The sequence below is a fragment of the Scaptodrosophila lebanonensis genome, unplaced genomic scaffold (assembly GCF_003285725.1).
Source record: "Scaptodrosophila lebanonensis strain 11010-0011.00,11010-0021.00 unplaced genomic scaffold, SlebRS2 tig00000061-arrow-pilon, whole genome shotgun sequence".
Lineage (NCBI taxonomy): Eukaryota > Metazoa > Arthropoda > Insecta > Diptera > Drosophilidae > Scaptodrosophila > Scaptodrosophila lebanonensis.
Window position 1 is genome coordinate 1976432 of NW_022060554.1, and position 144179 is coordinate 2120610.

Here is a 144179-nt window from a genome sequence, read left to right on the forward strand (position 1 = left end):
CCGTGAGCTGATTTAGCTTTCTCGCGTCTAAGCACAACCGGTTCTTTCCAGGCTTCCTCACCAAAGTCACTCGGTTGCTCCATGGACTCTCACTTGGCTGGATAACCCCTAGCCGAAGCATCTCGTCGACTTCTGCAAACAATAGCGTCTGCACTGCCGGCGACACGGGATAAAAACGCTCTTTCACTGGCAGTGCCCCCTCCGTCAACTGAATGTGGTGCTGCTCCACTGGCGTCCTACGCAGACCGTGCTCCTTGAAGGATCTGAATTGGGCCACGACTCGCTGTAACTTCTCCTGTTGCCACGCCTCTAAATCGTGTGGCTCCGTTGGTGTACTCTTTCCTAAGCGCTCCTCCTCCAACTCAGCCACGTGCTGTCCTTCGTCCACAGCCGGGATCACATTCGGAGCCAAACCGAACCTGCGCCAAAAATCCACGCCCAGATAAAGCGGTTGGCACAACGACGGGCAAACGTGGAATACCATTTCCGACTCTGTTCCGTTATACCTAACGCGCGCCATCACGCTGCCAATAATGCAATGTGGCGCGCCGCCGGCTGTCCTTACCGCGGATTTGTTTTCGCGTACCACCAAACCTAGTTTTCGGACCGACTCTATGGCACCACTTCCCAGCAAGCTCACCGACGCCCCGGTATCCAACAGACCGGTAAATTCTCTGCCTTCAATCGCTACCGTAGCATATGGGCGGCTGTCGGAACGACATGCAGAATTCACCGCGGCACACACCGCCTGGCGTTTCTGTCGGCGTTCGCGGTGTCTCCTACGCGCCCGCAAGGATGTCTTCGACGCCCCTCTCGCATCCGGTTCGTGCTGGCTACCAAATATGCGGTTCCTGGCTACTTCATAGTCGCGCTGACGCTGCTCCAAGGGTTTCCGCTGCGACCATACTTTCTTCGGTGGGACTGCCTGGTTGACTTTATATATCTGTGAGTAAATATGACTAACGGTACTATCCTTATCGCTACTAATTCCTATCCTAACTACAGTTTCATCGGAGGTACGCGTTTCACCGTCTACCGAGAGTGCGACTCCTCCGGCTGCGTCGGACTCCTCTCCGAGTTTCCCGGACGGCATTTCGGGCATATTGGCAGCACCACGCCTGGTTGTCCGCATTTGAAGCAAAACATATTGCGCACCGCAGACTCGCAATCGAAATATGTATGCCCTGGTTGTGCACAATTCCAACACTTGAGATTCGAGCGGCTCCCACCAGTTTCATGTGGCCTATATACCGCCTCCAAATGCTCCAGTTGGCCGCCTTCTGTACCTTCTGCTACCACGTCCAGCTCGTGTACTCGATGCTGCTCTCGCTGCTGCCCGTAGTTGGTACTGGCTGAGGGCCGCGCCCAACGCGTTGCCAGCATCTTTTCGGCGTCTTGGCACTCCTCTCTCAGCTTCTGCAGATTCGTTATATTCATCGGATAGATGACCCTAGACACGGTGTCTTTAATATTTGTCTTTATCACCTTAATAAGGTCATAATCCGAAAATGGACACACCAACCGAGAACGCAACACCAGCATCGCCTGAATATACTCTTCTATGCTCTCGCCATGCCGCTGCTTCCGCTCCCTCAGCTCCTGCTCTCGTTCAAACTCCGATCTTCGAGTCTGAAATTGCTGCTGCAGCCCATATCGGAGATTCGGCCAGTCCGGCACGCCCGAGGTACGTATGTACATCCAATACCAATCTTTCGCTCTTCCGTTCACCAGGCAGTGGAAGTCTCGCAACACGTCGGCCCAGGGCACCTGATACAAGGACTGCAAATGCTCCAATCGAAATATAAACTCTGCCACCGGCATTCCTTTGGTTTCGCCATCAAATACAAGGCCCCACTTTCTGATGTGGACGACGTCGGGCCGGGAGTCTCCCATCGTGGTTCGCCTTAATGGCCTGTGCACGTCCGGGCCCAAATCGCGCATCCACGGATCGGCTGAGAACTGCCGCTGCTCCACATGTGCCCGCTGTTCTGCCTCTAAAATTCGGTTGTCGACGAACAGGTGAGTCGGTGCTGCAGCTGCTGGTCTACTACTTACAAAATCTCTTTCTTTCTCTGCCGGCTCGTACCCGCCTAAGGCTGGCCGCTGCATTTGCGCGTGAGCTCGCTCTGGCCTGCCCACCGGCGCCTGTGCTACAGACGGAGGCGCGCTATGCGTTTTCTCCTGCCTCAGCGCTGCCACTGCCTCATTAATCTCGCGCATGAACGACAGCATGCTGGCCTGCATCGTCTCTCGAATGGCCTCTACTTCTGACGACAACGATGCGCGATACGTCTCGTGGGCCTGTGCTAATGCTACGTTGATCGCCGACCGAATTTCGCTTGGCAGCGCAGACTCGGCTCTGCCACCCTGCTCTTCACCGCCATAGTCATGCGCGCGTGCGCCGGCTGTTGCTCCGGAACTGTTCGGCAATTCATCCCCAAATCCTCGGAACGCTGCCTCGTTTACACTCGGCGGCGATGCGTCATCATGGAGTGCTTCTGCTGGCTTGCCCGCCTCACTCAATCCTACGTGAGGAGGAGAGTCCAAGTGAACCAATGGCCTATTTCTACTAAACTCCTGACTCCGCCTGACCTTCCGGGTAACATTCGGGTCAAGATTCATTTCTCAGTACCTTGTTAATCCAAACCCAAAAAAAAACCACTGCTAGTACTCGGATCCGTACCCGCCGATTATAATATCAAAACAAACTATATCTATATTATAAACGAGCAAACTCCGAATAAATAAATAGATCGGTCCACTCGTATGTATGTGTTTTCTTAAATGATAAGCGGGGATAATATCCTTAGCTAAGTACCGGTTGGATTATTTAATCCAATCAAATGCTTATGCATATATATATAGAAATACCATCAAACACACAACCAAAAAAAGGAATAAATAAATAAATAATAAATAAATAAGAACAAATAAATGAGAATAAATAAATGAGAATAAATAAATGAGAATAAATAAATGAGAATAAATAAATGTATACCAAAAGACTTAACAAAAAAAATACTAAGTGAAAATATTACTCCAAAAAAAAAACAAACTAACGATAAGTTGAACTTCAAATTCCCGCCCTATGCACAGACCTGCTAATCTGTGCCAAAATACCCTGTCGATACTTATTAATATCGATGGTTCAGCCCAGGAACAGCTGTGCTAGGCCGGGACCATTCACAATGGACTCCCTGTCTATTGACAACTTATTTGCTGCTACGCAAATAAATAAATAAAAGGTAATTAATACACTAACTGACCATAAGACCAATAAAAACAGATTCTCACAATTACAGACTCAATAACCAGACATGTAAGGGTGAGATGGGGATCCTCAGTATGACGCTGCACCACGGCACGCTGTCACTGCAGAAGGTAAACAACCAAAACAAACATATATGTATCGCACGCTTTACACCACCCAATTTCTTCCAGGCGCCGACTAAAACTCAAATCCTGCTCGGGCTATGGCGAATTGCTGCTCCCATGCTCTGCTACGTAGGGCAACGATGCTCTTTCCGCTTGGGACAGGACATGGACCTACTACGCAACCATACACAAGAACTACCAAACAACCACAAAAAAAAAAGGTAACTAACACCAAAAAAAAAAACATAAGGCAACTATACTATTCTTTACTTAACACCTGACAGACATTACTCTCTATCTTTCCAGCCTCGGAACCCCCTGTAGGGCAACAATGAGTGGGCACCAAGACCCCTCACGGACCTGCTACACTCGCTCCTTCGCTGCGCCTATTCTGCTGGTTACCAACCTACACCGCGCTGTAAGAAAGATGCAACTGCGGCAACGATGGGCTGAGCCCTAGTGAAGCTCATCCACGGACCTGGCAGTTGCACCGTTTCCTGCCGGCTCAGGGGCCGCCAGCAGCTATTGCTGTTGAAATTTACATGTAAACACTAAATAAAGAATACAAATCAACAAAAAAAACAAACAACAAGACTCTTTTAACTTGCTTCGAACTGGGGCAACATTTGCTAAAATGTAGACCCAGGTGTATTTAGTTTGGGCGCCATCTTGTTATGTCTGCCTTTGCCAGTGCATCCCCTGTCGTTACGCCGGCTAGCCATCGGCTCAGGGTCAGATTCGACCGCGACAGGGGTGCGGCAGACCAACAATGAATTTTTTTTTTTTTTTCAAACACACCTACTCATATTGTCGGCTGAGGGACGCCTGTGGAATTTGGGTGGAGTTGTGGCTACTTTGGTGTCATGTAGCCGCGTGGCCCTCCCTACCTTGAGCCGGTATTGGCATTTTGTTGCCGGCTCCCTTTAACATGCTTGCTTTGGTTTTCCTTCTGCTCCGGGACTTCTATCTCACCCCATAAATGGACTCTACTCCAGATTCATGTTCAAATTTTAAATTTTATTACAATAAAAATAGACTTTTATATTTAAGCCATTGAGTTTTGGGACGCTGCAGTTCGTTGGCTCTTTGTGCCTATTTAACTTATTGGATTTCCGAACCTCCTAACCTACCTATACTCGAGTATGAGATTATGTGGTTATGAGGGATATCATTACCAGGAGATAAGCAAAAAAAAACTGCGCCGCTCCAATACACATTACAACATCCTTTACTTACATTAAATTTTATACATTTTTCTTTTACTTCTTTTTTTTTCCTTTTTTTTTTTTAAGTATACATTTGAATTTTTGTTTACAATATGGTTACTTGTTTGGTGTTGTGTTTCTGTTTAATGTTTTATATTATGTTGTGATCGTTTGGGCTATGTGTGTAACAGAAAATTGTTAATTGTTCTGTGTGTTGTATTGTTATGTGACTTGTATATGAATGGGTGTGTATTTTGAATTTTGTCTATGGCATACATGTGTATTTTCTTTTGGTGTTGTATATTGGATTTTGCTGTATATAAATGGACTATGTAGGGGTGGGCTTTATATAATTATGGGCTTTATATTAAATGGATTATGTGCGTATGGTTGTATATAATTATGGTATTTGCTTGAATGGTACATATGCGTGGGTTTATGGATCGAATATGTATGAGTATGTGGTGTATATAATTTTAAATTGTCTCAGTGGGAGTATTCATATAAACTTAGATTCTAAAGGGGGTACTTAGCCCAGAATCAGTCTCTCGCTTCCAGCACGCAGTTCCTCCGGTACACCCTGTCCGCTTTGGCGGCTTGTCTCGTAGAACGTTGGCGACTTGCCTCTTCGTACGTTGGCGACTTGCCCCCACTCTCTTTCCCTTAGCCTGGTGGACTGAATAAAGCACCATTAGTACTTGCGCCTGGTTCATTTTCTGTGCCCCTTACCTCGTCTGTCTTTGCGCTCTGCTCCTTTTCCTCTGCGTGTACAACCTGGGTCTAAACTCTCCTTTTCCCCTTTCCTGGATCTCCAATTTGCACCACTTATGTAAATATTTTCGGTCACTTTCAACACTTTTCTGCGCCTGAAAATTTTCTGCATGTCACTTCCTTCACTTTCGCTTTCCTTCTGCCCTTGACAAAGGGCACGGCCTGCCACTCTTCATGGAACCGATAATTTCCCTTCTCCCCGATGCTACTTCCCCCACTTTGCAACCCTCCTAATTGGTAGCACTGGTCCTCGCACCTCACGCACGAGTACTCGGTATCGGCCCGCGCCAGCTGTCAATCGCGCGAGTTGCCACTCCTTTTGTCCGACGACATTTGCGGTTTCCCAATACTGCCGCGCCGCACATAACAATCTTACTATATAATTTATTGAGATCAATTAGAACAAATCCTATACAAACATACATATATACATCCTTTGAAATTAACAGGCGTAAATGATCAAAACAAAAGAAGAAGCGAGAGCCAATGACTTGCAGTTGTTGTTGTTTTTCGTTTTAAAAATTTGATTTAAAAACATAGAACATTATTTATTACAATCAAACAACAGTGCTCGATCGTCCAATGTATAGTTACATACATACATACGAATGTACATACATGCTATATATGTACGTACACAGGCATACAAAAATACATATGTATGTACATAAGCATGCATGTTTCTCTTTACTTTTTCAACCTTACGTAGAGAGCCGCACACATAGACAAGAACTGTTGCTTGTTCTGTGTGTGAGTGTGTGTATATGATGTCCCCAACTATTTGATATTTGCGTTCTTTGTAATTTGTTGTTGCTGCATAAAGTTACTAATGAAAACAACCCTAATGCCTATGTACTAAACAAAGAAAAAATACTTTAAAAAATGTTAAATAATTTTTAATTAATTATCATTTCTTGCTCTGTTAGTGGAAGACTAATGAACATACATACATACATACATAGATGTATATATGTACATACAGGGTGCCATCTTTTATGTCGGTATGCAAACATTGAATATCCTTGAAAATAAACAACCGATTTTCAAGTATGAGATATTTTTATTTAATTTGGTGCTGTACAATTTCTTGAACTGAGGTTTTCAACACTGGTCTACTCAAGTCAATCGGTTTACTAATGACAAAGTTATTCAATATCTACATACCTACATAAAAGATGGCGCACCCTGTAGATATGTACATACATACTTATGTGTGTAAACTCACACATTAGTGTCCCACATTTTGCATTTTTAAAATGCATATTTTGAAAATGCTTGAACGCAAAGTTGTAGATTTAGTTACGTAGATTACAGTCCCCAAATTTGAAATCGAGGGGAAAAAATTTATAACACAAACATTGAAAAGGTGAATAAATAATAAAACCCCAATAATTCAAGCTCCACCACAAATTTCGAAAATCCGAGTATGCATTTTTGTTTGTATTCTTTTATAGATTATAAAAATCAAATTTAAAGTTGATTGGTGGAAAACTGAAGATTTTTCAAACAAATTTTGGAGCTCGTTTCCCCACTTTGGAGCTTGAATTTTCCAAAATCCCTTCTTAGTGGGCAACTTCACTATTATAGGATACTTGACCCCAAATTTCAGCTTTCTAGCTTTTACCGTTTGGGCTGTGGGCTGTTGACGCGGTTTCCTTTTGCGCCCCAACATGTTTCTTACAGGAAAACTCCCATATTTCAGGCCCCAAGAAAAATCTCAAAAAGCCAGATATGCAGTTTTTCTTGGAATTCTTTTGGGAGTATACAAACTATGTTTGAAGTTAATCAGATGTAAATTGTAGATTTTTCATACAAACTTTGGAGCTCGATTTCCCCCTTTGGAGCTCGAATTTTTCTAAAATCCCTTCTTATCATCAGCCTACACTATAAAATAATACTTGAGTCCAAATTTCAGCTTCCTTGCTTTTACCGTTTGGGCTGTGCGTTGATCACCAATCAGTCAGTCAGTCAGGACAAACTGTTTTATATATATAGATGGGCAATGTCGATCCTATCACAAAAAAGAGGTGGGAAGAGCACAAAGCTCCCACTATGGCGAGATTGTGAGAGATTGCTCTTAATAGACGCTACCAGCATATTGTTGCTGAAGAAGCTAGTAAAGCTCAAGCGAAGGGCAGCCAGTCGAGCAATAACACTCAGACTCAAAAAGTCAAAAATGCTAGCAGGATAAATCATTCGTTCGTTGCTTGACAGTGCACCAAAGGTTTGACTTCGCTAAAGTTGCGCTTTTGTGCATAAACTGTCTTCGATGAGGCCACACAGTAGCGAAGTGTAAGGCAAAGAAATGAAGCGTGTGCCAACGTTCTCATCGTACACTGCTACATATTTATACTGCTAGCACAAATCTTGCGTTACCACCACCTCTCAGCCCCCACATCTTCAAGATAGCTCTTCCACTTTGCATGCCATGCATGAGACTGCTTCGGATAGAGTGGTTCTTGCAACAGCAGTTGTGAGCGTTAAAACGAAAAGTGGCGATTTCGTTTTAGCAAGAGCATTGTTAGAGTCTGGGTCACAAGTCAACTTTGTGACTGAGGAGCTAGCTCAAGAGCTACAGCTCAGACGAGAGGATACGTGTATGGTCTTGCGCGGCATTGGAGATACCAATGCAAGTGCCAAGAAAAGAATTCATACAGTGGTGAAGTCGCGTGTCAATTGTAGAGAGTTTTCCGCAGATTTTTGGATCTTGGGATCGATTTCTGGTTATCATCCCGATCAAGCTGTGAACACCAGCGGGTGGAGGGTCCTCAAAAATATTGGCCGATCCTCAATTCCATAAACCACAAAAAATTGATATGCTAATTGGAGCAGAGTCATTCTTCGACTTATTATCGGTAGGCTAAATAAAGCAAGGCCCTGAGTCTCCCGTCGTCGTGGGACAACTCGTCGTGGTGGCCGAATACAACGTGCCGCCGCAAAAGTGGGTACTAGGCAGGGTCACCACGACTCACGCCGGGACAGACGGGAAGGTGCGGGTGGCCGACGTCGCCACGAGTAGTGGCAATCTACGAAGGGCGATTCATTGCCCGTTGAAGGATGATGTCCCTCCAAGGGGGCCGGTGCAGATGCTGCTTAAGATTAGGATAGTTTAAGAGAAATATTTGAGTTTTAGTTTAGGGCGAAAAGAAAGCGCGAGAGCGGTCGTTTGCGGACGTCGCCTCGCACTTTTTTTTTCGCCGCCTTAGGCTTAGTTTAGCATGTAAGCCGAATTTGAAGTTTAGTTGTAAAATCGATCTAAATACAAGAACAATTGTCGCCGAATCATTTCGTAATTTTCCGCATTAAAGTCGTTAAAAAGCAAGCGTCCCATTTTCTTTGTTTTTAATAATTTATATAAAATCATATACATTTTCATATACATTTAGTACTTTGCTAATTTAATAATATTTACGATATTTAGGATATGCAAAATATTGTTGATGCAGATTGTCCAGAAAAACTATAAGATTTATATTCCAATGATTATTTATATTTGGAAAAATGTCTTTGTTTGTGTTTTTAATCAAAACTCCTGGCAAAACAGACGAGGTTCCTGAAAGTGATTCCTGTGGCACCGAGAACTGGTTTTAAGGCGAAACTTGGGCGGAAGAGATTTCTGTGGCACCCCTGTATATAATTATTATAGCTTTTTGGGTATTAATACAAAATATTCGCGAAAGATATAGCGAGAGCTTTAAAAAATCTTGTCGCTTCGTGTCGGTATCTTTGCTGCAACTGCCATACCTCCCGTTATTTGGTCGTATAGTAGGTTTTGGTGTTGCCATATAAGTAGGAAATGGATTAAAATTCAAATAAACGGCGCCTTCAGATTAGGCTGTGCTGCGGCGGTAACAACATATTTGCATACAAACACTAGTTCTTATGTACTTATGTAATAAGTTCAACTATAAAGCGACATACAAAACACAGTGTTTAATTGTAGAAACTACTAGCCCTCAATGTCACAATCTAAATATTTATGCATATGCTAATCTGAAATATGTATGTATTTTATGTAGATACAGGTTTTGTATGTATGTATGTGCATACATTTTTTGCATTGGGGCTTTATTGATGCACAAAAAAATGCAAAGTAAACAGGACTTTTGAATCTAGCGCCCCCTGGTGGCGCTATCTATATGTCGACTTATGCGTTACAATCTGCTATCTTTATCGATTGTCCACTGAGAATTTCATGACATTTCATCGATTGGAAGTGAAGTTATTGTGTTTTAAGTGTCAGTATGTTTGTGTTATCGGTGCAAAAATGAGCTTCGAACAAAGAGCCAACATTAAATTTTGTTTTAAAATTGGTAAAATTTTTACCGAAACGTTTCAATTGATGGAACAAGTTCACGGCGATGATTGCCTATCCCGTAGCAGAGTTCACGAGTGGTCGTGAGGACATAAATGACGATCAACATGTGGGCCAATCAAAATTCGTGATCACCGAAAATTCCATCGAAACTGTGCGTGAATTCATCAAAAATCAGCCGAAATCATCATTAAAATTGATGGAAATGGAATTGGACATCTCCAAAGCATCGATTTATCGCATTTTGACTGAAAATTTGGGCTTACGAAAGGTGTGTGCACGGATTGTTCCGCACAAATTGACTGACGACCAATAATTGCTCTCATCAACCGACGCTTGTGACCTATTATTGGACCAAAAATCACATGAAATCGTTGAAATTCGGACACAAGTTCCGTATTAAAGTGTAGGTGGGCACTAAGAAGTGGTTTTGGGAAATTAGAACTCCGATAAAGTTTAAACTTGGTTTAGGTAGATGCGGCAGCCAGGGTGCAGAACCCTGGCTCACTTAGGCCTTAGAAGTTGGCCCATTGTGGCACCGCGTGGACTGTTCCACTTCCCATGTCCCGTGGTAATCTGCAGGTCTTCGCATGTGCTCACTCCATCCAGATGCCTGGATGAATTTAAAAATGTCCCTCGGCTTCCTTATGGATAATGCCGATAAGTTTGGGAGGAAACATGCCCCTAGAAAGCGATATCTAGTCCTTAATAGGGCTGGGCAGTCGCAGAAGAGGTGGGTTACAGTTTCCTCCTCTTCTACGTCTTTGCAACTTCTGCAGAAGTCGTTATGATAGAGCCCTAGTCTGGCGGCATGGGTGCCAACCAACCAGTGCCCAGTGATGGCTCTTATTACAGTTGAGCATTGATTTCTGCTGAGTTTGCAGAGTTCTAAAGAGCGCTTTTTGCTGCGAGAGGGCCACGTCAAACGCGTAATTTTGTGGGAATCTATTTCGTTGGTCCACATTTGATTTGCTACTAACTGAGAGTTTGCAGCTGGCCATCGGTATACCGACACTTTCCTTGTCTGGAAGGAGAGAGGTAGTGGTACCGTGTCTTGCCAGCTCGTCTGCTATATAATTTCCCTCAATGTCCCTATGGCCTGGGACCCAGATGAGGTAAATAGAGAACTGTGCTGCCATCTCGTGAAGAGATTTGCGACAGTTCTGCACTGACATCGAGTTCGATGTAATGGCATTTAGGGATTTTATTGCCGCCTGGCTACCCGTGTATATGCAGGTTTCTCTGATGCCTATGGCTGAACATGGCAGCATAAGGAGGGCTTCTTGAAGGGCTATGATTTCTGCCTGGAACACACTGCAGTGGTCCGGGAGCCTGAAGGCCCTTTTGATACCAAGTTCTTCGCAAAAGACGCCCCCGCCTACGCGGTTGTCTAGCTTAGAACCATCTGTATATATTCTGATTGAGTTTGTGGGGCCTGGAGGGCCGGAATTCCATTTTTCCCTAGAGGGAATGATGGTATGAAAGGGAGTGTGGAGATACTTCTTGGGGGTGCAGTAGTCAGTGACTGAGGGGATGGTGTCGTTTCCTCTCAGGATTTTGGCATGACCAAAACATTTTTCTGACCACTGGTTGGTTTCTCTCATGCGAAGCGCCGCCAACGTAGCGTTCATTTTTCCCATGAGATGGATTGGGAGTATTCCCAGAATCGCGTCTAGCGCGTCGTTTGGAGTGGTGCGTAGTGCACCCGAAATCGTTAGTTCAGCCTGTCGTTGAACTTTCTTTAGTCTCTGAAGAGACGAGTTTTTTGTTAGTGATGGCCACCATATAGAGACCCCATATAAGAGTATAGGTCTGATTATTGCGGTGTATAGCCAGTGGACCACGTAGGGGGCCATGCCCCATTTCAGTCCAATGGATTTCCTGCAGGTATAGAGTGCGATTGTGGCTTTCCTCACCCTATCCTCAATGTTCAGGTTCCAGTCCAGCTTCCTATCCAGTATCAGACCTAGATATTTGGCTGAGCTGCTGAAGGATAACGGTACCCCATTAAGTAATGGGGGACGAAGAGGCGGAATTTTATATTTCCGCGTGAATAGCACCAGCTCTGTTTTGCTGGGGTTTACACTCAGGCCACTTAAACTGGCCCAAGTTGATAATGTGCTTAAGGCATCGGTCATGCGTTCGCACAGAGTTTTGGGGAATTTACCCGAGAAGGAGATAGTCACATCATCTGCGTAGGCCACAGCTCGGCATCCTCCAATTCCCTCCAAGGATCGTAGAAGTGAGTTTACCGCTACGTTCCATAGGAAGGGTGAAAGAACGCCGCCCTGAGGTGTTCCGCAGCGTACGAATCTGGAAATCGTGGACGACCCCAGCGTTGCCTTGATGGACCGCTTGGTTAGAAGCTGTCTTATCAGTTCAACGATGGAGCTGTCCACTCCCAGGTCTATCAGAGTTGGTAATAGCGTCAGGGGACACATTGTTGAAAGCGCCTTCTATGTCTAGGAAGGCGGTGAGGGTGTAGTGTTTGGTACTGAGAGATTTCTCAATACTCGAAGTAACAGCGTGAAGTGCCGTTTCTGTCGATCTGCCTTTGCAATAGGCATGTTGAGAAAGTGAGTGCTCAGAGAGCGGGATTTTGCTTCTTAAATAGAGACCTAATAGTCTCTCAAACGTTTTAGTAGAAAGGACGAGAGACTAATAGGTCGGAAGTCCTTCAGGTTGATATGCGAGGCTTTACCCGCTTTGGGTATGAAGACCACTTTTGATCTAAGCCACGTTTCTGGGATATTTCCTGTTAAGAAAATCTTATTAAAGATATCTGCCAGCCATCTGATGGCAGTATCTCCTGCGTGCAGTAACTGCGCCGGGATGATATTATCCGGCCCTGCTGATTTGTAGGGCTTGAAGCTTTTTATCGCCCATCTGATATTATTTTCAGATAATAAGTCAGGGAGCGTTTGAGATAGACCAGCGCTTGACGCATCATTGGTTGGTTTAGTGCTTGTGGAGCTGGGGAAGTGGGTGCATAGAAGCAGACCAAGTGCCTCTTCGCTTGAAGTCGTCCATGACTTATCCGGCTTCTGTAGATAGCCAAGCGTTGAGGGAGTTTTAGAGAGCACCTTTCGTAGCCTTGCGGCATCGTTAGTGCTTTCGATCTCAGAGCAGAAGTTCTGTCAAGAAGATCTTTTGGCTTGCCTGAGTACTTTCTTGTACTCTGACAGACCTTGTTTGTACGCACACCAGTGTTGCTCCCCTCCTTGGGATCTGGCTGCATTGAAGAGTGTCCTGGCCTTTTTTCTTGACTCACTGACTTGTGGAGTCCACCAGGAGGGTTTGAGTTTACCCCTTGGTTTCCCAATGGGGCATGACTTCTGTAGCGCGATATCGCATGCTGCAGTGAACTTTTTTATTAGAGTCGAGGTGAACTCGACTGTGTTAGGACCCTGAGGTGGATGGTCTGATAATAAATTACCAATAAGATTTGTGTACGCGGACCAGTTTGTACGTCTAGGGTTTCTAGTCGCAACTGATCGCTCATTCTTTAGAGATACTTCGAATTGAATGTATCTATGGTCAGAAAATGAGTGTTCCGATAGAACTCTCCACTTGGAAATTCGGTTGTGGAGCGTATCTGACGCCAGTGTGAGGTCAAGAACCTGGCTTCGATTCTTTATTACGATCTCACGTTATATAAGAGTATGTTAGTAGATAGGATGAAGTTGAAAAGTGACTCACCCCGTATATTTGTGTCAGTGCTTCCCCACTGAGTGTGATGAGCGTTGGCATCGCATCCGATGAGCAGATCAATTTTCTTCTGTCTGCTATCTTCTATGACTTGTCTTGTCAGCAGAGGAGGGGGATACGCCTCTTCGTAAGCCATATAGGTCGAGCATACTCTTAGAGGCTTTGGCTTTTCCTCTATGCACGCCGCTGTGTTATCGCCATCGCTAAAATTGGGTAGCAGAAAAATATTTACATTTTTTTTGTTAGAATGCAGGTGCGGGTCTTGCCTGTGTTGTTCGCTATTATTAGCTTATAGTCCGACGTCCTCAATCCAGAAACTTTACCTCTACAGATCCAAGGTTCCTGGATGAGGACTACATCGACTTCGTCCTGGCTTAGACGAAGTTGTAGAGCAGCAGATGCTGCTTTGCAGTGGTGGAGATTAATTTGTAGAAACCTCAGAGGCATCTACGTCTATCTCCACCACTGTCTTGTCGGCGTCGTCATCGTCAAGGATGGAATCTTCATCCGCTTGGCCGAGCGTGGCGAGCCCTCGTACAAGCTCTGATGTCTCGGAGGAATACCCCTTCGTCAGTCATCGTTTCCGTCTCTGAAACGACTGGCTCCGCATCGCTAAGCTTCTTGCGTGGTTGTCTTGCCACGTGCTGCGTCGGACCGGTAGACCCGTATGGCTACTGACTTATAGCCATACCTGACCAGCCCACCGATCCTTGTCAGTTCATCAGCAGATTCCTGGTTTATTGTGAGGACGACCTGGCGTGTGGTACCTTCTGCCTCCTCTACCTTGGCCACACTCCAGTCGTCCGTTTTTAGCTGTGGATTGCATATCTGAAAAACCTTCAGGATTTCCTCCGGCTTTTCAGGTTAAGCCGACACCCTGACCCTGGCTCGCGGTCTATTGGTTTACTTACTCTAAGAAAGAATACAAGATAAACTGAACATTTTCATTGAACCATATGTACAAGTATGTATGCTCATTTATATCTTGAGCAGTTGCATAACCTCACTTTTTAAGACTAGAAAGAAGAAGAACACTACAGTCAAGCCAGCTCGTCAGAGAATTACCCTATACCCTCTCCCGCAAAAAATAAAAATAATTAAAAAATTTATTTTAAAAATTATATTAAAACGAGAAAGGCATGCTAATGTCGAATGGGGTCAACTCTGAAATACCGTTTACGCACTCTCAAGCAAAAAGGTTTGAATAGTGTGCACTTCAAAATAGTCGTTGTCTTCCAAAATTTAATCTCTGTTTCAATTTTCAACGTCACAAATGCTGGCGGTAACATTATCAACAACACAACGGTGTCGCCGGAAGAACTATTAGATTTAATCAATGCACACAACGGAACGTTTTCACTATCGTATTGATCACTACCCCACTTTTTTAAAATAATATTCCGCCTTGTATAAGAATAGCTTACGGCAAGTCATCCCCTACTGGAATACTTGTAAATGGAAAAACAGCTTCACTGCCTTCAAACTATTTTCAGTTGAAACGTTTTCTTGTGCGACAGATGAAATCAAAAATGGAATCATACACAAATACACTGATTGGCCACCGACTGTACCTATGCATACAACTTATTAAAGATATTGGATGGCTACCAATTATATTCTAAAGCAAACTTTTAGGTGGTTCTTGCATACATAGTGTTGTGTATTAGGCCGCGTATATTTCCAGCATGTGTTACAATTCAAATGTGTAGCTAAAGTGCACCAGATCAATGTGACCAGGTGACACTTTTACAATAATACTTAACAAGGTATCGAACCTAACATGCCTCTCCTTAGCTTTGTCATAACACGCAATAAAATATATACATTTGCATTAATACATGTTTAACATTATGAGATATTTAACAATTAACAAAACAATTATTCATGGAGTTCAATAGAAATGTCATCATAAATTCAGGTCTAAATTCAACTTAATACATTTCATTTTGTTTTCTTAATTGCAAATATTTGATTTATAAGTTTCATTTTCTATTTTTAATTTTTAAGTGGAAGGCTTAACAACCTTTCCCTCTATACGTGGTCTTAGCTGTCTTCTGGTTGGTGTTGGTTCAGAAGGAATTACAGTATCATTTTGACTTTTAGTTTCACTTGAACAATCACTTTCGATTTGATTATCTCGTTTTTCTGTTGCAATGTGTTTGCTTTCTTGATTTCTAATTTGATTGAAATGTCGTTTTATTTCACGATTGTTATGAGTTAAGATAAAACAATAAGATCGAGGTCCCAATTGTTGGCTAACTGTTGCTTGAGTCCAACTTGCCTTGTTAGGATTTTTATAGTCCCTGACCATAACCTTTTGACCTTCTTTAAATCTTATGTGGCGATTACCTCTGTAACTCATGACACTATCCTCCTGCTTTTTGCTTATTTGATCATGTACAATTGGAGGTTTTAAAAACGAAAATCTGGTCTTTAGTTGTCTACCAAAGAAAAGTTTGGCTGGCGATCCGCCGGTCGTGCAATGAATCGTATTTCTGTAATATATTAAAAATCTATTCAGGATTATGTCAAAACTAGAATTGCTGTTAGCCATAATGCTTGCATTTATTGATTTTTTTATAGTCTTTACAAAGTTTTCAGCTTGGCCATTTGTCGCTGGATAACCAGGAGCTGTCAAAACATGCTTTATGCCATTGTTGGCCATGGAAATGCGAAACTCGTCTGAAGTAAATTGTCTACCATTATCAGACACTAATACATCAACTAGACCATATCTGCAAAATAATTCTCTTAACGTTTTTATTGTAAACGATGACGTAATTTCCTTTGTTTTAAAAACGTCTACCCATTTAGAGAAAGAATCTACACATATCAATAAATAAAAATTATTTATTGGTCCTGCAAAAACTACGTGTATTCTACTCCATACCTGACCATTTGATTTCCACGGTATCAAAGTAGGCTTATCTGGACTTGGTTGTGATTCCTGACATGCGATACATTCTCTTATTAAATTTTCAATTTCTAAATCCATATTTGGCCACCATACGTATGAGCGTGCTAACATTTTTGTTTTCACCATTCCTAAATGAGATTTGTGGAATTCTTGTAAAACTTGATTCCTAAGTTTTGTTGGAACTATTACACGATGACCCCATAAGATACAATCGTACTCAACTGTTAACTCATTTGCTTTATTTATGAAATTTGAGAATTCAGCCTTGTTTAATTTTTGTAGCGATCCAATTTTAATGGCTTCGCACGCTTTTGAAAGGATTGAATCATGCCTTGTTTCACGAGCAATACTCTTTCAATTCAATTTAAACGGTATATCAGATTGAATGAAGTTAATATAATTGTATTCCTCATCTTCGTTTGATTTGTATAACTGAGGCATCCTTGAAAGTCCGTCAGCCTCGTTTAATGAACCTTTTATGTGTTCAACTGTGTATTGAAATCCTGACAATATTAAAGCCCACCTGCAAACGTGCAGACGCCATAAGTGGCAATCCTTTTTTATCTCCAAATATTCCCAATAGGGGCTTATGATCAGTTCTCAAGATGAACTTGATCCCTAGAAGGTATTGTTTCAACTTCATTACACTATATACAATTGCGAGAGCTTCCTTATCCAGTGTGCTATAACTAATTTCACTTTTTGATAAGGCTCTGGAAACAAATGCTATCGGTTTAAGACCATCAGCAAATCTATGTGCTAGTACGCCAGATACGGCTTTACTACTGGCATCAGTCGTTAAGACAATACGCAAGTTTGCGTCATAATGCACTAAGACTTGTTTTGAAGTTATCTCACTTTTAATTCTCTCATATGCTTTGTTACATTCAACTGTCCAAACAAATTTTGAATCTTTCTGCAAAAGTACATATAATGGACTCATTATCTATGCGAAGTTTTAACAAACTTTGAATAATAATTCACCATTCCAATGAATGCTCGTAATTCAGATATATTTTTAGGTGTGGGTGCTAGTAAAATGCTGGAAACTCTATCATTATCATATCTAACATTTTTGCTTAATCCGTACCTGTCTATTGAGAACCCTAAGTAACGAATTTTAGATTTGAAAAATTCACATTTGTTTGCATTTAAAGTTAGTCCGGCTGATTTCAGCTTGCTAAGAACTGATTTTAAATTTGAAATGTGTTTTTGAAGATTGCTTCCTGTTACTGTAATTTCGTCCTGATAAACTACGACTCCTTTTATTTCTTGGAATAAACATTCCATTGTCTTTTGGAATATTGCTGCTGCTGTTTTTATACCAAAAGGTAGTCGTTTGACTTTTAAAAGTCCAATATGTGTGCTCCATGTGCACAACAACTGAGATTGCTCATTTAGGTGCAACTGGTTAGAAGCATTGCTTAAATCACGTTTAGTGTATAATACACCTCCTTGAAGTGCTGCAAAAATATCATCAATTCGTGGTAACGGATATCGTACATCGACTAATGATCTATTTACGGAAACTTTGTAGTCCCCACATATTCTTATAGCGCCACCTGGCTTAAGAATCGGAACCAATGGGGTTTCCCAATCAGAACTATCAACTTGTTCTAAAACTTGTCAATGTCTTTTTTGTGGGAGGTGTTGTGCAGACTTAGTGGGGCTATTGTGGCGACTTTTGTGTCCTAGTGCCAACATAAGTTTGGGTTTATTTTTCCTTGCGGCGATCATGTCGCTCATTTTGCATATAGTGGATTCACGGTTTATTTTTTGAACAGCAAGGAGTGTTGAGAGCGAGTCGGTGCATATTATCAGGTGTGCCCAATAAAACTACGGTGGTTTCGGCTACAGTTGTTTTTGAAATCCCCCAAAAAATCCAAATCAACTTTGCTTTGGTACATTTGTTGGTGTTATCCCATCGTTGATGGGCTTACACCGTCGCATAGTTACCCATACGAGGTTTGTACAAACGTGCTGGGCCGTCTCGTTAAGGGATCTGCGGCATTCTGTGACGACGCTAGAGTTGTCTAGATTAGATTCTCATACTTTAGGCGCTGCTTGGCTGTCAGAGTAAATGTAAATAGGTCTACTGTCCATTTTAGTTGCAAGTAGTTGCTTCGTCGCGTCATGAATAGCTTTGACTTCCGCTTGATAAAAGCTACACTGTTGTGGCTGCGGAAGGAGAATCTCAGACTCAGATCGGTGGAGAAGACCCCCCCTCCGACGCACCCAGCGAGTTTTGAGCCGTCAGTAAATATATTGATGGCGCTGCTCCTTCAGTGGGGTAGTTGTTCCCACTCCAGGAAAGTAGGTATACTGACCGATACCTGTAGTTTCTGTCAAAGGTGATAGGCCGTATAGGATGGAGTATTTTAGGGTGCCCATGAGCAGAATCTCTCCATGTTAGGGTTTCCCTTAGCCTCAAGGCTATGTTAGCCGCCATCTCCTACCCAATAATGTCGAGGGAGAGAATGCTCAGTATTATGTTACGTGCATCATTCGGAGTAGGGCGAAGGGCATCACTGATGCAGAGTACCGCCGATCTCTGCACTCTGCTCTCTGGTTAGTTTTGGTTATTATTGCTATTGCGGGCCACCAGACTATTATAGCGTGTAGTAGTATGGGTCGCACTATCGCCCGGTATATCCAATGTACAACCCGGGGTGAGAAATCTCATCTGGTGCCAATGGCATTTGCTCGCGTAAAGGGCATTCCAAGCCTTCTTCACCCGTTCGCTAATGTTGCCCTGCCAGAATAATTTCGTATCGTAACTCCTAAATATTTATCCTTGTTTCTGAAAGTTAAACCTTCCCCGTATAACGCTGGCGGAAGTAGTTCCGGGATTTATCCCTAAGCCACTAAAAGATGCCCAACGTGAGAGAGCCGCGAGTGCAGTCTCCATCAGGGCAGGGTCGGTAGATCCCTTTACAATAGGAATGCGGGAAATTTGATAGCATTGCCGGGTCGATAGTTTGTTGTATATGCGCCTCTATTAGTCTCTCCAGTGTTTTTAGGAAGAAGCTGGACAGTCCGATGGGCCTGAAGTCTTTTGGCTTGATGTTTTTCCAGCTTTGGGAATGAACACCACCTTTATCTACCCCAACTGACCAGAATGTGGTTGACTTTTAGGCAGCCCCTAAGCATTACCTGAAGCCACGACATTGTTTGTTTTAGCGAGAATTGAAGTTGGGCCGGGAAAATTCCGTCCGGTCCGTAGATGTATACGGCTTGAGGAGAGGCAGGCTAAGCAAATTGCCTGATAATTTCACCAAACCGTAAAACTTTTCCTTTGGCCCATTATTTGCAACATACATTTAAACACACACACACAGATGTACGTATACACACATATATATACTATAAAAGTATATGTGTTTGTATGTGTATGCTGGTAATGGCATACTGACTGGCCAGCATAATTATTGCGCACACCCCGAAATAAAATATAGGAATAAGAAATTTTCTAGCTCTGTTGTCGCTTCTTATCATTTCTTCTGTGAGCTGGGCCAAGGGGTACTTGTGTTGGGGAGGGACATGCTTGCAATTGAAATTGCTGCTGAGCTCACCTTTAATTGTCGCCCATTTGCGTTGGGAATTTTAATTTTAATTGTGCGGCACAAGTTCTGATTGAGTGTCGGACAACTCATTAGCCCGTCTCTTAAACAGCATGACTTTTAGGCTCCATTGTAGCTCATTATGCGCTGAAAGTAGCTCAATAAATGAAAAACCTTTTTAAAAGGTATGGCCAAATATTTGAAGTGCTTGTGGCATTTAAACTCTTTCTGACAATTGCATTTTAAAAGTGTTACTTAAAAATGTTAATATTATCAATTAAATAAGAAATTTTATTTTTATCAGATTAGTTTTTAGAGTTCCAAATGTTCTAAATGTAGAAAATGTTATTCAAATAATCTAAAACTTTTTTAGATAGCTTATTTCATTTGAAATTAAAACTTTAAATTAAAAGTAGTAGTCATTTAAAAGTAGGGGGAAGATGAAGGGAGGTGAAGAGATTTTAGAAGAGATTTTTCTCTGTTTCTAATTTCATATTTTAAAAAGCAGACTTCACATAGTTTTTGATTGAGGTTCCAATCGACTACAGTTAAATATTCATTAAACTTTCTAATTAAATTTAATAATTTTTTTCTAATATTCTAATTCTATAATTTCTAATTTCTAATTCTTTATAATTTTTAATCTTATAATTATATATTCGCAGCTTTTTGTACCCCGGTTATTGATTTTAAAATTAAAGATAATTTTAAGCGTACTGTTTTGAGTTGTTTATAACTTCTTGTGTGCGTTACTTAAGAAAGTCTTTAAAATGATTAGTTTGTTGTGGAAACATAATATTAACTAAAATTGTCAGCAATCATTTAATAAAGGGCCTTAAGCCATGTTAGCTTAGTAAAGAATATAACATGTTACGACTACGCTTTTCCCTTGGGCAACGCCGGCTGGCTCATCGGAATTCTCCTTGGGTGTGTGGTTCCAACCCTATGCCCGCGTGAGTCGCACAATAACCGATAACACGGTTCCTCCATGGATTACCAACAAAACGCCATCACTACAATTAATTCCACGCGCAATAACAACACAAAATTCAAAATGTAAACAAACCAAAAATAACTAACATGACACAAAAGAAACACTAATACAACAAAAAAGAAACGGATCTACACGGATACGGACTCAAAAAAAAACAAAAGGAACTACATCTATATGTGCGGACGGACAGAAATTGTGGCATCGGACAACTGTATGGGATGCAGCTGGAAATATCCCAGGCGTACCCACCCTGTCTGTATCCAAAGGCAACATTTTTATTGGATACCCTACCATTGGGCCGTGCTTGGGCTATTCCATAGCAACAGGTGAGTCTCCCGCACCTACTGATGCTGCTTTAATGCATCACAATAGACAATACTTCCATAAAAAAAATAATTTAAATTCGTGTTACGTACATATGTTTTAATGTGTCTTAGTGCGAAATTAATAAATAATAAATGCGTTTATATATGAGTTTACCAGACGGGAAACAAAATATAAATTAATACAAACGAATGAAAATAAATCAAAGCAAATAATGAAGGCTTGCCAACAGCCAATGCGGTTAGTTTGTGCTTCAATAAATAAAGATAAAAAAGTAAATATATGTGTGTATATATATGCATATAATAAGTGTAAATATGGGTGAACAGTCGGGGAACAAATATGATACAGCACCCCAAAAACCTTAGTGAGAGCTCTCGATGGTCGTGGGCGCAAGATACCTATGTATGACCCAATACTGCGTCCATGTATATATTTAAGTTCAAGAAAAAACGCAACGCGCTACTGCAATTCGCAAACTTATACAACTTTGTAGACTGAAACATCTACGATTTCTTTATAAATGTGAGTATAAATTTTTTATTAAATAGAGCGCCAAGCTCTGTTTTGGCGCCGCTTTCTGCGTCGCTTTCGGCTTGTTAAGATATATTTATATATTTTAATTGTATTATTTTCTTTACTGCAGAAACTTAAAATGGGGCGGCGCGTGGTACCTGGCAGGTACAGCTCACATTAACATTACAGGACAAAAGGCGCGTGGGATCTCTGCCTGGTTGTTGCTGCTCAAACGCAAAGAACAGGCACGGCGCGTGGCCAAGGAACGGGCTCACCGGCTTTTCTATCCTCCGCTGCTGATGGCGCAGACTGACGTGGCTGCTGTTGCGTTGTGGATGGCGGTGTCGCTGCCGTTGTGGAATTGGCTGCTACTGCTGGCTGCTACTGGTGCGCCAAAATTACGCTGCTGCCGTCGCGATGCCGCATATGCTGCTGCTTGTGATAGCCGCTGATGGTGGTGCTGCTGCAGCCAATGATGGCGGTGCCGCTGAAGTCGCGCTGGCGCTGCTGCTCTTTTGGAGTGGTCGCCTTTGCTACGGCTGCCACTGTTGTTGCTGCTTATGATGACCGCTGCAGCTGTTGTGCACGGTTCCACCGCTGTCCAAAACTTGGCGATATACCGGAAAATCTTCGAACTGCTTGTAACACGCTTTTCTTTTGCAATTCCAGGTCTCCGCTCACTCCAAAGAAAACAGGTCGCCGCCTCGTGGGTACAAAAGGTCGCCCCAAAAACAAGAATGGCGTGTTGCGGCTTGCCTTTTATAGGCCTGATGTCGTCTCGCTGCGGATTTCTATGTCCTTGCGCATCCGTTCATCACGGCCTTGACGTTTCCCCACTTTGGGGTGCCATCGGGACACAACCCTGCGCCTGTGCGACTGCAGTTGCCACCCCGGTGCCTTGTTTGGTACCGCTAGATGGCGCTGCGGTAACTTTCTAAATTTTCGGCGCCTTCCGTAGCGCTGCCACCTTTCTGTTTTGTGCCCAGCCCGATGTAACACCACCGCAGATATTCAAGTGGGCGGACACTCGCGCACCGAAGCGATGTTTGCGCGCATCCAACGGCTGGTGTTAGCCCGTTTTCCGTTCCGAGCCCGGCGTTGTCTTGCGTGACTCCTTTGCGGTGCCCAACGTAGGCCACACCCACTCTTAGTCTTCTGGTAAGTAGCTCCAGTTGCGTTCTCCTTTCTGCGCCCATCAATTCTTTACTTCTTTCTATTCACGTATATACCAGAGACTACGGCGCACCTACGCCACGTGCACTGCCCCTACTGGCCGCCGAAGATGGCTTGAAAATGTCCCAAAAACTGAATCGTCGTGGCTAGCCTGTGCGCGTTATGATGTCGATGCCAGTGTTAGATGAATCTTCCTTGGATTCAGCGTTCTCTTATCGCATCGTCAACTTGATTAATGTACTCGCCGGTCGCTACCAGGTGGACCCTGAGCTTTCGCAAGGATGCGATGACGAGATCCTGACCATGTGTGGGAATAAGCGAGTGCATGGCGCGTACCTCCAATGAAGACGATGGACTAGAGAGATGGTGTATGACACCTCGATGCATAGCCGTACGATCGTGCTCCACCGCAAAACGTCCCCATAATTATTTAATTTTCTAATTGTTGGCGCAGATGCTGCTTTAGATTAAGATAGTTTAAGAGAATTATTTGAATTTTAGTTTAGGGCGAAAAGAGAGCGCGAGAGCGGCCGTTTGCGGACGTCGCCTCGCGCCCTTTTTTCGCCGCCTTAGGCTTAGTTTAGCATGTAAGCCTAATTTGAAGTTAGTTGCAAAATAGAACCAAATACAAGCACAATTGTCGCCGAATCGATCGCAATTTTCCGCATTAAAAAGTTAAAAGCAAGCGTCCCATTCTTTCTTTGTTTTTAATAATTTATATAAAATCATATAAATTTTCATTGGCGCCCGAGCAGGGACTTGCTTGTTTTTTTTAAATTAAAAACTTTAATTTGTGCGGAACCGCGTCGGTCGTGTTGTTGTTGCTGCACTGGGGAGTGTGTGTGTTGCTGTCACGTCAACTGGATTATTGGAGGATGAGTCAAGTCGACCAAAGGGAAGTTCCTGAGCCAAAGTCGACTTCACAGGTACTGTGCTAAAGTTTGAAAGTGGAATTTAACCAGCGAATTGCTTATTTCGGCCTTCAACTTTCAACCTTTGGCACATACGTGACCATAATATAATACGGTAGATAGTTGAGCATAATTAACACAAATATAAATCGCATGTCGTACTAATATTAAATAAAAGTGAACCGCTATAGGCAATTATTTAAAGTGCCAATTTATTGTCGTTTGATTGTATTATACATACATACATACATAAATATACATAGCCACTTTTACATACGGCATCCCCCCCACGCCAATCTCAGCCAACCGTCGGCAGTTTTCGTTTGTTGCTTGCTCTCGTTGTTCTCATCAAATTCGCCGTTGTCGTTATTACATATGTACATATATACCGACATACTCGCATACATAACTTAGCTAATACATTGCTGTCGTGTTCGCGCTTAAGCTGCTGCATTTTTTGTTTGCCTGCGCTTCGCATAATACATGCATAAGAATTAGCTGTTCTGCTAACGCACACAAGGCATTTGTATTAGAATTATTCTTTTCGTTTGTCGCCACTTTCGCTGCTGCTTCCAAAAGTATTGCCTTCGACGGTCAGTCAACTGCAGTTCTTCTCGTTTTCGTTCGCACTGCTAGACGACCATCTGTTGCGCTCCCCTACACTTGCTGAGAACAGCATATTATTTTCGATTTCTCGTTTGTCACTCGACAATTTTCGTTCGATCAAGTTTAAAACTTTAAATCAATATGAGTAAGGACTTGATCGAAGAACTTAAAAGGAAGCGCGAGGGCTGTATGAGGAGTATATGTCGTATGCAACGGCAATTAAAAGAAGGCTCGATTTCGTTAGAGCCAATCGAGTTAGAATGCAGGTTAGAGCTTCTAACAACTCATATAGAAACTGCAAATATATTGCAAAGCAAAATTGAAGCAAAAGATACAGAAGATGACTACCGTGAAGAGTTGGAAGAAACTTGCATTATGACCAAATCCTTATTAAAAGGCCAGCTGGAAAAACTAAGAAGAAAAAGCATCGACAATTCAAGTTCGGCAAATGGTATTGCACCGCCTACTTCAAAAAAGCCAAGGTGTCGATTGCCAGCGGTCGCTCTTCCAACTTTTAGCGGCAAGCATTCTGAATTTAAAAATTTCATGAGTCTTTTTGAAACTTTTGTTCACAATGATGACACACTGCATGATATTGAAAAATTCAATCACTTAATATCATGTTTGGCTGGTGACGCTTTAGGCACAGTTCGCGCCTTCCAAGTGACGGAAGACAATTATAGCAAAGCCCTTGAAAGTCTAAAGCGGGTGTACGATAATGACTGCCTAATATTTTTCGATAACATATCGACACTTTTCAATCTGCAAAAGATTTCCCAGCCATCTGCGTCAGCTTTGAGAAGCCTGATCGACACAGTGTCGGCCACCTATGACTCACTTCTGTCAATTGGTGACGACAAGAAAATCGCTAATGCCATTTTAATTTATTTAGTTATGGGCAAAGTCGATCCTACCACAAAAAAGAAGTGGGAAGAGCAGCTCGACTACACAACGCTCCCACTATGGCGAGATTGTGAGACTGCTCTTAACAGACGCTACCAGCATATTGTTGCTGAAGAAGCTAGTAAAGCTCAAGCGAAGGGCAGCCAGTCGAACAATAACACTCAGACTCAAAAAGTAAAAAATGCTAGCAGGATAAATCATTCGTTCGTTGCTGCCAAAAACGAACAGAATAACCTTTGTCAATTTTGCAATTCAGCTGACCATTCGATTGGCAATTGCCAGGCATATATTGTCATATGTGTCATATGTGTCATATATGTCAGTGCAGCAAAGGTTTGATTTCGCTAAAGGTGCGCCTTTGTGCATAAACTGTCTTCGACGAGGCCACACAGTAGCGAAGTGTAAGGCAAAGAAATGTAGCGTGTGCCAACGTTCTCATCACACACTGCTACATATTTATACTGCTAGCACAAATCTTGCGTTACCACCACCCTCTCAGCCACTACATCTTCAAGATAGCTCTTCCACTTCGCATGCCATGCATGCGACTGCTTCGGATAGAGTGGTTCTTGCAACAGCAGTCGTGAGCGTTAAAACGAAAAGTGGCGATTTCGTTTTAGCAAGAGCATTGTTAGATTCTGGGTCACAAGTCAACTTTGTGACTGAGGATCTAGCTCAAAAGCTACAGCTCAGACGAGAGGATACGTGTATGGTCTTGCGCGGCATTGGAGACACCAATGCGCGTGCCAAGAAAAGAATTCATACAGTGGTGAAGTCGCGTGTCAATTGTAGCGAGTTTTCCGCAGATTTTTGGATCTTGGGATCGATTTCTGGTTATCATCCCGATCAAGCGGTGAACACCAGCGGGTGGAGGGTCCCCAAAAATATTCAATTGGCCGATCCTCAATTCCATAAACCGCAAAAAGTTGATAAGCTACTTGGAGCAGAATCATTCTTCGATTTATTGTCGGTAGGCCAAATAAAGCAAGGCCCTGAGTCTCCCACATTACAAAAAACGCTTCTCGGCTGGATAGTGTCAGGCAGATGCTCTACTCAACCTACAACGAGTATAGAAGGAGCAGTGAATTTAAGTTGCCAAGAAGAACAATTACTTTCGATAGACTCAACGATACAAAAGTTTTGGTCCATTGAGGACTTGCCTAATAATTCGAAAGATCTCTCACCTGAGCAACAGCTTTGTGAACAACACTTTGTTGATAATACAAAAATCTTGTCGTCTGGTCGATTTCAGGTACGGTTACCTTTTAAATCTGACCCAAAAAATCTTGGCTCGTCGTATGAAATTGCGAAACGTCGTTTTTTGTCGCTTGAAAGGAGGTTGTCAAAAGACCCTCAAATGAAAAGCATGTATCTGGAATTTATGGACGAGTATGTTTCGCTCGGTCACATGTCCTCAACGGACAACAAAATTCCAGATACTCCACACTATTTTATTCCGCATCAGTGTGTCCTGCGGCCTCAAAGCACGTCGACCAAGTTGCGTGTCGTTTTCGATGCCTCTTGCCGCACGTCCACTCAGATTGCGTTGAATGATACCTTAATGGTCGGTCAAACAATTCAGGAAGAGCTTTATTCTACGCTGCTTCGTTTTCGTTTGCGAAAGTTCGCCTTAGCGGCAGACATTCAAAAAATGTACCGTCAGGTGATGGTGCACGAAGCAGATAGAAACTATCAGCTCATAGTGTGGCGAAGAGATCCGTCTGAGTCTTTGAAAATCTTCAGGTTAAACACTGTAACGTATGGCACGTCGCCAGCTCCGTTCTTGGCGGTGCGGTGTTTAACAAGGCCGAGTGAAATGGTCCGTTCCTCACATCCAACAGCTGCTGAAGTTATTCGGAGCGACTTTTATGTCGACGATATGTTAACTGGTGCTGAAAGCGTTGAACAGCTAAAAAAGCTTCGAGCAGAAGTGTCGCACGTTCTTCAAAGTGCAGGCTTCGAATTGGCAAAGTGGTTTTCGAACTGCTCGGAACTGTCCGCATTTGATAGCACAGTTATTCCAGTAGCCACAGTCGACTCAGACCCAACCAAAACGCTCGGCGTTATGTGGTTGCCGAAGGAAGATGTATTTCAGTTCCAGTTGGAAAATTCCTTCCTAGATCTCCGCTCGACAAAACGGAACATATTATCGGTGACTGCCAGGCTTTTCGATCCTCTGGGCCTTCTTTGCCCGCTAATCACCAAAGCAAAAATGTTGCTGCAAGATTTGTGGGTACAGAAACTAGATTTGGACGAATTCATCCCTGAGAATCATACAGTTTGGGACTCATTTAAGCAGAATTTGTTGAACCTCAGCGGTATTCAAGTCCCTAGATTCGTCCATACAGATACGCAGTCACCCATTCAAATACATGCGTTCGCCGATGCCTCAATGCGAGCTTATGGCGCCTGTATTTATGTTCGTGTTTCGACTGCGAATGGTTGGAAAGTGTCACTTTTGACCTCAAAATCCAAAGTAGCTCCACTCAAGACGAAAACTTTGCCTCGTCTTGAGCTGTGTGCAGCTCACCTTCTCGCAGATCTTTTTCGTCAAGTCCGCCCGTTGCTTAATTCTCCAATAGACAAGATAGTTATGTGGGCTGACTCGGAAATAACGCTCCACTGGATCAAGTCGCATCCGTCGGCATGGTCAGTTTTCGTTTCAAACAGGGTTTCTCAAATCCAAGAGTGGTCCGAGAATGCAACGTGGCGACATGTCCCAACGAAGTCCAACCCAGCAGACATCGTGTCCAGAGGATGTAATGTAGACGAGTTGCGTAGCTCCATTTGGTTTACAGGGCCAGCCTTCCTCATGGAATCGGAAGAAAATTGGCCTGTGAATGCTCACTTTGAGCCGCCTAAAAATTCAGCTGCCCTAGAGATTCGTAAGTCTGCTGTAGTTTTACTCGCAGATCGGCAAGCCAATTATATTCTCGAAGTTATCGAAAGCTACTCGTCACATTCAAAATTGCTGAGAGTGTTCGTTTGGGTTTTTCGATTTATACAAAGGTGCAGAAAGGTCTCGAAGCCCTTTGATCCTATAGCCAAGCCAAGCGAACTCAATTTGGTATTCAACAAAATTGTTCAAGTCATCCAGAACAATGAGTTCGGTGACGAGATCGACAAAGTTCGAAAAAAGAGAACACTTAACGCTAACTTACAGCGTCTGAGTCCATTTCTACATGAGTTTGGAGAAGACGGTTTCTTGTTTTCCTTGCTGAGAGTGGGGGGAAGATTATTAAATGCTCCTATCTCGTACGAAGCCAAGTTTCCGTTGTTGCTTTCTAAAAAGTCGCAATTCATAAGATCGTACGTATCTTATTTGCATGTGTCAAATTGCCATGCTGGCCCTAGATCGCTGGTGAGCCTGCTTCGTGAGCGAGTTTGGCTGGTTAACGCTCAGGAAGTGTGTCGCCGAACAGTACGTTCGTGCATCCTCTGCTTCAAATGGAAGCCCCGGTTGGCCTCCCAAGTAATGGGAAATCTTCCGGCAGACAGGCTCCAGCCGTTCCACCCGTTCGAAGTATGTGTGTTGATTTTTGTGGCCCTATAAGCACAACGCTCCGCATCCGTGGCAAGCCACCGTATAAGTCGTACGTGGCTCTTTTCGTTTGTTTTGCCTCGAAAGCGGTTCACTTAGAGCTTGTGTCAGATCTAACCACTGATGCTTTTCTCTTGGCTTTTGAAAGGTTCGTCGGCAGGAGAGGCGTCCCTCGCAAAGTTTACTGCGACAACGCGACGAACTTCGTGGGAGCCGACAGGAAGCTGCAGGAGTTGCGAGCGAGATGGGAGAAGGAGGCGGAAGGCGTACGCGAATTCGCATCAAGAAAAGGATGCGAGTTTGCGTACATACCACCCAGAGCGCCTCACTTCGGCGGTCTATGGGAGGCAGGTGTCAAGTCTGCAAAGCACCTGTTCCTACGGACGGTGGGCAATGCGCTCCTGACCGCAGAAGAGCTCGGAACACTCCTGGCGAGCATCGAGGCCGTGCTGAACTCTCGGCCACTGGGACCACTCAGCGCGGACCCCAGCGATGGCGAGGCGCTAACCCCGGGCCACTTTCTAATCGGACGGCCTCTTCTGGCGACTCCAGCTCCACCGCTCCCGGACATCGACAGCCAAACCTGCTTAAGGCGATGGCGCAATGCCTCGTGTCTCAAGCACAGGTTTTGGCAGCGATGGTCCCGGGAGTACATTTCGAGCCTCCAGGTGCGAGCGAAGTGGTTCCAGGAGGAACCCAACGTCGTCGTGGGACAACTCGTCGTGGTGGCCGGAGACAACGTGCCGCCACAAAAGTGGGTACTTGGCAGGGTCACCACAACTCACGCCGGGACAGACGGGAAGGTGCGGGTGGCCGACGTCGCCACGAGTAGTGGCAATCTACGGAGGGCTATTCATCGGCTGGCGCCATTGCCCGTTGAAGGACGATGTCCCTCCAAGGGGGCCGGTGTTGGCGCAGATGCTGCTTTAGATTAAGATAGTTTAAGAGAATTATTTGAATTTTAGTTTAGGGCGAAAAGAGAGCGCGAGATCGGCCGTTTGCGGACGTCGCCTCGCGCCCTTTTTTCGCCGCCTTAGGCTTAGTTTAGCATGTAAGCCTAATTTGAAGTTAGTTGCAAAATAGAACCAAATACAAGCACAATTGTCGCCGAATCGATCGCAATTTTCCGCATTAAAAAGTTAAAAGCAAGCGTCCCATTCTTTCTTTGTTTTTAATAATTTATATAAAATCATATAAATTTTCACTAATATTGATTTATTTATTTTTTTGGTTAAATCAATCAAATGTAAAATTCGATAATTATATACATACATATAATAATCAACCAAATCTTCAAAACAAAAACAAACAAAAAATAGTGTTATATATATAACAACAAAAAAATGGAACATTATATGGGCAAAACTATACGTAGATAATAAATAGATAATTACGCGAATAAATACGGCAATAAATGTGAAAAAAAAACTGAATTAATGCACACACAAAAACGTTCACCCCCAAGAAAATGTAGCCATTCATGCAACGTAACAACTTATTAAAATGTAAACAAAAAAATAAAACGCATTTTTCTCTAAACATCTGTATATAGGGGCTGAGATTCACACTCAGCCGGAACCCAAACACGGCTCCTAAAATTACTACGCCTTCTGCAGCTGCACTACGCCACAATCCTGCAATATTCGTTGCCTGCTACATTTATCGCCCTGACGGCGATGAAAGGCAGTCAACAAATTAAAAGTTTGTTTCATTGTGCGTATCGGTGCATCGCAGGGGACTTTACTTGTCATCCTGGGCCACCGATACTCTATGTCCACCAGGCAAACACGATGAAACTACTGCGACAGTGCACCAGCGAATTGACGTAAGAAATACAAAAAACCCACAAACTGTTTCCTTCTTGGAACTCCAGAACACTATGCCCACCATCTGCGCTAGCTCACCGTGCGTATCGGTGCATCGCAGGCGACTTTACTTGTCATCCTGGGCCACCGATACTCTACGTCCACCAGGCAATCACGATTGCACTACCGCGACAGCCCAGTGACTTGACTCAAGAAACACAACAAAAACCAAAACAAAAACGAAAAGCACGAAACTCTCGCATTGGAATCTCCCTATAGCACACATTGCCCAGCGTCGTTCCAAATGGCAGTCGCAAACGAAGGGCCTACATCCGCACCTTCGTGACTTACTGTCCACGTCACACACGCTTGCAATTGGTGTTATACGGGATTCCGTCCCTAGCAAACCGATCAAGCGCACCCAGCCATCGGCTTCATTTGTTTTTTTTTTCCTATCTCAATTCTCAGCCTGCGTACGGTGGCTGCCTAGACTCCTCCCCAAAAGTGGTACAGGGCCCTACACAACTCCACCTACTCCTTGGCATTGAAAATTCAAACATAAATTGGGCGCCATATTGTTACGACTACGCTTTTTCTTGGGCAACGCCGGCTGGCTCATCGGAATTCTCCTTGAGTGTGTGGTTCCAACCTTATGCCCGCGTGAGTCGCACAATAACCGATAACACGGTTCCTCCATGGATTACCAACAAAACGCCATCACTACAATTAATTCCACGCGCAATAACAACACAAAATTCAAAATGTAAACAAACCAAAAATAACTAACATGACACAAAAGAAACACTAATACAACAAAAAAGAAACGGATCTACACGGATACGGACTCAAAAAAAACAAAAGGAACTACATCTGTATGTGCGGACGGACAGGAATTGGTGGCACCGGACAACTGTATGGGATGCAGCTGGAAATATCCCAGGCGTACCCACCCTGCCTGTATCCAAATGTAAAATTTATTGTGGATACCCTAACATTGGGCCGTGCTTGGGCTATTCCATGGCAAAGGTGAGTCTCCCGCCCCTACTGATGCTGCTTTAACGAGTCATTATAGACAATGCTTCCATACAAAAAAGAATTTTAAATTGCTTGGTTACATATGCATACTGACGTCGTTGTTGCTGGTATTAGCGCTGCTACTGGCGTTGCTGGTGCTGTCGGTGCGGCCGTTTCTGGCGGCCGTTGTCTGCTCCCATGCTGCTGGATTTGCCGCTGTTGCTGGATCTGCCGTGGGAGCTGCTGGCCGCGCTATTGCTGATAGTGGCCGCTGCTGTCGTTTATGGTGGCAGCCGCTGATGATGGCCAATGGTGCGCTGCTACCGCTGTTGATGGTGATGTGCAGCTGGCGCTGGCGTTGACTTTGGCTGCTGGTGCTGTTTTCTTTGGCGCGCTAGCGGACGCCTTTTCCTCTCGGTCAAATTGCCACTACGTCGTTGACCGGACGGCTCCCAACCAAAAAAAAAAACCGCGTGCTACGACTCCCCTTTTATAGGCCGGATGCCATGTGCCTCGGATTTTTTCCTCCTTTTTCACTTTTCATCCGTTTCTTGTAGCCCTTCGTTTCCTTCTCTCTCGAGTACCATCGGACCGCAACTCTGCGCCTGTGCAACCGCAGTTGACACCCCGGCTCTTCGCTCGGTACCGCAAGATGGCGCTCATGCGAAATTTAAAGTTTAGCGCCCTTATCCGATGCTGCCAATTCAAGCTTTTGTCCATGACCGGCCCGATGCAACAAACAAGAAGCCAACGGCTCTATATGGTACTCTTCGAAATTCTTTTGCTCTTGAAAAATTGTGTGAAAGCTTTTGGCATTCATTGCCGAGCACTACTCTTACAGGCTGCACGGGGGTTCTTCAACTGCCGTTGCTGTGCTGCCACTTACCACTTATAGTACCTGGCTTAGAGGCGTACATGAATGCGCATTCGTTATGCGGCATACGTCAAACACGACGTATACGTAACATGCAACTGCCACTTAGCTTGGCATTAACTCTGAACGTAATACGCTTTTGTTTTTGCTTAATCTGTTTGCCAATGTGTGTTTGTGTGTGTATGAGTGTACGTCGACAAACCAAAACACACGCACACTCACTTCTGCATAAGGACAGAGAGAGAGAGAGAGAGAGAGAGAGAGAGACAGAGACCGTAAGCATGTGAGCATTAGAGGCATTTGCCAATGTCATTCAGTTTGCAATTCTTTTGTGGCTGCATTCGAATTTAGCTTTGCTTAGAAGGATTTATGAGGATATCATTAATGCAACTACCACAAGTATGTCATGTAATTTGCTATCTCTGCCACGTACCCACACCTCTACACCCGTTGCCCGGCGACATCTTCACCCTCAACATTGTCATCATGATTGTCATTACTGTTGGCTAGTCGCATTGTTCAAGTCAAGTCCTATATATGATAAGGTAGTCAGACACCAGTGTTACGTCTAAAATCTCTCTTGATTTTTTTTTTGTGAAGGTGGGTTCGTTTCCTATGTTACATATCAGTAGGTTATTTCGTATTATATAGTCATACAGAGACTCACCTCTTTCGTTGATGTGGCTACTACCCCATTGGGTATGGTGAGCATTGGCATCTCCTCCCAGGATGATGCTTAGCCTGTCTGCTGTCCTCCACTAAGGATTTCAACAGTGGTGGCGGCGGAGTGCCTTGGTGATCGTAGGCCAAATAAAACGATGTAATTTTTAGCTCAGTGGTTCCTACTTTGTCATTGATGTAAAAGCTGACTGTTATTATGTCAGTTGCTATGAGTTGTTTCTTTGCTAGGATACATGGCGGCGATTTTCCCATGGTGGCCGCAGACTGGGCCTGCCTAATTGGTTTTGCTTGGTCTTGGTGTTTAAGGAGGCTTTTCCTGTGTTACCGAATTAGCGGAACCGTTAGTTCCTTCCGACCTACATGAAGGGCATCCTTCTTGTTTGGCGTTGAAGTTGAGTTATTTGTTTGAATGATAAATTTTTCCATAATATGTCCCACGAGTGGCGGAGAAGGGGATGACCACCCGGGCAGAGATCCGCGTAAACGGGGTAGGCTAAATAATCCGGGGGCTCGCTCGGTCCCCGGATGCTCCGTACACGAGGGCCCCCAGCCAGGTTGATCTTCGGCACGGGTTGCATGACACCTTGATCCAGCCATCACCCCTAGCCATGGTCAGATACCATTACCAAACAACGGATTGCATGGTCATGGCACCTGATCTTAGCTGGACACAGCGTAAAGACCAACTAGCCCATTGAAAAAGTTTCTTCTCGGGGGCCGTCTAACATAATTACAATTTAATAATTTATTTTGGAAGAAATTTGGGAACATCATTACTCGTAATAAGCGAAAATAATGGAGATTCAATAAATAAATGCAGATAGAAAAAGCTCCTTCCTTGGCAGTGCTTCTTCAATCAACCTCATTTGGTGCCCTTTCAACGTCGTTATACCCGGCCTATGCTCCTTAAACGACCTAAGCTAGCTTATTACGCGCTGTAGCTGTCCTTGCTGAATGGTGTTCAACTTATGCGGCTCTGTTCTCAATTTTTAAATCCCATCATAATAAGAGCCAAGCCCAACATCCACCAAAAGTCTACGCCCAAATACAACAACTAGCAATCTGCATTCCGTCACGGCCACATAAGATATTGACACCACTGTATCCAAAAGCCAGTGCTTTCCCGTGCTCCAATCATCACATTGTCTCCGTTCGCCCAATATGCTCTTCCTGGCAAATGCGTATTCCTTCAGTTCCAAAAAACTTAAGACCATTTCTTTGCGGACAATGTTGCCAGATTTACTTTATAAATTTGAAAATAAATATGATTATCATTACTCTAATAGCTTACACTTTCTACTGCTAACATACAATTATTGGAGGTACATATAAGTGGCTGAAGCCGTCACCTTTCCCATTGTAACGTTGCTCTGCCCCTATACTCGACCGTATGCGTTCATAGCTGAGCTTATAACTTTATGCCTACCTTCTACTTATCCTACTTACGAACTACTTCTCCTCGTCCTGCTCTAGTGTTGTTACACCATATTTATATGAAAATATGTTACGAACGGACGCATCGCAATTAAAATCAATGTTCCAAGCGCGTTTCCTTTTCCTAATTTTCTGCTCCATCTCAAACTCAGATCATCGATATTCGGCCAACCAGGTACACCTGAAGTACGTTTGTTCATCCTTGGCTCATCCGCTTTCCAAATTCCGCAGCACATTTAACCATGGTACCTGGTAGAGTGACTGCAGGTGGTCCAACCGGAATATGAACCCCGCCACTAGCATACATGGGCTCTCCACTTACACTGGTAATTTCAAACCTAGGATGATTCAGCATAGAGCGTCTCCGAAAAAAAAAATTTTGCCTCCACGGTTCAGCTAGAACCTACCGCTGCTCTACGTGTGCTCGTTGTTGTGCCACCAGTATCTTATTTCCCACAAAAAGGTGGTTGAGAACGTGCCCAGGCTCTCGTCCTACCATATATGTCACCGTTGATGGTACGACCGGAGATTTTTCAACTCGTGGTCAGGTCAGTGCCTCATTAATCTCGGGCATAATCGCAACTTTGAGCTCATGGAAATAAAAAGAAGTCACTTAGGGATAGGTTTGAAGAGTAAGGAGGGTGCTGACGGATGGGTTTTTTCCAAGGAAACTTCTTATGTATAGGATTTTTTCTGCATATTTCCCCCATATGTTACTAGACATCTTCAAGTTCATCCAGGCAGCTGGATGGACGTAATACTCGCGCAGACATGCAGCCAAACACGGGTATTTTGGGAAGTGGACTTGTCCATGCGGTATCACAACGGGCCAATCTCCAAGGCCTAAGTGAGTCGGGGTGAATACCCTGGCTGCCGCTCCGACCTACCTACCTACCTCCCCCATATGTTGCCGGCACGTCTATCCCAAAAACCTATGACCATCACTTTGCTAAGCAAAAAAGAAAGTTTTCGCTTTGTTCCTCCTTGTTCTCCTTTGCAATCCACTATTTTGATTGCGATTTTATTTCTGGAGTATAATGGTGAATCCATTTATAAAGTGTAAACATCGCCAAGAAAGACTTGCAATAGTTAATTCGGACACGCTTTTGATCGAAAGCAAGCAAACTTGGCTCCCAACGTGGAGGAGAACTACAACAGGATCGATTGGGATGGAAAAATCAACACAATAATAATACAAAGTGAGTACAGGGATGAGTGATAATTAAAAACCCAGACGATCAGGACTAAAAGAACGAATCAAGAAAAGAAAATCTTATATCGTGAAAATCCTGTACAAAAGCAATAACCCACCGAGTTGGGGTGTAGCTACGAAATCTTATTCACCCTGTGCCACTTATATTAATTATTAACTTGGCATACAAATAAAAAAAAAACTTAGTATGCTAGCTAGCATGTTAATTTAAGCAAGAACTTTATACAATTTTTTTTTTTTTAAATACGGCAACAATTTAGTCGGCTGCGTATTTATTAATTATTGACTTTTAATATCCGTTTGTTTAATATCGCTAAAACCCTTGCGATTTTTCGTTGGTGCTTGAGCAGGGAAATCGTATTGTCTTGATTATTTTCTCGCTTTATTTGCTTGCGCTCTGTTGTGGCTTAGCTTTGTGCGCGGTCGTGTGATTATTAAATTTGTTTGATATGTGTTGGAGCACCCTACTTAGCTTCTAAGCCTTTCCTTTGCGCTGTCCAGGGAAGTTTCGGTGGACTCTTTTGAGAGCTTACAGGTACTCTGTGCCAACAATTGAGCATAAAGCTCTAAGAAGTTTAATTGCTGCAAATTTGTGCAAGCGAAAGTTGTCTAAAACCTAGTCACATACGTACATACATACATATGTATATATAGTACGTGTATGCTTATGCGGGCTCAATTTTTGGCACTTCAACTATTCTGTTGAACAACTTTACATGCACAAATTCATAATCATACATATGCATGTACATACATACTCGCCAATAACCACATATTATATACATACATACATCAAACCTTGCACAATTTAACACATCATACACCCTCATAAACATAACTACTAACAAACCCTCGAGTCAAAACAAACCACAACAATTAAAAAAGGGCTACTAAGCTGATTTTTTAACATAAAAAACAAATATTTGAAGGTATTTTTATTTATATTGTGTTGGTTATTTCGGTAGATGTTTGTTGCATCAGCTGCATACATACATACAAACATAGCTTTGTTGTTGCTTGCGCCGCTAGCGTAGCAAAAGAATTTTGTCGCTCTCTCTTTTGTACGCGCCTTTTTTCGGCTACACTTGTCGCTGGGCCAACGAACTTCCCCCCGCTACCCGTTTGGATTAGCGTTGCCTACAAGCGTGCTTGCGGTAATCGACGCCTATTTTCTGAGTACAGCTGAGATTGCTTGCAGATTTCGTTGTTGTTTGTGCGGTCGCGTGGACTGCCACTTTGCTTGCGTGCATACTGTATTGAGTGCGTGTGTGCGTAATCTGTGTGCATTTCAGTTGGTCTCTTGCTGTTTTAGCGCGTTGTTATTTGCGAGGGCTGTTAGGAAAGTTTGGTTTTCATTTTCTTTGATTTGCAACTTGTTTAGAGTTTATTTTGGTTATACTCTACCATGTCGGAATCTGAGAAGCAACAAGTTCTAAACTAGTACAATGCTTGCAGAAATTTGATAAGGTTAGCGCTGATATTGCTCGTATGAGAACGGCATTTCAGTTAAAGACAATTTCGTTTGAACAAACAGAACTCGAGTGTCGTCTCGAGCTGTTAGAAGATTACATAAAGAAAGCTATGGCGCTTCAGGCAGATTTGGATAGTCTCAATCCAAGTAACGGTAGTAGAGGGCCACTTGAGGATTTGTGCATTTCAACTAAGGCGTTGTATGTGAAGGCAACGAAACAAAAAGTTGAAAGTCAGACTTCTCATGACTGTTCTATGATGGCCAGTCAACGGTCACAGTTACCCAAAATGCGGCTGCCTACATTCAGTGGAAAGCATGCCGAATTTAAGAATTTTATGTGCATATTTGAAAGTCTAGTTCATGACGATCCTTCGTTGACCAACGTCGAGAAGTTTAATCATTTGGTGTCGTGCTTGTCAGGTGAGGCTCTAGGAGTTGTGAAACCGTTTCAGTTAACGGACAGCAATTACTCGAAAGCCATTGCTAGCCTCAAGTCTGTGTACGACAACAAATGTTTGATATTTTTCGACACTATCTCGCAATTGTTTGACATCCCAAGTATGACCAAACCTAATGCGTCTAGTTTGCGGTCCATCATTGACACTGCTTCTGCCATTTATGCGTCTTTAACTTCGTTGGGAAGTGAAAGGGACATTTCGAATGCAATGATCATACATATGGTTATGGCCAAAGTCGATCATGTAACCAAATCTCGTTTTGAGGAACAGCTCGATTATGACAAGTTGCCTTCTTGGGATGACTGCGCTAAGCAGTTAAATAGGCGTAACCAATATTTAGCGGCTGAAGAGACAACTCGGGTTCCAAATAAACCGCGAGTAGAACCTGCAAGAAATAGTAAAGCTTCGTTTTCTTGCACAAAGGGTCCTTCAAAGACTTCAAAACCGATTTCGAAGTGCACATATTGTAGTTCTGCGGATCACAATATTTATTCTTGCCCTTCCTTCGGTTCTATATCTGTTATGCAGTGATTTGAGTTTGCTAAGTCTCAAAAAATGTGCCTCAATTGTTTGAATGTGGGTCATATAGTTTCCAGCTGCGAAGCTTCCAAGTGTCGGGTGTGTTCAAAACCACACCATTCGTTGTTGCACAGATACTCTGTAGCTGTGCCAAATTCACCCGCTCCACACTCAGTCGCACCTCCAGAAGCGTACTTAGGTCACGTTTTAAGTGCCGATCAAGTAATTCTTGCCACAGCAGTGGTAAAAATTAAAGATAGATTCGGCCATTACCATCCTGCTCGTGTGTTACTTGATGGCACAGTTGAACCTCATGACTGAGAACCTTGCGCAGTGCCTTCGATTAAAGCGTAAAGACACAGCTGTGAGTATTGTAATGGCAGGTGGAACCACTATTGGTAGTAGGCACAAGGTGTGCGCTGATATTCAATCTCGTTTGAATTCTCACAGCTTTGGCACTGATTTTTGGGTTCTTAAATCCATATCTACTTGTCAGCCTGGTAACTTTGTGCCCACATCGAAAATACCCGCAAACCTTGAGTTGGCTGACCCAGAATTCTATAAGCCAGCCAAGGTTGATATTCTCCTAGGCGCTGAACTTTTTTACAAGCTATTATGCGTTGGGCAAATCGAGCTCAATTATTGTCTTCCATTGTTGCAGAAGACATTGCTGGGATGGGTTGTTGCTGGTAGATATACAGGGCAAATACCTCCTCAACAATTCAGCGTTAACGTTGTCGCTCAAGTTAGTGATTGTTCCTTCGACACATTAGTTCAACGCTTTTGGGAACTCGATTGGAGCCCAAATGAGTCGAAGGCTGTGCGCCAGACAGCTGAACAAAAGGCCTGTGAAGCTCACTTCACCAAATCAGTACAGCGCCTGTCTACAGGACGTTTTCAAGTCGAACTTCCGTTCAAATCCGATCCCACTGTACTAGGGCTTTCCTTTCAAACTGCTGAAAGACGATTTCTGCAACTTGAGCGCAAACTCGCAAGAGAAAAAACTCTCCATGACATGTACCATAACTTCATGAGAGAGTATCGTGATCTTGGGCATATGTCTGCTCTTGAATCTATTCCTCCAGGACAGTACTACTATATTCCTCATCAGTGTGTCCTGAAGCCTGAAAGCACCACAACCAAATTGCGTGTGGTGTTTGACGCTTCTAGTAAAACGTTAACGGCTCTATCATTAAATGACTCTTTAATGGTTGGGTCGACTATTCAAAAGGAGCTTTATACAACACTTGTAAATTTTCGGTTGAATAAATACGCAATTACTGCCGACATCTCCAAGATGTACAGGCAAATAAACGTGTCTGAAAAAGACAAAAATTACCAGCTTATTCTCTGGCGAGAAAGCGCCTCTCATGAGCTGCAGTCCTTTAAGTTGAACACTGTAACATACGGGACTGCATCAGCGCCATTTTTAGCTGTGCGCTTGTTGTTTGAATTGGCAAATATTTATGCTCGATGTCACCATGTCGCATTAAATGTCATTAAAAATTGTTTTTATGTTGACGACATGCTGGCTCCTCATGATGATGTATTTCGTTATCATCTGCATGAGGAAGCCGACAAAGCGGAATATATTATCTCGTTTGTCTGAGCAACTTGGACCTTTGTGCCCCATCGTCACAGCGGCCAAAACTCTGTGGCAAGAGCTCTGGCGATTTAAGATGTTAGTTGGGCTGCTAAAGCAACAGATTTGGGTGATAAATACTCGTAGGTCTTGCTCAGAAGTTTTACATAACTGCCTTCGATGCAAGCCCAAGTTAGTTGAGCAAATAATGAGAAATTTGCCAGGTGATCGCCTTCGAGAAGATCGACCTTTCAAGGTTTGTGGACTCGAACTTTGCGGCCCATTCCATGGTAGCTATCGCATACGCGGAAGACCGCCCGTTACAAATTACGTAGCGGTATTCGTTTGTTTTGCCTCGAAGGCCGTTCACCTCGAACTGGTAGCTAATTTATCCACTGATACTGTCCTTAACGTCTTTACAAGGTTCATCGGGAAGCGCGGCCTGCCGGAAATGGTCTTTAGCGACAATGTGACGAGCTTAGCGGGAACAAGCGGCTTGCTGAGGGACCTGCCGTCGGCTTTCGAGCGGAGAAAGGACGCCCTGACGGACTCTGCGGCAGAGCGACGAATCGATTGGTGGTTCATTCTTCTCCGACCTCCTCACATAGGAGGATTGTTGGAGGCAGCGGCGCTGCTAGGCGACCAGTCCACGATGTTGGCGGTGCTCCGTGTGGATTTGAAAGACCGGGAGTCCTTCAAAGGGGCCGGAATGTTGGAGCACCCTACTTAGCTTCTAAGCCTTTCCTTTGCGTTCTCTATTGCGCCGTTTACTGAGCTCTCTGTGACGCTCTCTTTGTACGTTTTTCTTGTGCTGGTCCGCTGACTTGTAGCGGCGGCAGGCAAAATCTCTCGCGAATTAATATCGGCACTGTGAACCTTGCTAAGTAATACTCACACGTTTAACATCGTCTGTACATTCTCCAAGCCATTAAAGCCATATTAATAATCGAAAGATTTCCGCGTGTCTTCAATTAATAACTAGTTAAATATTGTTTGTTGCATTCGCTAAAAAGCTAGCGATTTTTCAATATGGATGGTGTCGTTTGGATACTATCCCGTGTAACGACGCGTTGCGCAGCAACCAGCTGTGCGTCATTACGAGTAATTTTAAGCTAATAAGTAATTGTAAGAATAGTAAGCCATGAAGGCGGGTAATTTTAAGTTCGTTTTGAGTTAGTTCTCTTCTGGCTCAGGCCCAACGCGCACTGAAGCGCTCTGTATGTTTTCCTACAATTAAAGAAACACGTGGAGAAGTTTGGGCATACCGCCCTCTCTTATTTGGTAGACACCTCGGCACTTTGGGGTGCCTAATTTATTTCAGCATACTCTGGCCGGCGAGCATACCCGCGGCAGAGTAACAACGTTACAAGTGGCGCCCGAGCAGGGACCCCAAAGAAGTTTGAGGTTAGATCCGACCAAGTAGGGAAGAGAGCGTGGACCTACGATGCTACGAACGAGCTGGATACGTGTGCTGCGGAAGGAAGAGCTCAGCACGGTGCTGCGCGAGTTCGACATCGAGGAGACCGGCACCGTGGAGGCGTTGCGGGTGCGACTGGCAACGTTCGTGAAGTCGGCCCAAGAAGAGTACCGACCCCGCCTGGAACAACTAGCGGCATATTACGAGAACATGTCGTCGCGTACCGCGGCGACAGGTCAGTTGAGCCCGGTGCCCGGCGGACGGCTGGGAGTCCCGAAACAACAGGACGTACCGGAGGGGCTGCTCGTCGTGACAGAGACAAACACGACACCGCTAACTCCTGCGACAGTGCCGACCATTTCGGTAGCGGTCGCGGCCTCGCTGGGAGCTACCACAACCGAGCCCACGGCAGCCTCAGCGACGCCAACAGTGGCTCCAGTGCTCTCAACGGCGGACCTGACACAAGCAATTGCCGATTCGGTGACAGTTGCGTTGGCTCAGTACACCCACCGGTTGGCCCAGGCTATGGAGGATGGTTTCCAGAAACTGTCGAGCCAGGTCTGCGCTTCCACCGCGCCTGCTGGTAATGCGCCTGACGAAGATGACGCAACAGCACCGACTCCAGCGTCACCGCTCGCAAGCGCGCAGGCGCTGTTACCGGCCGTGTTACCGGAAGTCCGAGGGCCCTATCGAGTATGTCCGAGCGATGCAACGACTGATGCGCGGCACGGAGATGACTGCAGAGGAGCAGCTGAGACTTGTTCACGCCAACGGGCTACCACAAAAACGCGCCAATCTCCGCCTGGCAGGCGAAGAAGTGAGCTCACTCGATGGGTACGTACAGGCGGCACAGGGCGTGCACCAAGCAATCCTAGCACGGTCACAGGCGGCCGGCAATGATGAGACGAACGCCACACACCCTACGCCGATCCCACAGCCGGTGGCGGTTGGCCCAGCGGACACGCATCGTCGCCCACCCATCTGCAGACGTTGCGGGATGGGAGGGCACAGTATGGACGCGTGCCCAAACTCTCAACAGCTCTACTGTTGGGACTGTGGTAAGCTGGGGGTGCGTGCGAACGAATGCTGCCGACGCGCGACGGGAAACGCCAGGGGGGGCTCGTCCCACATCAAAAGTCGGCGAGCCCACGCAGGCAAATTCCAATTAACAACGACACGCAGGGTAGCGGCCGCGCTACCAGTAGACTGCGATGGTGTACTGGTAGAGGCGGTCGTGGATACCGGAGCGACACGCAGCTTCGCGAGTCCGAGGCTGGCGCAACGCCTGCGGGCGCCAGACGGAGGAAATGTACGGTCCGTGAGCGTGACTGTGTCCATGGCTGACGGGACATAGAAGACGGTCCGTGAAGAAACGAAGGCGACGGTCACGGTGGGCGACAGTCGCGTAGTACTGCCGCTGCTCACACTCCCCGGATGCATAGATGAGCTCACATTGGGACTGGATTATGTCCAAATGGCCAACGGGGCGGTGACTGTGGGCGGCCAAACTGTAGAATTGCGAACAAACGATCCACGGCCACGCAGACGGCGGAGGCGAAATCGCAGAGCCCGACATGCAGCCTTGGTGACAAGCGAGGATCAGGCACGCCAGTACAATCTGCGGAGACGCGAGTGGCGACCCAGACTGGGCGACGAGGTGCTCGTGCGACAACATCACCTGTCCAACGCAGCCGAGCAGTTTGCGGCCAAGCTGGCGCCTCGCTTCGATGGACCATTCACGGTGCGAGCATTCATATCCCCAGTTATAGGGCGTGTGCGACCAGTAGCGGGCGGCAGAGGTAGAACGGCACATGTGCGGGATCTAAAAGCGGTGAATGCAGAAGACAGCGAAGCCGACGAAGGCGGCGACGACAGAGGCAGCGGTAGTATGGTCACCGGGACCACGCCACCGACAGCTTCACAGCAGCCACAGCACCAATCTCCGCAGCCGCAGTGGCAGTCCGGGCAACAAAATCGGCCATATCAACGAGCACGACGACAGCAGCCACGGTCACGACAGCCACGACAGCAGCAACAGCAACAGCAACCAGGGCCCTAGCGGCCACACCGACAGCAGCGACAGCAACACCACCGGCGTCCACCAAAGCGGGAACAGCAAAGCTGCCGTTCTAGCCGAAGAAGATGCCCATGTAAGCCTACAAACATAATTAAACGAAGTTTGTTGTTACGTTTCAGGCCATGTGAAGCGATGTAGATTACCGCACCGCCTGAGATACACACACAGCGGCGAATATACCAGAGACGCAGCAGATGGGCGGTATGATAATTCCATTGGCGATCCCTAAACAGCTACGGCAACGGCAGCCAGTCCCACAGCAGCCACTACAGCACCCATTACAGAATCCAGAGGATGACGACACGTCAGCACCACGCGGCGGAAATGCAGAAAACAACAATGCGACAGAGCGAACAGCTGACGGTGAAGGTACAGGTGGCGTTGACAGGTGGCCAAACGCGAGGGGTGGCAGCGCTGCCACCCAGCTGCTACACATCTGCCGTTCGACCCCTTGGGGAAAGGGGGAGGTGTAACGACGCGTTGCGCAGCAACCAGTAATTGTAAGAATAGTAAGCCATGAAGGCGGGTAATTTTAAGTTCGTTTTGAGTTAGTTCTCTTCTGGCTCAGGCCCAACGCGCACTGAAGCGCTCTGTATGTTTTCCTACAATTAAAGAAACACGTGGAGAAGTTTGGGCATACCGCCCTCTCTTATTTGGTGGACACCTCGGCACTTTGGGGTGCCTAATTTATTTCAGCATACTCTGGCCGGCGAGCATACCCGCGGCAGAGTAACAACGTTACACCCGCTACTGCATATACATCGTTTGATTTGGATCTGCTGTCGTTTTTATACTATCTCACTACTGCATCTACATTGTTTGGATTTGGAGTCTAGTGAGTAGTGGAGTTGGTGTATGGTGTACCACCCCCCTGCTTTGCTCATGGCATTATTTTTGGCCTGCCTCATGGGAGTTACCCCTCGTCATAGTTTTTAGTACGACAAGAAAAGTTTGTATAAATTAATGTACTAATCACAACGCATACAATTTTCTTAGATAAAATTAAAAGATATTTTTTTATAGCCTGTACCCAAAGGGTAAAAGGCTATAATAATTTTGTACGAATTTATGTAACATACAGAAGGAGGATTGGCAGACCCCACAAAGTATATATATTATTGATCAGGGTGACAAGACAAGTCCGTCCGTCCGTCCGTCCGTCCGTATGAGCGCAAGGATCTCATACGGTACAAGAGATAGAATAATCAAACTCGGTATCCAGATTCTCATAAGGCCTAGGTCAAGTTTATTTTTTTATTCTGATACACCCAAACCCAAAGGGTATACTAGTTTAGTGCGAATGAATGTAATACACAAAAGGAGCCATGACAGACCCCACAAAGTATATATATTGTTGATCAGTATGACGAGTCGACATATTCATATCCCTCTGTCTGTATGAGCACAATTCCTGTTTTTTTTTTATAAATTCCGTAATTCTTGGAATTTTGAATAAATTCTAGTAGTTACATCCAGTTAGTGCTTATGTGTCCTTTTATCATGATAGGTCAATTCTGAAGAAAGTTATAGCCATAAATAAAATCGCGGCCCATGCGCTGTCTGCAGTTCTGCCCGCAGCTGTTGTTGTTGTTGCTGCTTTGGTTCAACTTTGTGCTGGATACATAAACCATTCTGATGTAAAGGATGCCCTGTAGCGTTTCCACTTTTTGTAAGCATGATCTAGACTTTTTATTGCACAACCAACATCTCTCTCTACTCATTTCGAGTGGCTTGATAACTTTGTATCGCAGTGGCACAAAAGTATTATATAGATGCTGACTCTGTAAATATTTCGCCAAAGTTTAAGTTATCACAGTATTCATAGAGTAGGCTGTGGTTAATATTGCTAAAGTCACTAAAAACTGCATGAATTTATATTATATACATATACATCACATATTCAGACATTATATACCCTCATAAACATAAAAAAGAGATATTAAAGTAGTTCTAAAAAACATAAACAAATATTTTTGTGGTCAATTTATTGTAAATACACCTGTTTTTCATTTTGTGCGAATACCCCTGTTTTATTGCAGTGTTGTGTTTGGTTTTGCTAAAGTGCCGTTACTAATGCTGTAGCTGCATACAGACAAACATAGAGTTTTGTTTTTGCTGGCACCGCTGGCATTTCTAGAAAGTTTTGTCGTTCTTTCTTTTTTCGCGCCTTCCCGGATTAACGGATTGCAACTAATCGAAAGCTATTCCTAGCCTCAAGTGTGTGTATGACAATAAATGTTTGATATTTTTCAACACTAAATTCCAAGTACAGGTGTATTCACAAACTTCCTGCGTCTAGTTTGCGGTTCATCGTTGACACCGTTTCTGCCTTGCGGATTGAAAAGGACATTTCGAACGCAATGATCATTCATATGGTTATGGCCAAACTTGGTAATGTAACCAAATCTCGGTTTGAGGAACAGCTCGATTATGACGCGCCATTAGAAGTTACCAATATTTAGCAGCTGAAGAGACTACTCGGGCTAAAAACAAGTAGAGAAGCTACCTCTCTCGGTATTCGAACTCACGTAAAGAGTGTATAATTGTACATTTGCATAGAATTTGTGTCTATGTGAGTGTATGCATGTCTATACGAGTCTATTCGTGTCTGTGTGAGCATTTTTGCGGTCAAGCAAAGCACCAGCATCAACAACGCGGGCAACGCTTGGGTGTGAAATTCCGAGAATTACGGGAGTTAGTGAAACCCACGATTTGCGGTGGAGAGGGGGGGTGGAGGGAAAATTCCAAAAAACACATTTTCTGCGTATTCACGTCTTGATCAAATTTGATGTCCCTAGGTCTTATAGTCTCTGAGATATAGGCGATTAGGAGAAACCCCCATGCGGACGGACGACGGACAAACGGGTAGACAGACAAAGATCGACTCGTTTTGTCATGCTGATCAAGAATATATATACTTTGTGGGGTCTGCCACGCCTCCTTCTGCTGTTACATTTTTCACCTCCCGGAAACCTAATATACTCTTGTACATTTCATGTACAGATGGGCACAGAAACCATCAAATTAATTTTTTACGTATGCTTCTGCATTTTCTTAACTTATTTAAGATTAATTAATAATGGGTTGAGCCACCACGGTTAACTATGACTTCATACATCCTGTTGGGTAAGGACTCATATTTCATTAAATAATTTAGTGAAATGGTCTCCCACGCACTTTTTATTCCTTCAATTAGCTCCGATTCAGTTGAGTGTTGTTTTCCAGACTCGAATACTTTGCGTGCTAACCATCCCCAAACATTTTCTATAATGTATGGCGAGTATGGCGGCTATGTCAGTAATGGCACGTTTTGACGCTCAATCCAAGACTTTACGACCTTTCATATTTTTCCCATAGGTATACTAATTACTTAAAAATGAGGAAATAACGGAAATTTACGGCTGCGTTAATTATTTTTGAAATTTTAAGAATCGAGTGGCCGTACTCTTTATTTTTGCCTTTTCCGTATCATTCAAGGGTTAGCTTTCCCCATACTAACTCAATTTAATTGAAAAATGGTTTATGAACAAAAACTTTAATAAGGCAAATATGACAATGCACTCCCAAAAATTAACACTGAAGCGTAAATGTGCTAATCGGCTGTCGCAGAAAAAACCATGCAATTTTCTCTCGCGCCAAAGAAAACTAAAGGTACATTTCCAGAGCATAACAGTTCTTTCCTCAGAAGTGCAAATAAAAAAGAATGAAAGAAAAAAATATTGAGCATGATATGTACATATTCAGAGTACTGAGTTATTTGCATTTGCACTGAAAGGTTAAAGAGTGTGCTAATCGGTTGTCGCGCAGTGCACATTTTTTTATGTTACCTTGAGGGAAATAGGATTTATGCAAAATAAAAAAAAACTGTACCACCCCAAGACGTGATACAAACGGATTTTCTTAATCATACATAACATATTTTTATACTCGGTATTCGATCTCACGTGTATAATTGCACATTTACATAGGAACAGGAAGTTGTAGCCATAAATATACAAGTATTTGCTGCCCTAGCGCTGCCCGCAGATGTTGGTGATGCTGGTGCTTTGGTTGACTGCAAACATGCTCACACAGACACGAATAGACGCGCATAGACATTCATACACTCTCATAGACGCAATTGCTTTGTATATGTGCAATTATACACCCTTTACGTGAGTTCGAATACCGAGAGAGGTAAAATCGATCAATTTTTTTTTTTAATTTTCTTCATTTTTTATATATCTACTTGTATAGTTAATTTAAACCTACATATGTGCAGAGTATTTAAAAGTCGCGACATCCGACTTCAACATTTTAACTTGTTTTTCATAGGTAAGTACATTATATTAATTTGTATAAATATATGATTATGTTAGTGTAGCCGCTCGAATTGGCTCCCGATTAATGAATTTAATCGGTACCCAGGGAACACCACGGGGGGCCATTACTAACGCAATGGGGTCCTTTAGCAAAAACAATTTTTTTTTTTGCAGACCTACGAGTCGGTTTGAGTTGTGCAAACACATCACCTATGTTCCCCAAAACTAAAAATAAAAGTTGGTTAATCATAAATACTTTATAAATTTCTTTAATCCATATGCACTTGTAACTTTTTGCCCACATCGAATTGGAAAATACCCGCAAATCTTGAGTTGGCTGACTACAAACCAGCCAAGGTGGATATTCTTCTAGGCGTGTAAATTTACAGGAGTATATTAATTAATTTAATTAATTATTAGTATTATTATTATTTATTATTAATTTCTAGTGTGAAAAATGTAACAGGCAGAAGGAGGCGTGGCGGACTCTATATTCTTGATCAGCATGACAAGACGAGTCGATCTAGCCCTGTCTGCCTGTCCGTCTGTCCGTCCGTATGAACACCTGGATCTTAGAGACTAAAAGAGATAGACACACCAAATTTTGCACAAATATGCCTTATGTGTGTACGCTGTGCAAGTTTGTTTTATTTTTTTGATTTTACCCCCACTTTCCCCTATGGGGGTTTTTCCGATTTTCAATTCGTATATTCTCGGAGACTATAAGACCTAGAGACACGAAATTTTAGTCCCAGATGCCTTATGTGAATACGCAGAAAATATGTGTTTTGGGATTTCCCTCCCTCCCCCCTCTCCCAAACAAATAGTGATCTTGGTTAACTCCCGTAATTCTTGGAATTTCGAACTCAAACTTTGCAAATGCCTCCAGTTAGTGATTATGTGTTCGTATGCCAAGTTTCATTATGATATACCGATTTAACGAAGAGACGCGCATAGACATTCATACACTCACATAGACGCAATTGCTATGTTAATGTGCAATTATACACCCTTTACGTGAGTTCGAATACCGAGAGAGGTAAAATAGCAGCTTTCGTTTGTTTTGCCTCGAACACCGTTCACGTCGGGCTGGTAACTGATTTATCAACTGATGCTTTCCTTAACGTTTTCAAAAGGTTCATCGGGAAACGCGGGCTGCCAGAGATGGTCTTCAGTGACAACGCGTCGAACTTTGTGGCAGCGAGTGGCGTGCTGAAGCACCTAACGGCATTCGAGCGGAGCAAGGACGCCCAGATGGACGTTGCTGCAGAGCGACGAACTGATTGGCGGTTTATTCCTCCTGGAGCTTCTCACTGCGGAGGATTAGGGGAGGCAGCGCATTACTAGGCGACCAGTTCACAAATTTACCGTCAAGTGCGGCGTGTATGCGGGTGCAAAGTGTATCAGCAGGACAAGGAGGTCCATTTACCCAAAACATGACCCTTGCTACCGAGCTCAAGCTGCGCAACATCCACATTTGTTCCTGGCAATAGTTTCACCAGTACGTTTCGTGGATCCCAAGAACCTCCGCATCAATTTGACATGGCTCCCCCTGCTCCTAGTCAGATAATCTCCAGAATGGACCGACTGGATGGAGAAAAATGCTCGACCGATTTGCAGCCTTGATGCAATTGCTCACTCAATGAGTGACACTCACTTATGGCGAAGCAATGCAAATTTAATGCAATGCAAATCTCCACATGCCGACACAAAAATTGAGGTCAAGCTCCTGGTAAACATACCAGCCAGCTCCCATTTTGGCAAGGAGTAGGTTGTTTAGGCGTAACGCCAATATCGAAAGCTACCAGCACTGGCTGCAGGGAAAACAAACGATTAAGATTACAACTGGAAACTAATTGGACGAAGTTCTTGAAAATCTCAACGTTCAAAACGACAACGCTGCGTCGCTTGTTACACCCCAGCAGACCTTGAAGCAATACTGTCTACATTATATGATGATCCAATATAAGGAGGTCACACTGGCATTTAAAAAACTCTGCCAAGAATAAGAAAAAAACAAAGTGGGTCATAACCTTGAAAATAGATATTGAGGTCCATTTAATATGGTTAAAATAGAAAATTATGGTAACATTATAATAAAATTCCATAAAAGCAAAAGGCATAAGTACATAAAGATAATTAAAAAAATTGTTTAACATAATAATTTTATTTCCGATTCATGCAAATGAATGCCATGCATAAAAAAATACGCAAATAAATAATTGAAGTGATATGCACAATTCTGTATCCGAGCAGAACTCTTGCCAGGAGGATCAATTTGTTGCCTGAGTATTTTCTTGTACTCTGAAAGGCTATATTGTATGAAAACCAGTGCTGTTCCCCTCGTTGGGATCTGGATGTATTGAAGAACTTCCTGGCATTTTTCCTTAAATGTATGATCTGTAAACGAGTGTTTGGAGAGAACTCTAAATTTTGCTCTCAAATTGCTGTTGTCACCAATAGGAAGTAGAAAAATGTTTATCTTTTTCTTAGTATAGCTCAATACATATTTCCAATTTTTAAAGAGTCCTTTTATAATAAAAATACAAATTTGTTGTCCCAAAAAGCGTTGTGAATTTTGTCAATCATTTTCAAAGTCCTGAATTTCAAAAAAGGCAGTATGTATTGTACTGAAGGCTTTGTTTGATCTTAATTTCAGTATATACACTTACTGCTTCGTTTCCCTTGGCCTGCCAACACTTTTTTGTAAATCCTTTCAGAATTGAGACAAAAATTTGGCAAGTCTCGTTATTTTGTTCGCTTGTCAAATTACACCAACAAATATAAGACAAGTGCCGTTGCTTTTTTACCTACTTTTTCAGACTATTGTCGTAAAATGTTGCTTTTGCTTGTGTTAAATGTGCAGTGGAAAACTTTAATTGTGTTTCAAAAATATTGCAACAAATAAAAAGGAAACAATAAATTGTACATTAATTTTGTTTTAATTAAATAATTTTACAATTTCAGAATTACTTTAAATAATATTATGTCCTTGTAAAATCTATTGTGACTGCTGTCTTGGTTCAGCAAAAGACAAAATTCGCTGCTGTTTAAAAAGAGTATATATCACAATTTATAAAACAATTTGTTCTGACTGACTGATTGATTGGGGATCAACGCACATCCCAAACGGTAAAAGCTAGGAAGCTGAAATTTGCACACAAGTTTCCTTTCATATTGTAGATTGGCGATAGGAATTGGAAAATTCGAGCTTCAAAGGAGGAAAACAGGCTCCAAAGTTTGCATGAAAAATCCGCGTTTTTCAACCTATCGAATTTAAGCTTAGTATGTGAATGAAAAATTCCAAGAAAACTGTATACTCGGTTTTTTTATATTTTTCTTGGGGATTGAAATATGGGAGTTTTCCTGAAAAAATGTTGGGACACAATAGGAAACCGCGTCAACAAGCCACAGCCCAAACGGCAAGAGCTAGAAAGCTTAAATTTGGGCTCAAGTATCCTATCATAGTGGAAAAAGGAAAATTCTGCTCCAAAGGCGGGAAACGAGCTCCAAAGCTTGTTTGAAAGTTCTCCATTTTTCCACCGATTAGCTTTAAATCTGTTTTTTATAATCTATAAAATACAATACAAAGAAGACAAACTGCATACTCGATTTTTTTAAATTTGTCTTGGAGTTGGAGTTTTCATTATTGGGGTTTTAGTATTTCTTCACTATTTTCCAAATGAAAAGTTTCTGTTATATACGTTGTCCGATCAATTTCAAAATTGGTGTCCGTAATCAACGTAACTATTAATACAAATTGGCATTCAACGATTTTGAAAATAACGAAATATGTTTCTTACTTGTTGTTGGGTCAAACTAACCACACCCTAAGTTAAAAACAAGTAAAAAAGCTAAAGTCGGGTGTCCCGACTTTGAAATACTCTGTACATATGTTTACAATAATTATAGAAAATAAAAAAATTAAGAAAATAAAAAAAAAAATTGATCGATTTTACCTCTCTCGGTATTCGAACTCACGTAAAGGGTTTATAATTTCACATTTACATAGCAATTGCGCCTGTGTGAGTGTATGTATGCCTATGCGCATCTATTCGTGTCTGTGTAAGCATTTTCGCAGTCAACCAAACAGCAACATCAACAACAGCCCCGGGCAGCGCTTGAGCAGCGCTGCAGCAGCAAATATATTTATGGCTATAACTTCTTGTTAAATCGGTCTATCATAGTGAAACTTGGCATACGGACACATAATAACTAACTGGGGATATTTGCAAAATTTTAGTTTGAAATTCCAAGAATTACGGGAGTTACGATTTGCTGGGTAGAGGGGGGAGGGAGGGAAATTCCAAAATATACATTTTCTGCGTATTCACATAAGGCATATGGGACTAAAATTTGGTGTTCCTATGTCTTATAGTCTCCGAGATATAGGCGATTATACGAATGGAAAATCGGGAAAACCCCCATAGGGGGGAAGTGGGGGGAAAATCAAAAAAATAAAACAAACTCGTATAGAATACACACATAACGCATCTTTGTGCAAAATTTGGTGTCTCTATCTCTTATAGTCTCTGAGATCCAGGTGTTCATACGGACGGACAGACGGACAGACTGACAGACGGACAGACAGACAGACAGGGCAAGATCGACTCGTCTCGTCATGCTGATCAAGAATATATATACTTTGTGGGGTCTGCCACGCCTCCTTCTGCCTGTTACATTTTTCAGCTCCCGCAAACCTAATATACTTCTGTACATTTCATGTACAGAGTATAAATATTATACTTTCTAAACCCTTACATTTGAATTCACCACTCTGTAATTTGAACTCTAATGCATCAGTACGAAAATACCAATAAACAGTTTGTAATCAACTCTTGAAGAAGAACCACTGTCTATCGCATACAAGTATTTGGTTATGTGTTAATTGCATTTCAGTTTGTGTTCGAGCTAATTCGCACACCGCCCAGACCTGAAGTTTCATGTTGGCAAGGAAAGCGCTCCTTGACACAACACTTGCCATATGCAGCAATAACAAATAACAAAGAACGCAAATGTCAAATAGTTGAATAATTTCATAAGAATTATCGATGGCACTATTGATACTACCTAGCATTTTTGACTCGAGCATTCAATTAATTTGTAATTGCTGATGTTTTCTTAAATCACAAATAGTGGATAAACTAGTTAGTTAGGGTGGACCGACACGGTTGTGTTCGCCGGATGCGGATCATAAATTTAAATCCTTAAGTATTTGGGATATCTTCCTGTTTTGATCGCCATTGAAGGCTAATACAGTGAAGTAACGTAAAGCTGAGTTAAACGGCGCAATTATTTTGTTTGGCGCTGCTGTTAATTCTTTCGAAGTGGGCCTTTTTCAGCCAAGCGTCGACGCGCACCACAAGCGCCTCCACGATCCAGATTTGTTGCTGCAGCCACTTCGAGAGAGAGACACTGAATGCCAGTCCAAGATGCCTTTTGTGAATACGCAGAATAAGTCGGGATACCCGATTTTAGCTTTTTTACTTGTTTTATATATATATATATATATATATATATATATATATATATATATATATATATATATATATATATATATATATATATATACATATTTTTTTTAAATTATTATAATTAAAATAAGGCCACTTTATTTGATTTAATAACTATTTAAAAGACTTGAGTTAATAGTTGTCCAATATTTGAGTTAATAGTTGTCTCGCTCTCTTCTTTCAGACTCTTTTACGCTCTCAGCTATATAAAATGAGAACGACAAGTGAATCTAGCATGCTCTTGTGTTCATTCTCTTTGATTTGTTTTAACTTTTATTTACGAACCTTTTTGGGAAATAGTCACAACTGAACCGTTCACTACGTTTTTTGAATAAATCGTTCTCAGTTCAACCAAGAACCAGTTTTTTGTTTCCCTTTTATTCTGATTATTTACTGAACGTTTCGTCACTAACCATACAACATATAGATGCTTCATACAACGAAAACGTCCCATCAAAATTGTGAGCGACAGCTCCCATAGCTGTTCGGGTATTTGCCGAATGGGAGCTGTCGCACTTCGGCTATCCCGACTGGGAGCTGTGGCATTCGTGGTCTCTGTGAGCGATTTCATTTCATTCGCAGAGAGGCAGTCAACAGTGACGGTCGATCTGTGCCGCTTATGCTCTTTGAATGTGTGCGTGCACATGTATACGTTTATATGTATTTATTCTTTTGCTGTTTTGCGAGCAGTAGCTTCGCCTGCTACATGGGCATGAGAATTTTAATTCAACTTGAAGTGTGTGTAACGGGTTTTGTGTGTGTGAATTACTGAGCGTTTGGGCTGAGCATTTCATTTTTCAGTTCATCTACTGATTCTCAAAATATGAACTGACAATCGGATTGCTCTCTGTAAACTTGTCATTAAACGAGCGTAAGACAAACAGCTCGACGCAAAACACTCAACCGAAAACAAAAACGAAGACAAACGAAGTGTTCTGCTCAGAACGAGATCAAGCATGCCTGTTTTTTTTTTTGGTTATGTTCGTGAGCAGACCGCAAAGGGAAAAACGGTTAACAGTTATCTGCAAGCTCTGGTATTTTGGAATTTCCCTCCCTCCCCCTTCTCCAGCGCAAATCGTAACTCCCGTTATTCTTGGAATTTCGAACTCAAATTTAGTCATTATGTGTCCGTATGCCAAGTTTAATCATGATAGACCGATTTAACAAGAAGTTATAGACAAATATATTTAATGCCTGCGTGGGCAGCGCTGCCAAACCGCTGCCCGCAGCTGTTGTTGATGCAAATGCTTTGGTTGACTGCAAACATACTTACACATTGTAACGTTGCTCTGGCCCGGGTATACTCGTCAGCCAGAGTCGCTGCAAAATTCTTGGTTTGGTTCCCCAGAAATAAAGCGAGCCCGCAGTTACCACTCAAATATGATGCTTTGTGTTTTATTTCTCCAAATCAAATAGGAGGGTGCGCTTCAATGCGCGTTCGTTTGCCTCTCCAACAGAACTAACTCCAAAACTCTCTTTAACTTGCAACTACTTATACCTACTTAAAACTACTCATCGGCATCGTGACGACGCGTTGCGTAGGTGGCAGCCGTGTGTCGTTACAACATAAACATACATACACTCACATAGACGCAATTGCTTTGTATGTGTACAATTATATATACAGAGTATTTCAAAGTCGGGACACCCGACTTTAGCTTTTTTACTTGTTTATTATTATTATTTTATTTTTTATATATGTTACATTATTTATCCGTCTGATATGCCTCGACGCAGTCGTCAGTCTGCTTCTCAACGGGCTCGAAACCGCCGATTGAGAAATAGGGGAAATAGTGAAGAGCAAGAACAAGATACGTTACATAGACAAGACATGCGAATGGACTTAGATAGATAGGCAAAATACGGTTTTCTAGGCAAACGAACAGACACAGATTATGGACGTTAGAGGACGGAGACCTGGGGACGCAGGGTTTTGGTAGAATGAACCGGCAGCCGATACTCTGCGTCGAGCAAATCGTAGGTTAGACAAAGACTTTAGAGCTAACGAACAAAGGGGGGACGCCGATAGGAGGGCTTCAGTAAGAGCCGATGTTGAACGCCGTATAATAGAAAGAGAGCAGGATAGGGTAAATAGGTCTCAAGTTAGGGACAATCCTATTAGAAGGATTAGCGCACGGTTGTTAGCACGACAAGCAGCGGTAGATGCCTCGAGGAGAATTAGCCAAAGAGTTAGTGGATATAGGAGAGCAGAGAATCGGCAAAATGCTTCCCAAAATAAAGAGGAACAACCAAATATCTCTCAGGATGTTACTATACCCAGCAATATAGATGCTCAGTTAGCAAGTTATAATAGAACTGTGAAGCTGGGACCAGACCAAATTTGCGTTTGCTGTAAACTCTTATGGTTTCCTCACCAAATGGTTAGCTCGGAATGTTATTGAGAGCAACGACTTTAGTGCGGACATTTTAATTCTTTCCTTCTGTTGACGGTACTTTCAAGTTTTGCAAAACATATGCCCGCAGTATTAAATCTGGTAAAAAACCCAAATTTTTCCATTTCTAATGGCTAATTTGCCCGATTGCCTTAAATGGTTTACTCCTTTAGAGGAACGCCTTATTTCTCCTCGCCTTCCATTTATGATTATTAAGTCTTAAGGCTTTCAGCACCAGAGTGCTATTAAAGGACCTGTAGTAAATGTTCCCATACCGGTAAGCAATGTCGTGACTTTCCTCACACGAGCTTTCCATGAAGCCGAGGTCGTCTGGCTCTACCTCAAACGTAGAATGGAATATTCCCATGATTTCATGGCTAAAACCATTAGGCCCTCAAAAAATTGCAGATGCAATTAGATATTTAGTTAATACAGAGCTTTATAGAAAGCATAATGTAGTAGGTAATGAACAGTGGATGTCTGATTTTGCATCCGAGACTGTTCCCTTCATAGTTTCTCAAGGAGATGCAGATTTAGTGGAGGGATTTATGCGAAGAGTTCTCGAACCATCCCATATTGATGAAGATGTGGAAATAGAGGAGCTCAATCCTGGGTGTCAAGAAACTCTGCTTAAGATTAATAAAAAAAAAATGTTGCCATGCAAAGAATCACAATTGCTCGTGGCGAAGGCCAAAGAAGAGTTAGTGTAGATACTTTTACACCTTGATACTTTTACTATCCGTGCGGTTGCACGATCTGTCCTTTTATTCAAAACTCACGCTATGTTGTAGGGCAGCAGCTGATGTAGAACTGTAGAAATGTAGAAATTATCCTTCAATTACAAAAAGTTAGAGGTGATTCATATTCGAAAAAATACTTCAATATGCTTAAGAAAGCAAAGCGCCCCTCATGGCATAACAGCTACTAACGCCCTTAATGATGATCATATGGATCATCTGATTCGTATTCGGACATCACCTGCTCATTGGGAAGCAAAAAAAAGAAGGTTATGGCCATGATTCGTCAATTCGGCCTACCTTTTTTCTTTATCACCATGTCGGCTGCTGAGACGAGCTGGACTGAGCTGCTTGTCATTTTAAAAAGAACAGTAGATAGGCAAGACAGAAAGACAGAGAAAACTGATCTAATTTTAAGATTAGGCGAAAAAGCGCTCCTAATTAGAGCAGACCCTGTGACTTGCGCTAGGTATTTGGCCTTTCGAAATAGGCAGATACTGAAAGTCATGAAGAATAAGGGCGTCTTTTTGGTGAGCATAACGTTGTTAGGTAAGTTAGGTTAGTTCTTCCCATATACGTGGCATGTTCTGGCTTAAAATGCCCCGGCCGTGGACTTCGACAATGAAGCACCTATTTCTCCAGTAATAGCCATCATTTATCATTTCGTTAGCACAGATATAACAAATACTGCATTAGCTCAGTTTATAAAATACCAAAAGCATAATCATGGGCATTCATGCATCCGAGAAGTTAGACGAAACTCTTTTTGTCGCTTTGGTATTCCATATCCTCCAATGCCCAAAGCAGAAATTTTGGAGTCACTGCCTGAAGAAACTGGTAACATTTCTCTTCAACGCGAAAATTTAAAGAAAATTCAAAATGCTTTAAATTTCCCGTTTAACTCTAATACTATTGGTCACTTGAGCATATTCGAAAATTTTCTCTCTCACGATCAAGTGAGCCTCAGCTACGAGGACTATAAATATGCTCTTAGGTCTTATATCAGCAATTTTTCAGTCCCTCTCACATATTTATAATCGGAGACCTGGTTGCAACCCCACAACTGCAAAAATTTTACTGTGCCCACCCACAGGAAAAACAGCATTTGGAATTGGGGGTTCCACCCTTCATTCCATGTTTTCACTTCCAGTGAACCAGTCCGGGTCGTCATTTAAAGATTTAGGTGCAAATTTGTTAAATCTCCTGCGTTCGAGATTCATTGATCTTAAACTTCTTATAATTGACGAAATTTCAATGGTCGGTGCCAAAATGTTTTCACAATTGGATAGTCCTCAAACAAATTTTCGATGACAGAAATGTCCCATTTGGAGGAATATCTGTTATAGCTTACGGCGATCTCAGACAACTACGTCTTGTAGGAGATCGATGGATATTCAAATCCACTTTTTTGAACTCATAGAGATAATGCGACAGAGAGACGAAAGCCTTTGAAAAACACTTAATAACATGGCATCCGATCAAATGTCGTCAGAGAATATTAGTTTGTTTAGGTCCAAAATTTTCAGTGTCCGTGAGGTTCCAGGTGATGCAATTCATCTGTTTCTTAGAAATGAAGATACAAATGCTTTTAACACTGTAAAATTGCAATCGATTGCTACAGAACAGCATATTTCAGTTGCTCTTGATTTCATCAAGGCCGCACACCTGAATGGTGAAAGTAAGCAAAAAAAATTAGAATCCGTCAAGAATTTTAAATCTTCTCAAACTCAAGGGTTGTCCACAACTCTGATTTTGAAAGTCAGTGCAAAGTATATGATGACGGTCAATGTAGATACAGCAGATGGTCTTGTCAATGGAGCCACAGGCGTTTTAATGGAAGTAGGATTCAATGCACCCATTTCCCCTCATATTCTTTGGTTTAAATTCTTAGATGACAGTGTAGGAGTAAATGCTCGAGCTAAGTGTTCACATCGCGTAGAGCCTTCTTGGACCCCAGTTTTGAAAACGACTAAAAGTTTTCAGTATTTATGAAATGAGCAAATTACTTTTGACCGCAATCAATTTCTAGTTATAGCCGCAGAAGTTACTTCACACTCACTTTGACAATCTATTTGAAAATTCAATTTTCAATGTTTTCTTTCACAATACGGAAAGTTTGCACTGTCACATTAGCGATATTTGCTCAGATCAGCTAATGCTGATATAATCTTATGTTTAGTTGAGGCTTCCACATACTCAAACGAAACATGTGAAATTCCTGCCTTTACCAGTGCAGTGCGCCTAGATTGTCCGCAAGTAACTGGTACACCCCGACCAAAAAGAGGCATTCTTGTATTCGTTAGGAATGAAATATTTGAGAATGTTAGTCTTTGCTTCAGTGGTCGGTACTTTGCTAATTCCGAAAAATGTACGTTCTGCAGTATTTGAGTGTGCCGTGTTAAAATATAGGTCTTTAGGTTTAAAACAGAGTTTGAGAATTTATTTCGGAACTTTCCATGTTTAGATGAGTGTTAGGAGATTTTAATATTTGCCTACGGTCTCTGTCAGGGTGCAGTAGGAGCATGTATGATTTTTTAGGTAGTCATAGTTTTCGATTTTTGTTCGATTTGAATACGTCTACGACCAAAAGTGATACACATATTGATTGGGCGTTTCAAATATTTCAGATCGCAGGGCCCCAGCGCGCACCTATGAAATGATTTATCTCCACCATAGTGGAATTAAAGTTAGTTTGCAGGAGAATTAAGATTTGTATAATTTAATTATTTATTACTTATTTATTTATTTATATTTATTTTATTTTTTAAATTTATTTAATATGCTTAATTTATTTTAATTTTTAAATTTATTAAGTATTTATTAATAACATACTTTTTTTTAGTTTTGGGGAACATAGGAGTTGTATTTGCACAACTTAAGTCGACTTGTAGGTCTGCAAAAAAAAAAAATAGTTTTTGCTAAAGGACCCCATTGCGTTAGTAATGGCCCCCCCTTGGTGTTCCCTGGGTACCGATTAAATTCATTAATCGGGAGCCAATTCGAGCGGCTACACTAACATAATCATATATATATACAAATTAATATAATGTACTTACCTATGAAAAACAAGTAAAAAGGTTGAAGTCGGGTGTCCCGACTTTGAAATACTCTGCACATTTGTTTAAATTAACTATAGATATATAAACAAGAGAGAACGCTACAGTCGAGCAAGCCCGACAGTAAAATACCCTGTACTCTCCACAAAAAGGAAAAATTAAAAAAAAAATTTTTTTTTAATTAAATTATTTAAAAATATGAATTAATTAATTAATTAAAATTAATTAATTAAATTAAATTAGAATACATGTTTATGTTCAGTTTTAACAGCATACATTTACATCACGTACCTATGCGTGTTTATATGCGTGTATGTATGCAGCACAAAGTTGAACCAAAGCAGCAACAACAACAACAGCTGCGGGCAGCGCTGCCGACAGAGCTGCAGGCAGCGCACTTACTTATGGCTATAACTTTCTTCAGAATTGACCTATCATGATGAAATTTAACACACGGACACATTAGTACTAACTGGGGTGTATCAGAAAAAATAAACAAACTCGATCTGCCTAGGCCTTATAGGAACCTTGATACCAATTTTGGTTATCCTAGCTCTTGTACTTACTGAGATCCTTGCGCTCATACAGACAGACGGACAGACAGACAGACGGACAGACAGACAGACGGGCATGGCTATATCGACTCGTCTTGTCATCCTGATCAAAAATATATATACTTTGTGGGGTCTGCCACGCCTCTTTCTGCCTGTTACATACATTCGCACAAAACTAGTATACTCTTTCACCCTTTGGGTACAGGGTATAAAAATTAAGAAAATTAAAAAAAATTTAATCGGGTGTATAATTGTACATATACAAAGCAATTGCGTCTATGATAGTGTATAAATGCTTATGCGCGTCTATTTGTGTCTGTGTGAGCATGTTTGCAGTCAACCAAAGCACCAGCATCAACAACAACTGCGGGCAGCGCTTGGGCAGCAAATACTTGTATATTTATGGCTACAACTTCTTACACCTATTATTGTGTCCAGCTGTGTATGTAACACACAGAAGGAGGTCTGACAGACCACACAAAGTATATATATTCTTGATCAGGATGACAAACCGAGTCGATATAGCCATGTCCGTCTTTCTGTCCGTCTGTCTGTATGAACGCAAGGATCTCAGAAAGTATAAGAGCAAGAATAACCAAACATGGTATCCAGATTCTCTTGAGCCCGAGAAAGAACGAGTTTGTTCATTTTTTCATTCCACTCCCAGTCCCCCCCTATTCGTGAGTTTCTATAACTCCCGTAATTCTTGAAATTTTTAACCAATATTTGGTAGTCACATCCAGTGATTATATATCCGTGTACCAAGTTTCATTATAATAAGTTGATTAGAAAGAAAGTTATAGTCATATAACCAGGCCCAAGCTGTGTCCGCATCTGTATTTGTTGCTGCTTTGACATAACTATGTGATGCACACATACATATGTGCAAGTACACAAACACGCATAGACACGATTCTGATGTAAATGTATGTATGAAATATTTTATATTTAATTTAATTAATTATTTAAATTAATTCTTTTTTTTTTATCATTTATTTGTGGAGTATTTAAGAGTTGAGTGACATCAAGACATCTTTTTCTAAAAATGCGCTTAATTTATAAGGTGGGATGCCAAAAGAATGCAATGAAAAATGCCTTGATGTTTGGCTCAATTACAAAGAAACACAGACTTTCTATGGGACAAACAAAATTGGTTTTGTAAAGCTACCGAAGAAAGAAGCAGCGCTGTGCTTTTTTCTTGCTCAGCATACAGCAATAGCGCAGATTGACCGCGTTTGAAGAACATCCGAGCAAGACTTAACGTTTGCTAACTGAAACTGCACGCGCATCAATTCGAGAAAACATATGTAAATTCTGAAGCCATGTCTACGGGGCAGAGCTCCGCTGCTGCCTCCTCGACACTGCGCCGCGATATCGCTAGTTGCAGTTTGAGGTATTCAACAGAAAAAATTTGTAATTTCGTTTTAGTCCAGATTTTGCATAGCAATAAACACCTATTAGTCTAATAAAAAGTTAATTCCATAAAATTAACTTGTAACAAACTTTTTTGTTCACTTCCATCGTTTCAACATCGTTCATAACCGGCGTTACCATGCCAAGGCACTCAATTTAGTTATAGACCGCGTTTGAAGTAAGTAAGAATACATGTAAAATATCGATATCGGAATAAGAAAAAAATATATGTATATTGAAAGTATTGATAACATAATCGATAGTTTGACTTTCTCTTTATATGTGCGCATTGTTTATTATAACAAGAGCCAACAAAAACGTGCGGCGCAATTGCATATTTTGGGATTGGCTGAAAATTAGTATTTTGTATAATTCTAATTCTGTGTACATGTTTTTAAAATAAAGGATAACAAATATTTGTACTTATGTATGTATTTACACCTTTTACTTACATACATACATATGTATGAGTGCACTTGTACATGTGTAAACTGCTTTAATTTGTTCATTTTCGTCCTGATCTTAAACTCCGGACGCAAAAATCTAAGGTATTCATGTTAATATATGTATATACATAGATATTCATGTATGTAGGTACATGCAATGCATACAATAAGTATATGTACAGTGGGCGAGAAAAGTCTACATACGACCCAATAATTTGCTACCTGCCATAACCAAAGGTACTTATTAAAAAACTAACGCAGTTTTGTAGCTTATCTATTTTCAACGAAACAAGTAAGAAATACTAGAGTCGAGCGGGCTCAACTTTTAAATACCTTCTACCCAATCCCAAAAACAAAACCACTAAATAAAAGTTTTAAAAATGTTTAATTAATTAAATTATCAGTTCTAAAGTAGACCAAGATTACCCCCAATTGAACCACCAAGAGTTCTAACTACTGAGTGTAGCTATGTATGTATAAGGGATGATACGACTAGCGCACATTCTGCCTTGAAATATACACACACAAGCATGCCATCATACAAATTTCACACATCAGACATACATATGTACATACATATTCCTGCCTAGCACGGTCGAGAGCTCGGCCGCTGCCTGCCTGCTCACAACTGCACACCGCCTCTGCCGACCTGAACGATACTGCTCCGGGCAGCGCTGCATGTGTGTGGAGCAGTGTGCTGAACCCTGATATATGTAAATATAAATGAAATGCAAATTAATTTATAACAATTTCACTTTTTTTATGTTTTGGATTTATAATAAAATTAAAAATTTATTCCTTTATGTAATTATTATTGGAACTGATTTTTAAATGTACTGTTTTTTCCATTGCTTTGCGCAATTCGTCTCCTTCTAAGCCTCCAGTCGCAGTAGAATCTACTCTTGCCTTTTTATTTGTTGCAATATTTTAAAAACACGAAATTTACCTACCACATACACATGCACATAATTAACACATGCGTTAAAGGCAAAATATTTCCGTAAACTAAGCGTCGTCACAGAAGTAAAAGCAATCGAAGGGCGGAAAACGCAAAAGAATAGATGAGTAGGTAAAAAAAACGACAGTTGCTTTATATTTGTTGGTGTAATTTGACGAGCGATATTCGCCTAATATTTGTTTCTGTTCCTTGACGGCGAACACAGCACACGAGCATCAAATCGTTTCTTTTAGGACTGTTGCACTGCCTTTCGTTCGTGCAACGAAAAAGAAGGCATAATTTGTTGTATTAACCCAAAGGGTAAAAGGGTATACTTGTTTTGTGCGAATGTGTGTAACACACTGAAGGAGGCGTGGCAGACCCCACAAATTCTTGGTCAGGGTGACAAGCGGAGTCAATATAGCAATGTCTGTCTGTCCGTCTGTATGAGCGCATGGATCTCAGAAGTTACATGAGCTAGAACTGCCAAACTTAATATCCAGATTCCCCTATGACCTAGGCAGGTCTAGGTTGTTTTTTATTCTAATGGGATTATGTGTCCAAATTTGAGTTGAAAATTCTAAGATTTCAAAATGGAAAATCACCAATAGCGGGGGAGTGCATCAGTATTGTCATACTAATCAAGAATACAGAATACAGTCAAAAAAAAAGTTAAAGGAAAATTCGATAATCACAAATCACTAAAGTATTTTATGCAGACATAACGACGGAAAAGTTAATTTTATTCATTTCTCGTGGCTAACGCATTCCATACAGATATTTCGCATATTATATATATATATATATATATCGATCCATAATGCCCGTAATAAAGACCATATGACATGAATCGATATGGCCATGACCGCCTGGATGAATTAAAGGATTTCTGAAGGTACAAGTTATAGCCATAAATGCAATCTCTGTCCAAGTTCTGCCCGAAGCTGTTGTTGTTGCTGCTTGGATTATTTCTGCTGTTGAAACTGTACATAAACATTTATGTATGTATGTGTTGAATATTTAAAGCAGCGGTGGGCACGTAGTGGCTCTTTGGGCTCCCAGGGCTCTGTCCGTTATATTTTGGTAACTGGCAACAGCCAGACGCACAAGCGAAGTACCGATCTCGAGCAAACTTACAATAACAAAATACACGCAGTGTTGTCGCCAGCCAGACGCACAAGTAGAAGACCGAACTTACAAACCTATCGCGACAGAGCTTACAAAAACAAAATACATGCAGTGTTGTCGCCAGCCAGGCGCACAAGTAGATCGATGCAATAACAAAATACACACAGTGTGTACTGATGATCGATTTGCAATACCCGCTGACGGTCACTTATGCACTGACATTCAAAGTGTATTGACAAATTATAAATTATAGTGTTTCAGTAAAACTTTTATGATTTTCGTCAAGTTATTTACTTATAATCTTACTTATATTTGATTTAAAACTGAACAATGGCTAATGAAATTAATATTTCCGAGATTGAGACGCGGTATTTTTTTTCGCTATTAAATGTGGGAGTACATCAGTGTCTTATTTGCGGAACTGTGGTATGTTCAAAAAAAAAATTATAATATTCGGCGGCACTATTTTAATTACCATGAAAATGCATATGGCATGTTGAATGATAGAGAAAGGTTGGAACTTGTTAAGCTAAAGCCAAACAGTATCCATTATTAACATCTTCAATGCTTCAATTAGAAGCAAGTTTTGCCAGCACTTATGTGTGCGAAGCTGCATTTTCAAACATTATATATATTAAAAATGTTTATAGGAATAAATTAAGTGACATAAATTTATCAGATTTATTACGAATTGCTTTAAGTGAAGAGGAAATAGACTTCGAAAAATTATTAAATGAATGTTCATAAATGAGATCAAAATTTTTTTCGGTGTACTTTTTTTTTCTAATTTTTTGCTCGCAGTTTATGATGTTCTCATAACCCAAACGGTAGTTTTTGTTGTAGATGTTGTTGTAGGACTCCCAAACTAAAGTTTCGTGCCCACCGCTGATTTAAAGTAATAAATTAATTTTTTTATACCCTGTACCAGTAGGGTAAAAAGGGTGGTTTGCTGCATTGCACCGAATTTGTATCTTTTTTTTAATTTTCATAATTTGTTAAATTTCTTTAATTTTTAACACATATGTACAGATTATTTCAGTCTTCTTTATCATCTTAACTTGTTTTATACTTTTTTCACAAAGATGCCTTATGTGTGTACGCTGTTCAAGTTTGTTGTTTTAAAATTTTCCACCCACACCCCCAATAATGGGGATTTTTCGTAAGGCTGTTCGTATAATCACCCAACATGCCTTAAATACTCAGAAAATGTGTATTTCAGAATTTCCCTCCCTCTCCCATCACCCCAGTAATTCGAGATTCTCCCATAGTTCTTAGAATTTAAAATTTGGCAAATACCTCCAGTTAGTGATTATTGTCCGTATGCCAAGTGTCATAACAGAGAGAGTGAACGACGTCTTTGCTTACGCTCTGTGTTTTTTATTATTTTTGCCTTTGTAATTAGCCTCTAATTTGTGTATTATTTTTTTTCTTGATGCATATTATGTCTATTTATCCATTACTAGCAGGTTTTGCCCGCCTATGCTGGTTCAGTATTTGTATTTGTATATACTAGCAGGTATTGCCCGTCTTAACCCGGCTCAATATAATGTTTCCAATTGTATTTATTTTGTGTGTGCATAACCTACCTATGTTTTCACCTTATAAGTTACCAGTAGGAAGGCATTTAAGGTATTTAAATGAACATTTTCTGTTCTTGACAAAAAATTGTTCAGTAGTCCGTTACATTTTTGTTCTTGCCAAACTATTTCGTTAAACGAACATGACCACTATAACTAATATTTTTTAAAGCTCGTTTTCCCCCCTTTGGAGCTAGAATTTTCCAAAAGCCTTTCTTAGTGTGCTCCTACACTAGGATGGATACTATGAAAGGATACTTGAGTCCAAATTTCATCTTTTACCGTTTGGGCTGTGCGTTGATCACTAATTAGTCAGGACAAACTGTTTTATATATAGAGATAACGCAACGTTTTAAGATAGACTATGTGCAAAAAAGGGGAATAATTATAAGGGTATATCCTGATTTTAAATTCACATTTGAGTCTTTTCATGCCATATTGAGTCAATACGGTCACGCACAAACTCGGAATATGAAACACGGCACTCGTGTCAATGCCGTGCAGCGATGAGCCATGATCAAAAAGCACTGACAATTCTCATCTCAATTTGCTAGAGTAAAACTTTCGATAGTTGAAGCCACCGATACCATCAAAATATCGAAGTTTGAATGCCATAAGCAGAATATTTAAATAATAAAATCTAATTATTTATTGAGATCAATAAGAACAAATCATATACATACATACATCTGTCCGCAATGCGAAGCAGAATATGCGTAGCTCCGTTATTCGGTTTCTGCTTTACTATCGCTTACGCAGTCGTTGCGTAGCGACGGTAACTGTAAACTTTTGGCGTTTTGCCTTTGCAATTAACATTAAATGGTCAAAACGAAAGAATAAGAGCGAGCCAATGACTTGCAGTTGTTGTTGTTTTTAGAGCATTATTTTTTTTACAATCAAACAACTGTGTTCGATTGCCCAATGTATACATTAATACGAATGTACATACATGCTATATTCATACACAGGCATACATACATATGTATGTTTCTCTTTCCTTTTTTGAAAACCGCACACATAGACACGAACTGTTGCTTGTTGTGTGTGTGAGTGTGTGTATGTGATGTCCCCAACTATTTGATTTTTGTTGTTGCTGCATAAAGTTATTAATGAAAACCCTAATGCCAAATGCACTAAACAGAGAAAAAAATACTTTTAAAAATGTTATATAATTTTCAATTAATTAACATTTCTTGCTCTGTCAGTGCAAGACGAATGTACATACATACATATGTAGATACATATGTACATACATAGATGTGCACATATGTATGGACATTCACACATTAGTGTCTCACATTTTGCTTTGGCTATTTCAATCGTTTGCACGCAACTACACGAACAGCTGCTTGCATGTGTGTGTGTGTGTGTGTATGTATACTTAGTTGTCCCCAACTGTTTGATATTTTGTATTGTTTGTTCTGCCTGCTTTTGTAAAATGCATACATATTTTGAAAATCCTTGAATGCAAAGTTGTAGATTTAGTTACGTAGATTACATTACCTAAATTTTAAATCGGTCGGACTAAATTTATAACACAAACTTTTCATTTGAAATAGTGAATAAATATTAAAACCCCAATAATTCAAGATCCAACACAAATTTCAAAAATCTAAGTAAGCAGTTTTGTTTGTATTCTTTAAGTGATTTTAAAAACTAAGTTTTAAGTCGATCGGTTGAAAAATGCGGATTTTTCAAACAAACTTTGGAGCTACTTTTCCCCCATTTGGAGCTCGAAAAATCCAAAATCCCTTCTTAATGCACATTTACACTATGATAGGATACTTGACCCCAAATTTCAGCTTTCTTACCGTTTGGGCTGTTGACGCGGTTTCCTTTTGTGCCCCAAGAAAACCCCAATAATTGAAGCTCCAACAAAAAATGTAAAAAACCGAGTATGCAGTTTTCTTTGCATTCTTTAATTGATTTCAGAAACCAAGTTTTATGTTGATCGGCTAAAAAATGCGGATTTTTCAAACAAACTTTGGAGCTCGTTTTCCCCCCTTTGGAGCTCGAATTTTCCAAAATTCCTTTTTAGTGCGTATCTAAACCATGATAGGATACTTGAGCCCAAATTTCAGCATCCTAGCTTTTACCGTTTGGGCTGTGGGCTGTTGACGCGGTTTCCTTTTGTGCCCCAACATTTTTTTACAGGAAAACTCCCATATTTTAGGCCCAAAAAACAATATCAAAAAACCAAGTATACCGTTTTTCTTGGAATCGTTCTGAGAGTATAAAAACTAAGTTTGAAGTTAATCAGATGAAAACTGTAGATTTTTCATGCAAACGTTGGACCCTGTTTCCCCCTTTGGAGCTCGAGTTTTCCAAAATCCCTTCTTAGCGGGCAGCTAGACTATGAAAGGATACTTGAGTCCAAATTTCAGCTTCCTAGCCTTTACCGTTTGGGCTGTGCGTTGATCACCAATCAGTCAGTCAGTCAGGACAAACTGTTTTATATATATAGATACATACATTTATCATAATTATTTCTTCTACTACTTCTAATGAGAAGTTACAATAATACAACGAAGGTTATCTTGTATTCTTTCTCAGAGTAAATACATAAACCAAGTTTAAAGTAAATCGAATTTCCAATTTTCTAAAAGCACTTCTTGGTGATCACGTACACTTTGACAGCTTTTTAACGCTTACCATTAGAGCTGTGTGTTGATTGCACATATTTACATACCCATATACATATGTTCATAAATACATACAATTTTTTACCAATAAAGCCCCAATGCAAAAAATGGGTAGAAAAAGCAGATATACAAGGTATGTTCCAAAGTAAACAGGACTTTAAAAAAAAAAAAAAAAACAACAAATGGTTTTTTCGCCAAAATCAATTTATTTTATTAAAAATAGTCTCCTTCTGCTTCAATTCAGCTTTTTGCACGATCCAAAAGAATGTCGAACGAGTGTTTTAGCTCGATGGCCGGTATGCCGGTGCAAGCCTTTTGAATGGCCTCTACGTCTGCATAACGGTTTCCTTTCATGGACAAATGCATGTAAATGCGAGTGGTTAATGGTTAAAATGTCATTTTTGGTCAAATAATCGGTCACAAGCGTCGATCGATGAGACGGGTTCTGAGCAATTTTTTGACGTCAGTCAATTTGTGCGGAACAAACCGTGCACATACCTTTCGTAAGCCGAAATGTTCCGTCAAAATGCGATAAATCGATGTTTTGGAGATGTTCAATTCCATTTCCATAAATTTTAATGATGATTTCGGCTGATTTTTGAATTCACGCACAGTTTCGATGGAATTTTCGGTGATCACGAATTTTGATTGGCCCACATGTTGATCGTCATTTATGTCCTCATGACCACTTTGAAAACGTTGAAACCACTCGTGCACTCTGCTACGGGATAGGCAATCATCGCCATAAACTTGTTCCATCAATTGAAACGTTTCGGTAAAAGTTTTACCAGTTTTAAAACATAATTTAATGTTGGCTCTTTGCTCGAAGCTCATTTTCGCACCGATAACACAAACATACTGACACTTAAAACGCAATAACTTCACTTCCAATCGATGAAATATCATGAAATTCTCACTGGACAATCGATAAAGATAGCAAATTCTAACGCACCAGTCGACATATAGATAGCGCCACCATGGAGAGCTAGATTCAAAAAGTCCTGTTTACTTTGTAACGCACCTTGTAATATTCAAACTGTAAAATTTAACAACGACATACATACAGTCCTTTAATATAAGTGCGACCCGTCCGAAGTTCCTCAGCACGGTGCACGCGCGGTCGAGTTATCCTCGCGGGTCATTTAATTTTGATTTAAAAATCGCGATGTCCCGCCAGAGTCGGGACGTCTGGCAACGTTGATATGTACATATGTACATTTTACTTTTTGATGCAGGCGCTATTCTCTATTCTCATATACACCGTATGGGCTGTGCGTTGATCACCAAGGACAAACTGTTTTATATAAATAGAGATTGTGCTGGGCATTGAACGGGTATTTATTTTATCCATTTATTGTTCCGCTTTGAGTGCATTGTACTTTGTGTTGCAATTATTTTTATTTTTTTATTTTTTTTAATTCTTGGATTCGTCTCAGCCCGCAGCTGTTGTTGTTGCTGCTTTGGTTCAACTTTGTGCTGCATACATACACGCGTATAAACACAAATAGGCAATTGATGTAAATGTATGGTGTTAAAACTGAACAAACACATGTCTTCTAATTTACTTTAATTACATAATTAATTAATTCATTTTTTTAATCATTTAATTTTTTTTTAATTTTCCTTTTTTGTGGAGAGTACAGGCTATTTTACTGTCGGGCTTGCTCGACTGTAGCGTTCTCTCTTGTTTTTCTTTTAAGCAGCTCAATTTTTGTGCAAAAATAATATGTGTGTGTTCGCGGCATCCACTAAGCCTTGTTGGTTTTTTTTTGCTGTTTGTTGCACTACACTCGCGCTCATAAAAAAGCCGAGGGTAATTTTGTTGGCATTTTCGTTTAAATTTGTCGCGAAGAACCGTTATGTAACGATACTTTTTGTACTCTGTATATGAAATGTACAAAAGTATATTAGGTTATTATATCCTTAGACTTTGCAAAAGCCTTCGACAGAATCGGACTACACTCAATACTACACCAACTCATGGAATGGAAAACGGGACCAAAAATACTAAACTACATAAAAAATTTCATGACAAACAGAAAAATTACAGTGCGAATAAACAACACCCTTTCCCCTTTCCACCCACTCCATAACGGCATCCCCCAGGGTTCACCACTCTCAGTAGTCCTATTCGTAATAGCCTATAACAAACTCACCACAATGATCACCCTACACCCAAATGTTAATCTAAGCGCTTACGCAGATGATTTTAACATAATAATAAAACTAAAAAATAGAAAAAACATCAATATAAACTTAGAACCAATTCTCAGAACCATACTAGATTGGGTCGATTATTCAGGCGCCATGCTCTCCACCACCAAATGCAGACACATGCACGTCTGCAGAAAACACAACTGTGAATGTACCCTAACAACAGGAAGCATACAAATCTAGAATGTCCCATCACTAAAAATTCTAGGCCTTCACTTTAACAACAAACACAGATGGAATACACACACTGAACAGCTCACACACCCTTAAAAGAACAATTAATATAATAAAATGTCTAGCAAACTCAAATTTTAACTGCAACACTTCCACACTAATAAACGTCACAAAAGCAATACTTTCCTCAAAAGTAGATTATGGTCTTCCCATTTATGGGCACTGTCCAAAAACAACCTTACGACCTATAAAAACCTCACTCAACACAGGATTTAGAATTGCTCTAGGAGCATTCAAAACCACGCCCACTAAAAACATACAATATGAAGCAAAATGTTCCACATTAGAAGACAGACGTGAACTTCTAACTGCTAACCTGATAAAATCCCTAATTGCAGCAAAAGACTCCCCACTTATCAACATACTCAAAACATACCGACCACCTAGACGTATACAATATAACTCAACAATAGATCACATAATTAAACATAGCCAAGCCCACAATCTACCCTTTCAACCCACAAGACTACTCAGACAGACTACCCCCCCATGGAACGTAAGCCAAATAACTACCGACACAACACTGAGAAACCTCAATAAAAAAGACACAAACCCACAAAGATACCGAGCTGAATTTATTAAAATTAAAACTAAGGACAATAATAAACACACATATATCTATACAGACGGATCCCAAAATAACACCACCACTACCTTCGCCATCACAAACGAAACCGAAACAACTAAATCCTACCTCCTGCCCCACTACTCCTCTGTATTTTCTGCAGAACTCATTGCAATTGTCGAAGCTCTCGAAACCCTAAAAAATAGAAGAGGCAAGTTCTGCATATGCACCGACTCACTCTCTGCAATAGACGCAATTAACAACGCCAACAATAACGAACACTATTCCTCTCATGCTCGCAATATTATGCAAAAATCATTCCCAAAGTTTAAGCTGCTTTGGTGTATACCAATCTCCAAGAACATGCCCCTTTTGCAATGACACCATTTCAATTGAACACATACTTTCCAACTGCAATAGCCTAAAACACCAAAGACAAGCAATATTTAAAAACACTGACCCTCTCCAATGTCTATCGAATCCCACTTCCTCAAACATATCAAACATTCTAAGATACCTAAAAACTACAAACTTTTATCATAAGATCTAAGATCAAATAAATGTACCTAAACTAAGTAGACTACCCTAAACATCCCCTGTACATATGTATATAAACACACATACAAATAAGAAAATTCATGTAAATAACATAAAAACCACACATCTATTGAGCTGAAGGCCTCCGTTGCCATAGCTTAGAAAAAAATAAGCTAGCCTATAATTTTATTATTATTAAGTTAGCTCTTAAATAAATAAATATTATGTTTTCGCGAGCTGAAAAATGTAACAGGCAGAAGGAGGCGTGGCAGACCCCATAAAGTATATATATTCTTAATCAGCATGACAAGACGAGTCGATCTAGTCGATAAGAGCTAGAGGCACCAAATTTTGCACAATGCTTATGTGTGTACCCTGTGCAAGATTGTTTTATTTTTTGATTTTCCCTCCCACTTCTCCCCTATAGGGGATTTTCGGAAACGCCGTTCGTATAATCACCTACACCTATATCTCGAAGACTATAAGACCTAGGAGCACACAATTTTAGTCCCAGATGCCTTATGTGAATACGCAGAAACTGTGCTGGTGCTTTGGTTGATTGCAAACATGTTCACACAGACACGAATAGACATGCATACCCTTTCCTAGAGCAAAAATTCGTTGCAACAGACTAAATTGGTGTAAATAGAGGATAAATTGGTCAGCCGATGGTTGGGCTAACATGATATTCTTGACGAAAGCAAAATCAACTTAATTGGTCGAGACTCGGGAGTCATGGTTCGTCGTAGAGTCAATGAAAGATTCAGTGATCAATATGTGCAAATTATGATCTGGGGAGCAATTCCAACTCGTTGTGTTGGACAACTTTTATTGCTGGAAAGTACTATCAACTCTGAAATAAACACTTCGCAATATAACATTTTTCTTTGCTTAAGGAACTTATTTTAGCAACTAATTGGCCCTTTTTGTATAACGCGGTTGATCAATATAGCCGTCAAGTTTTACTATGACCCTATTAATTATCTTTTTATGTCTGTATCATTAATGGTGTCATAACGTCTGCTCCATCAAAACCTCCGGGGTTTTCACTAGACCAGCGGTGGGCACGAAATTTTAGTTTGGGAGTCCTACAACAACATCTACAACAAAAACTACCGTTTGGGTTATGAGAACATCATAAACTGCGAGCAAAAAATTAGGAAAAAAAAGTACACCGAAAAAAATTTTGATCACATTTATGAACATTCGTTTAATAATTTTTCGAAGTCTATTTCCTCTTCACTTAAAGCAATTCGTAATAAATCTGATAAATTTATGTCACTTAATTTATTCCTATAAACATTTTTAATATATTTAATGTTTGAAAATGCAGCTTTGCACACATAAGTGCTGGCAAAACTTGCTTCTAATTGAAGCATTGAAGATGTTAATAATGGATACTGTTTGCCACACACTTTTTTCCAAAATTCACTTCCAAATTCCTTAACTGAAAGTATTTGGTAGTCGGATTGTAAGTCACATAGCTCCATTTGATATTTTGAGTCTTGTTCTTTTATATTTATATCTTTTGGACTCAAATATATTTTTATCAACTTTTTAACTTCATCGAAATCGTTGAATCGTTTTTCAAATTTTTTTCAATTTATAATTTGTCAATACACTTTGAATGTCAGTGCATAAGTGACCGTCAGCGGGTATTGCACATCGATCATCAGTACACACACTGTGTATTTTGTTATTGCATCGATCTACTTGTGCGTCTGGCTGGCGACAACACTGCATGTATTTTGTTATTGTAAACTCTGTCGCGATAGGTTTGTAAGTTCGGTCTTCTACTTGTGCGTCTGGCTGGCGACAACACTGCGTGTATTTTGTTATTGTAAGTTTGCTCGAGATCGGTACTTTGCTTGTGCGTCTGGCTGTCGCCAGTTACCAAAACATAACGGAAAGAGCCCTGAGAGCCCAAAGAGCCACTACGTACCCATCGCTGCACTAGACTATCAAACTTTAAAAATATTAAATACAAAATAAATGCTTTAAAAAGTATAAGCAGTCGCGCTGAACTTTTGATTTTTCTGGAGAATCTAGCCAAATCAAATTTTCATATTCTTAATTTTTAATGTTATAACAATTATCTTGCCCGTTGCAAGTTACAATTCGCACAGGACCCTAATCAATTCTATAATTTCGGTAACTCAAAACGTAAAACTTCTTCCCTTCCTTCAATATTTTTTCTTGGTGACATAAAAACCAGCAATGATTCTGAAGCTGCTGAATTGTTTGCAAACTTCTTTTAATCAACATATTCCCCTATTTCTTTTATTAATAGCTCCTTATAATTTTTTATCTGGGAAGAGTGGGAACTCTATTTATATACGCTCCCGTTATTACTGATAGTTGCCTACTTTCAGCTATGACGTCTTTAAAATCCTAATACTCTCCTGGGGTAGACAATATTTCTAGTTGTGTACTCAAGGAGTGTTCTAGTTCCCTTTTACAACCATTGCTTAAACTCTTTAACCTGTCGCTTGATTCTTTAATATATGGAGAGAGTCTTTTATGATTCCTTTTTTTTTAAAAAAAAAGGGTGGCAATGTGCTTGAATTGCCCTGATACTGCCTTGTGCATTTATTCTAAAAATGCAGAATGATGTCATTTACACTGACTTCAGTAAAGTATTTGACTCTGCGAACCATGACCTTCTGCTCTATAAGCATAGTCGTATAGGATTTCCCGCCACTTTTTATAGCCTGCACTCAAAGGGCAAAACGCTATTCTATTTCTATCTGTATGAACGCAAGGATCTCAAAAAGTATAAGTAGAATAACCAAACTTGGTGTCCAGATTCTCCTAAGTCCTAGCAAGTACGTGTTTTCACTAAAACGCGTGCGTACGCTTTTAAGATGTAGAATATTCTGACACGCAGCTATTGCTGGCTGCATACTTTTATTGAGTTCTTTTCAACCCCTAATGCTTTGCTGCGTATGTAAGGCGCAGCGTTATCGCCGCATGTGGCAATCGCACATGTCACCAGATAGCCGCGGCGTCTTTCTGTAGCAAGTCCGCGACGATACGTTCCCAGGGAAGACGACAGCTAGTAGCTCCTGCCCCTGATTCCTCTTCTTTTTCGCATAATTATTGCGGTTTGATGTTCCGCATGTTGAATGCTTAACCTGTTTGTATTACCTGTAGGTATTTTAACGGTACATGCTACATTCCGGATCGTAGGAAGGCTACTGATTGCTTTTGTTGTCTTGGCTTGGTCCGGCCAAGCACACAAATACAACAAGAGCATTTCATCTCTTTCTGTCTTCTTTTAACAAATATTTTTCTTGCTTTTTTCTTCTTTATTGCTGTGCTGATGACTTTATTGGTAAACGCTCTGGATATGCTGCCGGACATAATCCATCCCAACTTAGTTTTTTGACTTTTTTAATTCTCTCCATCATGATTGATGGAAGCAGATCAACTCCAATAATTACATCGATGCTGCTGGGTTCCGACCGAACATTAATATCAGAATCTTGACAAATTTTTTCTTTTATTATGTATATGTTCTCTCTTGCTGTGCCCAAGGACCTTCTGATATTGCCTTCATCATTGTTCTTCAGCAATTCCAAGTCCATTACCTGGTTAAAGCGGTCGGAAAATATTTTGCGCTGGTTTTCATAACGCTTGCATATCAGCTCCCATGCCGCCTTGTAGTTAGCCGCCGATCCATTCAATAAATGTCCGGCGACCATTTTAGCTTCTCCTTTGAGGCAAATAGTTCAGTTTTTTAACATCGCTGATATCTTTTCTCGAGTGTATGACCTCGCAGAAATTAAAAAAAAACGTTGGCCACTCTTTGGGATCTCCATTAAATGAGGAAGTTCCGCTTTAGGTAGCTCGGGCGTTTCGTCTTTTTTGTTTTGCAAGTCACTTATTGTTCTATCAATCTTGTCAGATAGTACGTGGACTTTGTATCCTAGATCATCGATCTCGTCGACGTCAAAGGCAAATTTCTCATATTTTGCATCCAGTTGAGTGAGCGTTGATTGAACTTTTGACCACAGGAACATCATTTGTAATTTGTGGTCAAGGATCTCTTCCAGATCGTGCTGGTCCAGGCAGGCATACACTTTTTTTATGTATTCCCTTATCTTTTGTGCTCTTTTCCACAAGGTCTTCCATGCTGTCGACTGGACTTGGACTTCGTTGTGGTGCACTTGCCTGATGATCATCTAGTCCTTTAGATGTACCTGGTTTGACGTTCAGCACTTCCCATCTGTGTGTTTTTTCCAGCGGCATCGGTTGATCGTCGCTTTTGGTTTGGTCGGAAACTTCGACCTTCATCTCCGAATCGAAGTATGACCGGATGATGGCAGTTGTTTCCTCAAATATTCTGTCATTAAGCTTCACAGAAAACTTTGCTTTCTGTTGTTTAAAGCCACAGAAACGCTCGCTTTGGTAACCTTGCATCCGGCTCGAAGGACCAAAAAATGTTTACACTAAAACTCGTGCGTATACTTTTAAGATGTAGAATATTCTCACACTCAGCTATTGCTAGCTGCATATTTTTAATGAGTAAGGCGCGGCGTTATCTTACATTTACTTATGATATCGCTGAGTTTATAGGACTCAGCATTGTCTTAATTCTATTTATACTGCCGCTGAGTTTTTAAGAGTTTTTTCCGTTGCCTACGTGGCCTGTGTGCAGCCGCACAAAGGATCACCTAAACAAACAAAGGATCGCCTCATGTGGCAATCGCACATGTCGCCAGATAGCCTCGGCGTCTATCTGTAACAGGTCTGAACAGTACAAGCTTAAGGTTTTTTTCGGCAAAGTAGACATAGTTCGTTTGTCGTTGCTCGATTTTCAGTAAAATTTACTCAGAAGTTTACCGGTGATTTTTATACCCTGTTAACAAAAGGTGAAAGGGTATACTAGTTTTGTGCGAATGTATGAATAGGCAGAAGGAGGCGTGGCAGACCCCACAAAGTATATATACTATTGATCAGGGTGCCAAGCTGAGTCGATATAGACATGCCCGTCCGTCCTTTCGACCGTACAAGAGCTAGAATACCCAAACTTGGTATTCAGGTACTCCTGAGCCCTAAGCAGATCAAGTTTGTTTATTTTTTCTGATATCCCCAGCCTCTCCCCCGCAATTCGTGTTTTTTTCATAATTTTTGGAATTTGGTTCTCAGATTTGGCTAATACCTCAAGTTAGTGATTATGAGTCCGTATGCCAAGTTTCATTACGATATGTTAATTATGAAGAACGTTATAGCCATAAATATACTCTCTGCCAAAGATCTGCCCGCAGCTGTTGTTGTTGTTACTGCTTTGAACAGGGACACGAACATACACAGACATAAGCATAGATATGCATTATGTACAGAATATTTCAAAATCGGGACACCCAACTTTAGCTTCTCCACTTGATTTTTTTTTTTTTTTTTTTGAAGTGGGTATATGGTATTTAAGGGTTAGGTTAACTCTTATCATCTTGTTTTACCTTATATAATATTTGTAAATGCACATTTCAGTAGTAAATGCTAGACAATGATGGAAACTAAGCAAAATTCGTCTTCTTTGGCGCATCGTCTGAATATTGGTGATGAAGTACGCGAACTTAGGCTTGGAGAAACATTTAATTCTAGAAATAAGTCGACGGCATTTCACACAATAAAATGTGAGTTGTTTTAAACTGTTTTTAAATAAAATGAGACATGATAAAATTTTCTATACATTTTGCAGATGACTTTAAGCCAGCTAGTGTGAACACGAGTCGTATGGCTACTGTGGATGTTGGTTCAAATAATGAAGTTACAGTTACTGTACCAAATTTAGGTGAGTGAAAGTTCTCGCTAAATCTATATTATATTGTTTCTTGTTTTTTATAGTCTGTACGCAAAAGGTAAAATGATATACTATGTAGTTTTGTGCGAATGTATGTAGCACACAGAAGGAGGCGTGGCAGACCCCACAAAGTATATATATTATTGATCAGGATGACAAGACAAGTCGATATAGCCATGTCCGTCTGTCTGTATGAGCGCAAGGATCTCAGGAAGTACAAGAGCTGGAATAACCAAACTTGGTATCGAGGTTCCCCTAAGTCCTAGGCAGGTCAAATTTATTCTTTTTATTCTGAGACACCGCTCCCACCCCCCTAATTCGTGTTTTTTATAACTTCCGTAATTCTTGAAATAAATTTTGGTAGTTACATCCAGTTAGTGCTTATGTGTCCGTCTGATAGGTCAATTCTGAAGAAAGTTATAGCCATAAATAAAATCGCTGCCCATGCTCTGCTTGTAGCTCTGACCGCAGCGCTACCCGCAGCTTTTGTTGTTGTTGCTGCTTTGGTTCAGCATATAAGCACGCATAGACACGTGATGTAAATGTATGCTGTTAAAACTGTACACAAAAATGTCTTCTATGTATGTATTAAATAAATGTTTCCTTTTTTGTGGAGAGTACAGGCTATTTTATAAAGTATATCTATATATATATAAAACAGTTTGTACTGACTGACTGATTGTTGATCAACGTACAACTCAAACGGTAAAAGCTAAAAAGCTGAAATTTGGACTCAAGTATCCTTTCAAAGCGTAGGCTGGCGATAAGAATAGACAGAACTGCAAGCTTTGCAGCTGGCCTCACATAAATGCCGTTCGTCGTTTTTATTGTGGCACTTCGTACTTGCCCGTCTGTGCTGCGCTTTACTGCAGTTACTCTTCCTTTCGGCCAGTGAGCCCTTGAGCTGTCGGGATCGCAAATATACACAATATCATCCACCTCTTGACCTTCTCATACCATTTGCTTCGTCTGGTCAGGTCAGGTAGATACTCGCGCAGGCATTTTCGCCAAAATTCATCTGCCATTTGCTGCACTGTAAGCCAGTTCTTCTTCATGAGTATACCTTCAGGGTCCGTTTGAACTGCTGGCTTCTGCCCATTGGAACTTCCTAGCAGGCATTGGTTAGGCGTTAGCGCCTCCTCGTTCTCGTCATCCAATGGTATGTATGTCATGGGAAGGGCGTCTACTGGACAGTATAGAATATAGCGTGCGTTTCACGGAACGTACCAATCGCTCCCATGCGCCACCCATATGTGGCGAAGCAGGCGGTATGAACTTCCATTTCATTCTTGGCCCAGTGAATTGCCTGTTGGAGCTCGGTATTAGCGCCTTGAAAATTCGTAGCATTGTTACTCCACAGCTTTCTTGGCTGTCCGCGGACCATGGTGAAGTTGCGAATAGCTAGAATACAAGAATCTGTAGTTAGTGAATACGCTACTTCAAGATGGATTGCTCTCGTAGTCAGACATGTAAATATCGTTTCTCGGTGTTTCTCTTGACCGTCACGAGAAGCGGTCCAAAATAATCCACGCCAGTGCATGTGAATGGTGGTTGATAAGCCTCCAGCCTCGGACTCGGTAAACACGCCATTTGCGGTGACCAGGGCTTGGCACGTTAATTTTTACATTTCTGGCATGAATTTCGAACTCTTCTTACCACCGCCCTGATGCGTGGTACCCAGAACTGCTTTCTCATTCACAACCGTCTCGTGATTACAACCTCGCATGTACATCGTACACAATCAGCATGGTGATACGGCTTTCTTTTGGCAACACTACAGGATCAGTTCCTCCATACAGCTTTACTCGTCCTTTCAACCGCAATACTCCTCTGTCGTCCATATACGCACACATTTTGTATAGTGGACTGGATCTATGTATGTATACGGTGACCCTTCTTGACTGCCTTCTCACTGCTGTAGCATTCATCTTGTGCAAAGACCAACAATAAGCATTCTGCGGCTTCTTGGTCTTCTTGTGTCAGCGACTCTGTACGTTTGCCTTTTGTCAGAGCCGCATATCTCCATTTTCGTGCCGCAAATACTACCATTGCAACACTTCTCATCAATCGTCGCCACCTTGAGAACCGAGTAATGTCGGTCAGGCCATTTCCACTCGATAAATCGACATCCACGCACACTCCAACAAATTGTGCGCGCAGTTCTTCTTTTGTGGTTTATCGTTTTATGGCGGATTCCATAGGCCATTCCTGTGGACCCTGTCTTAGGAACGTCGGCCCATTCAGCCATCGGCTGTTCGAAAAATCGGGTGTCTTCTGCCACTTAGTGGCTTCATCGGCTACTTTTTCATTGCTAGGGACCCAATGCCATTCGGACATTTCGGTTAGATCTAATATCTCACCCGAAATCCATCGAACTGGCGGTACCGCCTGTGATCCGATCGTAGCCAGGATAGCACCATGCTAGAGTCTACCCAGAATAACCGTCTGGTAAACTTCGTGTTGTTTGTTGATGCGATTACCTGTGCGTAACGTGCTCCGATTGTTGCGGCCTGCAACTAAAGCCTTGGCACTGACATCTGTTTTAGTGGCGCTACTTTTGCCTTGCTGCCCACCAAACAATATAACGTGCCCTCTGCTCCTCTCTGCAACATGTAGCATACCGCAGCGTAACCATTTTCACTCGCATCTACAAACATACATTTCCACTTCTCGGTATTTTCATCGTCTCAACGCCTGGTATTTGTTGTTCCCAACGCTGCCATTTCTTCCATTCTGCTTCTTCTATTGTTGCATCCCAGTCGCAACCTGATCGCCGGACTTCTTGAAATGTTATTCTGGCGTGCATCACATAGAAGGATATGAACCCCAGACGATCATACATGCACATTAGAATGCTCAGGAACTCTCTTTTTGTAGGGCGTTGACATCCGTTTAGCAGCTTGATATTTTGGTGCCGCTTCGACAACCGAAAAGCAAGCGTGTCTGCTTGAGTGTCCCACCACATGCCAAGTACCTTTTCCGTTAATGTTCCTGCTTTGTTATTAAAGCATATCTCTTTGGTTGTATCCTCTGTAAGCTCCAGCGCAAAACGAACCTTCAATGAGTTTGATACCCAATTATGGAATCACGAGAGCGGATATATCGACCTTCTTGCGCCAACTTGATGGCTTCCGTTTCGGTGTCGACACTATCTTACATATCATCAACGTAGTGGTTCTCCAAAATACATTTGACCGCTCGTCGATATTGCCGCTCAAACTCTCGTGTATTTTTGTTCATCACAAACTGGGCGCTGCTCGGTGAACAGGAGGCACCAAATGTCATCGCCTCCATGGCATACGCCTCCAAATTTTGTGTTTCAGGATCTATGAACAGGAATCGTTGAAACTTTTGATTATCAGGACGCATTCTCACCTGATGAAACATCTCCGCAATGTCACCTCCAATTGCTATGGCTTTCTCTCTGAATCTTCGTAAAATAGGCACCAACTGTGTCATCTGGTCCGGCCCTTTTAATAGCATTGAATTGAGTGACACGTTGTCCTTCTTCGCTGCCGCATCCCATACTATGCGTAATTTGTCTGACTTATTTATATTACACAAATGGAAAATCGGCAGGAACCAATTTGGCGCCTCCTCTAGCGTCAAACGTTTTGCATAGCCCTTTGTTACGTACTCGTTGATCTTTTCTCTCATTTTGACGGCCATTAGTGGTTGCCGCCTTAACGTTTCCTCCAGCTAAAGCTGCCTGAAGGCACAATATTGTTGTATCTTCACAACAATCCCGTTTCGAATCTCTCTCCGATGCGCCTTGTATTACTCTCTAACTGCTCCAGATCCAACTTGTCATCTTATCTGCTTTTGAGTATCCGATATCTTTTTGCTCATTCCAGATATGCTGCTTCAGTAGTTCATTTAGTTCCTTCTCGCAGTCACATACATGGAAAGTGTGGTATGTGTGCGCCGTTTCCGTCATCTGCAGTTTTGGGCTGCCTCCTTTGACTGTCTTATCTGTCTTATCTGTCAATCGTGTCTTATCTGCAATGGGCGCTGTCGTTCTCGTAACGATGCATGCCGGCTGTCCATCGCATGCATAATGGCTGTGGCTCACCCCAAGTTCCTGAAGTAGCTTCTCTTCCATTAAAGTGACTGAGGACCCGTCGTCAATAAACGCATACGTATTGACGTCGTTGCCATTTGCATAGAGGACGACTGGCAGAACTTTGAAGAAGACTGAAACGATACTCTGACTATGACCGGTACGGTAACCGTTCTATGCAGCAACTGATGATGCATCCCCTGGCACCCATCTACTCCGCAAGCTACTTTCACATTGCAATCCAGACGCCTATGCGTCCCAAGACACCTCCAGCATAGTCTTAATGCCTTCGTGGTATTCCAGCGCACTCTTTGAGACATTTCCCTGAAGGCTACACAGTCTGCTACCGATGCACATTTGCCATTGAAGTTTGTTTTGCAAGATTGGAATCATCACACAACTTGCTCCCTGAAACAACCAATCGCTGAAATCGGCCAATATAGAATCGCTGAGCGTCATCTTATGCATTCCCCACATCGTCTGCAGCATGCACGGTAACTTAGACACCAGCTCCTGTTCTAAGCCGGGATTACTCAAATAACGTATGTAGCTCTCATAGTACTGCATACGTTCTGCACCTCAATCGAGAAATCAACAATTCCATCGAGTCTGTCATCCCGAAGAGGCCCAAATTCTTTCAACTTTGTCCGCATCACCTCAATGATAATCTCTGGGCGCCCAAATCTCATTTTCAAAGTAGATATTATTTGAGGTAAACATTGCGCATCTAGCATGAGAGTTTTCACTGCGTTTCGCGCTGGGCTATCTCAGCCTCATAAGATTCTCAGCATCTGAGAATCCGCACAGTTCTGTTGTCTGCTCATATGTTGCCAAAAACAACCGCATGTGTGCTTGACGCCCTCGGATGCGCGGCGACAGCCACCGGTGCGCTAGTCACTTCACTCACATTGGTACGCTCCCTTCGCTACTCGATCACAATCTGCCGTCGTTGCAGGATATGTTCCCCTTCATCCAACAACCGTATCTCTGCCTGCAGGTGCTGCACTGACTGATGAAGTGGACGAGCATCGTGAACGTGTTTCACTGATACATAGGCCGAGCACTGCACCGTCTGTGTCCTCCCATTATGCGCTGATGTCTCCAATTCGCCGCCATATTGCGCATCAAGCGATATCCCCTTAGGGAAATTCTTGCATCTTTCGCAGCGCCATCCGCTGCTACGCTCCATACATGTAGCGCAGTGTTCCTGGCATTTTTTCATGCAGTCACTGCCATTGCAGCTAACCATATTATTGCTGTCTGCGGATGAATACACAGCTGAACAATGCCCTTCTGGCGCTACTAAGCCCACGATCATGCGGAGACAGCATCACGGCCATTCTTGTATCAGTTCGACGAAGGAAGAAGAGCGAACTTGTTATATAAATTATGTCTGCAAAGTTTGGTTTAGGTAGCGTATGAAATGTGGACAGTATTGACGAAATTCTGTAGCGTGGGAAGGGGGGGAAATTCAAAAAAATAAAATAATCCTTTTTCGGACCTAGGAGAATCTGAATACCATCTTTGGTTATTCTAGCTTTTATAGTTTCTGAGATCCTTGCATTCATTCAGACAGACAGACGAACGGACGGACATGTCTAGATCTATTTCTCTTGTCATGCTGATTCAGAATATATATACTTTATGGTCGGAGATGCTTCCTTCTGCATGTTACATACTTTGCACAAACCTAATATACACTTTTTAACCTACGGGTACAAGGTATAAAAAGAACAAGCCAACGTGGTTTCTTGGTTATGGTAGCGTTAGCCGCTTCCAGTCCCTACTTTTCATTATCGGTTTTACTTATTATCGATGAGGGAAACTGCATAGCCGACGAACTGGCAAGAGAAGGTACCACCGTTCCCCTCCTTCCAGACAAGGAGAGCATCGGTATACCGATGGCCAGCTGTAAACTGTCCATTCGGAACCACTTCGATTTCATTGCAAATCAAATGTGGACCAATGACAAAAACCACTACAAAATCACACGTCAAACGTGGCCCATCCGCGATAGCAAATGGACTTTAGAACTCTGTAAGCTGAGCAGAAACCAATGCTCAGCTGTAATTAGAGTCATCACGGGGCACTGGCTTGTGGGCTCCCATGCCACCAGGCTAGGACTTCAACACAACGACTTCTGTAGAAGTTGCAGAGATGAAGAAGAGGAGGAAACAGTTTCCCACCTCCTCTGCGACTGCCCAGCCTTGTGTAGGACCAGACAACGCTTTCTAGGAGATGGCCTCCTCCCAAATCTGTCGACGCTAGCAAAGAGAAAGCCGATAGACATTTCTAAATTCATCCGGGCATCCGGATGGGTGTAACAAATTGCGCAGGATTGCAGCCAACCACGGGATATGGGAAGCGGACTCGTCCACGCGGTACAACAACGGACCAAATAATCACGGCCTAAGTGAGTCAGGGTTTTCATAAGCTCTGGCTGCCGCACCTAAGATCGATGACATCTTAAAGCGATGCCAGATCTGTCGTAATAATAGCATAACTATTTTTAATTTAAATAAAATGGAAGGTATTTCTTTTCGCAAAGAGACACGAATAGACGCGCATAGACATTCGTACACTCACATAGACGCAATTGCTTTATATACGTGAGTTCGAATACCGAAGAGGTAAAATAGATCCACATTTTTTTTTTTAATTTTCTTAATTTTATTTTCTATAAAGAATTTCATGAACAATACATTTGGTAATAATAGTATGTAATAATTTCATGTGTAATATTAAGTAGTTATAGTATCCAAAAATATGGTAGTAAAATTAATTAATTATGTTATTAATGTCATCCGATCGATTTCAAATTTGGTATCTCTAATCAACAAATATATCTACAAATTGGCAATCAACGATTTTTGAAGTATAGAAATATGTTATTCACTTTATAAATGTTGCAACAATACATAAATAAAAAAGAACGCAAATATCACACAGTTGGGGACATCATATAAACACACACAGTGACACACTCACAGACACAAACAGGGATGGGCAAAGTTTGTTGAGTCAATAAAGCATAAAAATACACGACAGTGAAAAACAGATAGAAACAAAACTCGACGCAAATATCACACAGTTTGGCATAAAAGGAAACCGCGTCAACAGCCCACAGCTCAAACGGTAATCGAATTCCGTGAATGTATTCTTGCGATTTACAAAAGCAGAATCACGCCTTTTACACTCACAACATTCATATTCAAAAAACACATATGGATAAGTGTTAAACTGTACAATTGTATGTATGTACATATCAGCGTTGCCAGACGTCTCGACTTTTAAATCAAAATTAAATATCCCGCGAGGGACAGGCTCAAAAAGCTGTCAAAGTGTAGGTTAGCACCAAGGAGTGGTTTTAGAGAATTAGAAATCCGATTAACTTTAAACTTGGTTTATGTATTTACTCTGAGAAAGAATACAGAATATATTTTTGTAACCTTTCATTAGAAGAAATAATTATTATATATGTATGTACTTGAGTTTAGTTCTAGGTTAGTCGGAGTCTGGATGCGTTCAGGAGTGGACGTGTAATGAAAGGCAATGTTTATTAATTAACGTACAGATATTTTGCAAATCGCGCCTTTTACTGTTTGCACTTTGGGGAGCCCATTATAAAATTTCAGCACACTCTGGCCGGCGAGTATACCCGCGGCAGAGTAGCATCGTAACATGATGACAGATTAACTGCATATAATTGTCGAATTTGTGTAAAAAAATAATTTCGGGAGCTACGAAAAATCACTATTAGCGGGGTAGTCGGGAGATGTTTCAGGTAATGGCTTAGGGGAACCTGGATAGCAAGTTTGGTTATTCTAGCTGGTGGTATTGCTGAGATTCTTGCGCTCATACAGACGGACGGACGTACGTGGATGTATTATATATACTTTGGAAGGTCTGCCTTCTGTGTGTTGCATATATTCGCACAAAACTAGTATATATATCCTTTTACCCTTTGCGTACAGGGTATAAAAATTTTAAGTTCGAGAAATTGAATAATAATCCACGCCACTGTTTATTAATTGCAGAAAGTTCGGGTGTTCCACACACAGTTTATAAAGGAAACCAAAAGGAATATTCTAAAGAGTGCTTAATTATTTTCGATAAGGAAAGTGGCGCTATTACTTTAGAGAAGCTTAATCATAACATACAAGTCAAGAAGACAAGGTAAGTTACATAGTATTTATAACCATCACTGAAAAGTGTTAGGTTATATTTATTTATTTATATATTTATATATATACCAACAAACATTGACTTCCGACAAACAAAATATAAGCTATGAGAAATCTAATTATTTAAATTATATTTCTATTTATTTATATTTATATTTAAAATAATATTTCGGCTAAGTATGTCCCGACTCACTGCCAAGTGTGGTCAGAAGCGTAAATAGAATTGGTGAATTCTAGTGGTGAATTCTAGCTCAAAAGGGGTGAAAACCGACTCCAAAGTTTTTATACTCTGTATATGAAATGTACAAGAGTATACTAGATTTGCGGGAGCTGAAAAATGTATCAGGCATTAGGAGGCGTTGCAGACCCCACAGAGTATATATATTCTTGATCAGCGTGACGAGTTGACCTCGCCCTGTCTGTCCATCTGTCCGTCCGAATGAACACCTGGATCTCAGAGACTATAAGAGATAGAGACGCCAAATTTTGCACAAAGGTGCCTTATGTGTGTACACTATACGAGTTTGTTTTATTTTTTTTTATTTTCCCCCCTATGGGGATTTTCCCGATTTTCCAATTGTATAATCGTCTATATCTCGGAGACTATAAAACCTAGGAACACCAAATTTTACTGCAAGATGCCTTATGTGAATACGCAGAAAATGTGTATATTGGAATTTCCCTCCCTTCCCCCTCTCACCCGAAAATCGTAACTCCCGTAATTCTTGGAATTTCGAACTCAAATTTTGCAAATACGTCCAGTTAGTGATCATGTGTCCGTATGCACTATGATAGACCGATTTAACAAGAAGTTATAGCCATAAATATATTTGCTGCCCAAGCACTGCCCGCAGCTGTTGTTGATGCTGATGCTTTGGTTGACTGCAACCATGCTTACACAGACACGAATAGACGCGCATAGACATTTATACACTCACATACACGCAATTGCTTTGTATATGTGCAATTATGTGAGTTCGAATACCAAGAGAGGTAAAATACATCCACATTTTTGTTTTTTTAATTTTCTTAATTTTTTTTACTTTCTATCATTTTTGTTAACATATGTACAGAGTATTTTAAAGTCGGGACACCCTTTACACACTTTAGCTTTTTTACTTGTTTTTTTTTTTGTAATGGTTGCTGGGGCTGTGGTTGTAGCTGGGGCTGTGGTTGTAGCTGGGACTGAGTTGGTGTAGTTGTCGCGGCTGTATCTGTAGGGGCTGTAGTTGTTGGGGCTGTTGCAGTGGCCGATACTGCCAGTTCTTATAACTATACGTGCTAAAGGCTGGGTAATCTTCGAAAGATATTGGTAGGCCGTGCTACCAATAGGCACGGTTCGCATGTGAGACAAGACTTACTCTTTGGCTTGCTCGCGCCTACTTACTAAACCCCCACCATTATCCGTGTCCTCCAAACCATGTGCCCCCCGGTACCGGTGATACATCTCCTTTTCTGCCTCTGCCAGCAGCTCTAGCTCTGAAATAACTATGGATGCGTCCGTTGATACTGTACGGAACGATGATGCTACACTAAGGGCACACCTACGGTATGCTGGCAGTATACGCTTCTTGTAGGAATTTGGGCGTTGCGTACAGGGCTATTGATTTGACAACGTTCATCAATAGCAGCCTTCTGTCTTGACGCGGTCCAACAAGTTTGGGCATTATTCGTGTTGGGGCATTACTCACTCCAGCACACCGTCCTCCAACGTATTTGAGGTGCTCCTTAAAGTTGAGTCTGTTGTCAATCATTACTTCAAGGTACTTGATTGATACTTTGGAGGCGATCCGTTCGTTTCCTACCTTTACTGTCAAAACTTCTTTTTTTTTTGGTTAGTTACAAGTAATACCTCCGTCTTGTGGTCGGTTAGTTGAAGTCTTATGCTTGTAATCCAGCTCCTGACTATTGCTACAGTCTCGTTACACAGTCTTGTCTTCTTGTGTGTCGAGGTGTTTTCCTGTCACGACTATGCTATATCGTTTGCGAACCCAGCGATTTCTGCCCTGCTGGGTAACTAACCTAAGTATGCCGTCATACATAATATTCCATAGCATTGGACCTAGCACTGATCCCTGTGGTACACTAGCTGTCACCGCATATTGCTTCCTGCCTTCGTCTGTGTTGTACAGGAGCACTCTGTCTTTAAGTTAATCCCTAATAATTTCTGTTAAGATGGCGGTTGAGTTAAAGGCATTTTTAACATCCAGCGTTATAACGATGCAGTATTATTTTTCTCCTTCAAGCCACCGCACTCCTCTGATGGCGTCCTTCGCTAACGGCATTCCGTGGGCCTTCTCAAGTGGGAACTTGCCACATGTCCATATCGATGCCTTATTGCATTCGTTAGTGGTCCATCATTGCAGCTCCTGGGCCAACTCGCAGTGGCTTAGATTCAATTGTAGGACTCTCATTTCTGTTTGTTCAGATCTCTCCTTCGGCATTTAGGCCCTCCTGTGACATGTCTAGCGGGGGCATTTTTGTCTTTCCTACAAAGCAAACAGTGTGGGTCTCCTTGACACGCTTTGTCTAGTCGGCAGACTGTCCAACCAACTCGTAGTTTCCCTACCTCATCGGGTCTGTTGTCTGTTTCTCCGGAATGACAATTATGGCCATCCTAGTCCCCCCAGGAGCGTCTCTTATTGTTTTGAAGGCCGAATTATGTATGTCACCATTTGATTCCTCCATGCGATAAGTATTTCGTCCTCCGTGGTTACTTCAGGGATGGTATTACTGCCACCAGGTCTCGCATTGGTTGGTGGATAGACCTTCTACCACCACCCATCATTTCACTAAGTTCCACTATTTTTTCACCCAATTTGGTGAGATGATATCTTCGTATAGACACGCTGGCCAGTTCCGGCGGAGATGACCGTGCTCTTTCCACACTCTGCGCCTGCAAAGAATGTATTGGGGAGCGAGGTTTTGTCCCGGGCTTTCCGTTAGTACCTCCTTTGCGCTACTTGCGCCGGCCTGAGTGATAGAGCCTGTTTGTGTTTCCGTTTGTGCTATTGTTCTGCTTTCCATAATCTTTGCTGTTAGGTCCCAACTCGGAGCCGTTATCTTGAATTCGTTGTGTAGTTACCCTAAATAGGGTCCCATGATTATCTATGCAAAGCAGGGATGCCATGCGAGGTTTGACACAAGACCTTATGAGTGCATGTGTTCCAAGATTTCAAAAGCGTTCTCCAAGGCTTTCCAGGTTTTAACGGGAAGGAGACAGGTGACGCATTGGCCTGAAAGCCGCCTGGACCAGATTTCACTGCAGCCCATATTGGTAACGGAATACCTCACCCACCTATGTTCGTCTGATAAAATGTTGCGTGTTTGCCCAGTATGCCATAATCAGGATCTTACTGGGATCGCTCCTGATGGGCCTTCGGACCCTCGTTGCCGCATATATAATTGTACTGCCTGTGTGCTTGACTGGTGCTTCCCTTCGGTGGGCCCGTCTTGCCACAACCACTCGGGGATGAAGGTTTACTATCCATCCTTGCTGCTCTTGGTCGAGCACTGCTTATTGGTTATTCGCAGCTAACCTGTTTACACAGGCCGTCCACTAACCACCACCTGTGACCCCCACAGTACCCTGAGCTCAGCCCTATGAGTGTGTGCGTTATTTTTTTTTTTTTTTTAAATTCATGTATTTACAAAGAACAGAGAAAGGGAAGTGTACACAGTTAAAGAAATATGGGAAGTACAAATAGAAAAAGATGAGCGAATTCGCACCCGGGCGGTACGGAAGTGGAGCATTGCTTCGCCCAGGCGTTCACCCGTCTACATCCGTCGCTCCAATCTACGTAGCTCTCCCGTGACGGTGGACGCGTAGTCGCAGCTGGCATTGCAAAAACGCTCGATTATCGTGGCCGCCGCTGCATCTATGAAGCTCGCTCGCTTCACTTGCGATTTCGATGGGTACCATACCCGCAATAACCAGAGCGGCGTCATCGGAGACGGTCCTAAATGCGCAGCAAACACGCAAGGCGCCTAGGCAATATGCTGCTAGCAGAGGTTTAACGTAGCACTTGGTCCTCGTGGACTCATGCCAGACGGGGGCTCTATACAACAAGATCGCCCGTGTGACTCCACAGAGCAGTAATCTGCTTCTTTGCCTCAGTCTGCGCGGGTTCATCATAATGCGCGCTAATGCTCTCGCCGCTGTGGCGGCCTTCTTGCTGGCATGCGCAAGATGCTCCCGAAAGCACAACCTGGTATCTATCATTACTCCCAGCCGATTGCCTCCGTACCAGCTGGTAGATCCAGTCGTAGAACGCCGTCGTACATGATATTCCACAAAAATGGCCCACGAACTGAACCTTGGGGTACTCCTGCAGAAATCATGTGAGTTCTCGTGCCCGATGCAGTTTCGTACAGCAGCACCCTGTTGCTAAAGTAGCTGCGAATGCAGCGGTTCAGAAACGCGAGGATACCGCGCGCTGCTAGAGCATTGAGGATGGAGCCCCAGTTGGCAGTGTTGAAGGCGTTCTTCACGTCCAGTGTGACGACCTGGCAGAATTCCTTGGTTCCGCCCTTTCAGCGCGTCCCCGCGATCGCATTTGATGCTATGTTGACCACTTTACTAATGGCATCCAGTGGGGACTTTGCCTTCCGGAACCCGTACTGATTAGGGGACAGTCCGCCGGTCTCGTTCACTGCAGTCTCTAGCCTCATGGAGACTAATTTCTCCATTACTTTACCTACCGTGCTCAGCAGGCAGATTGACCTGTATGAGGGGAGCTCGTCCGGTGGCTCTTCTGCAGTCACGATACTCTGAATAATGGTGGGGGAATGATTGTGTCTCGTAGTCTCTGGGAAGTTCGTCTGGCTCGAATGCATGCCCCTCGTAGCTGTGCGATTGCCTCGTTCCACCAGAACAGTGCATCGTGATGTCGTGGTTGGGCCACGGCTTCCTGCTTTGAGGATTGCCGGTGAGTCCAAAGTTGGAAAGGGCTTCCGAAAAGGCCCTAGGGCTAAAAGTATCCATATCGTACGAGAACTTGGTGCAGGGTCCATTGCGTTGGTTGCTGGCTCGTTCACCGATAGTGCACAGTAATGCTTCGTGGTTGCTAGCTGTGTAGATATCAGCAATTGACCACGTGACAGAGTTATAGAGTGAACAGCTTGCAAATGTAGGGTCGATTATATAACTCGATTCGGCTCTTCTAAACGTGCGTTGCGTACCTGTGCTCAACAGTACGATTGCGAGACTTGCGAATGATTCCAGAAGAGTACGGCCGCAAGCGTTTGTGGTAGAGCTATCCCATTTAGTGCCCCATGCATTGAAATCGCCAGCTATGATGACCTTCCTACGGTTAGCTGCGTCGACCACCAGCTCATTTAGGGCTGCCGCAAACCCGTTCAGGGCCCAGCTTGGGGCGAGATGCCAGCTATAAAACCATAGGTCGTTAACTTTTGCCCGTACAATGGCCCTGAATACCCTGGTGTGTTCGAACTGTGTCCCACGGTGGCCGCATAGCCATAGTGCGGCTGTTCCAGAATGGTCAGAAGTCCATCTGGAATCTGAGCGTGTTCTACACGGCTCGCTTAGGATGGCCAAGTCGATAGAGTGCTCTTCAATCGTTTTGTAGAGCAGATCTTGCGCTGCGCTTCAGTGGTTTAAGTTGAGTTGGATGACTCTCAACTTCTCGCTTTTCGCACAGCTTATTTGAACGCCGGGCATTTGAAGCTGACAGTGGCGTGATCTAAGTTCTGCAGGCCTTTTCTTCCGCATATTGCACATTTTGGGTCCTTTGTGCACGTTCTAGTTACATAACATTTCTCCCTGCATTTAAAACAGTTGCCCTTCATATCCTCGGTGCTCTTGCATCTCGCTGCCGTGTGGCCATAATCTAAGCATTTATAGCACCGTGTGGGTTCGCTTAGGATCCGGTATACGACCCAGCCAATCCGGATTTTACCTAGGTCGAGGAGCGACCTCGCCTTATCAGCAGGCAAGGATACTACCGCTGTTTGTTGCCCTCCGCGCGTCTTGCGAAAAGACTTTACTGCTTGGGATTCTAATTTGGCCATTTCCATGATGCTTGCTACTGCTCCGCAAATCTCCTCCTTGGTTGTTAGGTCATCCAGGTCGCGAATTTCAACCTTGACTTGCTCCGACAGGGCTTTCACATCGCCAATCCCGTGTAATGCCTTCTCCACCGCTGCGTGTAGTTCGCCTTCGCCGTGAGTCGTGGATCTGCTCAACAGTTCTCAGTTCTGCGGATGCTTTGGACGTCCCCGCGCATGGTCTGAAGCGTTGGGTCAGATTTGATAGCTTTTAGCTGGTCGCGAATTTTAGACTTCTTCTGTGGGGTAGCTCTTTGGTTGCTCTTTGGATCTCTGGGCCTTTTTGGAGTGCCCACTTGGGGGCGCTGCTTCGGGAGCGGCGTTGTTTGGGTGTACTGGGCTGTGCGCTTTGTGTTCGCTTGTCGCTTGTAGGGCTAGTACTTTTGCGAGCTCATCTTTAATCAGCTGGTTGATGTGTCTCTGGCCTCCATTAATAAGGGCCATCACATCTTCCACTGTAGCGCCGATTACCTTCAGTGCATCTTTCAGAACATGGGGTCTTTTGTTTGAGGGCTCGGGGGTGATTCTGGCGGGTCAGCGCTTGGCAACGCTGTCACTTTTGGTGGGGATCGCCTCACTATTGAGCTACTCAAGAATGCCTGCTTCTCCTCGTCGTTGTAAGGGGTTGTTTTTTTTTCGGAATTCATATTGGTGGGTCCCAACTTCAGTTCGTTATTGCTGTTCGTGCTATCTATATCTATGGGAATATCTATGGGAAACAAAGTTCAGAGCCAGATCGGTACTAAACAGGAATCTACTTCTGAGCCTACACGACCAAGTAAATGGCAACGAACAGAAAGGCCGAACAACAGGCCGTTTCTAAAGGCCTGCATTGGTTTAAGCGGGACGGAGGCAATAATGGTATTAGCCTCCGAGCCGTTTCGGTCGGGAGTCAATCTACGTACTCGGGTCGCAGAATACCATTATCATCAGCACGAACCGTCAGTATCGTAAGGGGGCTTCTAGTATACCATACTGGGTTCGGTGGTACGGAGAGAGTGATGTACGAGTGAAGATGTTCGGTCACATTTGAAGCCGCGGGGGAGTCGGATCCCTCGTTGGCCACAGGATTTCTGTGGCCGCCAAAGCCCCGTCTTAATAATTTGGGCACACCGCCGAGGCGGCAGGGGATAGCTCAATCTGTTCCACGACTTGGGTGCCTGTTGCAACTCCATCGCGACTAAAGTCGACCGATTCCTAATAGCCCAAACTTGTGTTGGTCTACTTGATGCATAGATCCCACAGTTTATCATCGTTTGAAAATTTAACGTTGATTAATTAATTAAATAAATAAATACATAATTGAATAATATGTTAGTTAAATAATTAGTCAATTAATTCGTTAAACAATTAATATTTCCCATGCTAGGCAATAATTATTATATTTATGCAGCTTTTAGTTTGAATTATTTAAAGTTGTTGCTTTGGCGCGCGAACATTTTTCTTAAAATTTTTTTTTTTAATCTTCTCTCACGGAGACTTACGATAAGTAGTCAAATCTTAATCTAAAATAGTTCTTAAATTATTTACAATTAAATATTTGAATTACGGGGAGGTCTCATCGTCGGAGTCCTGTATGGCTTGCCTGCCAAGTTAAATTCTTCGCAAGTCTAATTGGATGGTTCCGAAGCTTAAGCTGGTACTTTGCTTTCACCTTGGCGATTTCATCTTTAACAGGTTCCACATTTAAATCTTTCCGGATATTTTCACTCCGAATGTACCTGGGTGCCCCAGCGATGGTTCTCAGTATCTTCGATTGAGATCTCTCGATTAACTCTAAATTACTAATGGAAGAGTTTCCCCATAGTTCAGAGCTATATGTCCAAATTGTTTTGAGAACTACATTGTACAAGAGTACTTTGTACTCCAGTTTTAGTGGTGAACGGACGTTTATAAGCCAATGTAGATTAATAGCTTTTAGTTTCAATTGATCTCTCTTCGCTTTGATGTGTTTGCGCCAAATAAACATTCTATCTAAATGGACACCAAGGTAAGTTACATCGTTTTTTTGTGGAATATTGATGTTGTTTAGCGACAATGGAGGACAAGTTTGTTTGTTTAGGGTAAAGGTGACAAGTTTGCACTTTTGCTCGTTTACACGTATGCGCCAGTCTGCTAGCCATTTTTCTATGGCCACGAGGTGAGATGATAAGAGTTCTGTACCTCTTGTTGGGCACTTGGAGAGACCTGGGATGGCAGTTTGACTGTTTGTCGGTATATCTGCTGGGTATAAGCTATACAGTGTCGGTTCAAGCACGCTTCCTTGGGGTGCACCAGCTTCAATTGGATGGTATTCGGAGAGGAAATCTTTGCATCTAACTGCGAAACTTCTTTGCTGTATGTATGACTCCAGTATTTTATGGATGTTCTGTGGAAGTAATATTTTGATTTTGAGAACTAACGCTTGGGCGACATCCAGAAAAACAGCGGAGCAATATTTTCGTTTGTCAAATGCATTTCGTATCTCAGAGGTTATTCGGTTAACTTGTTAAATAGTTCCAAGTTTTTTGCGAAAACCAAATTGGTGATTTGGGATTGCACTGTTGGTGTGTATGTGCTGCTTGATGCGATGCAGGAGTAGTTTTTCGAATATCTTCGATAGGCACGGCAGGAGACTGATAGGTATATATGATGATGGCTGAGACTTGTCCTTTCCGGCTTTATGGATCATTGTGATGACAGATTTTCTCCATTGTTGAGGATAATAGCCCCATTTCATCATGCTGTTGAAAATAATGGTGAGAAAATATACTGCACAGCTCGGCAATTCAATGATCATTTTGGGGGAAATTAAAATTCAAGATTGGTTAGTGGGAGCACAAAGCTATTTGTTGCTGGATGTGGTTTGAAGACGTTTTCTAAATGGGCGTCAAATAGATTTGTCTTCTCTTCGTTGCTGCGAGCCCACTTTCCTCTTTGTCTACGTAATGGTGATTCACTCTCGATTGGTGGACATACGCCTGATTTAGCTTTCCACAATGGGAATCGTTTGCTGTTTGGGGAGAGTTGCTCCATATAGTCCATCTTCTAGGGCTTTGCGTAGTAGATGGTTGGCTATTTTAAACCGCTCCTTTGAGTCAGGTGATCTGTGCACTTGCCACTCCCGCCGAAGCCTTCTATATTTCGTAGCAGCTCTTTAATATGCCTGGGAACACTACTGCTATTGTAAGGTTTATAAGCTGTGATTTCTGGAGTGGAATGTTTTGCCGCCAGTGACATTAGAGACACTAATGCTTCAACTGAGGTATCTATGTCATCTTTGCAGTTAATGTTTGGGCAGCCATCAATATGGGAACTTACGTACTTCCTGTATTTAAGCCAGTCAGTTTTTCTAGATGTTAAAAAGTGTGGGCGCTCCGAGATCTGTTAAGTGCTCCACACAAATCTGAGCCTGTGGCACTTTTCTTGTAACAGCAAAATCAATCAAGTCTGGTTGCTCCTTTGAATCTGTGGGCCAATATGTAGGCCAGCCCGGAGAAATAAAGTCAAGCTTGTTTCGTGGTGTTATTATAGCGTTATATAGTTGTCTTCCTTTCGGGTTGATGAGTCGGGATCCCCAATGTGTGTGTTTGGCATTGTAGTCACCAGCTGCTATGAAGCGGTCGAAGAAATGTATAAATTCTGCCTCAGAAACGGAGAAGCGGGGTGGGCGGTATACTGCAGCTAGGCTTAATTAGCCGCTTTGTATTTTGATATGAATTGTTGAATATGAATAAGTTGTACCAAATGATGGCAACGGATACTGCCTGATGCGACGCTTTATCAGGATGCCAGTACCTCCATGAGCCTTACCATCGGGATGATTGGTCGCATAGAAGTTGTAGCCATTGAGATGAAAATATTTTTTTTATTTTTATTTGTTATGTGAGTCTCTGATATGAGCATGGCGTCCATGTCACATTTATTTAGGAACTGCAAGAGCTCGCATTTGTGCTGTGAAATGCCGTTCGCGCGCGAACATAAGCTTACATTTTGTGAGCTAAGCTTACAGTTTGTTAGCTGGTCACCCTAGTAATAGGATCCACATTACTTGATCCGGCTCAAGCGGTTCGCGGTCGGGAACTAGTTCCGTTTCCATATGATTATATTTGCCTGTGGTCTGGCAGCTCTAACCAGTGTAAAAAAAATTACACGGGATACAGAAACTGGCCGGCGGCCGCAACTATACAATTATATCAATAATAATACCTGCCAAAAGTTATGAGCTTTGCCAATTTGCAGCAGTTTCCTTTTCTGCCCCAAGAAAAATTTCAAAAAACCAATGTGCAGTTTTTCTTGGAATTTTTCTGAGAGTATACAAACTAAGTTTGAAGTTAATCAGATGAAAATTGTATGTTTTTCATACAAATGTTGGAGCCTGTTTTCCCCCCTTTGGAGCTCGAGTTTTCCAAAATCCCTTCTTAGTGGGCATCTACACTATAAAAGGATTCTTGAGTCCAAATATCAACTGTCATAATGACACTTAGTATACGGACACATAATCACTAACTGGAGCCATTTGCCAAACTCAAAAATTCCAAGAATTACGGGAGTTATGGAAAATCACTAATTGTGATAATAGGGGAAGGAGGGAATTTCCAAAATACAAATTTCCTGCGTGTTCACATAGTGCATCTGAGACTAGATCTCATAGCTTCGGAGATTTAGGTGATTACACGAGCGGCGTTTCCGAAAAAATGGGGGAAGTGGGGAGGAAAATCCAAAAAATAAAACAAACTCGTATATCGTACACACATAAGACATCTTTGTGCAACATTTGGTGTCTCTATCTCTTATAGTCTGTGAGATCCAGGAGTTCATACAGACGGACGGACAGACATAGATCGCCTCGTTTTTTCATGCTGATCAAGAATATATATATTTTGTGGGGTCTGTCACGCGAATTGTGGGGAAGTGGGGGGGGAGGGGTTGCATCAGAAAAAAAAAACAAACTCGTCCTTTCTCGGACTTATGAGAATCTGGACACAAGTTTGTTTATTCTAGCACTTATACTTTCTGAGATCCATGCGTTCATACAGACGGACAGACAGTATTCTTTATCTGCGGTCCCTGCTAATAACGTTTTAATTTTTTCATTTCATTTATCTGTGAAATTATGTAATTTTTTACACTTTTAATGAATATTCTTCGGTTCTATTATTTGTACCGGTCGTGCTGATGCAAGTCTTCTTCTTTTATTTATAACTCTCGCTGTGTTGTAATAATATTAAGCTTGTTGTTATAACTACATGGTGAACAAGGAAAAGCACAGCCACCCTATGAGGCTTGTGCAAAAGCTGTAAAAGCCGCAACCTCATAAATTTCCAAGTGATTTTGTCCATTGCCAAATTCCTAAGCAACGGGTTCAAGTGAATGCAATCAAATTTTGTATATATATGTATATTTCATTATTTGTAAAACAGAAAAATGTGTTATAAAAAATAACAAAAATCAGATTAAAAAGCTTGACTTAAAAAATCAACTACACAATTCTATTCGCAGAAGAGAAACGACAACAAAGCCAACTTTACTACCAACAGCAACGTTAGTCAGCAGTGGTTTCGGCGTCGGTGGTGTAACTGCATCCACAGCTGCGCCCAAACTGGAAAACAGCACTATGCGTATAACAACCAAAACAAAAGTATCCACAGGTAGTCGAAGAAACAATATAAGTAAGTACTACTTCAGCATGTTGATATGTTTCACTTGTTCTCAATGGGTAATATCAAAATTGTGCTAATATAACAAGTAACTATAACTGTACATACACTGCGGGTCATCAGGTTAGCGCCACTATCTATTAATTTTTTATAGGCTACTATTGTTGAGTATTTGCACACATTATACAGCCATGATTGTGCTCTCTTTGAGAAGGAAATGAACCACGATAGAAGTACTGTTATATGTTCATGTGTTCTTTGTTTTATTTTTGAAAAAAAAAGCTTGCACTAATTTTGCTTCAGCAAATAAGCGCCCCTAAATTCAATTTTGACACGTACGGACACAATTTTTTGATGTTGCTCAATCAATTTTTATACCCTGTACCCAAAGGGTGAAAGGGCATACTACCGGATTTTTTTACTCAGATTTGGCAAATACCTCCAGTTAGTGACTATCATAGTCATAGTCAGACTATGAGTCTGTATGCCAAGTATGTTCGATCACCCTTACTGAAAATCCAATCAAATCAGATCTTTGCTTGGTTGCAAACGAGCTCGAACGAGTTGAGTACTCTCAGAATTTTTCTTATGATCGAACTTGCATGAGCAATCTTTCTATTTTTACGAACAAGCACCGGTCTTGATTGGTTTGCTTTCGAACAGTTTAGGCTCGGTCACTTCGAGTATTCTGTTCGTTGCGAACGGGTACCAGCATTGATTGGTTTGCTTTCAAACACTTCAGGCTCGGTCACTTTGTTAAAGATGACTGGGTCCTGATCGAAGCAAACCAGACTTTGCAGAATGAGCGTTTGATCGAACGAGTATAGTGCCGTTATTGGTCGAGTATTGTTTGGGTATTGCGCGAGCTATACTCGGGTGTTACTCGAGTATTGCGCAGGTTTTAACCGAGCATGACCGTATAAAATATGCATGTATGTACATATTTATGTATTCATGTGTTCTTTGCAAATATGCGCAAACATGTGTATATGTATATAGGTATTTTAAATAAAGAGGTACAGAATGAAAAGAAACAAGAAAGGAATGCTAAAGTCGAGCAGGCTCAACTCTTAAATACCCTGTACCACCCTACAAAAAAAAAATTAAATTAATGTAATTAATTAATTAATTTAATTAATTAACTAAATTAAATATAAAATATTCCATACATGCATACATACATTTACATCAGAGTGAAACTTGGTATACGGATATATAATCACTAACTGGATGTGTCTACCAAATTTTAGTTCAAAATTCCAAGAATTACGGGAGTTAAAAAAAATAAAGAATAGGGGAGGAGTGGGGGGTGCATCGGAAAAAAAATGAACAAACTCGTCCTTTCTCGGGCTCAGAAGAATTTGGAATTTTTCATTGAAATTCGAAAATACCTCCATTTAGCGATTATGAGTCTGAATGCTAAGTTTTATAATGATAGGCCGATTTTCTGTGCTACCAGTACGTAAAATTGCAGACAAAATGGGCTGACATAGAAAAACGATTGCCAAAAAGGCGTATGGATACAACTTCAAAGGCGACAATTATAAAGTATCAATCATGAAATACCCTCTACACCACAAAACCAAATTTTGTTATTTAAAAAAAAAAAACATAGTAATTATATTAATGAAATTAGATTAATAAAATACTTGTATATAGAGTCTGATAGTATCCAAAGAATACATCAATGTTGTCTATGTGTATGTGGTTGTGTATGTGTCAGGGTTCGTAAAATGCGAGCTCAACTCATTCGGACCCGACTGAAGCCATGAGTAGTGTGAGCCGGCCGTGGTTCACTGTGAGCCACTGTCGACAGCAAGAGAGTGCCGTACGAGCTGGCCTGCAGAAGCCGAGCGCTCGTTCGTGCCAGGCAGGCATATGTACATATGTGTGAAATTTGTATGATGGTATGCTGGTATATATATATTTTTAAGGCGAAATGATAGCCGAAAAAAATGAATAAAATATCAAAGTCACATTTTTTCGGACATGGGAAAATCTGGATACCAAGTTTGGCTATTCTAACTTTTATACTTTCTGAAATCTTAGCGTTCATATAGATGGACATGGCTATATAGACTCGTATGGCCATACTGATCAAGAATATATATTCTTAAGGGGGTCTTCCACGTCTTCTTCTGGGTGTTACATATATTCGAACTAAACTAGTACACGGTTTTGCCCTTTGGGTACAGGGTATAAAACTTTTGTGATCAATCGGTCCTTGTTTATTTGTAAAAAACCACTTAATTATTGGCCAATCTTCCACTTCCAAAATCTCGGATCTGAAATCTGAAATTATAATTGCCTGGCTGCAGTCCCGCAATCTTTCACATGACCGTCACCAATCGGGTAGCTTATATTCAGACGCTATCAACAGTCACACGGTATCAGCACGCACCATCAAGTACCAACTAGTAGACAGCCTATTGTGGGGAAGCAGCGCATACAATGAATAAATTTCTGCAAAATCAAATGGAGGTTACCTTGCATATCGTACTAAAAGCCAAACAAAGAAGGATATTCTTTAACAAAAGGACTCAATCACTCTGGCACTCATATTAATACACCTACATACATGAAAAAAATACAAATTGGGCAATAACGATATGTATGTATGTATGCTATTTATCCAGCATTCAAAATTCGTTCAAATCAGTTGATTCGAAGAAAAGTTAGAAGCGAAACAATTTCAGTATGCTCACAAATTGCCCGTCATGCCCGTCTTTGCTGGGCTAAGTAAAATGTGCCTATGATTAAAAGATTATTTACTATATGATATTCTTCTTTCGCCGCTCTTTAAAGTTTTTTAAAGAGTTCATTCGTCGAACCTTTCAAAAAGCAAATATAGTACAAGTACTATGTATAGTTATACGTAGATGCATACATATGTACATATGTATCTTCGTTACGCACCGGGCGGACTGCCAGTCCTCACTTAACTGTGTGCTTCCTCAACACGTTGTACACACGGTCGAGTTATCCCCGAAAAGTCCGACGCGGGACATTTAATTTTGATTTATAAATAGGATCGTCCCGCCAAAATCGGAGCGTTCGGCAACGCTGATATGTACATACATTTAAATTTTTCATGCAGGCGTTATCCGCCTATATACATACATACATATATAAGTATGTATTAAATTTTTTAATTCAACACTCATTTGTGTCTTCAATTCCAAATATGATTGTTGTGAATATAAAAGGTGTGTTTCTGCTTTTGTAAATCGCATGAATACACTCACAAAATAGGCTTAACGGTAAATGACTCTTAGATTTGTTCAGAATACATTTGTAGCGTTGTTAGCTAACACTAAAACGGTAAGTCGCTGTAAATATGCGATCAGCTGAGATGCTAGAGATGGGCATGTGTCGGATGCTCTATGTGCTAGAGCATCAAAACTATCGATAGTTGAATCCGTCGATACAATCAATAATTCCATCGAAGTTTGAATGCAATTAACAGAAAATTTAAATAATAACATCTTATAATTTATTGAGATCAATTAAAACAAATCATATACAAACATACATATGTACATCTGCCCGCAACGCGAAGCAGAATATGCGTAGGTCCGCTTTCGGTTTCTGCTTTACTATCGCTTACGCCGTCGTCGCCTAGCGACCGTAACTGCAAACTTTTGGCATTTTGCCTTTGAAATTACAGGCGTAAAAGATCAAAACGAAAGAAGAAGCGCGAGCCAATGACTTGCAGTTGTTGTTGTTTTTAGTTTTAAAAAATTGATTTAAAACCATAGAACATTATTTATTACAATCAAACAACAGTGCTCGATTGTCCAATTTATACATACATACATACATGCTATATATGTACTTTTTACTTTTTCAACCGTACGTGGAGAACCGCACACATAGACACGAACTGTTGCTTGTTCTGTGTGTGAGTGATAATGTCCCCAACTATTTGATATTTGCGTTCTTTGTATTTGTTGTTGCTGCATAAAGTTACTAATAAAAACCCTAATGCCAAATGTACTAAACAAAGAAAAAATTACTTTTAAAAATGTTAAATAATTTTTAATTAATTAACATTTCTTGCTCTGTCAGTGCAAGACGAATGAACATACATAGATGTGTACATATGTATGTGTGTACATTCACACATTAGTGTCTCACAGTTTGCTTTGGCTATTTCAATCGTTTGCACTTAACTACGTGAACAACTGCTTGTATGTGTGTGTGTATGTATACTAGTTATGTAAATGTCCCCAACTGTTTGATATTTTGTATTGTTTGTTCTGCCTGCATTTGTAGAATGCATATTTTGAAAATCCTTGAACGTAAAGTTGTAGATTTAGTTACGTAGATTACATTACCCAAATTTGACCTCGATCGGACGAAATTTATAACACAAACTTTTCATTTGAAAAAGTGAATAAATAATAAAACCCCAATAATTCAAGCTCCACCACAAATTTCGAAAATCCGAGTATGCATTTTTGTTTGTATTCTTTTATAGATTATCAAACTCAAACTTAAAGTTGATTGGTGGAAATCTGAAGATTTTTCAAACAAACTTTGGAGCTCTTTTTCCCCCTTTGGAGCTCGAATTTTCCTAAATCAATTTTTATTGCGCACCTACACTATGATAGGATACTTGACCCCAAATTTCAGCTTTCTAGCTCTTACCATTTGGGCTGTGGGCTATTGACACGGTTTCCTCTTGTGCCCCAAAAAAGACCCAATAATTCAGTCTCCAAGAAAATATTCAAAAAACCAAGTATGCAACTTTCTTTGTATTTTTTTTATTGATTTTAGAAACCAAGTTGTTCGGAGCAGAACGCTCAAAATTAACGAATATTGGCTGAAATGTTAAATTCCGAAAATATGTAAACAATAGTCTAAGCTTTCACTTATGTTAATTGCATTCTCACATTGTGCTCAATATTTGCACTCAATATTTGTCCACTATCCATTCTGAGCTTTCGCATGCAGCTGAAGCTGCAGCCGCGGTAGCCAGACTACTCCCAATTTGATCACGCCTATTATTTTAAATTAAACCAAACTGATTATAATCGGGCCAAAGGTGGTACAAACCAGTGCCTCCTCTAAACATTGGTGACCCCGACGTGATCTTTCGGGGGTCAATTTCGCATAATTGTTACAATTCGGCACAATTAAATACATTTCGTTGAGCGTCTTGGCACATTTCGGTGAAAAGACCACGCAAACGGTGATTTACGCGTGTACGTACGCATATACACACATTCGCGCAATCGTTCTGCTGCTACACCCGCATTCGCATAGGCGGTACATGCAAGACGCTTTCGGTCGCATAAATCACGCCACTTTTCTTTTGCATTTTGGTGCGACTGTACAGCACGCACTGACGTACATACGTACATAGGCGTAGCTGTAATCGACAAACACAAAGAGAGTGATAAAGAACAACGCGCATACTGAACTTCGCTAGTTCGTTTTGCCTGCTGCTTGCATATGTATGTATATGCAGCCTCGCGTCTCCGCTGCTAATTGACATTATCGCTTGCAACATACATAGTTAGCACTGCCGGCCGGTCAATTGTTTACGTCGCTGTTCTTAAATAATCCGTGAATTTAATCCGCTTTTGAACAATTGCGTGCTACTAGCAGAGCTCTCGTGTATATATTTTTATATTATACAAACAAGTGCATACGTAATTTGCAATGGCTCAAGATCCAGCAGCCACTGCACAGCCAAATCTGGCCGCGAGTGACATTGACTTTTACAAGGCGAAAGCTGCTGCAGTGTTCAAACAACTTGTGTCAATGAACCAGTTCCTTCTGCCTGATGAGCTTAGCCATTTGGATGAGGCTGACCTGCAAGTGCGCATAAAGGGTGTCGAACGCATTAATGCTGATTTTAATCGTGCGCAGTCAACTCTCGAGAAATTGGATTTGCTGGAATTGGCGAGCGACTCGAGGCAGAACTTCGCGCAAACATATAACGAGGTAGAATCCAAGCTTTCTAGGCAACTCGACCATCTGCGCAGAGCCACTGTCTCCAAGAAAAGAAAAAGAGCTACGACAAGGCTATAGAACTGCTAACCAAACGTTTTGATAATTTACTCCATTTTCAGGTCTATATTTGGTCTTTCAGGCGTTGAGTCAGGTTCCGCAAGCAGTCTACGAACATTAAGCGATAAAATCAATTCCCATCTGCCAGCACTAAGCACAATGGCAACCACACAGGAGCTTGCTGATGGCTTGCTTATTCATCTAATATCTGGCAAATTGGACCAGCATACGCATGAGAAGTGGGAGGAGGCCTTGCCCACCGGTAAACTTCCAAAATGGCCAGACATGTCGCAATTTCTGGAGAAGAGATGCCGGATGATGGAAAATTTGGAAAGCGCTATGGTACACAAGACACCTAGCCAACAGGTGGGCAAGAGCTCAAGTAGATCGAGCCGTAACACACTTATGGTATCGACTAGCCGCACGCAAGCACTTTGCATATTTTGTGACTCTAAGGACCACTATTTGTCCAAATGTCCAAGATTTTTTAACTTAAACGCCAGCTTGCGATATAAGGAGGCAAAACGACTGCATCTGTGCCTCAACTGTCTTCGCAAGGGCCATTCCCTGCAGCAGTGTAGGTCAGGGCATTGTAGACGCTGCCAGGCAAAGCACCACACGCTACTTCATATGGGTGAAGATTCAGCTACCAACGGCGTGCAGCCTGCACCTGCAACCGCCATGCAGCCACATTCGGCGTCAACATTTGTATCAACCGCTTCGCTTCAAACAGAACCAGCAGCCCTGAAAGCCAATTCGACCGACTACGTGTTGCTTGCCACTGCAATCATTTGCATACAAAATCGTTCGGGCATGTTCGTACCATGCCGCGTTTTGCTGGATTCTGCATCGCAGCTGAACTTCGTCACCGCTCGTCTGGCTGACCAGCTTCAACTCAAACCATATCGCACAAGCATCACTATATCGGGCATTGAAGAATCGCCTCTCTCATCAGACAAATCGGTTGACATTTTTGCACAATCTCGAGACGCCAGCTATCGTGCTGCATTTTCTGCTGTTGTAACGCACACAATTACCGACTATCAACCACACTTCGACTTAAACGCAACAGAGTGGAACATACCAAGCAACTTAAATCTTGCCGATCCACTTTTCTTCAAATCGCAACGTATAGACCTACTCATAGGCGCAGGTCTGTTTTTCGATCTTCTTTGCATTGGGCAAATTAGAATAGCAGATCACCTGCCGCTATTACAGAAGACCAGGCTAGGCTGGATTGTATCTGGAATTCTTTCAAGCAGCAAAGAAAGGCCATTCTGCATTAGCCGCACTAAGCAAAGAGCCCAGCTTGCAGTCAGGCGCTGACTCGCTGTCCGATATTGTTAAACGATTCTGGGAAATAGATAGCTGCTGCGGTCTTTCTTCGATCATTTCCGATGACGACGCACTTTGTGAGCAGCTATTTCAGAAAGGATGCACAAGACTTGGATCAGGGCAATATTCGGTTAAGCTTCCAGCAAAAACAAACTTCGATAATCTCGGCAACTCATACGACAGGGCCCTCCGCCGATTTAGGACACTCGAAGCAAAACTTAATAAAAATCCATCGCTTAAATCACAATATTCGGCATTTATGCAGGAATACATAGACTTGGGTCATAAGTCGTTGGCTTCAAAGCAATCAAATATTCCTCAATATTTTCTGCCACATCACTGTGTCCAAAGGTTGGATAGCACAAACAACAAAACTACGCGTTGTTTTTGATGGACCTGCTAAAACAACATCAGGCGCTTCATTGAACGATTTGTTATTAGCGGGCCCTTCAATACAGTCAAAAATTCTCATCACACTTCTTCGTTTTAGATTCTTCAAGGTTGCATTATGCGGCGATATATGCAAGATGTATCGTTGTGTGCGTATGACGCACCCAGATCAGCATCTGCAATGCATCCTATGGCGCAACAATCCATCTGAAGAGATTAAGGCCTACACGTTGGACACCGTAACCCACGGCACGAAGTCAGCAGCATTCTTAGCTATCAGAGCCATGCACCAATTGTCCTATAACGAGGAGGATGCATTTCCAATGGCGGCCAAAATTGTTCGCAGGGATTTCTACGTCGATGACTTGATCTCTGGAGGCGATACCATAGAGGAGGTATCCCAAATTCGCCAGGAGGTAAAGCAGCTGCTGCGGCGGGGCCATTTTCCAATTCGGAAATGGTGCTCCAATGAACCAGCTGCACTGCATGGTGAGGCAGCCTCAGATCAGGAAAGCATGCTAAAATTCCATGATGGGACTGATGTGGCCAAAGCGCTTGGATTAGCATGGGATCCCAGCTCCAACAATTTACTGTTCAACTTTTCACAAATCTTGGCTGACGAGCCAGCCACAAAACGCACAATTCTGTCTGTTGTTGCCAGAATCTACGACCCGCTTGGTTTGATATCGCCGATAATCACCAGGCTGAAAATATTCCTTCAAGTCTTGTGGAAGGAAAAGCTCGCCTGGGACGAGAGTTTGCCGCAATCCCTACGCTCCATATGGTTGGAGCTTACAGCGCAGATCTCATTTGTGACGTCAATCAAATTTCCCCGCTTTGTATTGCTGCCCAAATCTACGTGGGAAATACATGGATTTTGTGGCGCCCCTAAAGGCGCTTACAATTCCAAAGCTAGAGCTGGCAGCAGCGCACTTATTGGCTGAGTTGCTCGCTAGCATTACTCAGTCCATTGCATATGAACACAAAGTGCACTGTTGGTCTGACTCAACTATTGCACTATCCTGGATACGAGAATCACCATCAAATTTTAATGTTTTTGTCTCCAACAGAGTTGCGCAAATCCAAGAGCTGACAAAAGGAATGATTTGGCATCATGTGCCATCACAGATGAACCCAGCTGATATCCTATCTCGTGGATGTACACCTCTTGAGCTAGCAGAATCAAGTCTATGGAGGATCGGCCCAGCATTTCTGCGCTCTGATACTTCAGACTGGCCAGCATGCGCACCACCTATATTGGATTTACCGGAACGCCGTCGCAAGGTCTTAATCGCATCCAAGCAACTGGATATTTCTTTTAGGTGCAAATACCAAAATTCGTTTAGCAAGCTGCAGCGCGTATTTGGCTATGTACATCGCTTCATATCACTCAAAAACAAGGGTTGCCCTCGCACTAGTGGATCATTGACATTGCAAGACATAAAGGGAGGCACGTATCTGCTCATCAAAGCTATACAGCTCGTACACTTTGCTGATGAGCGCAATCTATTGCTCGCTCAAAAGCAACTTTCATCGAAAAGCAGATTGCTGTCGCTCCATCCGATTATTGATCACAATGGACTCATGCGTGTTGACGGACGCCTTCGCAACGCTGACTTGGATTATGATGCGAAGCATCCCGTCTTGCTTCCAAAGCACCACCCAGTCACTGATGCAATCTCGTCATGTTCTTCCACCACAGGTTTCTACATGCTGGCTCGCAAAGCCTGCTCGCGATCCTACGACAAAGGTTTTGGCCAATTGGAGGACGCAAAACTATCGCTGCTATTCTCAATAAGTGCGTGCGATGCTTTCGTCTTAAGCCCAAATTACTCGAACACATCATGGCTCCATTGACTGCAGATCGTGTGCAGCTTACTCGCCCTTTCTACGTAATGGGGATCGACTTCTGTGGACATTTCTACTACAAAGCGGAAGCCAGAAATAGGCCACCTAGAAAATGTTACATTTCGGTTTTCATCTGCTATGCCACAAAGGCAGCTCACTTGGAACTAGTGGAAGACCTTTCGACTCCATCGTTTATTGCGGCTCTCAAGCGTTTCATAAGCATCAGAGGCAAACCGAATGCCATCTGGTCGGACAACGCCACAAATTTCGTTGGGGCAAAGAATGAACTGAACGAGTTGCGGGCGCTATTCTTTAGCGATCCCCAAAATAACGAATTAAATAACGCTTCCACATCACTTGGAATTAATTGGCACTTCATCCCACCACGTTCTCCGCACTTTGGTGGCTTGTGGGAGGCCGCCGTAAAGGCTACGAAATATCATTTTTATCGCGTCGTTGGAAAATCTGTTCTAACGTTTCATGAACTTCGAACTCTTGTTTACGAAATCTCTGCCATGTTAAACTCACGACCGCTCTGTCCACTTTCAGAAAATCCAGAAGACTTCGATGTTCTCACGCCTGGCCATTTTCTCATTGGGTCCGCCTACGCCACAATTGACGAGCCTGATGTCACTCACCTAGATATTGATCGTTTGGGTCGCTGGCAGCGCTTGTGTCAAATGCAGCAAACGTTCTGGCGCAAATGGAGCACCAGTTACTTGACATTGCTGCAAGAGCGTGGCAAATGGCGTCTCTCTTCACCGAATCCTCCATAGGGCGCCATCGTACTGCTCAAGGACGACAATCTTCCTCCGCTTCGATGGCATCTGGGTCGGGTCGACTCGACCATTCCCGGCAATGACGGCGTCGCTCGCGTAGCCATCATCCGAACAGCAAATGGACTGGTCAAGAGAGCTGTTGGCAAGATCGCTGTTCTGCCCGTTGAGACCACTTCAGTTGGAAGAATGCCTCTTCCAACGGGGGGAGCATGTTCGGAGCAGAACGCTCAAAATTAACGAATATTGGCTGAAATGTTAAATTCCCAAAATATGTAAACAATATTCTAACATGAGTGAAAGTTAATTGCATTCTCACATTGTGCTCAATATTTGCACTCAATATTTGTCCACTATCCATTCTGAGCTTTCGCATGCAGCTGAAGCTGCAGCCGCGGTAGCCAGACTACTCCCAATTTGATCACGCACAAATACACATTGATTATAACGTAGTGCGGCCTATTATTTTAAATTAAACCAAACTGATTATAATCGGGCCAAAGGTGGTACCTCCTCTAAACATAAGTTTTAAGTCGATCGGTTGAAAAATGAGAATTTTTCAAACAAACTTTGGAGCTAGTTTCACCCCATTGGAGCTCGAATTTTCCAAAACCCCTTCTTAGTGCGCACCTACACTATGATAGGATACTTGTGCCCAAATTTCAACTTCCTATCTTTTACCGTTTGGGCTGTGGGCTGTTGACGCGGTTTCCTTTTGTGCCCCAACATATTTTTTACAGGAAAACTCCCATATTTCAGGCCCCAAGAAAAATTTCAAAAAAGCAAGTATGCAGTTTTTCTTGGAGCATACAAACTAAGTTTGAATTTAATCAAATGTAAATTGTAGATTTTTCATACAAACTGTGGAGCTCAATTTCCCCCCTTTGGAGCTCGATTTTTCCAAAATCTCTTCTTATCGCCAGCGTACACTATAAAAGGATACTTGAGTCCAAATTTCAGCTTCCTAGCTTTTACCGTTTGGGCTGTGCGTTGATCACCAATCAGTCAGTCAGGACAAACTGTTTTATATATATAGATAATATAAATTACTAGTATATAGATATATATAGATAATATAAATTACTAGTATATAGATATATATAGATAATATAAATTACCGTATACAGGGTATATTAGAGTACGTCTTTGTTATTGGACTCGTATTTGTGTACATATCAGTTGCTTATACATAAATACTCTCTAACTTTTAATTACAGTTGACTTCAAGCCACGCAGCTCTCCGTTGCCAATGAGTTCGCCTTCGCGCCCAGTCAATGCACATCGTAGCCCACAATCAGCTCCAGTGTAAGTTCTAGTTGTTAGCTTGTATCTCTATCTTATTTCGAATTAAATCACATTAATCGACTTCTTTTTAAATAGTTGGAACGCAAACAACGGACAACAAACACTGCCAAGTATACCTATGATTGTTGACGATGATGATTTTGAATTAGGCCCAGGCGTGCAATATACTCAAGCGACAGGTCTAACGGCATCATCGACAGTCAAACAGGATTCTTGGGCCACACAAATTTGCAAGGAGCGCCAAACACAACCGGGATATGCTAAGCAAAAAAAGCAGCAAATTAAACAACTTCCCATTTGTCAGCAAAATTATGGACGTGATTACAATTGTGGTAGCATTTTAACACAACAGCAAGACACCCAACAAGGAATGGCACCGCAATCTGTAGCACAAGCTGCAGCTATTTTGGAGCAAGTTAGTATAATAGATGACATTGAAAAAAATTTGCTCAGTTGTCCGTATATTTTAGCAAATTGCTGGTGTACTGAGTGGTTCTAGTTCTAGTTCGAACTCTGATTCGAGCAACAGCGACAGTGGATCTGGTTCTGATGACAGCACTGAAGGCGATCAACAAATGCAGCAGTATGTCCAAAGTGAGGCATATCAGCTGCCAAACCTAAGCTTAGGTTCAATATCGCCGTTCTATAACAATCAACCTCAAAAACAACACCAGTCTAAACACTCCGGCATATCCGAATCTAATGATTTATTACACACTGATTTGCAATTGTCTTCAAACTCGTCCGATGAAGGAGATGAGGAATAGATAAATATATGGTTTTCCAGCAATTAAATAAATGAAATTGATACCGAAATTTAAATAAAATTTTTATTTTAAAAATATACAACAATTTTGTTTTGTACTTCTCCCTCGTGAACGCCGAGCAGCCCTGTCCGTGGTGCTATCCATACCTTATACTGATTTGCCGATTTCATCTGCCACAAGCATTGGTGTTTAAATATAAACATGCACAATACCAATGTATTGTTTATGAGAAAATGTTAAATGTAAATGGTAAGTGAGTGCGTGGAAAAAGGGTCGTTGAAACCCAAAACAGACAGACCATAAACAATGTAAGCATCTGGTATCAATTATTGCGATATCATATGCAGGTCAAAGATACAAAACAAAAAAGAAAATGCAGTCCACAAATAAGTGAATTATATACCAATTGTAAATTAAAGCGAAGCTGGAAAATAAGCGAAGTTATTAAGTAATCTCTATATATATAAAACAGTTTGTCCTGACTGACTGATTGGTGATCAACGTACAGCCCAAACGGTAAAAGCTAGAAAGCTGAAATTTGGACTTATTTTTTTTGGAGACTGAAATATGGGAGTTTTCCTGTAAAAAAAATAGGGCACAAAAGGAAACCGCGTCAATAGCCCACAGCCCAAACGGCAAGAGCTATGAAGCTGAAATTTGGGCTCAAGGATCCTATAATAGTGAAGGTGCCCACTAAGAAGGGATTTTGGAAAATTCAAGCTCCAAAGGGGGGAAACGAGCTCCAAAGTTTGTTTGAAAATTCTGAATTTCTGCACGGATCAACTTTAATTTTGATTTTTGTAATCTATAAAAGAATACAAACAAAACTGCATACTCGGATTTTCGAAATTTGTGGTGGAGCTTGAATTATTGGGGTATTAATATTTATTCACCTTTTCAAATGAAAAGTTTGTGTTATAAATTTTTTCCGATCGATTTAAAATTTGGGGACTGTAATCTACGTAACTAAATCTACAACTTTGCGTTCAAGGATTTTCAAAATATGCATTCTACAAATGCAGGCAGAACAAACAATACAAAATATCAACATCTACATAACTAGTATACATACACACACACATACAAGCAGCTGTTCGTGTAGTTGAGTGCAAACGATTGAAATAGCCAAAGCAAAATGTGAGACACTAATGTGTAAATGTACACACATACATATGTACACATCTATGTACATGTACACATCTATGCATGTATATATGTTCATTCGTCTTGCACTGACAGAGCAAGAAATGTTAATTAATTAAAAAATTTTAGCATTTTTAAAAGTAATTTTTTCTTTGTTTAGTACATTTGGCATTGGGGTTTTCATTAGTAACTTTATGCAGCAACAACAAATTACAAAGAACGCAAATATCAAATAGTTGGGGAGATCATATACACACACTCACACACAGAACAAACAACAGTTCGGGTATATGTATGAAAATATAAAGAGAAACATGCATGCATATGTACATACATATGTATGTATGTATGCCTGTGTACGTACATATATAGCGTGTATGTACATTCGTATGTATGTATGTATACATTGGACAATCGAGCACTGTTGTTTGATTGTAATAAATAATGTTCTAGGGTTTTAAGTAAATTTTTAAAACGAAAAGCAACGACAACTGCAAGTCATTGGCTCGCGCATCTTCTTTTGTTTTGAACATTTACGCCTGTTAATTTCAAAGGATGTATATATATAATATATATATATATATATATATATATATATATATATATATATATATATATATATATATATATATATATATATATATATATATATATATATATCTATATATATATATATATATATATATATATATAATATATAATAATAAATACATACTTATATTTGTATATAGGCGGATAACGCCTGCATGAAAAATTTAAATGTATGTACATATCAGCGTTGCCGAACGCTCCAATTTTGGCGGGACGTCCCGATTTATAAATCAAACTTAAATGTCCCGCGTCGAACTTTTCGGGGATAACTCGACCGTACGTACAACGTGCTGAGGAAGCACACAGTTAAGTCTGGACTGGCATTCCGCCCGGTGCGTAACGAAGATATGTACATATGTATGTATGTACGTATAACCATACATAGTACTTATTGTACTATATTTGCTATTTGGAAAATGAACTCTTTAAAAAACTTTAGAGAGCGTCGAAAGAAGAATATCATATAGTAAATAAACTTATGATTATAAGCACATTTTACTTAGCCCAGCAAAGACGGGCAAGACCTGCTAGTTGTGTATATAATAAGCAATATTTTGAATAATAAATTTTGTTCAGATTTTGAATTCAAATGTAAATGCTAATGCATTCAACTAATGTTACAATCTCATTTTTTTATGACTGTGAGATAATTAATTAAGGATTGCCCAAAAATAAGAAAATAATCAAATGTTTAAGAAAGCTCAGAAAAATAAAAATCCGCCGGTGCGAAAGATTTCATTTTTGCGAACTTCCCCTCCAATCTAGCTGTCAGCAACAAATGACTGGCGGGGTTTACATTTGACTGACTTATTCTGTATAAATCCTGTAACGTACTTGTACTAGGTTAAAAAAAGAACATTTGCATTCATATTAGGCCACGAGAATTTGCGGAAACGCCAATTAATTGTAGAGAAAAGTTTATGAGAAACGCATTTGATCCCACTTTGCCGAAATAAAGAATTCCACATATGTTACTTATTAAATGTTAAATTTATTTGCAACGTTTTTCATAATATCATTTGGAATTTTGCGCATTTTCGTGCGTGTGCTTCCATAAATCCAAAACTATTAAATAAATAATTACCAATATATTTAAATGAGTGCTATTTTAGCATCCTTAACTTCTTTAACCAGCTGTAACATTTCTTTAAAAAATGTCTTTTGCGCGTCGAACAGCTAATTTCCGCGCAGTTGTTAAATGTGTAATAACGTGTAATTTCGAAATACAAGGCTTGTGTTTTAATTTCTTGGCAAGGGTGTAATTAGTTATTAATTATTTTTCTCACCTTTGCCACTGGCAAAGAGAACATGTGATGCCAATATACCGTTATAAATAAATAGCAAAATAAGTCGGCAGATGACGAGAAGTTATATACAATTTCATAGTTAAAAAGTCGGGATATGGTAAAAATAATAAATGCGGTAATAATAAAGTGATTTCCGATGCTGCTTAAAGAGCAATTTTCAGAGAAGCATCCAACTCTCATGAATCGACCGCAAAGATCAGGGTACATGTTGGTGTTGAAGCCAGTTAATCTACTGTTCAAAGGGTGAGAAGGAATGAAAATGTTGAAAATAAAAAACCGGGTTCTCAAATATGTAATACAAAAATGTCTCAACACATCATAAAGTAAGTGCGACTAAGTGCGAAATGGTTAAAAATCTCACTAGCGATGAGAAAGAACGTATCTAAAATGCCACTCCCATAGATGCATCTCCAAGAAGGTGTGTGGAATAGCTGGCTTATGAGTCTGTTACATTGGAAACCATTGCATTTCTGGACGAAGGCTCCTCAATCACTCTGATTAATGAATCAATTTTTAAACGTTTGTGACAGAGTGGTTCACAAGATCCTACATGTCTTCAGTGGACAGGCCAGACCACTAGGATGGAAGGAGAATACGTGCGACCCAACATACAAATCTCAGCAGTAGAGCCCACTAAAACGTATTGGTTGAATAATGTGCACACAGTTAAATACCTGGCTCTACTAAAACAGACTGTGGATCTAAATCATTTAATAACAAAATATATCCACCTTGACATACCCTTAAAATCATACCAGGATGCTATACCCTTGGTATTGAGCCAACAGGAAATTGGCAGCACAACGGAAGCTCAGAAAAGTCAAATGGAAAGACCCCATTGCTTCCAAATGTATGCTGGACAGTCCCCATGTAAGGTATGTTAAAGCCACACAACTACATCTCAATGTATCATTGTCAGAGCAACTGGGATGAAATTGACAGAACGATAAAGGAGAGCTTCAGCGTAGACCCGACGATGACGACGAAACTGCTCTTAAAATCGTACAGGATATGTGTATCAAGGTCGAAGGGCGTTTCCAAGTGGGACTGCTTTGACGTCACTGCACCCAAGCCACTACTGTCGTCAGCCGTCTACGCTACCGCCGTTCTTCGCTGCTGCCGTCTTCTACCAGAGACACGGCGGAATTGACCAACTTCATTTAGATATAAATAGCGTAATTATCTTTAAGTAAATCAGTTGTAGAAATCTCGAATAAACAATAAAGAAAATACAACTCATAGTCCACCTGGTTACAAGTGCCGGTTGCGATAGTAACACTGCTGCAAGTTTATGTGGTAGCAGCAACAAACATTCAACTACATATTTTGGTGACCCGACCCCTTATTAAGGATCACAACCTTGAATACGCAAACGCGTTCGGAATGATTGGTCAGCAAAAGCGGCCAATTAAGAGTTTCGTTTGAGTAGCGGTTCTAGTCGTGATCACCACACATGAGACATGATTTGATGTCGGCTCTGTCCTGGATAATGGGACAGATCACACCTCAAAATCAACGCCAACTGAGGCCTATAGTGGAAAAGTATTGGAACCAAATTTCCGACATTCACTTCAAATTATATAAAGATTTTGAGGATCCAGAGAGCTTGGGCTATGACCTAGACAAGTTCATACCTACCGAAATGGCTGTAATGCAAATTGGTGATACAGCCAGTGCAGACAGCGCTCCTGACGACAGCGCTCTTGGCACCACAACACAGATGACAAGACAATTGTCACTGCAACTACCAAAAATCTCAATACCAAAATTTGACGGTGACTATCTGAAATGGCAGCAATTTCTTATCTTCAATACGATGATTCATGAGGCCGAGATAGCCACGATCCAAAAAATGTGGTATTTAAAGGCAAACGTGCAAGGAGAAGTAGAAATGCTTATTCAAGAAACACCATACGATACTGCATTTACAAACAAATGTATCGAATAACGAAAGCAACTCAAGCATCCCAACAGTTGTCTCCAGCACGAATGATAAACAAAATTACGTGCTAAAGCACTGAGTTTAGAGCTCTTTTGGATTTAGGCTCGCAGATAAATCTGATCTTCGATCGAGTAGTCCAGAAATTGTCACTCAAGATGGCAGACACCAGCTTAAGAATTGATGGTGTTGGAGGACAACACAAATCCTCAAAAACCCGCTCAAACCTCCTCATCAAATCAAAAGTTAACTATTTCAATACAAGGGTAGAGGCTGTTGTGCTACCACACATTGTGGCAGATCAACTTACCCAGCCAAAAAAGGCAGCTACTACAAACTTGCCAACCGACATATCGTTGGCAGACCCACATTTTCACAAAGCTGGGAAAATTGACTTGCTTCTCGGCGCTGAGCATTATTTCGCACTAATGCGACCAGAGAATATGCACATCGGACTACAACTGCCATCGCTACAGAACTCCCACATGGGATGGTTTATAGCTGGAAAGATCAGCATGATGTCCCAAATGGCAGCGACCTGCTCATTGCTAACAGGCACTGATGATATCCACAGACTCATAGAACGTTTCTGGAAGGTTGAAACTCTGGAAGCCGCAGAGCCGCAGCTTTCTCCCATGGACAAACAATGTGAGACACACTTTGTGCAACTTCTTCAAACGGCTGCCGATGGACGGATTATTCGACTGCCTTTTGCTATAAATGCTTCAGCCCTGGGAGAGTCCCGTGAGATAGCAACATGACGCTTTCTAGCGTTAGAAAAGCGGCAGACACAGTTTATGGAATTACGAAAACTTGGGACACATGATGGAGGAGCAACAAAAAATATACCAGAGTCGCACTACTTCATACCACATCATTGCGTAATAAAGCCTGATAGCCACACTACGAAACTACGTGTGGTGTTTGATCCTTCTGCATAAACATCGACTGTACGATATAATTCACAAAGGACCCGTTGTCCAAAGTGAGCTATTTTCAATACTACTGCAACTTGAACGCATAAGTATGTGTTCATGACAGACATCGAGAAAATGTATCGCCAGATATGGATGAATTCAGCAGACCAATTTCATAAATTAATCTTTTGGAGAAGTTATCCTTCGGATGAACTAAAATGCTGTAGACTGAAGGCGATTACATATGGCACTACTTCGGCACCATATTTAGCAACAAAATGTCTTCAACATTTGGCGATACACAAGGCCAAAGAGTACCCAGCGGGATCAGCAGCACTGCGACATGATTTCTATAGTTTATCATTGTTTCTATTGTCTTACTGGCTCTGATTCCCTTTCTGAACTGGCACAAAAGCAAAAGGAATTGAACCAACTTCTGCTCCAGTCAGGATTCATGGGGCAAATGAAAATTATGGAGTAAAAACACTTGGCGTGTTATGGCTACCGTTCGCCGACCAATTTAGTTTACAAGAACTCCTGAAAACGTCACCTAAGATAACCAAAAGAACTGTATGTTCAGAACTCGCCCAAACCTTTTTGTAGACGCCTCACAAGATGCTATCTACATTCGATTCGGCATTATTGGGAGCCGAGTTGACAGCATGAGTCCAGAAGGATCTCAACTATGAAGATGTACCGGTATACCTTTAGACCGACTCCACGGTGGTACTACACTGGATCAACGCAACCGCGGCGTACTACCACACATTCGTAGCCAACCGAATTATCAAAATCTAGGAAAAGTCATCTCCTCGTCAGTGGCGTCACGTAGCGACAAACCAAAACCCAGCAGATGTGCTGTCGCGAGGAGTGTCAGCAAAAACCTTGGCAGCTCAAAGCATGTGGCTGAATGGAGCATTGTTCCTACATGGACCACAGACAGGATGGCCTACAGCGTTTACAACCACCGACCCCAACAACCTTCAAAATTTAGAAAAGAAGCTGAAGATTCCATGCACCACTGCTCTCATCACCGAGGCTGCCAATGTCATATACAGTATCAGATGTAATGGCTCGTTTAGCAAACTGCAACGGATCGTCGCCTATATATTGCGAATGAAAACGCAAGATCTTACTCAATGGATATGTCTTACTGATGAACTGAAGCAGGCACTGAAATCAAGCAGTCGAAACAATATAAAATGGTTGTGACGCAGTTAAGTTCTGCGCCCCAAACTATTATGATAGAATTTAACTATATTAAATTACTAGATTTAAGTTTTCCTATTGCACATATGAATATTGCACATTGTATTACTATCCTAAGTTTCTATTGCACACTTGAATATTGCACATTGTTTTATTAGCCTTAAGTTTTCATTGAACATTTCTAGATCTAAGACTCCATATTTTGCTATTTTTCTTATTACTCTAATACTGCACATTGTTACGTTACGCTAAGACTAAACAGGAACACATGAAGTTAAATATTTAGTTATAATTAGTATATTGCGCATTATCATGAAGGATCGGTATCATTTGAATTTGCACAACGAGAGGTATTTTATAAGTGTTGTAAATAGAGAGAGAACAGGCGAGCTGGCATCACCGGGCGGTGAGAGAGAGTTTTCGATAAGTAGCGAAAAGTATTACGCGACCAAATAAAATCCATGTAAGTTAAAAGAATCCTGGTGTTAAATTTGTGTAGCATAGGGCTGGCAGCATTTAGAGTAGGGGTACAACGAAGTGGTGCTAATATTTCGTGGGAATTATGGCATGTTGGTAGTTATATCTGCTGGGCCATTAACAGGCAGATATAACGCTAAGGTGGTATAAACCGCGAAATCGGCAGAGCCAGATTGGTGACGCCTTGTAATTGCAGCGTCGTTAACCACAATTGCAAGATGGCAGCAGTTTGGTAGATGCGTCGAACTTTCGTTCATCGGGCATCATGCATTCCGGGTCACAGGCCCTCTTGGCCACATCAAAACAGAAAGGGGCAAGTGCATGACATGCAGCATTGTGCAACACTGTGTGAAATGTACTAGAGCAAGGCCAAGACTCATGGAACAGGTCATGGGAAATCTACCACTACGAGTGACACAAGCGAAACCGTTCTTAAACTCGGGAGTGGAATCAAATGGAAGACCGCAAAGGGGCAATATACTCCTCCAAAGCCAAACAATCGATTATTGAAACTTGCAACAATAAGGACATAAACTTTAAATTTATTCCACCACGTGCACCACACTTCGGAGGACTATGGGGAGCGGCAGTGAAATCTGCGAAACACTTGCTCATGAAAAATGTCTGCACCGCATCTTTAACTGCGAAACAGCTGGGAACAGTCATTGTTGAAGGAAGAATCCTACATGTCTACCCAGGGCCGAGTGATTGACGTTAAAACATCAACTGGGACATATAAGCGGCCAATCCATAAGTTGGAAGTGGAAGGCGAAAACTCTACGCTAACGGAGGACCACCGACCGGCCAAGACCACCAAATTATGTGGAGTATGTTGGTGCATGCTTTAAGAATCCGCATATTTGCCAATAATACTAAACAGGTCAGACATGCGCTAAATAATTGCATGCTAGCAAATATTACAAAGTCAGTAAGATTCGCAAACCTAGTGCCACACTTCCGTAAATGCTGACCTAACTATTGCATCGTCAACATACAATACGTCGCTGCCGTGGCGTTCACTGCACCCAAGCCACTGCTGTCGTCAGCCGTCTACGCTACCGCCGTTCTTCGCTGCTGCCGTCCGCTACCAGAGACACGGCGGAACTGACCAACTTCATTTAGATATAAATAGCGTAATTATCTTTAAGAAAATCAGTTGTAGAAATATCAAATAAACATTAAACTCATAGTCCACCTGGTTACAAGTGCCGGTTGCGACAATAACACTGCTCCTAGTTTATGTGCTAGCAGCAAGGTAAGGTAACATCAACAATTTGTTAGAAAAGCCCTACGTCATCAAACTGACTGACGACGAAATAATGAAAAAAAAAAAAGAAAACACAGAAAGTAAGACTAGTTTGGGATGCCGCCGCCCGATCTAACGGAAGATCACTTAATGATTTCATGTATAATGGGTCCGTTTTGAACTCATTAACAGAAGTCCTTTTGGCGTTTCGGGTCTGTAACGTAGCTGTATGTGGAGACATTGCTGAGATGTTCTATCAAATCAACATTCAAGAATCAGATATGCACGATCATCGCTTCCTGTGGTTCAGCAAAGAAAAAGCTACAAAAGGCTTCGTTATGCTGACAATGACATTTTGAATATGCTGCACGCAATGCATTGCACACTTTGTGTGCGACAAAAGTGCAGAGGAGTATCGCCAACTCAATCCACGTTCAGTTGAGGCTATCATCAAGGCGCTCTACGTCGACGACTACATAGACAGCTAGGAAAGCAGAAATGAAGCAATTGAGTTGACTTCTAAAGTTCGAGAAATACTCGCATCAGGCGGCTTCTACATTATAAACTGGCCATCCAACTCGACCAAAGAACGTTTGCAAGGCAATAAGATGGACTCCCAAAGCCGCAAAGATCTGAGATGCTGAAAAAGTTGCTGTATGTATTGGGACCCATTAGCTGACGTGTGTTTATTTTTAGGGCTTCGAGATTGAGACGAAATGTTCTTAAGAAGAAACAATTCCGACAAAGCGAGAAGCGCTTCAAATTCTAATGTCGATCTTCGATGCATTGGACCTACTGGCGTGCTAGACAATCAGTCTGAAGATGCTACAGGGCGCGCCATCTTTTATGTCAGTATTGCACGGTTATTTGTATTTATTCTTCCGAACCCCGAAATAAAGCTTTCGAAACTGCTGTATGGTCGCGTTTTAATATAACATAACTGTTATGTAAGTGACCGGTCAGTTCGTTCACTTTCACACGAACTGGAGTCAGTTGGTTCGTAGACGTCTGTCACTTCACATCGCTCTGCGCAGCGATCATAAATCAATACATATTATACCACACAATTATTCACCAGCTGCAGTTATTATATTCAATAAACAATACTAAATAAGCAACGCACGCATATCTAAAACTGGCGACGAGGATGGGATGAAATAAAATATTTAGAGTGCGTACATTGTTTTAAAGTTATGTTTACATACGTACACACTTGTTACCGAGTGAGCGAAAACCAAGCGGGGTGAAGAGGAATCGAACAAATTCCATATCGTATGCAGCGTGGTCATTGTTGTGCGTAGCCGCAAACATACCAAGAAAAGTGCAGTAATTCGGAGTAACTGTTCTGCTGATAACGCATGGCTAGTCTAGAGAACAGCGAGCAAGCATCGAGTAGTAGCGACGAGGCAGTCGTTAAAGGTGAAGGTGGAGAATCACATATTACTGACCGAGTGAGTGCAAAAACAAGAAAGGAATGCTAAAGTCGAGCAGGCTCAACTCTTAAATACCCTGTACCACCCCACAAAAAAGTAAAAAAAAATTAATTAATTAATTTAATTAAATTAATTAACTAAATTAATTTAATTAATTAACTAAATATTAACTAATTAAATATAAAATATTCCATGCATGCATACATACATTTACATTTACATCAGAATCGTGCCTTATGCGTGTTTGTGTACTTGTACATATGTATGTATGTGTGCATTGGGCCTGGTTATATGGCTATAACTTTCTTTCCGATCATTCTATCATAATGAAACTTGGTATACGGATATATAATTACGAACCTAATGTGACTGAGAGTGATTTTAGTTCAAAATTACGGGAGTTATAGAAAATCGTTAATAGGGGGGGAGTGGTAGGGTGGATCAGAAAAAATGAACAAACTCGTTCTTTCTCGGTCTCAGGAGAATCTGTATACCAAGTTTGGTTATTCTAGCTCTTATACTTTCGGAGATCCTTGCGTTCATACAGACAGACGGGTACAGGGTATAATTACTCACATGGCTGGGGTTGGAAGTCTGGAGCCGTTCGACTTGGGTCAACCGCACAAATGGTCAACGTATATGGAGCGCTTTAATTTGTTCCTGCTGGCCAATGATGTCAAAGAGGATGAGCGGAAAAAGGCGGCATTTCTTGCCGAACGACCTTTTGACATCATTGGCATCTCCTAAACAGGTCAGTGAATTGAAATTAGCCGATATTTACAAAACTCTAACCGACCATTTGTCTCCACGTCCCTCCAAAATCGCCGCATTCTACCACTTTCATAAACGAGACCAACACGTGGATGAGTCCGTTAGCAACTATATGGCAGCACTTCGTACATTAGCAGTCGATTGCAAATTTGGAGCGGCGTTAGATCGGATGTTGCGCGACCGATTCGTATGTGGTTTAAGAAATGAAGGTCTGCAGAAAGGTTTCTTGGCAGATAAGGATTTGACTGTGCAATGAGCCTTAGAACGCGCCATGTCTAATGAAGCAGCAGCGATCAGTGCAATGGCTATTAGACAAACTGGCGAGCCCGTTCATAATATTAAGATGAATCGTTACCGGCATTCACAGCGCGGTACAGTCAACAACAAATACGATGGACAAGTATGTGGCGGCTGCGGAGGCCGACATTCCCGCAAGCTGTGCCCCCACCATGATACTGTGTGCCATTCTTGCGGTCATAAAGGGCATCTTAAACGAGTCTGCCGTAGCCTGGACGCAGCGAAGTCGACTAGATCTATATCAACACCCAACTCACAGCAAAGACATCGAGGGATGTCAACACACAGGGATGTCATTTATTCGCTATAGAACTGGGGCGCCATAACGGTCCGCCAGTTACACTGCATATCGATACGGGCGTCGCCCGTCCGTCTGTCACCGCGCCATATACCTTTCGCAATCAGGGGTCTGGTCGAAGAAGAGATCGAGCGATTATGCAAACAAGGCATTTTTGAGCCAGTAGATACTCTGACTGGGCAACACCAATCGTGCCAGTCGTCAAGAAGGATGGATCCATACGCATCTGCGGCGACTATAAATCAACGTTAAATATAGCAATCAAGCCTCATTTCTATCAAATTCCAGGCGTCAATACCCTATTAGCTTCGATCGAAGGAGGATCGATTTTTGCAAAAATAGATTTAGCACAAGCTTACCAACAGCTTGTGGTCGATGACAATTCAGCATTGCTTCAAACGGTATGCACACACAAGCGCCAGGGATTTTTCAGAGTTTCATCAAGAATCTTCTACAAAACATCCACGGCGTTTTGCCCTATTTTGATGATATAGTCGTAATGGGAAAAACAGAAAAAGAGCTTGCGGAAAGGCTCATACAAGTGTTCTCGCGTTTTGACAAGGCAGGGTTGCGCCTACGCAGAGACAAATGTCAGTTTGGAGTGCCATCAATAGAATTTTTGGGCTTCAAGATCGATGCATGTGGAATTCGGCACCAGCACCCAACGACAAGAAGCAATTACAGTCATTCTTGGGACTGCTAAACTTTTACCATGCATTCTTGCCACAAAAAGCATGCCCGCTAGAAATGGGAGAGAGAGCACCAGAGAGCTTTCGAAGAACTAAAGAGTTTAGTTACATCGAGCGACGTGTTAGTACACTACCATGAGGAACTACCATTAATACTAACATGTGACGCATCGCCTTACGGACTCGGAGCAGTCCTAAGTCATAAATTACCAGACGGCACTGAGAAACCAATAGCGTTTTATTGTCAAAAGCTGAACGGAACTACTCGCAAATTGATAGAGACGCCGTAGCGCTTATATCAGGAGTCAAAAAATTCCACAATTATCTGGCAATTATATGGCCGTTCTTTTACGTTGGTTACAGATCATCGTCCACTATTGGGAATTTTCAACGCGTCGAAAAGAGTACCGGATGTCATTTCATCAGTTATGCTGCGAAGATCAATCTTTCTCAATGCCTACAGTTATACACTGATACATCGTGCTGGATCAAAAATTGGAAATGCAGACTTCTTGAGTCGTTGTCCAGTACCATCAGAAGTAGAAACAGCAACTAGCGAGGACGTATTAATGATTGAACTGGTAGCAAAGCCAATCGTGAGTGCTGACCTGATTGCGTCCCAAACTTCGAAAGATATCAATCTCTCGAAAGTTTTAAACTGGGTGTTAAGGGGATGGCCCAGCATCAAAATTGACCGTTCGAGCAAATTATATCCATTCTACTGCCGTCGTAATGAACTCTCTGCTAATAGAGGATTTCTTGTGTGGGGGAACTGCGCAGTGATCCCGCCACCTGCTCGAGAAGCAATTTTAAGCGCACTTCATTCGCCACATCCAGGCATTGTGAAAATGAAGGCATTGGCCCGCAGTTATGTGTGGTGGCCAAACATTGATGCAGACATCGAGCTTGTTGTAAAAGGGTGCATGCAATGCCAGCACAATCGCAATGAGAAACAGAAAACTGCAACTCACCACTGGAAGTCAGCCAAACGCCCCTGGTCGCGTCTTCATGTCGATTTCGCTGGACCGTTCTTGGGCAAGGTATTTATGTTGGTCGTGGACTCATATTCGAAATGACTCGAAGTCGGCGTGGTCAGCTCAACCTCTGCAGCTGCTGCCATCAAATTTCTCCGCTGTTTGCCACCCATGGGCTGCCAGACGAGTTGGTATCAGATAATGGAACAGCGTTCACTTCGGAAGAATTCAAATTGTTCATGGAGAACAACGTTATAAGGCACATATGCTCAGCTCCGTTTCACCCGTCTACTAACGGCCAAGCAGAGCGGATGGTACAGAGTACCAAAAACTATTTGAAGAAGTTTGGAAAGGGCCAAAACATTGATCTGAGCTTGGCCAGATACTTATTTAATCAGCATTATCAGCTATTATTCAATCGCGGGCTTAAGTCATACTTTGACAAGATACAGCTGCATGAAATAACCTTTGGTAAGGTCGTCGATCCCGGTAATGTTAAACCTCTCATTATAGGTAGTCCAGTTTTTGTTCGTAATTATTCACCTGGACATAAATGGACTGAAGGCGCAGTAACCGATCAAACTGGCCCCATCTCGTACAAGGTACGCGTATCCGATTCTAGAGTCGCCCGGCGACATCAAGAACAACTTCGTAGTCGTGTCAGCCCAGCTAATGTCTCCGACTGCGAACCTAAAAGTGTCGAACTTCACACCTTCGTGGATGCAAGCGAATACGGATATGCAGTCGTCTCCTACCTCCGCATCAAGAAATGCGATTAGGTAACCCTCTCCTTGGTCGCAGTGTAACGACGCCCTGGTGACTGCCACAGGGTGTCGTTACTAGAGAAGAAGGGCGAGGACGGCGTAAGAAATAATTGTTATAAGGAACAATGTAAAATTGAGTTAAGCTTAGCCGAGGTACAGCTGCGAAGGCAAATGGTCTTAGCGCATCGAAATGATTTTTAATTTGCCAAGGTAGGCGGTGCAGGAATAAAGAGTTATGTTATATTAAAACGCGACCACCCAGCGGTTTCGAAAGCTTTATTTCGGGGTTCGGAAGAATAAATACAAATAACCGTGCAACTCTGACCTCGGAATAAAGTGAGGTTAAGCGCCTCCAAAACAACGCGACAGACATGCCACCGACACCACGTGCGACCCCTGCCACACCGGCGGAAGGCCCTGAACACGGAGGTGGCACAATGGGGCGTGCATTTTTACGTCAGTGGGGACCAACGAGCATTCTTGCGCAGGCTGGAAGAGAATGCAGAAGTGAGCGGGGAACCAGTAGATAACTTTGTGCCAATATTACCAAACATCCTGGAGGGCGCGGCACTGACGTCGGACCTGACAAGGCGAAACCCGACCCAGACGTGGGCCGAATTCCGCGCGGAACTGCGGAAGTGTACCCAGCCGCTCCCTATGTAGAGCAATGGCGACAGTACGGTCGACGACGCTTCCAAGGTGAGTCGGAAACAACCGCAGCATATGTCCAAGCGATGCTGGGGCTCATGCTCGACGCAGACATGTCTGGAGAAGAGCAGCTGAGGCTCATCTACAAAAATAGCCGGCCGGCGATAAGCATCAGGATCCGCCATCAAGACGTCCATACGGTAGCCGAGTTTAAGCAGCAGGCAAGAGAGCAGGAGGAGCTGGGCATAGTGCCGGTCTATGTCGGCGAGACGGCGCCCACATTTGTTTCTTTACAGGCAACACAATCGGCGCGGTCGCAGGTAACAACTGCAGGTCCTGAGTTGCAGAGCACACTGGCTCGCCAAGGATTGTCCTTCTGACACTGGCGGGCTGCGAGAATGTGCTCACGTTGGGTCTAGACTACGTCAATCAGGCCCACGGCACGTTCACCATTGGGGGCCAGGGGTGGAGCTACGAGGTGTGCCTGAGCGACGACGGAGAAGAGGGCGTCGGAAGCGCCGAAGAGCACGACATGTGGCGTTGTTGGCAACAGAGCTAACTGGGGCTCCAGCAGCGGTCCAACTGATAGAAAATCAGGCTGCAAGGGCAGCCGATGCATTGCCACGACAGCCACGAGAGGTAGCCAGCAAGGTCCACGCCGAACCGGAGGTGCCAACGGCTGGTAGATGGATACAGTGCCTGACGCAGGCTGGTGCATCCCGAGAAGTACCGTAAATGCCCGCCATGTCGACATGGGACGTCATATGCGCCGACCAAAGGCTGGCCAGTGAAGACCAGGCAAGACAATGCAACTTGAGGAGGCATGCATGGCGTCCACGAATTGGCGATGAAGTTCTGTTCAAACAGCACCAAAACCACAGCTGCCGATACACATCAATATCCCGACAGTGCGCCTGTGCGGAGGGGTTCTGTCCAGGTAAGAACAACTAAACGTATACTTGTCCCAAAGTTAATTACAGACACAGCCAGTTACAGTCCGCCCAAGTCCGGGCGAGGAAGCGGAAAGTGCACAGGAGTAATGGCAAGATTTCAAAAAAGTATCAAACCTTAAATTCCAAATCCCAAAATTACGACAACTCTTGGACAGCAGCTGCAGCCCCACAGCACATGGTCAACAGGTGGCAGTGCTGGCCGTCAGAGCCCCAGCTGACTGCTGCACAAAACCAACGCATGGGATGGGTAGCACTGCTGCCCAACACAACAGCTGGCCAACAACAACAACACAACAACAGGTCCGCAGAGCAGTAGCAGCAGCTCGGCAGATAAAAGCAGCGGTAGGTAGTAATTCCAACCAACCCGGTGGTACCAGCGAGCCGGCCGGCAGCCAATCCCTCCGAAGAAAGGGGGGAGTGTAATGACGCCCAGGCGACCGTCACAGGGTGTCGTTACTAGAGAAGGACGTCAAGGACGGCGTCGAAGATTAGCTAGCGAAGATACTTACAGAGGAGTTAACGAATGCAGCTAAAAGGATGCTCTTTAAAAACTCACAACGGGAAGCTTTCAACAAAGAATTAGCATACCTCCAAGCTAAGGGTATTATTCTTCATCTCAGTCAATCCTGATGAGACGTTGTAAGTGGTTTTGCAAAAAGCCACCAATAGCCATTGGGGACGTCGTTCTCGTGATCGATGAAAATCTACCGAGAAATTGCTGGCCTATGGGACGCATTGTGGACGTCGTGGCAGCGAAAGATGGACTAGTACGTAAGGAAACTGTTAAAACTCTTGTAGTCCGCCTATCAACTAAGTTAGCTGTACTAGACGTCGCCCAGCCAAATAAGTAAACCAACCTGAAGCTCGTTTACGGAGGGGGGGGGGGGGAGTGTTGCCGCCGCAGCAGCCTAATTGGAATTTTAATCCATCACCTAATTATCTGGCAACACCAAAACCTACCATATGACCGAAAAGCTGGAGGTATGACAGTTGCAGCATAGAGGCCGATGGGAAGCTCTCTCTCTATCTTTTGCGTTCGCGAATATTTAAATTAATATTCAAAACCATTGAGTTAATAATTACGAATATAAATGAGTGCTATTAGAAGCTTTTAACTTCCTTAACTTATGCCGCTTGCAACATTCATATTCCAATGATTATTTTTATGTGAAAAAATGTCTTTGTTAGTGTTTGTTTAGAGGAGATATCGAATATATCACCTGATCAGCTATATTTAATAAAAAACGCGGGACGAATTCAATTAAACTTAACTTTATTGTAGCGTGTGTAGAATTGGAGTGAGAATAAAAACTGGCTGTAGTCAATGTGCGACTGCAGCGTAAGAAAGAAGCTCGCCTGCATATAAAAGCTCTATCTGCAAGTGAGAGCAAGAGTGGATTGATCTTGAACAGAGACAGCTAAGCAAGATAAAGATAACATAATTGTTAACACGAACTAAGCAAACATAAGCCAACAGGCATTTACATTTAATTTACATTAAATTAATTGTTCTGCTCCGAACATACTCCCCCCGTTGGAAGAGGACGTCTTTCACCTATCGCAGAACTCTCAAGGCAGAACAGCAATCTTGGCAGTAGCCCTTTTGACCAAGCCAGCATCAGTCCGAACCAGCGCGACTCTGATGATACCATCCTGACCAGGAATGACTTCTTCTACACGACCGAGGCTCCACTTAAGAGAGGGCAAATTGTCATCCTTTAGCAGCGCCATATTACCGACTTGAAGATTCGGCAGCGTAGCTCGCCACTTGCCCCTCTCCTGAAGGAGGAACAAGTATTCCGTGTTCCATCTCCGCCAGAAATTTTGCTCCATCTGGGCAACCATTTGCCAACGACTGAGATTTCTAGCGTGCAGATGCGTGATGTCCGTGAGCCAATCAAAAAGTGCGCAGGTGTAAGCACTTCTAAGTCTTCTGGACTTTCTGAAATTGGACAAAGTGGGCGAGAATTAAGCATGGCTGATATTTCGTAAGCCAGGGTACGAAGTTCATCAAGAGTGAGAATTGAGAAGCCGACGACACGATAGAACCTATTTTTAGCTGCCTTTACCGCAGCCTCCCACAAACCACCAAAATGTGGAGCTCGCGGTGGGATGAATTTCCAATCGATGTCATTGGACAAACAGGTAGCAGAAACAGAGGCGATGTGCGGATCACTCAGGAACAGTCTTTTCAGCTCTAAAAGCTCATTTTTTGCACACACAAAATTTGTGGCGTTATCAGTACATATGGTACGTGGTTTCCCTCTCAGACTGATAAAACGTTTCAAAGCTGCGGTGAACGATGAAGTTGAAAGGTCGTGCACCACCTCCAAATGCGTAGCCTTTGTGGCAAAGCAAACAAATATCGAAATATAGCATTTGTGAGGTGGCTTGTGTCGAGCTTCAGCTTTGTGAAAGAAAGGACCGCAAAAATCGATGCCAGTTACACGGAACGCTGGACAAGGCTGAACACGTTCTGCAGGCAGGTTACCCATAATGTGTGTCATCAATTTAGGCATTGCGCGAAAACATCGGATGCACTTGTTAATCACCGAAGCTACCGCCTTTTGTCCCCCGACTGGCCAATACTTTTACCGTAGTGTTGCAAGAAGACTCTGAGGCCCAGAATGCATATATTTTTCATGATAATAGCGAATAACAACTGCGGCGACCGGATGCCCTTTAGGAAGCAGTATTGGGTGCTTGGCGTCGTAATCCAACTTTGAGTTATGGAGCCTACCACCAACTCGAAGCAATCCATTTTAATGCATCTTCGGCCTTAGCGAAATCAACTTGCTTTTTGATGAAACTTTCTTATCAGCCTGCAGAGCTTTGTATTCATTAACAAAATGCACACGTTGAATACTTCGAAGCAGAAAACAAGTGCCCATTCTTACTTCCTCGATGGTTAGCGTGCCGGATGCGCGCTGAGCATTTTTGTGTCTCAGCAGCGAGAAGCGATATATGTATCCAAAAACGCGTTGGAGCCTACCAAATGAGTTTTGGTACTTGCAATCAAACGATATGTCTTGTTGCACGGCCGCAACTAAGACATTATGCCGGCGCTCTGGTAAATCCTTCTGCAACTGCACACAGGAGGGCCATTGCGATGAATTCATGCTAACGAAATCTGGCCCGTTCATCCATAAACTATGTTTAAAGAGTTCTTTTGGAGCACAGCCCCGTGATAGCACATCAGCAGGGTTTAAGTTGGTTGGAACATGATGCCCTGTTTGATACGAAAACGTTGAAGTTAGAAGGTTTTTCTCGAATCCAATATAAAACAATTGTCGAGTCAGACCAACAGTGCAAATCACATGCAAGTGACATGGTTCGCGCGACGTTATCAATAAGCTCAGATAATAAAATTGCAGCCAACAGCTCCAGTGTAGGAACAGTCAAAGTTTTTAAGAGGGCGACTTAGACTTTGAACAAAGCAATCGTGAAGAGATGCATCTATTTGATTCTGACCTTACGTAGATGCAAGCCCCATACGCCTCTAGACTGGCATCGCAATAACCGTGCAGTTGTATTGAAGCTTCCGACAGCATAACGAAACGAGGAAAACGCAAGTTTTGGACGATTGACAGCTGCGAGGTTAGCTCTGACCAGACAGTTTCCAAATGCATATGCAGACTGTCGTCCCAGGTTAGATTTTCCTTCCATAAAGCTTGCAAAAAGATTTTCGATTTTGTTATTATAGGCGAAATTAATCCCAACGGGTCATATAATCGTGCCATTACTGACAATACAGATCGCTTGGAGACCGGAGACGCATTTGAAATTTCCGAAAAATTAAAGAGCAAATTGTCCATATTGGGGTCCCATACCACGCCCAAGGCCTTTGCAATATCCGTTCCATCATGAAATTTCAAAAACTGCACTTTGTCATGCTCTGGCTCGCCTTCAAGAGCGCGTGGATCGTTAGAGCACCATTTTCGTATCGGAAAATGACCCTTAGCCAATAGCCCTTTGACTTGACGTCGGATTTCCACAACTTCTTCAAGTGAATTGTCTCCATACATGAGATCGTCGACGTAAAAATCTCTTCGAACAACCTCAGCACCAATGGGAAAGGATGCCTCTTCATCGTACGATAATTGGTGCATAGCACGAATTGCTAAAAAAGCTGCAGATCTTGTCCCATACGTGACCGTTTCAAGTTTATATACTTGTATTTCATCCTTGGGGTCGTTGCGCCACAGAATACACTGCAAATTTTCGTCTGGGTGGGACACTTGTACGCATCAGTACATTTTGCAAATATCACCGCATAACGCAATCTTAAAAAATCGAAAACGCAAAAGAGTATTAAAGATTTTTGGTTGAATTGTAGGGCCCGTTAATAAGAGATCATTCAAAGAAAATCCTGAGGTTGTTTTTGCCGAACCATCAAAAACAACGCGTAGCTTGGTGCTGGTACTATCCAACTTTTGAACTCAGTGGTGAGGTAAAAAGAAGTGAGGTAATCCAGGCTTATCTATAGCTAGAGACATGTGACCCCAATCACTGTATTCCTTAATGAACGAAGAGTATGACTGGGTTTTTCTCCAATTTCATCTCTAAGCCTTTAAAACGTCAAAGAGCGTGAGTCTCCAAGTGCTTTAAAATCAGAGTTTGGGAGAAGTCGAACAGAATATTGGCCGTTATCAAGGCGCTGATAGTTCTTTTTAAACAGCAACTCGGCAAGAGCATCCTCTATCTAAGCAGTTCTCTATCTCCCAAAAGCATTTAACCAGATCGTTGAGTGAGCTTTCCTGAGATCGACTACTTTGAGACTTGATGAGCGATGTGAGAACTGAATGCTTACAAGATTAACTCGAGTAGCCTCCAGATATAACCCAACCAAGTTTGGTCTGTTGAAGTGTTGGCAAATTATTGGCCATTCGAATTTGGCCGTTGCAAATCATATCAATAAAGAGACCAGCTCCAATTAGAATGTCAATACGTTGCGATTTGTGAAAAAGCGGGTCAGCCAAGGGAATGTCCTTAGGAACATTCCACTCTGGCTGGTGATCAGTTAATCACGAAGTGAAGCACGATAGCTCGCATCCTGAGATATTGAAATGCGCGACTGACGAGAATGAAGTTTTAATTGACCAGCAAGACGCTTTGTAATAAAATTAAGTTGCGATGCTGAATCAAGTATGGCACGTCAAGGTATAAAAATGCCGGCCCGATTTCGGACATAGACTATGGCAGTTGCAAGCAACACATAATCATGATGCAATATGTTTGAGGATTTAGGTGGAGGGTGCGAAATCGGCATATTGAAACATGAGACAAGTGCAGATGAAACTGGCTGAGCACTTTGCTCATTTATTGGCTGCGCTGTGAGATGCAGCAAAGTATGATGCTTCATGTGACAATACTTGCAATGGCTCGATTTGCATTGCTGTAGACCATGCCCTTTGCGTAGACAATTAAGGCAGAGATGCAACTTCTTGGCTTCCTTATATCTTAGAGCGGGGCTAAGGTTAAGAAACCGATTACATTTGGACAAATAATGATCTTTCCCTTCACAAAAAATACACAGCGAAGAGCTGATAGTATTAATTGAGGTAATTAAAACATTTTGAGCAGATCTACGCAAGTTTTCCCACCTGGTGGCTAGGTAGTTACCATAGCGCATTCCAAATTTTCCATCTAATCTTATTTCCAAAAATGAAGCCATTGCTTCCCAAGTAGGCAGCTTATCTATGGGCAAGTCTTCATCCCATTTTTCTGGTCCAACTTATGGTTCACAATATGCATCAGCAAGCCGTCCAGTATCTCCTCAGAGGTCGCCAGCGTTCTCAATGCCCTTAAGTGAGAATTTACTTTGTCGCTTAGTTCTCGCAGACTCGACGCAGCTCCCTTCTTGACACCTTTCAACCCAAATATTGCACTTATGTGTGCCTGAAAATGCAAAAGCTTGTTATCAAAGCAATTTGAATAAGCTCCATGCCTTTTTATCATTAGCGTCAGATGGTTCCAGCGAACGAATTGTTTCAAGCGCAGCCCCATCCGGAGGTACTGAAACTTTTCAATATTATTTAGCTCATGATCGCTGTCGACGATTGTAGCAAACATGGCAAAGAAATCTGGCCAATCTGAATATGCACCCGCAAAACGAGGTAGTTGCAGATTTGGCAGCCTTGTTTTCCGCGACGTTGTGCTGCTTGTTGACTCCTCTGCAAAGTTTTGAGAAACAGAAGTAGAATGCGCATTTTGTTGCCTTCTGTGCATAGCCAACTCCCGAGACAACTTAGCTTTGACCGCGAGATATGCGTTGACAAAATTCATGCGCGCATCACCTGCCAATTCCATTACGTCAAGCCTTTCCAATGCTGTCTGCGTTGCGTTGAACTCCACATTAATGCTCTCCAGAAACTCTACTCGAGCCGTTAAATCAGCTGCTTAATACTTCAGCATGCAAGTCTAAATTTAATGAAGCAACTTGCCTCCACTTTGGCTTTACAAAATTCAACTGAAACGTCCATATTTATTTGATTGTCCACCATTTCGAGAGTTAATTTTCTCCACAGAAAATATAACCGTAATTATGACACATACAAAGCACACGACAAAGCACCCTTTATGTAGAAGTGAGAATGAAGAGAATGCAAAGAAATATTAGCGCGGGCGAGTCTGTCTATGCACGAATGTAGGCACAAGTATGTATGCGTATAACTTATTCCAACCACCAAACTGCACGCCGACAAGTGCTGTGGTATTGTTTGTGTGTCTGTATGTATGCCGTAAAGCGACCGAAAATTATGTGTGCATCGAATTATGCACAAACAGCTAAATTGTTACAACGATATGAAACAATTTTACAAAACCACGACCAATTCTAGATCACGTCGAGGTCACCAAAATGTTTAGAGGAGATATAGAATATATCACCTGATCAGCTATATTTAATAAAAAACGCGGGACGAATTTAATTAAACTTAACTTTATTGTAGCGTGTGTAGAATTGGAGTGAGAATAAAAACTGGCTGTAGTCAATGTGCGACTGCAGCGTTAGAAAAAAGCTTGTCTGCATATAAAAGCTCTGTCTGCAAGTGAGAGCAAGAGTGGATTGATCTTGAACAGAGACAGCTAAGCAAGATAAAGATAACATAATTGTTAACACGAACTAAGCAAACATAAGCCAACAGGCATTTACATTTAATTTACATTAAATTAATTGTTCTGCTCCGAACAGTGTTTTTAATCAAATCTCAAGGCAAAAGATACAAGATTTGTAACCTCCCAACCACAAATAATTGGTTTTGAGGCTGTTGCGGTGAAAAACCACGCTGCCCGCTTGGCTCGATCTCAGGAGGCATTGGATAACATCCCATCCAGGTTGGCTAAACAATTGGAGGCTGATGATGCTGCTGACGAGGAGCATCAGATGAGCAATCACGTAAGCTCAAGCCGCCGCCAATTTTTACTGGCTGATCGAAACGTGGTCATCTTTCATATACAAAACAAGCTGTGAAGGGCTTTTATTACTCCACTGAAGACATTATTTCAGCACTGGCGGACCTTGGCCACCTCACCCATGATATCATCAACGGTTCCATAAAGTCACCTATGTCCATAATTTTTGTTAATTTAAAGCCTCACAAAATCATCAAATCAATAGGCTGTGCAATGCACTACAAATTGAGCCGCCCAAAAAATGTAATGATCTGCGGCGGTAGCTACAGCACACAGGAATGCACCCAAATCTTGGACGAGCACCACTGTGGCGGAATACATACCGCCTAAAACAAAGACTGAAGGGTCTACAAGGAGGTCACACTGCGTGCTGCCCCAAAAACAGCACCTCCCCTTCGAACAATCTATTCAACGGAATGCCTTGTTGGTGTCCTACCTGCAGATCAGAGGCAAGTGGACAATGCAGTCCGCGACTCCAGAAACCACATCAATATTAATAATGCTACACGTGGCTCATCAACACCAATAAACCTCCCCGCAGCCAGGAATTGTGCTCTCCCGCATGGGGACAATGATGAAGAAGAATGTTCACACAACTTGTCACAGTGACACAATTACTAACCATAGTCATCACCAAGTTATGCAAATAAGCTTGCAAGTGAGGCTGTGGAATGCAAACGGGAGGTGAAGCAATTTACTAAGACGCAGTGCATCGACGTCTTGTTGGAGGACGAGACGCACATTGACAAAAAAATCGTTTATAAAACTAAATGGCCATGACCTGATTACTGCAAATCATCCCAATGGCATCGCTCGGAGGAGGTTCTATACCTATGAAATGAGGGATAAAGCATAAGGTGCCATTGGTATTGACTGCTATTCACATCCAGCTAAGTATCCATGTTTCCATATTTCAGCAGCTGATCGACAACTTGGGTCACAAATTCCTAGCAGATGAAGACTTCAATTCGAAAAACGCGTGGTGGGGCTGTCGGATCGCAAACTTCATAGGCCGCGCACTGTCGGTCTGCATTCAATGAAACTGTCTTTCTGGCTTACGGACCCAGCCAAAATTCCTGACCTTGCTTTCCCCCAAGCAATTGACCCAGCTAAAATCTCCTGCAGCAGTTGCTTTAAGCTCTGCTCTGATCACATGGCGGTACAGATCTTCATCGACGTAGAAAAAAATTCGGTCTTACACCGAAAATGCAAATGCGTTTGCAAAACATCTGTACCACACATTGCATTCGTTTAACACTGCATCAACTGCTGACCATCACATCGCCTAAGAGTCTGCCCGCTGTAAGTCCCGGTAAGCCGGATCACCAACTAACATCATATCGACCCATCAGTTTATATACACCAGTAGTATATAGACTTTACTCTGCAGACATCCTAGTGCTGGTTGAGCCAGGGCTTACGAGTGCAACCGCCAATGACACAGCTTTTCATCGTCCGCTTCAGCATTGTTACAGAGGCAAATAGATGCAATAGAGCAATAGATGCGGCGATGGAAATAGTGGTGAAGAGCTAGAAGTCTGTTCAAGTGAAGTTCACATTGCGCAGAGAGAAATTAACGGCGATCGCAATTTTCGACAACGCGTGTTATCTAGTGCGTGCGTGTTAAGGCTAAAAGAAAGCAGCTTAATTAAAAGCTTGGCAAACTCTTCTACTTACTGGGCTCATGCTCAAAACTGAGTTTGAACAATAAGCTCCTACTCTACAAAGCGATGCTAAATCCCATTTTGGACCTACGTGATTCAACTGTGAGGTTCGACCAGCCGCAGTAACATCAAAGTGCTGCAAGGATTCCAAAGCAAAGTGCTACTCATAATAACCGGCGCACCACGCTACATTTGTTACACTTGCATACATAGAGACCCGGCCATGGAAACAGTGTGCGAGACCATCCAACGGCCTGCGGATCGGCATTTCCAGCGGCTTTTAGTGCACGTAAATGTTCTTATCATAAATCTCTTCGATAACAGCGAGCATCACAGACGGATCAAAATATTTCAGCCCCACGACCTGCCATTCCGAGTCTTTTAACTCTGTTCTTCGAATTTTGTATCTTGCAAGATCTCCCTACTTAAGGAACATGTCCATGAGGACAGATTTTTTAAATAAAGCAAAAACACGAAAGGAATGCTAAAGTCGAGCGAGAAAAAAATAATAAAACAAATTTGATTAATTTAATTAATTAAATAATAATAAATAATCAGAATAAAAAAAAACAAACTTGACCTGCCTACGACTTAGGGGAATCTGGATACCAAGTTTGGTAATTCTAGCTCTTGCACTAGCTCTTACTGGCGGCCATACCGGCCAACGAGCTAAAACACTCGTTCGACATGCTTTTGGATCAGAAGGAGATTATTTTGAATAAAATAAATTGATTTTGGCGAAAAAACCATTTGTTCTGTTTTTGTTTTAAAGTCCTGTTTACTTTGGAACACACCTTGTATATCGACTCGGCTTGTCGCCCAGATCAATAATACATATACTTTGTAGGGTCTGCTACACTTCCTTTGTCTGGTACATACATTCGGCCGAAACTAGTATATCCTTTTACCCTTTGGGTATCGGGTATAAAAAATGCATACAGCATAATTTACATCAAAATTTGTCTATGCATATTTGCATACATCTGTATGTGCGTATATGTGTGAAGTACAGTATTAAGACAAAACAGCTTAGGGCCGGCATGGGCATGGGCAGAGACTCTAATTATGGGTATAACTTTCCTTAATTTGGCCTTTTATGATGACATAAAACAACATAATACGAGGACACAGAACTAACCGGATGTAATTGCCAAATTTGAATCAAAAATTCCAAGAATTACTAGCATTACTCCTTTGTCTAGCAACAGCGAAGAAGACTTAGTCCTAATACAGGAACCCTGGGTAATCAACAATGCGATCCGGGGTCTTGGCTCATCACGGTTTACCTTGTTCTGTACCATAAGTACAAGGGTAAACCGCGGTCATGCAAACTGACACTTACTTGAAATGCTACTTACTCTCGTAATACGACGATGCTGACATTACTTGTCCACGATTACTTAGATACTCCACCTCCACCGTTGCTGATCCCTTGTGCACGACTGCAATCATAAAAGACGAGGCAGACTACTTTCTGCTGTGAATCGGGACATAACTGGCCGTTTGGCAAATAAAATTCCCCCACCGAGTCGGATTCGTAATGAGAAATTTCTGCTATTTATATAGGCAGTTTTATATTACATATATATATATATATATATTATAAGTACTGTATTGTTTTGATTTTTTTCTCACATCGATAGCTCTATTTGTCGATAAATAAATAATACCCAATGGGGTAATTTTTATTTAATACCTACATACTTCGCAGCGTTATTGACGTGTCCTGACCTACAATTAAGATCATAATCAGCTTAAAAGTTATTAATTTTAAATTTCTTCTCGTAGCAATCGCCATAATAATAAGAGATATATTTTGTTGAGAATACACATTTACTTCTACAGAATATCTTACTGGTCACTGTGGCGTTGTCGCAGTGTGTTGCCAGATTATGTGTATTATTAACAGCAAATTAGATTAGGCTCACTAATGCCGCTACCTACCTATCATATACTGCATATTGACTAACCTCCTTTCCTCCTCTCTGCTCTTGTCTTGCAGATTCCTCCACCATTTCACACGTACACGGCTGCTTCACACCCTCGAGCACGGCTCTGCTGGATAGCGGGGTGCGCAAGCCGCTGAGCGAGCTGGCCAAAAGCAACAATGATAAAAGAAATGCAGTAATCGTTAACTCTGTGCGCAATTAAGTACTAAAAAATAGAAAATTTAATTGACCATTTTAAGCCATAAATTTATTGCAACATATTTTATAAAATAAAAAATCAGTACAGGTAAAAAGTGATAAATAAAAATAGGACTACCTTTATCCGGGTTGGGTTTTTTGTTTGTGGAACACGGAGATAAAACAAAACAAACAAAACAAGAGAGAACGCTACAGTCGAGCAAGCCCGACAGTAAAATACCCTGTACTCTCCACAAAAAGGAAAAATTAAAAAAAAAAATTAAATTTAAAAAAATGAATGAATGAATTAATTAATTAAATTAAATTAGAATACATGTTTATGTTCAGTTTTAAAAGCATACATTTACATAACGTACCTATGCGTGTTTATATGCATGTATGTATGCAGCACAAAGTTGAACCAAAGCAGCAACAACAACAACAGCTGCGGGCAGCGCTGCCGACAGAGCTGCAGGCAGCGCATGAGCAGCGATTTTACTTATGGCTACAACTTTCTTCAGAATTGACCTATCATGATGAAATTTGGCACACGGACACATTAGTACTAACTGGATGTACCTACCAAAATTCAAAATTCCGAGAATTACGGAAGTTATAAGAAAAAACACGAATTGCGGGGGAGTGGGGGGTGTATCAGAAAAAATAAATAAACTCCATCTGCCTAGGGCTTATAGGAACCTTGATACCAATTTTGGTTATCCTAGCTCTTGTACTTACTGAGATCCTTGCGCTCATACAGACAGACGGACAGACGGTCAGACGGACAGACAGACAGACGGACATGGCTATATCGACTCGTCTTGTCATCCTGATCAAAAATATATATACGTTGTGGGGTCTGCCACGCCTCTACAGGGTATAAAAAATAAAACAAACGTGTACAGCGTATACATAAGGCATCTTTGTGCCTCTTCGACAGAATACTAACATGGAAAGTCCTGAGTGAGTATTGGATCTCGAACCATACACTTCGCCTGGTGTCTGTTAAGAGAATTATCCAGAAAAGAATCAATTGATGGTACTACCGTAGACTGCTAACCAAAACCCTCCCTCTGGCAATGGCATCGAGTCCACATCCGATGCCGTTAGATTGCGTAAGCTGTTTGCGAACATTTTTTCGCCATCACTACTGCAAGGTGAGGACGGCTGATGGATGGACTCCTGCAAAGACTCACTAGACTTAATGACGGACACTCACATCCCGGGGTGCACCGACTGTCCCAGTAAAACCCATATCCCCTCTCTTAGCACAGTTCTAAGGTGCCTGTTAAACAGTATCGTCACCGAAGATCGCATAACATGGACCATTAAAACTTTCAAGCCCTTTAAAACTCCTCGACCAGACGGAATTATCCCGGCCCAGCTTCACTTCTCTCTAATGTCGTGACTTCAAGTGATGCTTAAGGGTTGTCTGAGAGTGAAGCACATTCTGGTCAGCTGGATGGAAACAAAAGTGGTTGTTTATTCGCACACGTGCGGTAGTGCGAAACCGCAGGATGATCGTGCTCTTGACGGGTTTAATTAAATGCTTCAGTGGTCCCTCGTGGTCCAGTAGATGTGAGTAACACCGGTTGTCCTTGTTGCTGTTGAGTGAAAAGCAGGACGGCTGCAAGGCTTGGCACGGGAACTGGAAGAGGGTCACAGCGCCCTGATGGCGACAGAAGAGCTACCGGCCGAGCATGAGTATCTCCTGCTATACGAGTACACGCAGAAACAGTCCCAGAGATATCTGGAGTTTTTCCAGCATCCGCCAACCAGAGGTGCCAGCCGGAGCCCGAATCGCGATCCCGAAGGTTCCTCCAGCCAGCACCTCCCCAAGGCCGGCAATCGCAACGAACCTTGGGGAAGAGTTGATCAACTTGGCGGCCCTGGAAGCAGGACGAATGACGCCAACAAGAATGATTGCTCCGGACGTCGCCTCTTTCAACTATGAGCTGAACGCCTTTGAGATAATGGTGCAGAGATGGTCAGCTCAACCGACTTTGCCAAAGAGACAAGAGCTTGCCCTGACAGCGTGGAACCGTATCCAGGACAAGCGGGATGTACTCAACATTGACTGGGAAAACCCAGAAAGGCAAGGATTCAACTCCGTCCTCTTCTTAAGGGTCCAACAGCAGCTGAACGACTTTCTATCACCACCGTTAAAACGCTTAGCGCTTTGAAGCAAGTGGACCTGGATCCAGTCGAACTCAAATGGGACAGCATGCTGTTGTACATTCTAAGGAAAAAGTTGGATAGATTAAATTTAGCCTTACTGCAGCAAGAAACCAAGGACTCAACTGAATTGCAATCTGTTAGCCCGTTCCTGGACTTTCTTAACCATCGCTTCCGAGCGCTGGAGGTAGCAAGGAATAGCAACCGACCAGCCAAAGCCACCACCGGAGCGGCACTGACCAGAGAGCTAAGGTCTAAAAGAGTCTGCTGCTACTGCATGCTGACTGGGCACACAGTATACAAATGCGTGACGTTCAAGGTAACGCACGTGAACCGACGATGGATTCGAGAAACTAACCGATGCCCAAAATGCATCATCGCCATGCACAGCTCTCAGGAGTGTTCAAGCAGACATTGTTTCCGATGCCAACAGCCGCATCATACATTGCTACACAAGGACAGCGGAATAATGGCGGCAGCAGCCTTCAGCCAACCAGCGATTTCCAGAACTAAGAACCAATATGTGTTATTGGCCACGGCACAGGTGAAAGTAATTGAAATTGAATTCTTGATTGGAGCCGAATTTTACCACCGTCTGATGCAGCCTCATCAGATACCACTAAGAATTGGCCAACCCATATTACAAAGTACTGTACTCGGATGCATTGTGTCGGGACCAGTAAAAGTTCGGGAAACATCCAAGACAGTCTGCGTTGGGGCTGTTACAAAGGGTCAATCAGAGCAAGCTGCCACAGTAGCAGAACATTCAGGGCAATACTACAGGAAGCCTAAACGGACATCTACACCGACCATCCCTTAACGAATCTCTGAGCCACGCATCCTAAATAACGTGGATCGCTCTACCAGGAGCCGTCGACCGGTCATCAAAACCGACAAATCAAGACCTGCAAAGGATGACAACATGAGAGTCAGACTGACCGCACCAATCAGTTTATCACCCATAAGATGGATCAACGTAATGCTGTTGGTAGCCTTTATACTACTAGCGTCAGCCGAGCATCCCAGCTTCAACGATACTTAGCTTCCAAATGCACCTGGACTTTATTGTAAAGAACGGGCACCCATGACCACAGCAGTGTCCCAATGGAAATACGTTAGCTACTATGAACTGTAACTGTTATGGCAAGGCATGAAGATTGCCAAGCAAGGCATTGAAATGTTACAGTGGTTATGTAAGGACAATTCGCACAAAGGGCACGTATGTAAGTCGTCTCTCGTACTCCACCCACATGAAATGGATGCCCTCCGGCACACGAAGGCAACTATAAAAGGAGGCAGGCAACGCAGATCCGAACGAGAGATCGATGGATACACTACCACCGAGCTATTTGAAGAACGGGACTCAAGGTATACGGTACCCATGGCTAAGCCCATCATCCAGATTATGGTAAAGAAAAATCGCATAAAAGACGCTGCCCGAAAGCAAGCCTTGATTCAAGACAGCGCGCTGAACATTGCACAACAGAACGAAATCGACAGCAATGCATGGCTAGAAGCAATTCGGATGCAGGTCAATGAAATCAGCTGACTACAAAGCGTTTCACTGGCAGCTCATAAACATGAAGACAACATCTATCACCCCCACAGTCCCTGTGTGCTCACTAACCAGTTCACATTACTTCCAACCGGAGCACCCTACATTTACGTCGCAAGTACTTGAAGCATATCCGGCCTGTGCATCCATCGACAAGGAAGAACCTAAAAGGCAATCGAGGTTTAGTAAGCAGTCACAATGAATAACGCTAAGTACAGAGCAAGTTACCATGTTGATTCAGCAAGCACAACTCACCATTCTGGCAAATACACTACTTGAAGACATAAAGCCAGTTTCAGTTAGTAGCAGTCATCCCCACCATTAGCACCTACGTAACCCTGATCATCTCGATCAATTTGTGGCTCCGACGTCAGCCACTGAGCAATACCAATCCCGATTCCAATCAGGCCTAGACCGCAACCATCAAATCGGCATCACTTTCCAGACCGAGACGAGAACCAATCCGCTTCAGCTATCGGAATTAATATAAGTAAGCAAAGATTTAACACAATGACACCTATACATACATACCAGCTTACTTTCCCTAAACACTCACCATAAGAAAGGTCAGCAGGTACTCAGAAGCAAACTACATTAAGAAGTACTAGAAGAAGAAGCTTTAAAGAATTTTCTTCTGGAATAGGTTTTTCTACCAATGCACAACACCAACCGCCGGCTAAATGCTGACGTAACACTCTCAAATGCATACATATAGCGATAGCATTTGCGATGTATGCATGCATACTAATTACTACCGTAAAATTGGCCAGCAGCAATATTGCCTCAACGGCACTATCGGTCGCCACAAATCGACACATGCAAGTGTTCTCAAAATAATTTACAAACACCAACGTCACACAAGCACTCCGCGTTTCTGAAATTTGATCTTGATTTCGCCTCAACGGCCTGCATTAAACGAAATATTCAAGGCAGTCTCACAGAATACAAATGCTGACGTGAATTTTTGTTTCAGAAAATTGTGGAAGGCTGGTTATTAGAATCAAATGCAATTGACAAGCAATGTCTATATATGCCTCAAGCATAGCCAACAGAGATTACGCAAATTGCGAAAGAATCCGCAATTGGGGGGGGGGGGGGGGGGGGGGGGGGCTTGCGATAGGCAAGCCATATTCACGCAGCATGCGTAATAAGTTCATAAATTGCGAAAGGGCGCAATTTAGGGGGGGAGAATGTTGCGACGCGAATGAGTATATTACATCTCATCAACGCGACGCAAACAGACATTCAATAAAATAGCTTGGCAACACATATCATACATATAAACCTGTACACCCATATTGTTTTAGCATAGATAATATTGGCACCATAGTGTGCACGCGCACACGAATTACAGGTGCATTGACACTGGCCAGCCAACATAAGCAATAATAAGCAATAATAAGAATAAGACACATATTATTCTGCTACCTCAGCATAAGACCAACAGCATACTTAAGCTCAAAATATATGCTTGGACATCATTGTAACATAGAAATGGTAAATGTAAATAGTCATAAGCTAGTTTTAGGAATGGCTATATAAGCCATGATTTGTAAGAATAAAATCAGTATGCAAATTATCAACGAAAGGCCTGTTACTTTGGGTCAGGAACCGCTGATCTTTATCACGCCGACTACCACATTGACTACATGCTCCCAAGGATTGCCATGCAGTATCCTTGGTCTGCCGGACCACTAGGATCCCGCCTTGATGAACAGAAGGACAATAAGCTCCTTTAGCTTAATTCGTCAGGACCACAATCATCCTGCCGATTCACACTACCGCACGTGTGCGAATAAACAATGCTAATCTGCTGGTAGTTTCACAAGAATGATGTGCAAAGTATTGAGCGTGTGCAGTGCACGGAACTATGACCTATATCTGATTGCTGATATTATGCAGCATTAGCCGAATAATATGTGTCTTATTCATGCCTATTATTATTGCTTATGTTGGCTGGCCAATGTCAATGCATCTGTAATTCGTGTGCGCGTGCAGCCTATGGTGCCAAAATTAGCTATGCTAAAACAATATGGGTGTATAGGTTTATGTGTACTTATATGTATATTATGTGTTGCCAAAGTATTTTATTGAATGCCTATTTGCGTCGCGTTGATGATATGTCATATACTCATTCACGTCCAAACATTCTCCCCCCAATTTATGAACTTATTACGCATGGTGCGTGAACATGGCTTATCAATTGCATTTTATTTTGTGCTTAGTATGCGCCATCGCACCTGGCCAATCACCAGTTTGATTGACAATTCACTGATTACCGAAACTGATACAAGAGAAATAAAATCCAAACGGCTCCACTTCGATGACGACCATAGGCGTTTCAAAACGGACAAGAATCGGACAATGGAACGTGAGAGCCCTAAAGGAGAAATGGACCTGGCGACAGATCACCCTTCAGGAATTATCCCATAACAACATCACATGGGACACAGCAAGACAGATGGCCAGAAATAGAGTTCGATGGGAAGCGCTTGTAGAAGCTAAGCTCCCAAGTGGAGTAAAAAGGATTTATTAAAAAAAAATACGCCTTCATGTGCCATGCAGGTGAACTTAACTGCCGGCTCTGTTTATGCCTGCTCGCGCCGCAACATTCTCCCCCCCCCCCCCCCCCCCCCCCCCAAATTGCGGATTTTTTCTCAATTTACTTATTTTGCTATGCATGGAGCATATATAGACATTGTTTGTCAATTGCATTTGATTCTAATAACTTGCCTACGACAGTTTTCTGAAGAAAAATATGCATGTCAGCAGTTGTTTTCTGTAAGACTGCCTTGAGTATTTCGTTTAATGCTGTAAAGTTGGTTACTATGACCGGCCGTTGAGGCGAGGTGATCAACATCAAATTTTGCAAAACCCGAAGTGTTTGTGTGACGTCGGCTTTTGTAAATTATCCCATTATCCCATTACCCATCTTATGGGTGATAAACTGGTTTGTGTGGTCAGTCGGACTCTCATGTTTTCATCATTTGAAGGTTCAGTGTTGGTTGATGTCGTACTGCGTGGTTTTGAAATGCTGGGTCTGCCGACCGGTCCACGTTATTTAGGATGCATGGCTCACAGATTCGTTTAGGGACGGTCGATATTGATGTCCGTTTAGGCTACCTGTAGTACTGCCCTAAATGTTCTGCTACTGTGACAGCCTGTCCTGATTGACACTTTATAACGGGTCCAATGCAGACTGTCTTGGGTGCTTCCCGAACATTTACTGGTTCCCCACGAATAAATTATGCTGATGGAGGTAAACGCTTTAAAATAAATTATGCGGCTGAGCTTGCACAAAACCAAAACAATAAAGGAATGCTAAAGTCGAGCAGGTTCAACTCTTAAATACCCTGTACCAAAAAGGAAAAAATGAAAAACAAAACATTATTAATAAAATAATTTAAAAAAATTATATTTATTAAATTATTTAATTAATTTAAATATAAATTATTCAATACATATACACAAAAGTGGAGACATATTTATGTACAGTTTTAACAGCATACATTTACATCAGAATCGTGTCTCTGCGTGTTTATATGCGTGTATGTATGCAGCACAAAGTTGAACCAAAGCAGCAATAACACCTAATTTTTTTTTCCGAAATTCCAAGGATTTTGGGAGTTATGAAAAAAACACGAATTGTGGGGAACTGGGGGTGTATCAGAAAAAAGAACGCACGAACTCGATCTGCCTAGGGCTTAGGGGAACCTAAATGTCAAGTTTGGTTATCCTAGCTATGTTACTTGCTGAGATCGTTGCGCTCATACAGATAGGCAGAC

The 144179-nt window shown here is 42.1% G+C and overlaps 1 protein-coding gene across 1 annotated transcript; it reads left to right on the forward strand.

Annotated features, from left to right (window-relative positions):
* Positions 1–61625: 61625 nt before the first annotated feature.
* LOC115624689 (ell-associated factor Eaf) lies at positions 61626–109854 on the forward strand. Its single transcript, XM_030519495.1, has 8 exons — positions 61626–61758; positions 77105–77250; positions 77316–77408; positions 85515–85653; positions 97209–97378; positions 108951–109038; positions 109114–109453; positions 109509–109854. The coding sequence occupies exons 2-8, from the start codon at positions 77121–77123 to the stop codon at positions 109803–109805; spliced, it is 1257 nt and encodes a 418-aa protein (XP_030375355.1). The 5' UTR covers positions 61626–61758; positions 77105–77120; the 3' UTR covers positions 109806–109854.
* The last annotated feature ends 34325 nt before the right edge of the window (positions 109855–144179 follow it).

What these genes read in the sequence shown, in the direction of transcription:
- LOC115624689 (XM_030519495.1), top strand. Translation starts at nt 77,121, where the DNA reads ATGATGGAAACTAAGCAAAATTCGTCTTCTTTGGCGCATCGTCTGAAT. An exon ending in GGCATTTCACACAATAAAAT is followed by an intron (nt 77,251 to 77,315) that starts GTGAGTTGTTTT and finishes TACATTTTGCAG; the next exon opens with ATGACTTTAAGCCAGCTAGT. An exon ending in TAGTCGAAGAAACAATATAA is followed by an intron (nt 97,379 to 108,950) that starts GTAAGTACTACT and finishes TTTTAATTACAG; the next exon opens with TTGACTTCAAGCCACGCAGC.